Raw genomic sequence first — 144,179 nt, forward strand, 5'->3', positions numbered from 1 at the left:
CCTCCTTTACATGGCCACCCGGGATGCTGTTTTTGAGGACACCCTTGATGTCGGATATGCAGACGACATCGGGCTATCGAGAGCGATCCCCATATCCAACATCATGTCAGACACAACGATGTGCCAGGAGGCACAAAGGCTGGATGAATGGGCAGCAAATAAGAAAATGATACTCAACGGGAAAAAGTCGGTAGAACCCCGAATATGTTTTGCCCGAAATCCATCACAACCTCCTGCACTGATGTTGGGGGGACAGGAGGTCCCTGTCGTGGAAACAACAAAATACCTGGGTTACCACCTCGATCAAAACCTGACTGGAGATGTGCACATGGAAAAGGCAATAAAAAGCTGCACTACCTCACAGTCATGGCGAGACATGGACTACCTGCAGACGACCTTGTTACCATCTACACCACTCTCATCAGGCCGTGTCTGGAATATAGCTCAGTGCTCTTAGTGGGCTGCTCCAAAAAACAACAGGCAGAGCTAGAGCGAGTCCAGAAACGTGCCTGTAAAATCATTACGAGGAGAGCTGGAAACATCTCACAACCCCTACCATCACTCCAGACCAGGAGAGAGGAGGCTGCAGTGAAGCTGGTCAGGGATATGCATGATGAGTAACACCCTCTGCATGACCTGCTACCTCCAACACGAGGCAGACGCACTGCCAGGACATTGAGGAACCAACATAAGCTGGCTGAACCCGAGCCCAAAGCCAAGACAAAGAGACTTAAAAACTCTACCCTGCATACTGCAATTAAACTGTATAATAATACTATCTAATTAAATAAGTAATACAGTCATATACCAGAATGCTAATAGTTTCCATGCTGCTGTTGCCCTGAAAATGAAAATGGTTTTTTTATATAAAATACTGTCTGTTCTTTTCATTTTATTTTTATTTTTATCTTTGTTTGTTTAATATTCATTGTAAAGTTCAGCTGTTTTTTCAGTGGGGCCTTGGCTCCACTGCAAGCATGAATAAATAAAGTCAAGTCAAGTCAATCATGGGTCTGCTCAGCTCCGCTTTCCGGTCGGAATGACAAGACCGCCGATTCTTACTTTTCTCTGCAGGGTACCTATAGGAAATAGCATCACTGCTTTTTGTGTCAAATTGCAACGGTGAAACAAAAATACAAAGGACTGTTAATTTGGGGAAGTATCACGACACTCGTGAGTGTGAGTGAATGTGCGAATGTATGTGTGTGTGCGTGTGTGTGTGTGTGTGTGTGTGTGTGATGTATGTGTGTGTGTGCATCGGAAGTAAAAAGCAACCTTTGAACCACCATGTCACATGTGCTTGATGGTTTTAATGTGTTGTGAAATGATTAACCAGTCAGTTGCAGAGTTGCCCAATATATGGAGTGAAAGAGGAAGCATCGAGTCAGCAGCAAGAAACACGGAAGACAACCTGTTGATTCAAGTGTCAGCTCAATAAATTGACTACATGGATGAAAAGCAAGTGGCTCGGGCCATCAATCTGAACGATGGTTCCAAAATGCCACTTTTAGGTTTGCGGACATGGAAGGTAAAATACTTTACACTCATAAAGTTTACAGTTGTTCAGGTTACTCTTTCTTGGGCATTTTTTAGAGAATATCAATAATGGTATTTTCCTTTCATTAATGATTTATGGTTTGTTGTTGTCAAACTGTTGGCTGGTTTTAAGTCCCAATAATAACAGAAAGTACTGGAGTAATGAAAGTTGACATGTTGCCTAAAAAACTCACATACTGTACATCCTCACCTGTCACTTGTTTGGCATCTCAAACGAAACGCAAACAATATGTTACAGTACAATGACAACAGAAGATTGATGAGTTGGCAGAAAGATTTATGAAAAAAACAGATCTCTAGAAATACAATAACTAGATAATTGAATCATGAAAACAAGGAAGCGAAGGAAGATTACGGTTACTACTTTTATTTTGACATTTGACAGTTGGAAACAAGAAGCAAGTGACTTTGAAAGCAGCTCTTACATCAGAGTGGTAATGAAATTATTTAGTGAAATCAAACAAGGTGAAAGTTTTTAGTGCATGGCAGAAATGATCACACACAAAAATGAATTAATTAAAACAAGAAATGATCACACCCAAACATTAATACATACATGAATGAATAAGAAATGATCACACAAAGGTCAGCAACAAGAAATACAAAGAAACTGATAGGAAGAAACATGAGTCATCCGAGATACACGCAAGAAAAAAGAATACATATGAAAGATTCCAAATTGTCAAATTAAAGCACAAAGAAAGAATAATTACAACAACAATGAAATACAGCTGAACAAAAGATCTAAAATTAAAAAGTTGACATTAATAAATTATCAAGACATGAACAGTTATCAATCTTAACATCAGCATGAGTGTCAATTGTTGTTTGTCACTAATATTGCTGTTGATATTGTTAGTGTGATTATTGACTGTCAGTCGGCAAAACCCTCTGTCCTATTTCCTCTCTCTATCTCACCCTCTGTCTCTCTACTCTGTCTCTCTATCGCTAGCTACCTTCTGGCTTTCTACTCTGTCTCTCCATTTCTATATACCCTTTGTCTCTCTATCTCTATCTACTCTCTGTCTTTATGTCTGGCCTCTGTCTCTCTACTCTGTATCTATCTGTACTCCGTCGCTCTATCTCTAGCTCCCCTCTCTCCCTCTACTATGTCTCTCTATCTCTAGCTAACCTCTGTCACTCTACCAGTGGTGGAAAAGCTATTTGGAAAATGTAGTAAGCTAAGCTACAAGTTACTCCCGACTAAATGTAGCTAAACTACAGGGTGAAGCTATCCCCAGAGTACTGTAGCAAGGTACACTACAATCTACACGGCAAAGGTAGGTTGCTACATCAAAACTACATTTAACGGCATTTCTATACATGGGCTCACATCTATAATATCAATGTTAATGTAACTGAGAGTGTACAAATGGACCCAATAGGGGTCCATTACTATTAACTATCTGTCATTTAGTTGGGGACACCCTAAAACCCGCAACCCAATGTATGAATTTCTTTAGTTTGTCTTTTCTTTGGCCCACCCCTATGATGTGATTCATTTTCTCTGACAATAGTGAAAAAAAACCAGCATCTGTCTAAATCTTGACATAAAAACACAACGACTTATGTGTTGTTTGGGTACAGTTGGTAATTGTTATGTGCAGTAAAACTTGCCATGAACTCAACTCACTCAAAAGTGTGTTCTTAAATTTGTGTTGAACGTCTCACTACCTCGCTACATTTGTCTAAAAGAAGCTAAGCTACAGGAAAAGCTACTTGTTAAAAAAGTGTGCCAAGCTATTGGAAAATTAAGTTAAAGGCCTACTGAAATGAATTTTTTTTTATTTAAACGGGGATAGCAGATCTATTCTATGTGTCATACTTGATCATTTCGCGATATTGCCATATTTTTGCTGAAAGGATTTAGTATAGAACAACGACGATTAAGATCGCAACTTTTGGTATCTGATTAAAAAAAGGCTTGCCCCTACCGGAAGTAGCGTGACGTAGTCAATTGAACATATACGCAAAGTTCCCTATTGGTTACAATGATGGCCGCCAGAAGTCAGAGAGATTCGGACCGAGAAAGCGACGATTTCCCCATTAATTTGAGCGAGGATGAAAGATTTGTGGATGAGGAAAGTGCAAGTGAAGGACTAGTGGGGAGTGGAAGCGATTCAGATAGGGAAGATGCTGTGAGAGCCGGGGGTGACCTGATATTCAGCTGGGAACGACTAAAACAGTAAATAAAAACAAGACATATATATACTCTATTAGCCACAACACAACCAGGCTTATATTTAATATGCCACAAATTAATCCCGCATAAAAACACCTAGGTGTTTGTTATGCTAGCTCCTAGCTCCTAGCTACTAGCTCGAGCTAGTTATAGCTCGAGCGGGTAATATGGACGGGATCCCGTATATATAACCAGCCAATACAATTCAAACACCTGCACAACACACACACTCACTCAGCCCAAAGGACCGTTCACCTAACCCAAGGTTCATAAAGCTTATATATTTAACCAAAGTTACGTACATGACACGCACGTACGGGCAAGCGATCAAATGTTTGGAAGTGCGCGGGTGGGACCTGATATTCAGCTGGGAATGACTACAACAGTAAATAAACACAAGACATATATATACAACCAGGCTTATATTTAATATGCCACAAATTAATCCCGCATAACAAACACCTAGGTGTTTGTTTTTCTAGCTCCTAGCTCCTAGCTACTAGCTCGAGCTAGTTATAGCAAGCGATCAAATGTTTGGAAGCGTACTCACGGTATCGCGTCTGCGTCTGTTAACGAAGCCAAAGTCCTCCTGGTAAGAGTCTCTGTTGTCCGAGTTCTTCGATCTTGACTGCATCTTTCGGGAATGTAAACAATGAAACACCGACTGTGTTGTGTTGCTGACTTCCCTCGCAAAATACTCCGCTTCGCACCGACTTTCTTCTTTGCTTGCTCAGCTTCTTTCTCCATAATGCAATGAACAAATTGCAACAGATTCACCAACACAGATGTCCAGAATACTGTGGAATAATGAGATGAAAACAGAGCTATTTCGTATTGGCTTCAATGGGGAAGCCATACCTCTGTTAAACTGGCTACGTCACGCGCATACGTCATCCTCCAAAGGCGTTTTGAACCGGAAATTCCCCGGGAAATTTAAAATTGCACTTTATAAGTTAACCCGGCCGTATTGACATGTGTTGCAATGTTAAGATTTCATCATTGATATATAAACTATCAGACTGCGTGGTCGGTAGTAGTGGGTTTCAGTAGGCCTTTAAGCTACAAAGCTTAGCTACATGTAGCTTGTTACTGCCCATCACTGCACTCTACTCTGGCTCTATACGTAGCTAACCTCTGTCCCTCTATCTCTATATTCCCCGTGTCTCTCTATCTACCCTATGTCTCTCTATCTCAATCTACCGTCTGTCCCCATACTCTGCCTCTCTATCTACCCTCTATCTCTCTATCTGAAGATACCCTCTGTCTCTCTATACTGATCTACTCCATGTCTCGCTATTTCTATCTATTATCTGTCTCTCTATCTCTAGCTACCCTCTGTCCCTGTACTCTGTCTCTATCTCAACACAACAGTCGATACAGAGCTGCCTCACGGAGCATAGATTCTATTTTAGATTTCTCCCCTATGGGGAGTTTTTCCTTGCCTCCGTCACCAAGTGCTTGCTCATTTGGGTTTATGTTAGTTGTCTTTAAGGTATTGATGTGTATTTCTGGTCTTGTCATCCTCGTCCGGACAAAGGGTGACAGGACAGTGCGGCTGGATGAAAAGAGAGGTCGGAGACGAATTACTGAACCAAAAGTTTTTTTATTACAAGCGAGCATCATTATACAGGACTGCAGTACCTGGAGGAGGTCAAGTCAAAAAAATTAGGCGCTCCTAACCAACGTTCCCTCGAGGGTGCGCGCCTGTGCAATTTCGCACTGCTCACGCGTCCTCTGCCCACAGCAAATATATGCCGCGCACAAAATCCAATAAATAAAATAAGCAATTTTTAAAGTAACTGACGACAAGAGGCCACAACAGAGACAACAGTTTTCATCATCACTGTTCAATTATTGTAACGTCTGTCAAGTCGCTTTAAGGAGGACATGAATTCCATCGATCACTTTATTGAGCAAAACTCTTTATAAACACATGACCAAAAACATTGCTAAACAATTTCTGTCTAGCAAAGCTGGTCATTTTCTGCCGTACAAACCAGACCAAAACCAACTCTGCCATCTGTCATATCAACAGCAGCCGCTTGTCTTTCTCACTTGTGCCAACACATGCACATATGGCACTGAGCCAGTGATGCGTTTACAGCCACACAAAAAGTCGGACATTTCCAACACCGCACATTACGTGTAATTCCAGGTCGTTACTAGGGATGTCCCGATCAAGGTTTTTGCACTTCCGATCCGATACCGATATTGTTTTTGCACTTCCGATCCGATACCGATACTGACCGATACCGATACTGACCGATACTGGCCTATCCGAGCATGTATTAAAGTTTAAAGTTATTTAGCCTACTTAGTTGTCAGAATCATGTTGAAAAGGGTTTTAGTACTCTTGATAACAACTAGCCAGCTGAATTAGGGGAGTTTGAATAATACACAATGGTTGGTAACAAGAAACTGACCTGTTTATTCAAGGATAAACACAAAATAGACAAAATTATACATGACAAACAGAAATGGCATAATTGAACTAGGGCTGGGCGATATGGCCTTTTTTTAATATTGCGATATTTTAAGGCCATATTACGATACACGATATATATCTCTATATTTTGCCTTAGCCTTGAATGAACACTTGATGCATATAATCACAGCAGTATGATGATTCTATGTGTTTTGATTGATTGATTGAGACTTTTATTAGTAGGTTGCACAGTGAAGTACATATTCCGTACAATTGACCACTAAATGGTGACACCCAAATAAGTTTTTCAACTTGTTTAAGTTGGGGTCCACTTAAATTGATTCATGATACAGATATATACTATCAGATATTTACTATCATCATAATACAGTCATCACACAAGATAATCACATTGATTGTGTGGAGGGGGGCGCCGGATGTAAGTGTCAAAAAGACAGCCAAAAGAGTTTGATATGAGAATAAATCTAAAGTTAAAATATAGGGTAGAAATGCACCCATTTGCAGGAAATGTAGTCTTGATTTTCAAAATTTTCTTTCAAGGCTTGCATGTCTACATTAAAACATTCTTCTTCATACTGCATTAATATATGCTACTTTTAAACTTTCATGCAGAGAAGGAAATCACAACTAAAAAAAATCACTAATTTTTTCAAACGGTGTTGATGTGGAAATTTTTGCCTCAGCATTTTGATGGTGAGGGCGTGTGGCACCGAATGGAGATAAGCGTCTCGACAGACGTTACAATATTTGAACAATGATGACGAAAACTGTTTTCTCTGTCGTGTCCGTGTGTCGAAAATAGTTATGCGCTTATTTTTTCATTTGATTTTGTGCGTGGCATATAATTGCTATGCGCAGAGGACGCTTGAGCAGTGCGCAATTGCACAGGCGCGCACCTTAGAGGGAACATTGCTCGCACGGCTGCGCTAGCATCACAGCTAGCGTTAGCCATGCTGCTACCTCTCTGCTCGGGGAGGGCGTATACGTATGTGACGTATGACGTGACAGTATGTGACGTGTGTAAGAAGGTGCGCTTGCTGTCTGTGAGAGGGAGACACAGAAAAGAGTGACGCCATAGAGAAGAGCTGTCGTGTAATGCCAGCAGCGAAAAGCAACTGCGTGAGAATCCACAGACCTGTGGATGTGTTGAAGGTGTGCTGGAAAATGCGGAACGGAAATTAGGGAGCAGCAGAAAAGTGGAATGTATTATTTAAATCGGTGCGTTGGAAAACACGGACCGGAGTTTTTTTTAAAAAACTGGATCTGAATCGGCATTTTCCCATGCCTTGCCGATACGCATTTTTCGGCAAATATTGGCGGCCGATCTGATCCAAATATCGGATCGGGACATCCCTAGTCGTTACAGTAGGATTTACCAATCAAATGTGTGCTCATTCTACTGTCATTTATTAAGAATCTTAATTTGTAAATATTAATCATGAAATGCTGTTATTATATTTAAGAAATAATAATGAAAATATATATATTTCACAAACAGAAAGTTACAGGAATGTACACATGATCCAGTGCTTACATCTCATTGTGCAACATGTGAATGTTTTAATGTGAACTAAATGCGATATCTGAAAGGGGTACAAATTATTTCCAAAGCAGGACCCCCACCCAGACATACTATACTAGTACACAGCTCATGAAAAACAATATTTGTTGTTCTTGTCATTGTAAGTGGGCCAAAACAATTACATTAGAAAAAGAGACTGCTGTCATTTGATTATAATAATAAGAAATGTAACTTGTTATTTAGTCAGGTTTGGGACAGGTGTGCTGCAGGTGTGGCCACAGTGTGCACGTCTGATGTTGCTCACATGTGCTCCACCGAATGCTCAAGGAGTTTTTGCGTTTGCTCACACACCTGACAAATTAGAGGGAACATTGCTCCTAACTTGGAGGAGCCGAACCACAGTCTTATATTCCTTCTTTCTCTGTGTAGGTGTGTGTTAATTCAGGAGAGTACAACTTGACCATGTAAGGAGATGATTGTGTGTAAGTGACTGGGAAGACAACAGATGTATACCATAACTTGTAGGTTGACGTTTAAGATAAACATGGAGTTTGTCCTTCAGGATAGAGCTATCACTTTTGCATTCCAAAGTCTGAATGTATTGCCTCTTCATGTTAGAGAGCTAACGCAGTCCACATACGAATGTCCAACTAAGGCTCCTTAATTTATTATGGGCTTAACCATTATTTACTTAAAGGCCTACTGAAACCCACTACTACCGACCACGCAGTCTGATAGTTTATACACTACCGTTCAAAAGTTTGGGGTCACATTGAAAGCACTGTACTTTTCAATGAAGATAACTTTAAACTAGTCTTAACTCTAAAGAAATACACTCTATACATTGCTAATGTGGTAAATTAAAGATTAAAGTCTTTAATCTTTAATTAAGATTAAGATTAAAGATTAAAGATTAAAGTACCAATGATTGTCACACACACACTAGATGTGGTGAAATTTGTCCTCTGCATTTGTCCCATCCCCTTGGGGAGCAGTGGGCAGCAGCGGCGTCGCGCCCGGGAATCATTTTGGTGATTAAACCCCCAACTCCAACCCTTTGTTGCTGAGTGCCAAGCAGGGAGGTTATGGGTCCCATTTTTATAGTCTTTGGTATGACTCGGCTGGGATTTGAACTCCAACCTACCGATCTCAGGGCGGACACTCTAACCATGACTATTCTAGCTGCAAATGTCTGGTTTTTGGTGCAATATCTACATAGGTGTATAGAGGCCCATTTCCAGCAACTATCACTCCAGTGTTCTAATGGTACAACGTGTTTGCTCATTGGCTCAGAAGGCTAATTGATGATTAGAAAACCCTTGTGCAATCATGTTCACACATCTGAAAACAGTTTAGCTCGTTACAGAAGCTACAAAACTGACCTTCCTTTGAGCAGATTGAGTTTCTGGAGCATCACATTTGTGGGGTCAATTAAACGCTCAAAATGGCCAGAAAAAGAGAACTTTAATCTGAAACTCGACAGTCTATTCTTGTTCTTAGAAATGAAGGCTATTCCACAAAGTTGTTTGGGTGACCCCAAACTTTTGAACGGTAGTGTATATCAATGATGAAATCTTAGCATTGCAACACATGCCAATACGGTCGGGTTAACTTATAAAGTGCAATTTTAAATTTCCCGCAAAACTTCCGGTTGAAAACGTCTATGTATGATGACGTATGCGCGTGACGTCAATGATTGAAACGGAAGTATTCGGACCCCATTGGATCCAATACAAAAAGCTCTGATTTCATCGCAAAATTCCACAGTATTCTGGACATCTGTGTTGGTGAATCTTTTGCAATTTGTTTAATGAACAATGAAGACTGCAAAGAAGAAAGCTGTAGGTGGGATCGGTGTATTAGCGACGGACTACAGCAACACAACCAGGAGGACTTTGAGATGGATAGCAGACGCGCTATCCGATGCTAGCCGCCGACCGCATCTATGATCGGGTGAAGTCCTTCGTCGCTCCGTCGATCGCTGGAACGCAGGTGAGCACGGGTGTTGATGAGCATATGAGGGCTGGCGTAGGTGGAGCGCTAATGTTTTTATCATAGCTCTGACGAGGTCCCGTAACTAAGTTAGCTTCAATGGCGTTGTTAGCAACAGCATTGTTAAGCTTTGCCAGGCTGGAAAGCATTAACCGTGTAGTTACATGTCCATGGTTTAATAGTATTGTTGATTTGCTGTCTATCCTTCCAGTAAGGGGTTTATTTCTTCTGTTTCTATCTGCATTTAAGCCCGATGCTATCACGTTAGCTCCGTGAGGTCCCGTAGCTAAGTTAGCTTCAATGGCGTCGTTAGCAACAGCATTGTTAGCTTCGCCAGGCTGGAAAGCATTAACCGTGTAGTTACATGTCCATGGTTTAATAGTATTGTTGATTTGCTGTCTATCCTTCCAGTAAGGGGTTTATTTCTTTTGTTTCTATCTGCATTTAAGCCCGATGCTATCACGTTAGCTCCGTAGCTAAAGAGCTTCGCCGATGTATTGTCGTGGAGATAAAAGTCACTGTGAATGTCCATTTCGCGTTCTCGACTCTCATTTTCAAGAGGATATAGTATCTGAGGTGGTTTAAAATACAAATCCGTGATCCACAATAGAAAAAGGAGAAAGTGTGGAATCCAATGAACCCTTGTACCTAAGTTACGGTCCGAGCGAAAAAAGATACGTCCTGCCCTGCACTCTAGTCCTTCACTCTCACGTTCCTCATCCACAAATCTTTCATCCTCGCTCAAATTAATGGGGTAATCGTCGCTTTCTCGGTCCGAATCGCTCTCGCTGCATTGTAAACAATGGAGAAATGTGAGGAGCCCTTCAACCTGTGACGTCACGCTACTTCCGGTACAGGCAAGGCTTTTTTTTATCAGCAACCAAAACTTTATCGTCGATGTTCTCTACTAAATCCTTTCAGCAAAAATATGGCAATATCGCAAAATGATCAAGTATGACACATAGAATGGATCTGCTATCCTTGTTTAAATTTAAAAAAATCATTTCAGTAGGCCTTTAAATCTGGTGGTTTGCTTTCTCCAAGTTCAGTATAAACATGTAGAACAAAATATGAGTTAATTAACTTCAGTATGAAGAACTTTTTTAACTGGTCCATAAAGTGCCTTCACACAACTCCTGTTGATACATAAATAAAATTGAATAAATCCATATATTGCAGGCATTTTTTCTATCATACAATTTTTCTGTCTGATTCATTATATCATTAGATTGTCATTATATATATTATCATTGTATAAACAAATATACAACATAGCTAGATTATCATAGGCCCTGTGATGAGGTGGCGACTTGTCCAGAGTGTACCCCGCCTTCCGCCCGAATGCAGCTGAGATAGGCTCCAGCACCCCCCGCAACCCCGAAAGGGATAAGCGGTAGAATATGGATGGATGGATAGATTATCATAATTTTGTCTTCTTATTGAATTAAAGTAGATTTTCCTGTATTCTGACAAGTTAGACTGCAGGTGACAGTTGAAACAAAATAAATACATAACCGAGAAACAAAATACATGAATACATAACAATATTTACTGTGTCATTATCGTAATAATGGCGTGTGTATTGTTACAGCCCTCCCATCTTCCCTGGACGTCGGTCCAGTATGCAGTGGAGGCTGCCATTGCTGCTGGGTACCGCCACATCGACACGGCCTGCTGTTATGGCAACCAAGTGGACATTGGCAAGGCTCTGCACTCAAAGATGCAGCAGGGCATCATCAGACGCCAAGACATGTTCATTGTCAACAAGGTAGGTGGTGGAGTAAACAATAACAAGAGCTGTCGGGGTGGCATGAAAGGGGAATATGAGGTGTCGGGTAGGGGCAAGGCAAAGCATACTTTCTCTGTTAGTGTGTTATTCATTAATATCAGGTTCTTACCGTATTTTTCGGACTATAAGGCGCACTTAAAATACTTTCATTTTCTCAAAAATTGACAGTGCTCCTTATAACCCGGTGCGCCTAATCATTTTGGTTGTGCTTACCAACCTCTATTTTATTTGGTACATGGTGTAACGATAAGTGTAACCAGTAGAGGGCAGTCACACATAAGAAATACGTGCAGACTGCAATATGACGCCAGTAAACAACACCAAAACTTTAAATGTTCCATTGAGAATATAGAACATTACACACGCCGCTCAAAAAGCTATGAAGCCACGCCACTTGATGGATTGTCGGCGCGTTACGGCTACGGTAGTCAGACGTACTCTTCTACATACAAGTATTAGTATGGTGTGTGTATAAGGACCGCAAAAAGGCACCTTATTAGCAAACATTTTATCGAGAGTTTTGTTTCGCAATATTATGCAAAGCCAACTTTTCTTACCATCTGGTACCTGCTGATGTGTATTTGGAATCTGCATAAGTCCTGAAAATGTGTGCACATCCGCCTTTGTAGTCCGTGGTGACACCGTTGTCGATAAGCTTCTTCTTTTTCTTTATCTTCTTGATATGGGACTTTCATCCTCCGCTGTTTCCATTTCTAATACAAAGTAGCGTACAGCTCTAACTTATATCTGTCAGTAGACTTGCTATGGAAGCGCTAAAAACTACCGGTGTAGTGAGTTTACATTATTCACCCACGGAACCTTAGTTATTAGAGAGTTCCGGTCGGACGTTTTTTCACGGGACACATTTCCGGTGTTGTCGTTGCACTAGTGAGCCACGGATAAGGAGATGCTGCTCTGGTATTGATTTAAGTAAAGTCTAAATGTCATTATGACAGTTAACTCAATTTTTTGACACTTCTTCCACTCCCGTCCTTGCACGCTACACCGCTACAACAAAGATGACGGGGAGAAGACACGGTCGAAAGTGAGCCACGTAAATAAGACCGCCCACAAAACGGCGCATCCTGAAGCGACTGTCAGAAAGCGACTTGAAGAGGATCTGTAAAACATCATCTATGCAACATTTTGACCAAAGAACCACCATTACATGTTATGTAAGGAAATGTTTTCAATTTAGAAAAATATCGTAATATGACCCCTTTAATGCGGCTTATAATGCAGTGCAGTGCAGACCTGAATAGACCCGCTAATTGGCAGTGCACCTTATAATCTGGTGCACCCTATGGTCCGGGTAATACGGTAATAGGACTTAAATTCAGATGGAGCGTGAAGGAAAAAATCAGTCTTTCTAATCAGTGTGAATGTTGTATGTATATTGGAACACATTTAAATCGACATACCTTGCACTGACTGACTCATGTCGACATTAGTGGTTGTTGACATCAGCAAAACTTTCCATTGCTTGCACATTTTCTTGTGACTTTGTTCAGAGACATGAGATAATAAAGGATGTCAACATACGTGGTCGACCACTTTTGTCGATATAAAATTAGAGGCTTATTTTTACTTTCAGTTATGTTTTATGTCTTGACCTAAATGTCTTCCACTGTCAATAAACTCCTGTCTTTTGTCCTTCTTCATGTTGTGGTATTTTTTCCGTCAGTCAGTCTTCAAAATAAAAGCAAGCCAATAAATGTCAAGTTATTGGAAATGTGTCTGTCTTTGCAGTGCACTTGTTGTGCGGTTGAAGACATCCCAAAGTGCTTCAATACATCACTGACAGAACTGCAGCTAGACTACTTGGACCTGTTTCTGCTGCAGTGCACTGCTGGACTCAAAGTTAGTCTTTATTGTTTATCTATATAGTGGTTATTTCTCTCTTTTTAATATCCACTGTGTACAATGTATGTACAATATATTTACAATGTATGTACAGTACACCGTATGTACAATGTATGTATGTATAGTGTATGTATAATATATGTACAGTGTATGAACAATGTATATGCAAAATATGTACATTATATATACAGTACATGTACTGTAAAATATATGTACAATGTATGTACAATGTATGCACAGATGGAGACGGAAATGTATATGATTCCAATTTTGATACCACTTTCGATTCCACTTTATGGTTCTTATTGATTCTCATTTGGACATAAGGATAGCAAACGAGTTTACTTTGTTTGGTTTAGAAAAAAAACATGTGCATACAAAGTCAAAAGTGAGGTCCTAAAATACCCACCACCTCAATGGGATGCCAGAAAAAATATTTTGTTTTGGAAATAAGTATAATATAACAATAAAATTAATATTATACTGTAGTAAAAAACATAATACAACATAAATTATTATGTGACAAATGACAATTACACAAAAATGTTAAGTAACATGTTGGACATTTTTCAAATAGAAAGTATTATTTTTCCTAAATGTACAGTGTACATGCTTGGGGTGAAACACAAGTACAACTCCGTCAGTCAAAGACAAATACAAGAAAAGGTTGTGTGTTGAGGCTGGGATCTTTTAAGGCCTCATTGTTGTGTTTGAATACTCATGTTTATTTTTTCTAAATTAAACAATGTTGATGCTAATCAACAATCATCCAAATGGCAATCGACAAAGAACCAAAACATTAAGCATTAAAAAAAAAAAAAAATATATATATATATATATATATATATATACATACATGCATATGTATGTATATGCATATACTGTATACACATACAAACACATGCATACATACACATACATGCCTACATCCATCCATACATACAGTACATACACAGACACAGAGACACAGGCAGGGGCGGATTAAGAAATTTTGGCCCCCTGGGCCTGACATGGTCTTGGCCCCTCAACCCCCCGCGCGTGTGGGCGCACACACACGCACGCACTATGCAAGAAATACTGTATACTGTGAACAGACATGCACACTGTACTGTACAGAAGAGTGCACATACTGCACACACACTATTAGGTATACCACACAGACACTGACAAGCACAGGTTTCACACAGACACAGGGGGAGGGGATAAATGGCCTAAAAATAAACATTTTTGAAAATGATTACGCCCACTTCAGTGATGGTGCATTGGGTCATTTGAGAGATATTATGTATTGGAAGTTGGTAGCTATCATGAAATAAACCCCCCAACCCACCCAAAAAACTAAATCGGACATGATTTTTGCCCCCTTTTCCTCCCTTCTATCATTAAAAATAAAATAATATCTTAGGAAAACACATTGGCATAACGGCAGCTGTGCAGCAAATTGAGGCTCAAAGTCTGTATCTATTTGTGGTTAAGCTTGAGGAGAAGGAGAAAGGTAAAATGATAACATGCATCGGAGAGCACCACAAAGAAAGGTGTAGGCCAGTTCATGGTACAAGGGCTGCATGCAGGTCAAGATAGCCCATTTCCAAGAATGCTATAGTGGCTGGACAGGCACTGGACATGTCCTGAACTCAGTGTCAGACGTGGCTGCCGAATACTTGGATGAAGTGAAGCAGCTGACAGATCTCATGCTGCCCCATCTGAAGACTGTCCTGGCCAGGCAGAGGATGGATGAGGAGACCTTCCCAATGGACCCTGTCAGTGAACAGGCTAGTAACATTGATGGCACCCCTGTGCACAACATTGGGATGGAGAGACAATGTGGCAAGGTGGACTACAAACTGAAGAAGTTGGGCACACTGAACGCAGTCAATAGGTCAATAATTTTACAGAAGAGCCAGGAGCTTCAGAGGTTTCAAGGCAGCAGCACAAGCAAAAAGGGAGGTTGAACTCAACTGGAGTAAATTCATGAAGGCAAAATTCGAGAGTAGGGCAGATGAGAAACAAGAGATGGCTCAAAGAAAGGAGAGTAAGAGACTAGACATGCTGGACACACTGAAATCTTTTGATGGCCCCTTCACGATAGTGGGGAAGTTGAAAAGTTCCTTGTGGATGAAAGTCTGCACAAGAATGCAAAGCTGCAGAGAATGAAGCTTGAGGTTCAGTTTGCCAGAGAAAGCACCAAGCTTCTGCCTAAAGTCAATCCTATCTTCACAATCCAGGTGACACTTCCCAGAAATGGCAAAAGTGCAATTCTCCAAGTCATAATGGATACTTAGAATTTTATGGTGGTGGTAAGTATTCATGAAAACAGGTAGCCTAACATTAGTGAATGGGTGAATTCTGGAAATAACCTAAAAATCTTACACAGTGCACCTTTAAGCAAGGGGTTTCTTTCGTGCTTTCAATTTTGCAAAATCATCCACCACATCATTGAAGTCCAACTCTCTTGTCAGCTCACTCTCAATTGCCATTAGAGATAACGCATTTAATCTTTTCTGAGTCATTCTTGTGCGCAGCTCATTTTTTACTCTTGACAAAAGAGAGAATGAGCGTTCTCCCTCACAGTTACTGACCGGTAGAGTGAGAAAAATCTGTAGCGCAATGTATGTATTAGGAAACGTAGGCTGTAGTCCAAAATGTATTATTGTTTTGAGCAGTCCTGAAGGGGTCCTCTCCTCATCAGTGTTGTTGAGCTGTATAAAAGATTTGAACTGTATAAGCTCCTGTCCAAGACTTTCATTGAGGTCAGATGGGTATGATTCAGTGAGAATCTTGGCCTTGTGAAGGACTGAAGCATTGGACTCTGTATCCAAAGAGAAAAGGACACTGAACAAATTGTTCAGATGTTTGTAGGCCTCCAGACGGTGATTAAGGCTTGAACTCAGTTGATCAATAGAGGCAATAAATGTCTCTATTTGAAACAGTTGCCTTCCCTCAAGCACAACATCTGGGGATGCTGATTCATCAGCAAACTTTTTACGTTTCCTCGTCCGTTCAGCCCTGTAAGATGGGGTGCCACCCAACATGTTTAAGGCTTTCTGCTCAAAATGATCAAATAGATCTCTTTGGGAGAGAACAAAGTGCGCAGAGATTCCAGCAATCTAACTGCTGTACCAAGGTCCATGTCTGCTTTTTGAAGTTGCAGACTTGTGGCCTGAAATCTGGACAGAACAGTGTCCCAAAAGCCTGCCATGAAGGCCATCTCAAGTGAATCCAGCTTCCGCACTAGACTGTCAGCTTCAGTTCGTGTGTCTCGTTTCTCTGTGTCATCAGTGGAAATAACCTGTAGTGCTGCTTTTATTTTACTGTAGTTCTGCCACAGTGCTTTGGTAGATTCTGCACGGCAACTCCAACGCGTGTTGGATAAAGCTTTAAGTGTGAGATCTATGTTGGAATTGCCAAATACCCTGTCCCATCGGTGTGTGGATGCAGTTGTGAAGTTGTAAATAGACTGAATTAAGTCAAAATACTTAGAGACTTCATTTCCACATCTGTCAATGCTGTTGACTCCCACCAAATTCAAAGAGTGAGCTGCACATGGAATATAGTGTATTAATGGGTTGCTTTTCTTTAAGTGAGCCTGCAACCCATTATACCTCCCTGACATGTTGCTGGCATTATCATAAGCCTGCCCCCTGCAATTTGACAGCTCTAACCCTAGATTTTCCAACACAGACATGACACAGTTAGCCAAACTTTCACCTGTATGGCTAGTAATGGGCTCAAAACCCACAAAGCGTTCAACAACACTGCCCTCTTTGCTAACAAAACGGAATATGAATGTCAATTGGTCCACATGAGATAAATCTGGGGTTGAATCCACAATGATAGAGTAGTATTTGCTTGCTTGCAGTTCATCTGCTATAGCCTGTTTGGTTTTTGCACCCATCAATTCAATGAATTCCTCACAAATGGTGGAGGACAGATATGAGGTATTACCTCGACCCATCTGCCCAAACTTTCTGATGTGATCCTTTAGAAAGGGATCAAATTCAGCCAGGACCTCCAGAATACCAAGGTAGTTCCCATTGAGAGGAGACCCTAACGATTCATTTTTACCCCTAAATGCAAGGCCCCTTTCTGCAAGGAATTTAATGACTGCAACAACTCTTTGTAACACCTGCCTCCAATAGCTGCTCTCTGCCTGAAACTGTTTGAACAGGTCTGCATCAACTGTGGCACCTTTGGCGCGGTTCAAGACTGCTTGCATGCAGGTTATGTGCTCAGCACTTCGCTCATGTTCACCAAATCTTTCTGAGTGTTTCCAATCACAATAGCCTGTCACAAAAGAATGCGTTTTTGGGGAAAACAGTTTGCATGCAAAGCAGTAAACATTACCAGTAGAGGGAGAGTACATCAGCCACTCTCTTTGTACTCGTTGTCCATTGGGCAAGTGTGAAGTAAAATGTTCATTGTTTAGGCATCGGGTTTTGCCTCCTAGCCCACTGTTCCTCACAGAAGCTGGATAATGGCTGTGACGGTTGTGAAATGATTTTGCACCTCTTTGAATAAGAACTTCCTTCATTGACTCAGTGAGGGTCTCAGCCCATTTAGCGGGATCACTAGGTAGAGTTGTCACTGTAGATGGTGTTGAAGAAAGATTCAGCTCATTTTCTATGCTGTCCAGAGGTGCAGTGACCTCACATTCATCCGAGCAACTGGCTACTTCTGAATTGGTTGAATCATAAGCATCAGAAGCATTTGGTTCAGTGTCTACACTTGTAGTGGTCTCAGGATCTTGGGAGCTACATGCTAGCTCAGGTGCATTGCTAACCTTAGCTGAATTTGCAGTAGCATTTATAGAATTGCTTTCAGCAGATGTCTTTGTACTGAAGAAGCTGGAGATATTTGGAACACTCTCAAGTAAAACTGATTCCTTTTTTTTCTTTTCTTGCTGAATTTTTTTTCTAGCTCCTCCACTTAAACGTTTATGATCCATATTTCCCTTCTTTCTTTGCACATTGGCTCTTTGCCTATCACAACAGATAAACCAACTATGTGTGTGTGTGTGTGTGTGTGTGTGTGTGTGTGTGTGTGTGTGTGTGTGTGTGTGTGTGTGTGTGTGTGTGAGAGTTTGTTTGTGTGTTTATGATCGGTGCTGCTTCCTTCAAGTGTGTGAGGTGATTTAGAAAACTAGCAACCCAGCATCAACACTCCAAAGCAGAGAATAACAGCTTACTAGCATAGACAATTGAGAGCAGAGAATCAACTGATTCGTCTGATAGACAGCAGGAGAGCAGAGTGGTCAGTGATGATCGAATCAAGAAAATGTCTAAATGGCAAGGGAACAGACTGATTTGTACTGAGGAGAAAGAGAGAGAGAGCCAATTACAGTGAAATATATTCCAAAAGAGCCAAGTGACTAGCTGAAGGCAGGGACAAATGCCTTGGAGTGACCAACAAGAGTGCAAAGTACCAAATGGCAAAATGTGGAAAGACCAACAGGCAGATCTGCTTTTACCTCTTATCTTCACAACCAAAAAGTTGCTAAATGATGTTTTCAGTCGCTAGCCAGGTATGGCCAAAAGACGCGAAATCTAGCGGCAAAGTCGGTCAATCACACTGACAGTGAAACAAATATTTTGAAAAGATAATAATTGTACACCTTTGTGCACTTTAGTCTTCTATCTAAATATTTTCACAAAGGACACCAAGGCAGCTTGCTAGCTATGATGGGAGCAACAATGTCTGATAGACAGCAGGAGAGCAGAGTGGTCAGTGATGATCCAATCAAGAAAATGTCTAAATGGCAAGGGAACAGACTGATTTGTACTGAGGAGAAAGAGAGAGCCAAGTACAGTTAAATATATTCCAGAGCCAAGTGACTAACTGAAGGCAAAGACAACAGCCAGATACCTTAGCAGAGACCAACAAGAATTCAAAGTACCTAATAGCAAGATGGCGAGACCAACACAATAAATTGTATTAGGATTTAATTTATTAACGTTAATCTTAACAGCCAAAAAGTTGCTGAATAATGTTTGTAGTCGCTAGCCAGGTATGCCCAAAACAAGAGTCGCTAAACCTAGCAGCAAAGTTGCTTAATTGCAACACACTCTAGGATTCAGGGGAATTAAGGATAATAAAGATATTAATTGTACAACTTTTTGTACTTTTTTTCTAGTTTTTTGAGTCGCCAGCCATGTATGGCCAAAAGTCGCTAATTGAATGCCAACGTTGCTTAATCGCCAACACACTGGGACTCACTGAAGGACTGACTGAATAAAAAAGATAATTAAGATAATTGTGTACTTTTCTCTTCTGATATTTTCTCTAAGGACCCCAAGCTATCTGCAAGCAGCAATAATGTCTGACAGACAGGAGAGCAGAGTGGTCAGTGATGAATGGCAAGGGAACAGGCTGATTTGTACTGAGGAGAAAGAGAGAGAGAGAGCCAATTACAGTGAAATATATTCCAAAAGAGCCAAGTGACTAGCTGAAGGCAGGGACAAATGCCTTGGAGTGACCAAGAAGAGTGCAAAGTACCAAATGGCAAAATGTGGGAAGACCAACAGGAAGATCTGCTTTTACCACTTATCTTCACAACCAAAAAGTCGCTAAATGATGTTTTTAGTCGCTAGCCAGGTATGGCCAAAAGACGCGAAATCTAGCGGCAAAGTCGGTCAATCACACAGTGAAACAAATAATTTTAAAAAGATAGTAATCGTACAATGTCTTGTACTTTTGTCTTCTTTCTTAATATTTCTCAAAGGACACCAAAATGTCGCTATCTGCAGGCAGCTTGCTAGCTATGATGGCAGCAACAATGTACCTTAGAGTGACTGACCAACAAGAGCTCAAAGTACCTAATGGCAAAATGTGGAGAGACAGACACAATAAATTGCATTAAGATGAAGAGAACTGTTGCTATTATTAATCTTAACATCAACCAGAAAGTCGCTAAATGTCACCAGCCAGGTATGGCCAAAAGTTGCTTAATTGGCCACACACAGTAACAGAGAAACTAACAAAAAAAAGATCATAAAGATAATAGTTGTACAACTGTGTGTACTTTTGTCTTCTTTCTAAATATTTTCCCAAAGGACACCAAAATGTTGCTATCTGCAGGCGGGAGCGTGCCTATGTTCCCCGGGTCCTATATTCCCCGGGTCCTATGTTCCCCGGTTGTTCCTGGGTCTTTGTATGCGACCGGGGAACTTAGGACCCTTTTTCTAAAAAAGGGTCCTATGTTCCCTGCATTGTATCTGGCGAAATTGCGAAATTGTGCCCTGACCAAAACCATCCCTAAACCTAACCTGTCACAGGGCGTTGTGGAGCACTTTTTTTTGGCGAAATTGTGCCCTGACCAAAACTATCCCTAAACCTAACCTGTCACAGGGCGTTGTGGAGCACTTTTTTGGCGAAATTGTGCCCTGACCAAAACCATCCCTAAACCTAACCTGTCACAGGGCGTGCGGCAGCAGATAGAGCAACTCAAACGCGAACTTCCTTCCTTCGACAACTTAAACGCGTCTCTGTCATGCGTGTCTGCGTGCGTCTTACTTAGTCGCGCATTGGAAGCAGCGGGGAACATAGAACCCTTTTCTGGAAAAAGTGTTGTACGTTCCCCGCAGCGGGGAACATAGAACCCTTTTTTTTAAAAAGGGTCCTTAGTTCCCCGGTAGAGGGGAACATAGGACCCGGGTAACATAGGGACGGGGAACATAGGGATGACCCGCTGCAGGCAGCTTGCTAGCTATGATGGCAGCAACGATGTCTGCCAGACAGGAGAGAGTGGTCAGTGACGATCGAATCGAGAAAATGACAAAATGGGTCAAAGACCAAAAAGTTATTAACTGACAGCAGTGACAAATGTCAGACTGTAAACTTTCTCGAAAGAAAAGGACAAAATGGGAAGATGCTGATAATAACAGCAAAATGGAAAATATAAGAATTTCCAAGTAATGCTCAACTCAAGTGTGTGTGTGTGTGTGTGTGTGTGTGTGTGTGCGCGCGTTAAACTTCTTGTTGAATGATTTCAAATTATCTCTGAGTCTGAACTGAGGGAAAGGAAACCAAATTTTGAGCAGTCTCTCACGAGTTCAAAATACCAAATGAGGAGATTCTAAAAGAACAGACCGGTTTATGAAAGACTTGATGGGGGAGGGGCACAGCTAAGAATACTTGAGTGAGATTCTGTGATCCAAATTCGAGATAGAGCTTTTTGATAATGATAATTTGTCAGAGTAAGGTTGTGTAATCAAAATTTGAGAATGAGCTTTGTCAATCAATCAAGAATATTTGCATTAAGTTCTGTGATCAAAATTCAGAAACAACCTTTAATAATTGATAAAGAATATGTGAGTGAGGTTGTGTGATCCATCCAATTTGAGAATTAGCTTTGATAATAATGATTGAGAGCCTCTGGCCCTCTGTGGATCATGGCCGCGGGGCCAATTTTGCCTGGCCCCTTGGGGCCTCTGTGGGTCGTGGCCGCGGGGCCAAGTTGGCCTGGCCCCTTGGGGCCTCTGACCCTCTATGGATCGGGGCCAAGTTGGCCTGACCCCTCGGGGCCTCTGGCCCTCTATGGATCATGGCCGCGGGGCCAAGTTGGCCTGACCCCTTAGGACCTCAGGCCCTCTGTGGGTCGCGGCCGCGGGGCCAAGTTGACCTGGCCCCTTGGGGCCTCTTACCCTCTATGGATCGTGGCCGCGGGGCCAAGTTGACCTGGCCCCTTGGGGCCTCTGGCCTTCTGTGGCTCGCGGCCGCGGGGCCAAGTTGGCCTGGCCCTTTGGGGCCTCTGGCCTTCTGTGGGTCGTGGCCGCGGGGCCAAGTTGGCCTGGCCCCTTGGGGCCTCTGACCGTCTATGGATCGTGGCCGCGGGGCCAAGTTGACCTGGCCCCCTGGGGCCTCTGACCCTCTATGGATCGTGGCCGCGGGGCCAAGTTGGCCTGGCCCCTTGGGGCCTCTGACCGTCTATGGATCATGGCCGCGGGGCCATGTTGGCCTGGCCCCTTGGGGCCTCTGGCCCTCTGTGGGTTGCGGCCGCGGGGCCAAGTTGACCTGGCCCCTTGGGGCCTCTTACCCTCTATGGATCATGGCCGCGGGGCCAAGTTGGCCTGGCCCCTTGGGGCTTAAGATTATTATTTTTGCAAAAGTAGTTTTGCTTGGGTCGCGGCCGCGGGGCCAAGTTGGCCTGGCCCCTTGGGGCCTCTGGCCCCCTGGGCCTGGGCCCGGTAGGCCCGGTCATTAATCCACCTATGGACACAGGCACACGCACATAGATAAACCAACAAATCCATACACAGGCCGGCGGGGCAGCGATCAGGGCCCGGCACCCACTGTCCACCGAGAACCAGCCGATCACCTTACCCCTCACCCCAGGGACAACCCCCGACAAGCACGCTCCAACACAACGGCACGACATCGGGCGTGAAGGACGGTGCGGCAGAGCGCAAGGGCAGGTTCGGGCCGACACCCGACAAGCCAACCAACACGACAATAAACAAGAACGAAGCAGGTGTTGTGCCTGAAAACGCACCCCTGCCATAGAATGCACCCCCTGACGCGGGAGCGCGCTTACGTCACTCGCTTACGTCACTCGTCTCGAAAAGTATATCTAAACTCGGCTGTAATCACCGAAGTGGCTGAAATCGCCTCTTTTAAATCGCCTCTTTCGGCATAAAAAAAGTACATAAAGTGAAATAATCCAAGTTTTCTTTACTTTCGGATGGATTAAAAATTGTGAGCCTTTAATAATTTCGCCGTCATTCAAGTGGCTGAAATCGCCTCTTTCGGCATAAAAAAGTACATAAAGTGAAATAATCCACGTATTCTTTACTTGTGGATGGATTAAAAATTGTGAGCCTTTAATGATTTCGCCGTCATTAGATCAAAAGTACATAAAGTGAAATAATCCAAGTTTTCTTTACTTTTGGATGGATTAAAAATTGTGAGCCTTTAATGATTTCGCCGTCATTCAAGTGGCTGAAATCGCCTCTTTCGGCATAAAAAAGTACATAAAGTGAAATAATCCACGTATTCTTTACTTGTGGATGGATTAAAAATTGTGAGCCTTTAATGATTTCGCCGTCATTAGATCAGATAAGGCGAAAACAATAACCAATTAATATTGGAATATTTGCTGTCCCGAAAATGTAGTATTAATTGTCTACCTTGACAGTTTACTGGAAAGAATATATACACCAAAGTAAACCTCACTATGTACTTTTTTAGAGACATCAAGGAGAATGAATGTTTGCTGCTTCATTCGACGTGTTGTCGTGATCCAATACTCGTATTTTAAAAAATATGACATTTTCTTTAACTTTAAGAAGCTCATGGGTGGATGGATGAATAAATAAATGAATGCATCTGATATCTACGATTGATTTGGTTTTAAGAAGTTTCAAATTGAACATTCACAAATAACGTTAAGTATCCGAAGTACCAGAGGTGGAGTTAGGGTGGCGGTGCATTTTCCACAGCTGCCGTAAAATGCACCCCCTATCTATCTCTGACTAGGAAGGTCATAGAGACTTGGCACTTACCCTGGTGACTCATCATAGCCCCCTCAGTGTACAGTGAAAACCATGTGAAAATTGGACCACCAGAAGTGGAGTTAGGGTGGGGGTGCATTTTCAGGCAGGACGTTCAGGCCTGCTGCCTGAGAATGCACCCCCTATCTATCTCTGGTTAGGAAGGTCATAGAGACTTGGCACTCACCCTGGTGACTCATCATAGCCCCCTCAGTGTACAGTGAAAACCATGTGATGATCGGACTACCAGAAGTGGAGTTAGGGAGGGGGTGCATTTTCCACAGCTGCCGTAAAATGCACCCCCTATCTATCTCTGGCTAGGAAGGTCATAGAGACTTGGCACTCACCCTGGTGACTCATCATAGCCCCCTCAGTGCACAGTGAAAACCATGTGAAAATTGGACCACCAGAAGTGGAGTTAGGGTGGGGGTGCATTTTCAGGCAGGACGTTCAGGCCTGCTGCCTGAGAATGCACCCCCTATCTATCTCTGGCTAGGAAGGTCATAGAGACTTGGCACTCACCCTGGTGACTCATCATAGCCCCCCCCCCAGTGCACAGTGAAAACCATGTGATGATCGGACTACCAGAAGTGGAGTTATGATGGGGGTGCATTTTCCACAGCTGCCGTAAAATGCACCCCCTATCTATCTCTGGCTAGGAAGGTCATAGAGACTTGGCACTCACCCTGGTGACTCATCATAGCCCCCTCAGTGTACAGTGAAAACCATGTGAAAATTGGACCACCAGAAGTGGAGTTAGGGTGGGGGTGCATTTTCAGGCAGGACGTTCAGGCCAGTTGCCTGAGAATGCACCCCCTATGTTTTTCTTGGTATGTACAGTGTCCCCCGTCTTCAGGTCAGAGGAGAAGAAATATAATTTCTTATCAAACAAGGTATAATGCAATTTCTTTTAATGCAAACAAATAACAAAATCCACACATTGTTAAATAATTTATATATCCAATATTCAAAGTCAAACGTCAAATAAAGTAAAGAAATCAAAATAGAACACTTTTTTGTAATGAAATTTAACTTCTCAGAAGCAACTATACATCTACAAACAAAAATATTATTAGATATTGGGCAGAAGGTCATAACATAAAAATAGTTTAATACTTCCAACCCCCCCATCCCTCATCATGAACATGCAGGGCACAGGTAATCCCCATCCACATCTGGCCTCAGGACACACTCGTGGTGAAACCACCTGTCACAGATGTCACAGCAGATCTAAGGTGAGAGAGGATGGAGGTGAGGAGGCAGATAAGATGGGCCATTAAATGTACTGTATATAAATTCCGGATTTAAATAATTCATCATTATCACTGTTACAGCTCTATATACTGCAATAATTATGTTATCTACGCCCTGCTATTTCACAGCCGGACTGTATTGCACAGTGAAAACATACCCATTGAGGGTTATCGCTCTCCTCCATCCCACAGCTGTGACAGACATTGCTGAGATCATCTGTTCCAAAAAAGAGTTTGTATCAATATTCACTCTCAAATTTCTTCAAATATCTTGCTGAAATTAAAATAAACTCCAGTAATATGTAATTGTATTAGGCTGTCCTGATTATTTGATTTAATCTGTGCCATCAATATTTTTTATGGTTTAAAAATGTTAGTGGCAAACCTCATTTGAAATACATCATTATTTACCGAGAAATATTTACAGGTTAGAATCTGTTTTTAAATGTGTTAAAGTAAAGCAAGATGTTAAGCAGTCAACCAATTTTCAAATGCTTAAAATCAAGACTGTCTTGTATTATCTAGAGCAGGGGTCCCCAAACTACGGCCCGCGGGCCAGATCCGGCCCCCATGCATCCAAAATCCGGCCCACAGGAAGTCCCAAGTTAAACAAAAAGTTTTTGGTTTTTATTTTTTTATTTTATTTTTTTTAAATCTTTCCTTTCTAATCCATTATATATATATATATATATATATATATATATATATATATATATATATATATATATATATATATATATATAATATTATATATATATATATATATATATATATATATATATATATATATATATATATATATATATATATATATATATATATATATATATATATATATATATATATATATACACAGCCTGGCTCCTGGCCTAATTTTTTTAACCCAATGTGGCCCCCGAGTCAAAAAGTTTGGGGACCCCTGACATAGAGGGTTAAAAGAAAGTGAGACAGTAGGACCCAGAGGACCCCTTTCACACATGCACTATTAATGTTACTTAAATGATTCCAGAATATCCAGCATTTATAAATTGATACAATATAGTGTCTTGTACCAAGGTTATGGGCCATTTCAGGTTTGAACTAAGCATTTGGATACAGTGCTGTACATTCCTCTATAATGATTTACCCCCTCCCCTGTCATTTCAACTGAAGGGCATGTGTTTAAAACAGCTCAAACATGAAGTAATTAATATTGATCTGCTAAAAATAAAATTCACCTGTTTCTTGAAGGAGGACAGTGGCAATATCCAGTCTCAAATTGTTCACAGCCGTAAGATGCGTCTCGATGTTAATTGGCTGCCCTTTCAATATTTTCTCTGCAAACTAAAAAAAACTTAGGTTAGCGTACAAGCATCTTATGATAAATACATAAACTAGCAAGATGCTAAGATCCATGTTTTTACTTTGAGCAACATATGAATATACGCAAGCTATTCTTGTTAACATCAAAATTTTGGGCTAACCAGGTCATGGATTTCTCTTATGAAAAAAAGGAATGACCTTGAGGTTGTCCACATTGTTTCAGTAGTGTACAGTACACTTACTTTTGAGGCCAGGACACCACATGATGTGCCATCTTGCTGGCGTGCATGGGCCAGGGTGCTGCATGCCCACCTTGTCACATTGCAGTTCCATGTTCCTTTTAGATTTCCCCAATGGATCCAAAAAAGGCATCTCCTCTCATGTGGGTAGATGACCTTTGTATTTTTAACATGGAAACAAGATAAGTGAGGCACAAACCTACTATTGGACAGATTAATCTGTAAGATTGAAATGGTACATGAAAATTTTTTAGACTTCAGAAATGGCATTTGAAAGGGAGTTCAACCCTTGAAAACCACTGATACAGATCTTATAAAAGCAAGATTTGCACAGTACTTCTCATCTCACCGTCAACATCCAGTGGTGGTGTTCATTCATTATTCCCACAAGGATGGAGAATGCCATTGGATTGAGCTGTAAATAAGAGGAACTAATGAAAATGTATTGCATAATCAAAGAAACAAATTCCATGTGCATAACAGTCCCCTAGACATACTGTCCAGAGTCTTGGTAATTTTCCTAGCCAAATTGCCGTCATCGAAAAACTGTCGATGACACCAAACTTGTGTGCACTTGTTTTATTGTGGTTCCTCACAAGACAGGTGAGGTAGGCATTGATTACCTATGAAAGATTGAAAAATAAATTAATTGTGCGTGAGACATGCAGTTCCATATGTTGACTGACTCTGTGTGTAAATGCTACATATATTCAGTATGGAGGAACAGTTATCAACAAATTTTGCCGGTCACCAAATTGCAATTTATGTATTATTGACTTTATTAATAGAAAATAATCCTGATTAAAATGTGTATAGTCCAGAATTGCACATATGTGAAGTGATGTAAAGGCATCAGACAAAAATGACAGCATAATACCTCGCTCTCAAGCTCCTGGTTGGGACCAACCTTCTGGATGTCCCAAAAATACAATTTGAATTTTTCAATCTTTGAAAGAAGGACATGGGCCTTCTTCCCTGCAAATGCCTCTTTCACATCTGCAGAAGATGAACCATGTCAAACTATGAAACATGCTGTATTCATTATACTTTTATTATAACATAAACCCCTTCTCAAAAACATATTTTCCATTTAAACCACAATTCTTAAAAATGTTACGATTTCCTTTTCTGAAAATTATGAGTTGTGTTCATTTTGCATGAATGCAACAAAGGAGTAACAAGCTTTACGCTCCTAACTTTTTTTCCCAACTGAGTAAGCACAGAATGACAAAAAACGTACATTTTTTGATTGAAATTTTTTTATATTTTGGAGTTTTTTCCTCTTTTTTTCCAAAACAAGCAGCTGGAGGTGAGGAGGCTGGTGGAGGTGAAGGTGAGGAGGCTTGTGCAGCTGGAGGTGAGGAGGCTGGCGGAGGTGGAGGTGAGGAGGCTTGTGCAGCAGGAGGTGAGGAGGCTGGTGGAGGGGAGGAGGCTTGTGCAGCTGGAGGTGAGGAGGCTTGTGCAGCTGGAGGTGAGGAGGCTGGCGGAGGTGGAGGTGAGGAGGCTTGTGCAGCAGGAGGTGAGGAGGCTGGTGGAGGTGAGGAGGCTTGTGCAGCTGGAGGTGAGGAGGCTTGTGCAGCTGGAGGTGAGGAGGCTTGTGCAGCTGGAGGTGAGGAGGCTGGCGGAGGTGGAGGTGAGGAGGCTTGTGCAGCAGGAGGTGAGGAGGCTGGTGGAGGTGAGGAGGCTGGTGGAGGTGGAGGTGAGGAGGCTGGTGGAGGTGGAGGTGAGGAGGCTGGTGGAGGTGGAGGTGCTGTTAGGGTGGATTTGGCCAGACGAATGACGGTGGGGCGGGGTGGTTTGGCTGGATATGAAGCAGCGGGTGTCTGAGGTGGTGTAGAAGGGGTTGTGGAAGACTGTATTTGATGAGGTATACGCGCCACTTCATGCCTAACCTTGATGAGGTGGTCAATGTTTACCCTCCGGAAAACTTTACCATTTTGTCCTTCCAAATCTGCACTTTTGCCCTCCAGTGCTGTTACTTTGTACGGGCCCAGGAAGTTTTCCTCCAACTTCCCACCCTTCCTCTGCTGGTTCCTGACGTTCTGCCGCCAGACCTGCTCTCCAACTTTAATATTTGTCTTTGGTGCACCTGTTGTCAGCCTCCGCCTGGTGCGCTCCTGCTGCTTTGCCGCATTGCTGAGCACAATATCCCTCACGCTCTCCAGCCGCTCTATGTCCTCCCCCAGAGCTTCCTCTCCCACATTGGCCTCAACACTGCTGTCCAACTGTGAACAAAAAAGTATTTTGCAGGAATTTTTTTCAAATGTTTTTCACAGGAGACAGTGTAGCTTGTTTGCCTTTGCATTAACACTGTTTCCGGTTGCATTTACAGAGCAGAGTTTCTATTGAAACTCGTAATTAAATCATCAATCAAAATCAAGGAGCATGGTTATCCGGAAAGGTAAACTGACGAACAGGTTCAAGCTGCAAGTGCAAGGAGAAGTGATTCCATCGATTGAGGAGAACCCTATAAAGTGCCTTGGAAAGTGGTTTGACAGCTCGCTTACTGACAGGAACATCACCAGTACAGAGAAGCAGACAGAGGAGTGGCTGAGGAGGATTGAAAAATCAGGACTCCCTGGTAAATTCAAAATATGGCTCTACCAACATGGACTGTTACCAAGACTCATGTGGCTGTTGACGGTGTATGACATCCCTATGACATGCGTAGAAGGAGTGGAGAGAAAGGTCAATAAGTACCTCAGAAAATCGCTGGGAATCCCTCCAAGCTTCACATCAGTAGGCCTCTACATAAGATCAGGACAGCTCCAGCTTCCCTTGTCATCCGTGGTGGAGGAATTCAAGGTAGCAAAGTGCAGAGTCTTAATGACATACAGAGACTCCCAGGACGAACAAGTCAGACACGCAGGCGTCACTACAAGATCAGGACGCAAGTGGGCAGCTGACACATCTGTTGCACAAGCTGAAAGCATGTTGAGGCTACGTGACATCATAGGAACGCCATGCACAGGAAGACAAGGTCTTGGAACTTCCCATGTCCAACAGTGGAGTAAGGCAGAACCCAGAGAAAGAAGAGCTATGATCCAGGAGGAAGTACGGAACCTGGAAGAGGAAGGTCGGAAATCCAGAGCAGTGGAACTAGCGTCCCAGGGAGCCTGGACCAAATGGGACCTCCCCAAGAGAAAGATCACGTGGGCGGATCTATGGAAGCTGGAACCATTCCGCATCTCTTTCTTGCTGAGATCAGTGTATGACACACTCCCGACTCCAACAAACTTGCACAGATGGGGCATGAGAGAGGATCCACTGTACAACATTTGCGGACAGAAGGGTACCTGGCGCACATCCTGTCAGGGTGTAAAACAGCACTCACCCAAGGGAGATACAGATGGCATCATGACAAGGTGCTCATGACACTGGCTAACACCCTGGAGCAGCAGAGATGCAAGAAACGGCAACCACAAGGGAGAACAACATCAATCCAGTTCGTGAGGGAGGGAGAAAAGCCACCAACCACAGCAACATCTAGGAAGAGCCTATTGCAAATGGCCCGTTCTTGGGACATGAAGGTAGACCTGGGAGGAAGGCTTCAGTTCCCCCATGTTGTCCAGACAACCCTGAGACCGGATGTGGTGCTGTGGTCTGAAGAGGCAAAGAAGATCATTCTCATAGAACTCACAGTCCCATGGGAAGAAGGGTGCGACCAAGCCTTCGAAAGGAAAAGTGCCAAATACCAGGACCTTTTGAATGACTGCAGGGGAAAAGGATGGCAGGCATGGTTGTTCCCGGTCGAGGTCGGCTGCAGAGGATTCCCTGACCAGTCGGTATGGAGAATGCTCACAGCCTTGGGAATAACAGGGAAGGAGAGAAAGACAGCAGCTAGCAGGATGGGGGAGGCAGCAGAGAGAGCCTCTTGCTGGTTATGGAGCAGGAGAGACGAGATGAGCTGGAAGCCAGGAGGAGGAGATAGGCAGTGACTTGGCCACCACTGCCGGCCCACCAGCGGTAGGGTGTTATGGTTCAGTGTCGAAACACCCAATGACCGCTGGATACCATCTGATGATATCAAGTCCTCCTGGCCAAGGCTCCATTCACCTAAGGTGAATGAAGAGGAAAGCATCTCCGGATGTAATATAATCATGGTAGGATTTCTTCACTAACCCTGTAGTGCTCAGGGACCTCTGATGGGTAGCGGGCCTCTCTCCCAAACATAAAAAAAAGGGGAGTATGACGTGGTCATTTGTTTTTTTGTTCGGAGCCCAAACATAATGGCATCAAGGTATTCGTCCCAAGTTTCAGGTTTTGTGCCCACAAGTTTGCTGAGCGCCCTGGAAAATAAAACATATTCAATTTTGAAATTACAATTTGCATTTGTCAAAAACCCCACAATTGAATTGTACTAGCGTAAACTGAAGACCACATAGATCATATTTAATGAATAGATTGACCCCAGAAAAGGTAGTAGCTATATTTCCTTCACCTTTGGATGGTCCCATTCATCCTCTCCACCAAACCATTAGTCTGAGGATGGTAGGGGGCACAGAGGCTCCGCTGGATGCCCAGCTTGGCACACACACTCCTGTTAATCTGTAAATGTAGAGTGCACATACTGTACGTCTTAGGATATGTAGCATTTTGTATTAACCACAAAAAAGTTTATATGTAAAAATGAATGTGGGAACACTAATATTTGGAAGCTGTTACAATGTACACATGAATTCAGTCAAATAGTTGTCGTGGTTTACATATTTACCGCACTGACAAATTCTGTGCCTTGGTCCGTCAAAATCCTTTTTGGTGCCTCAAACTGATGAAAATTTTTTATAATGCATTCGGTCACCTCTGCCGCATTTTTGGATTTTAATGGATAAGCCTGTGGCCATTTAGTGAAATAATCAATCATGACACAGATATATTGATTGTCATTTTTTGTCATGGTTAATTTTCCCACCAGGTCCATGCCTATAAGCTCAAAAGGGTGTTTGACCTAAAAAAGTAGAATAAAGAACATCAGATTAGGAGCAGTATCATTGGAGACAGTTTAATAATTTATTGGGTGTAAATAAATACAAATATCAAAATCTATTTTAATATGTTAACATGCTGTTGTGTAGTAGTAATTAACCTTCCTCTTATATTTCAATTGACATGTTTTTACAGCTTCCTCTGTGACCCTCGGACTCAGAGCAAAGCCATGGAAGAAAATATATATATAAAATATATTTACCTTTATAGGTGTGTATTCCACCTCCTTTTTTATTATGGGCTGGCTGGCCTGGCAAACGGTACAATCGGCGACCTGCAAACAACACAATTCATATGAACAACGTTACCATCAGCTGGCAACATTTGGTGACTGTCATTTCATATTCTGTGAAATAACATAAGGACCAGTTATAAAACTGTGTAATAAAGGAAACTTCTAGTAGGATTAGATAAAAAGCGAATTTGCTTCAAGTGTCATTGAATTACCCATTTATCAATGTCCGCGGCCATTCCAGGCCAGAAATATCTCTTGGAAATGGCGTCTTTGGTCTTTTTTTGTCCCGTGTGGGCTCCTATGGCACTGGCATGGAACTCAATGAAGACATCATTGGCCTCTTTTCTGTCCACACACAACCTTCGTTTTTTGGGGGATTTGGTCACACCGATGTAGTACATTTCCTCTCCTAAGAAATACATTGGAAAATATATCAACCCCAAGAAACATTTTCTTGTGAAGGTTGCTACAGCCAGATGGGTTTGCTATCATGTTGAGACACCCAATGTTAAAGATGAATTGGATAAATAAAAATTAGCCATGGAGGGCTTCATGTTCAGCTGCAACTGCATGAAATGTTTAAAAATTCCTGAAGAAAAGTTGTATCATGTAAAATGATTTGCAGAGAAACCTGTAGCAAAATAAAAGAAAAAAATGGAGACACAGGCAAAGGAAATATTATCGCAACAAGAGATTATTGTGCAAGATTTCCTGCAATAACCATTGTCCATCCTTACCTAAGGCACCACTTACCCCTAATCAGGGTCACAGGTGGTGCTGCAGCCTATCCCAGCAAATATTGGGCAAGGTAGGAAAACATCCTGGGCAGGTAACAAGTCCATCACAGGACACACACAATTGACTCACACGTTCAAACCTAGGGGCCTACTTTTAAATAGTGTCTTCTAATAAAATAATATGAAGGATTTGGAAGTGGATTTAAAATACAATGACAGGGAAGTTAAGTAAACAATTATAACATCTTTAAAAATGATTGATAACACAATTATATGATACCATTATTGTCAAAGTGTGCAAGTTCTGTATCTGCAAATGTATTACTGGTTTTCATGTTTTTTTTCACATTCCCAGGGGAATAACATAAACACATGTCAGAAAGAACATGCCAAACTTGTCAGAAAAACTCTCTAGCGCCGACATATATCGCTCTAAGTAGTTTACTAAGTGTCTTGGATAATACTTGGGGAGTCAATCCTGCACAGTTACATAGCTAAAAGTAGGCCAATATGATATGTGACTTCTTCAAATCTCTTGAATATAAAAGTTTCTGAGAATGACACTCACCTTCAACATTGTACCTTGCGGACTTTCGGCGAATTTCATTTTTTTCAACTTTGGAGATGTCTGTTGAATAAATACCTTTTGTTTTATAGTCCAAAATAGCTCTGTACAATGATCCATTTCCACTAGTAAATCTTGAAACCACTTTGCACATTTGCCAAACTATCGATTTTCCTCAAAATCTGAAAGCTATCAATTAAGTGCGACTGCGGATTGATACCTGGCAATGGAAAAACACCCGTGGTGATATATGTCACCTTCAAAGGGATTTAAATTATATTGTTGCAATTTAACATACATTGATACACAATAACGTAAAATCAACTATAATTAGTTTATTCAAATTTACTCTAGAGTTTAATTGAGAAAAGAAAACGTAAATTGTGAGAAGGTAATATGGCTTGCTTAAATGATATTGTTGCAATTCAACATACATTGATACACAATAAGGTAAAATCAACTATGATTAGTTTATTCAAATTTACTCTAGAGTTTAATCGAGAAAAGAAAACGTAAATTGTGAGAAGGTAATATGGCTTCCTATCAAAATCACTGGCAAATAAAAACAAACGCAGTAATATTGGTATAGATTTTTATTTATTTTGTGTTACATAGAAATAACACTGCACAAGGAACCAACTTTGAAACCATCATTTTCTTTTCTTCTGGAAACATGTTAAGAGACCAATAAGTTGTGTGTTTTGGATTGACACAGTAGTGTGTGTGAGTGTGTGAGTGTGTGTGTGCGCGTGTGTGTGTGTAATATATATATATATATATAAATATATATAATGCACCCCCCACTGCAAGGAAAGGGCTATGATGAGTCACCAGGGTGTGTGTCATGTCTCTATGACCTTCCTAGCCAGAGATAGATAGGGGCTGCATTCTCAGGCAGCAGGCCTAAACGTCCTGCCTGAAAATGCACCCCCACCCTAACTCCACTTCTGGTAGTCCAATTTTCACATGGTTTTCACTGTGCATTGAGGGGGCTATGATGAGTCACCAGGGTGAGTGCCAAGTCTCTATGACCTTCCTAGCCAGAGATAGATAGAGGGTGCATTCTCAGGCAGCAGGCCTGAACGTCCTGCCTGAAAATGCACCCCCACCCTAACTCCACTTCTGGTGGTCCAATTTTCACATGATTTTCACTGTGCACTGAGGGGGCTATGATGAGTCACCAGGGTGAGTGCCAAGTCTCTATGACCGTCCTAGCCAGAGATAGATAGGGGGTGCATTTTAGGGCAGCTGTGGAAAATGCACCCCCATCAAAACTCCACTTCTGGTAGTCCGATCATCACATGGTTTTCACTGTGCACTGGGGGGGGGGCTATGATGAGTCACCAGGGTGAGTGCCAACTCTCTATGACCTTCCTAGCCAGAGATAGATAGGGGGTGCATTCTCAGGCAGCAGGCCTGAACGTCCTGCCTGAAAATGCACCCCCACCCTAACTCCACTTCTGGTGGTCCAATTTTCACATGGTTTTCACTGTGCAGTGAGGGGGCTATGATGAGTCACCAGGGTGAGTGCCAAGTCTCTATGACCTTCCTAGCCAGAGATAGATAGGGGGTGCATTTTACGGCAGCTGTGGAAAATGCACCCCCACCCTAACTCCACTTCTGGTAGTCCGATCATCACATGATTTTCACTGTATACTGAGGGGGCTATGATGAGTCACCAGGGTGAGTGCCAAGTCTCTATGACCTTCCTAACCAGAGATACATAGGGGGTGCATTCTCAGGCAGCAGGCCTGAACGTCCTGCCTGAAAATGCACCCCCACCCTAACTCCACTTCTGGTGGTCCAATTTTCACATGGTTTTCACTGTGCACTGGGGGGGCTATGATGAGTCACCAGGGTGAGTGCAGTCTCTATGACCTTCCTAGCCAGAGATAGATAGGGGGTGCATTTTACGGCAGCTGTAGAAAATGCACCCCCACCCTAACTCCACTTCTGGTAGTCCGATCATCACATGGTTTTCACTGTGCACTGAGGGGGCTATAATGAGTCACCAGGGTGAGTGCCAAGTCTCTATGACCTTCCTAGCCAGAGATAGATAGGGGGTGCATTTTACGGCAGCTGTGGAAAATGCACCCCCACCCTAACGCCACTTCTGGTAGTCCGATCATCACATGGTTTTCAATGTACACTGAGGGGGCTATGATGAGTCACCAGGGTGAGTGCCAAGTCTCTATGACCTTCCTAGCCAGAGATAGATAGGGGGTGCATTTTACGGCAGCTGTGGAAAATGCACCCCCATCATAACTCCACTTCTGGTAGTCCGATCATCACATGGTTTTCACTGTGCACTGGGGGGGGGGGCTATGATGAGTCACCAGGGTGAGTGCCAAGTCTCTATGACCTTCCTAGCCAGAGATAGATAGGGGGTGCATTCTCAGGCAGCAGGCCTGAACGTCCTGCCTGAAAATGCACCCCCACCCTAACTCCACTTCTGGTGGTCCAATTTTCACATGGTTTTCACTGTGCACTGAGGGGGCTACGATGAGTCACCAGGGTGAGTACCAAGTCTCTATGACCTTCCTAGCCAGAGATAGATAGGGGGTGCATTTTACGGCAGCTGTGGAAAATGCACCCCCACCCTAACTCCACTTCTGGTAGTCCGATCATCACATGATTTTCACTGTATACTGAGGGGGCTATGATGAGTCACCAGGGTGAGTGCCAAGTCTCTATGACCTTCCTAGCCAGAGATAGATAGGGGGTGCATTTTACGGCAGCTGTGGAAAATGCACCCCCATCATAACTCCACCTCTGGTACTTCGGGTACTTAACGTTATTTGTGAATGTTCAATTTGAAACTTCTTAAAACCAAATCAATCGTAGATATCAGATGCATTCATTTATTTATTCATCCATCCACCCATGAGCTTCTTAAAGTTAAAGAAAATGTCATATTTTTTAAAATACGAGTATTGGATCACGACAACACGTCGAATGAAGCAGCAAACATTCATTCTCCTTGATGTCTCTAAAAAAGTACATAGTGAGGTTTACTTTGGTGTATATATTCTTTACAGTAAGCTGTCAAGGTAGACAATTAATACTACATTTTCGGGACAGCAAATATTCCAATATTAATTGGTTATTGTTTTCGCCTTATCTGATCTAATGACGGCGAAATCATTAAAGGCTCACAATTTTTAATCCATCCACAAGTAAAGAATACGTGGATTATTTTACTTTATGTACTTTTTTATGCCGAAAGAGGCGATTTCAGCCACTTGAATGACGGCGAAATCAGTAAAGGCTCACAATTTTTAATCCATCCAAAAGTAAAGAAAACTTGGATTATTTCACTTTATGTACTTTTTTTATGCCGAAAGAGGCGATTTAAAAGAGGCGATTTCAGCCACTTCGGTGATTACAGCCGAGTTTAGATATACTTTTCGAGACGAGTGACGTAAGCGAGTGACGTAAGCGAGTGACGTAAGCGCGCTCCCGCGTCAGGGGGTGCATTCTATGGCAGGGGTGCGTTTTCAGGCACAACACCTGCAAGTTCGCCAGCCCCAATAACCACCACGTGCACACGCTGCCACAAATCACAACATCCCCCTCCCCCCACCCCCCACCCCCCGCACCAGACCCAGCAGCCATGGGCGCCCACACCACAAACAAATGGCACCAGAAACAGCGGCTGCAAAACCCCCAGAAAACCAGCACCACCCGATCAAATCAAAGCCGACAACCACACGACAACAGGATCATGGAGACCAGCTAGCGCCAGCTCGCCAGCAAGGCCGGCCCGTGGCATAGGCCGTATAGGCAAATGCTAAGGGCGCCGTCCATCAGGGGGCGCCACGCCAGTGCCACAAATGTTGGAGAAAAAAAAAAAAAAGTTGGTACTATTATTTTTAAATATAAAAAATAATCCCACGTTAATTAAAATGCAAAGTAAAGCCTATTTAATAGAAATATTATTTGTTACAACATTACGCCCCCCCACCCAGAGAGACGTGCGCTCTTTGTGTGTGTGTGTGAGAGTGTGAGTGTGGGGAGGGAAGAGAGAGAGGGGGGAGGGGGGCGTGTCTGATCATGGCGGAGCTGCAGTCGAGTTTGTTACATGGAGATATTTTCACTACTTTTCTTTAGTCGAGCACAAAGAAAATAACATTGTAGTTAAATGTAAATTGTGCTTTGGATCAAAGATCCCATCTACTGCCCAAAACAGCAATTCAAATGTGCTGAAACAAGCTACATAAGCAACATGCTTCGACGAAGCTAGTAAAGAGAGACAGAGACTCCAATGCTACTTTCCCTCCACCACCACCACTTAAGGATTAACTCTGCCTCTGCTCATCATTCAGCACTGAAGGTACACACTCTGTCAATCAATGTTCCCTGTAAGTGTTCATGTGTGAGCAAACGCAAAAACTCCCTGAGCATTCAGTGGAGGCCATGTGAGCAACATCAGACGTGCACACTGTGGCTACACCAGCAGCACACCTGTCCCAAACCTGACTAAATAACAAGTTTAATCTCCATCCATCCATCCATTTTTTACCGCTTGTCCCTTCCGGGGTCGCTGGAGCCTATCTCAGCTGCATTCAGGCGGAAGGCGGGGTACACCCTGGACAAGTCCCCACCCATCGCAGGGCCAACACAGATAGACAGACAACATTCTCTTATTATTATAATCAAATTACAGCAGTCATTTCCATTTCTAATACAAGTGTTTAGGCCCACTTACAATGACAATAACAACAAATATTGTTTTTCATGAACTGTGTACTTGTATTGTTTGTCTGGGTGGAGGTCCTGCTTTGGAAATAATTTGTACCCCTTTCAGACATTGCATTTCGTTCCCATTAAAACATTCACATGTTGCACAATGAGATGTAAGCAGGGGATCATGTGTACATTCCTGCAACTTAATATATTTTTATTAGTATTTATTTAATATACTAACAGCATTTAATGATTAATATTTATAAATTGGGATTCCTAATAAATGACACTAGAATAAGCACACATTTGATTGGTAAATCATAGTGTAACGACCTGGAATGACACTTTATGTGTGGTGTTGGAGTTGTCCCACTTTTTGTGTGGCTGTAAACGCATCACTGGCTAAGTGCCATATGTGCATGTGTTGGCGCAAGTGAGAAAGAGCGAGCGGCTGCTGTTGATATAACAAAGTTGCTTTTGGTCTGGTTTGTACTGCAGAAAATGACCACTTTTGCTAGACATAATTTTTTTACTAATGTATTGGTGATGTGTTTATGGCCGACAATAAAGAGTTTTGCTCAGTAAAGTGATGGATGGAATTCATGTCCTCAAAGCGTCTCGACAGACGTTACAATATTTGAACAATGATGACGAAAACTGTTTTCTCTGTCGTGTCCGTGTGTCGAAAATTGTTATGCACTTATTTTTTTATTTGATTTTGTGCGTGGCATAGATTTGCCGTGCGCAGAGGACGCTTGAGCAGTGCGCAATTGCACAGGCGCGCACCTTAGAGGGAACGTTGCTGTCAATTCTCTTATATACTCTTTCATTCTAGACTTCTAGAGTGTTTAATTATCACATCACTCTAAATGTATAGACTATAAAGTTCACAAACATAAAGAGGGATGCTAGAGGGCCAGGCCAATCTTTCCTTATCTCTAAACTAAAACTGGGGAAATGTGTCGAGTGTTCTGGGCTTCAGACATGATTTTGTGTCAGAATTCCTTTAGGAAAAAATGCATGAGTAGGCTTTGTGTATGTAGTGTGTGCCTTTCTTGCTTTTCAGCTATGATGTTATTATGCTGTTTGTTACTTATGTATGTTATGTTGCAGCTATTTAAAATAGTTTTGTCAATTTGTTCTGGCCAAAAACAAATTGGCCCTTTGAAACATATCTTTGTCTTTGTGTGTTGTGTGTAGAGCACATTGCTTAGCAGAGTTCAGTGATGCAAATGCATGTCAAGTTGATCAACACATTGCATTATTCTCCAGTGCAATAACAGTACTGAAATGAAGGCTAAAAGGGCATTAATGGGAGCTTTAAAAAAAAAAGAAGAAAAAAAGAAGTAACTAAATAGTTACTTTTCACAGTAACGCATTACTTTTTGGTGTAAGTAACTGAGTTACTTTTAAAATGAAGTAACTACTAACTGTAACTAGTTACTGGTTTTCAGTAACTAACCCAACACTGGTGATAGTAACCTGGCTTTTTAGCATTAAGCTAATGTTACATGATTCGGCAATTGCTAATCAATAAATAGCTAGTTCTGTTTTAACGTCGGGTTAATATTGTGGAGGGGGCTAAATTGTTATGGAAAATAATAATTTAACGTTAGGTAATTACAGTACTCCTACGGTCCCACCTTACATTCCTCAGGGACATTAGTATTAGATCTTTTAAGCAGGTGTTTTTTGTTTGCATTGTTATTGCCTTCTGGTTAGCTAATGTTTGCCCTGCAGGTAATAGTCACTTTTCCACCCCTTTATATATTAGGTATAGTTGTAAGCCTAGTTGTTAAAGTGCACATCATTAATGTTAATTAAGCAATATCACATGAGAGGGAATGCTGTTTTTTAATTTGAGCACTGCTGTGATTCGGTTAAAGATAATCATAACATAACATTCTCATATAATATATTATACTGTTACTTTGCAGTCTGCTATTCAGCATTTCACTGTAATGATGACAATAAATTGTTAGATATTCATTTTTTATTTTTTGTATTCATTTATTTATTCATATTTTTTTTTATCTTGTTAACTATTCTGATTGTTAATTTGCTTTCTTTAAGTAAAGAAAAAAGGTCAAAGACAAAGCTATTCAGTTTCTTGTGAGTATATACACTTCACTGCCGATGTGGGGGTGCGCCACCTAAAATCTTGCCTAGGTCGCCAGATTGGTTAGGGCCGGGCCTGCTCGCCAGTAAGCCCAAATGCCAACACGCAAACAAAAGACATCAACACCTCCCCCACCAAAAGACCCCGCCCCCCAATCCAAACCTGCAGAAACGCACCACCTCCCAAACAAACGAGACAGCACCTACACCACCCAACAGGAAGCGAAACCTGCACAACGCCACACAAACATAAAAATAAAAATAAATAAATAACATTTTGTTGCTTTTTAATGTGCTTACTAATTGATAAGTTGTTACGAATATTTAATGTTCTTCATTGTCTCCTTAGAAAACAAGTGATGATTTCTTCAGGAATGAAGGAACGATTTTAACTTCTGACGTCGACTACTTGGAGTTATGGAGGGTAAGGTACCTTACTATGTTCTGTTATTTTATATTTCATATTGTTACATTGTCTAATATATTTCATATTGCTACATTCTCTCATATATTTTATGTTACCACATTGTATTATATAGTATTAAATGCCTTTTGAGTCTGGCTGTTTTGTTTGCTTATGGAACAAGTTACATTGAATAACTTTTTTGATTCCTGTTCTTGTACTAAGCTTCGCCATAGCTTCCCATGCTATTGGCACGCTTTTCTGTTGTTTTATATTTCCTGCCTGATTTATGGAAAATAAATCATCTTCCTACCTGCACGCTCGCTCTGGAGTTCAGTCTGCATCTTGGGGAAACCATCCGCGCATTACCCTGCGACCCATCTGTAACACAAAGACACAAAATTCACTTTTATGACTAATATTCATATTTTTGGGAACGTCTATTAATGGTGTGGCACATTGGCACCGGAGACTGGGGAATGTCCCGACTTGTGTCACGTACAGCTGCTGCCGCAAGAAGCTCTCCTTTGTTGTAATAATAAAATGAGTACCGTAGTCAAACAACAGCCAAGTCTTTCGTATCCTTTTTGATTGTGCTGGCATTTTTAAATATAAAACATCGCATTCAACCAAATGCTACATCAATTTCACATGAAACTCTAATCTGGCTCAAGTAAGCAGGCTACTTTTATGAACACATGTCGTTGTAAGTTACACAAAATACATTTAAATTAAGCATTATTGGAGTTATTTAACTTTATGTATCATTGCAGCGACTATCTTTTCAAACAGGAAGAAGCAACTAATTTCCCAGAGTCAGTTTTGTGCCAAGCCATGCACACGTCTGCCGTCAATTTCAAGTTGATTGCCACCTAAAAAAGAAATGTGCTTGGATTTGTTGGCACACACTTTAACACATCTGAATTAGGGAGTGCAAAATGTAAAAAATCAGTCACACTTTTCTAAAAGACACATTTCTCACATTTAACTCACTTTTTTCACATGTAGCTAATTTCCATCATGTTTAAGTTTAAATTAAATTGTGACTCTAAATGTCATACCTAAATATTAAATGTAAATCTAAATGTTGAATTCAAATCTAAATGGTAACTTTAAATATAAATATAAACATAAATCTACATATAAATGTTAAAGGTCAAGGTTAAATCCGACAAGCCGACAAGCTTTAGATTTGTATTCAACATTGTAGATGTATATTTAACATTTAGATATAACATTTAAAGTTGCCATTTAATTTAAACTTAAATGTGATGAAAATTAGCTAAATGTGAGAAAAGTGAGTTAAATGTGAGAAAAGCGATCTAAATGTGAGAAATATATCTGCGTGAAAAGTGTGACAGAATTTTTACATTCAGCACCTATACTGAATGTAAAAAAAATGGTAAATCTAGATTTTAAATCTAAATCTAAAACTTAAAGTTAAATGTTAAATGTAAATATAAATGTTAAAAATAAATGTTGAATCTAAATATAAATGTTGAAGGTAAATATTAAACCTAAATCTTAAATCTAACTCTAAATCTAAATGTAAGTGCTAAATCTCTCAATAGTGTTAAGATGAATATTTTTAGAAATCAAAATTTTTCACCACTCAGCTACAAAGCCGCGCCCACACCTCTGCCTATCAGTGCATGACACTCCTACATCTTTCTTACTGGGAAGAAGCAAAACACGCTGGATGATTAATGACAAATTAATGCCAATAAAGTTGTATACAGGTAATGTTAAAAATGTTAGCTCCAAACGTGTGAGTGTGCATGATTTGTTGCATAGAGACAAAGTTGAAAACAAGACGCTCAAAGTGAAGTGAAGTGAAGTGAATTATATTTATATAGCGCTTTTCTCAGCTGATCGCTTTACTTACGCGTTGACAATGCTTTAGGTATGTTTTTAAAGAACGCCTTGATAGGTAAATGGTTTAAAAACAAGATCATAGTGAGGATGAATCCAAACTTCCATCATGCTTCTTAGCGAGCAAAGACACGCTCACCACTTAGATGGCGGTGTTTGTGCTGTGCTTTGAGCAGGAGGAGCGAGTTGTCTTGTTTTCAACTGTTTTAATGCAACACAGTGCACACTCACACGTTTAGGGGCTAACATTTTTAAAGAGGAATTGCACTTTTTTTTGGTAAATTTGCCTATTACTCACAATCCTTATGTAAGACAAGAACATATACAAAACCCAAAACCAGTGAAGTTGGCACGTTGTGTAATTCGTAAATAAAAACAGAATACAATGATTTGCAAATCCTTTTCAACCTATATTCAATTGAATAGACTGCAAAGACAAGATATTTAATGTTCAAACTGAGAAACTTTTTTTGCAAATAATCATTAACTTGGAATTTAATGGCAGCAACACATTGAAAAAAAGTTGTCACAGGAGCATTTTTACCACTGTGTTACATGGCGTTTCCTTTTAACAACACTCAGTAAACGTTTGGGAACTGAGGAGACCAATCTTTGAAGCGTTTTAGGTGGAATTCGTTCCCATTCTTGCTTGATGTACAGCTTAAGTTATTCAACAGTCCGGGGTCTCTGTTGTGGTATTTTAGGCTTCATAATGCGGGAGACAGGTCTGGACTACAGGCAGGCCAGTCTAGTACCCGCACTATTTTACTACGAAGTCCCGCTATTGTAACACGTGGAGAATGTGGCTTGCTGAAATAAGCAGGGGCGTCCATGAAAAAGACCTTGCTTGGAAAGCAACATGTTGCTCCAAAACCTGTATGTACCTTTCAGCATTAATGGTGCCTTCACAGATGTGTAAGTTACCCATGCCTTGGGTACTAATACAACCCCATACCATCACAGATTCTGTCTTTTGAAATTTGCGCCTATAACAATCCGCATGGTTCTTTTCCTCTTTGGTCCGGAGGACACGACGTCCACAGTTTTCAAAAACAATTTGAAATGTGGACTCGTCAGACCACAGAACACTTTTCCACTTTGCATCAGTCTATCTTAGTTGAGCTCGGGCCCAGCAAAGCCGGCAGCGTTTCTGGGTGTTGTTGATAAATGGCTTTCGCTTTGCATGGTAGAGTTTTATCTGGCACTTACAGATGTAGCGACGAACTGAAATTACAGACAGTGGTTTTCTGAAGTGTTCCGGAGCCCATGTGGTGATACCCTTTACACACTGATGTCGCTTTTTGATGCAGTACCGCCTGAGCGATCAAAGGTACACGGCCTTGCCGCTTACGTGCAGTGATTTCTCCAGATTCTCTGAATCTTTTGATGATATTACGGACCGTAGATTTGGAAATCCTTAAATTCCTTGGAATAGTTCATTGAGAAATGTTGTTCTTGAACTGTTGGACAATTAGCTCAGCCATTTGTTCACAAAGTGGTGACCCTCGCCCCATCCTTGTGTGTGAATGACTTAGCATTTCATGGAAACTGCTTTTATACCCAATTATGGCACCCACCTGTTCCCAATTAGCCTGTTCACCTGTGGCATGTTTTAAATACTTGTGCCAGCTTTTTTGAAACATGTTGCAGGCATCAAATTCCAAATGAGCTAAAAACATTTAATAAAAAATAACAAAGTTTTCCAGTTCGAACGTTAAATATCTTGTCTTTGCAGTCTATTCAATTGAATATAGGTTGAAAAAGATTTGCAAATCCTTGTATTCTGTTTTTATTTATGATTTACACAATGGACCAACTTCACTGGTTTTGCGCTTTGTACAGGCTGCAAGTATAAATGCATTACATATAGTCAACGTTCTCTCTGAGGTGCGCACCTGCGCAATTGCGCATTGCCACACGCCCTCTGCGCACAGCAAAACTATGCTGCGCGCAAAATCAAATCTCATCTGAACTATAAACAAAATAAACAGATAACAATTTGTTCTGTGAGCAATATTATTGTGACTTACTCGATCGACAGTTGTCCGGGGCGGGGAACGTTTCCAGTTGATTTGGGTGAGCGATCCAATTATTTCGGCAGAGCTTGGCTCAAAGTTCCACATTTGCAGCGGGACCAAGTCACGCCGACCTCCCTCTCTCAGCTTCCGTCTGCTCCAATGTTTCACCCTCTGTTCGAGCTTGCTTCTATAAGCAGCAGTTCATCCTCTTTATGTTCAGCTTCAAAAATATAAGGTTGTGAATCCTCAGTTGTCCAAAAATAGCTGTCTTCGTTGTCTATTACCAAGTCTGCCATGAGTGCAATTTACTTACGTTTGTTTCCGGAAGTATGGACACACATTTGTCGGAAGTGTGCTGCTATAGAAACAGAAATAAATGTGCAGAGAAAAGAAGTTTTGGTATTGCTTTAAATGACCAAAATACGGTAATTATTGTACATATTACATATAAAAAGTGTCACTGAATTTTTACATTTGGCACATACTGAGTTTTGACTTGCTTATGTTGTTTTTTGGATTTCTATGAGGAAATCCATGCACCTCTTCTTACTTGAGGCACTATGACAGCAGTCTGTCCACTTTACATCTGTCGGCAAAATTCATTGTTGTCTGTGATGAGCCCAATGAGGATGGTGTTATCCGCAAACTTAATCAGTTTTTTGAACTGGTGACTGGAGGTGCAGCAGTTTGTGTACAAAGAGAAGAGCAGGGTGGAAGTACACAGCGTTGTGGGGATCCTGTACTAAAGTAAGTGGTGTCCGACACAGTAATCTCCAGCCGCACATGCTGCTTCCAGTCTGTCAGGTAGTCTCAATGATCCACCTGCATTTGGAATCGGGAACATGGAGTTGGGAGAGCTTGTCTTGTAGACAAGTCGAGAGAATGGTTTTACTTGCGTGAAGTTGGCACCTTGCCCCTTGCAGGTAGTCTCAATGATCCACCTGCATTTGGAATCGGGAACATGGAGCTGGGAGAGCTTGTCTTGTAGACAAGTCGAGAGAATGGTTTTACTTGCGTGAAGTTGGCACCGTGCCCCTTGCAAAATTCTGTTAAAATAGTCTCATTCATTTGTGCTGGTTTGTGCCGTTGACATGGTTGTTTGTGCTACTTTTGTTTTCGAGTCAATAAAGATTATTTCATAGGTCAATTAAAGTTTATCCATACCCCTTTTGTCCAAATTAAACCAAATTAGTATTTTACTTTGTTCCACGTTTGTGCTAGTTTGTGCTGGTTTGTGCCATTTAAATTATTGATTGTGCAATGCAAATCATGCAGACTTTGTGAGCGCCAACAAAAATTACTTTGGGAACAATTATGATCAGAACCTTATATTCTTTAGCTTGAATAGAAGAGGATCAGCTACAAGGTTTAAAAGCTGTGTGCTAAACAGATGCAGTTTTGGTGCAACACTAACCCAACATAGGCACAAGACATTAATACAATGTTGATTATACATACATGTCCTTTAAAACTGATTTTGAAACAACGTTGCCAAATAGTTGTATTTGTAAATTGAGACAACGTTGATGGTCTACGTTGGATCCATGTTGTTGGTTGGGAAATTACCAAATTTCAAATGTCAAGTCAACGTCACAGCCTGGTATTGAATAAACGTTGTCAAAAAGCATGTTGCTTCAACGTTGTATTTGTGTCATAAAATATTGGTTATGAAATGACCAAAATTCAATGGTCAAATCAGCGTCAGAACCCAACATTGACTAAACGTTGTCAAAAAGCATAAAGCATTATAAGTGTAACAATCGGAATGAAACTCAATGTAACAGAGTAAAAGTAGCGTTTCTTCTTCACAAAAAGGCACCGCCCCCGATGTCCACGCAATGCTACAGAGTCTTCTCAACCACGACAGCCCCATGGCATCCAGAGCTTTAAAGAACTTCGGGCGGATCTGATCTACTTTTCTTAACTACCTCGGCAACCTCAGCCCCAGAAATAGGAGAGTCCACTACAGAGTTGCCAGGCACTGCCTTGAGGAGGTCTTCGAAGTATTCCTTCCATCGATCCACATCATCCCCAGTCGACGTCAGCGGCACAACGTTCCCACTATACACAGTGTTGACACTGCACTGCTTCCCCCTCCTGAGGCGGCGAATGGTGGTCCAAAATAGCTTCGAAGACGTCTGGAAGTCGTTCTCTATGGCTTCTCCGAACCACTCCCATGTCCAAGTTGTTGCCTCTGCAACCGCCAAAGCCGCACACCGCTTGGCCTGTCGGTATCTGTCAGCTGCCTCCGGGTCCCATGAGCCAAAAAGACCCGATAGTACTCCTTCTTCAGCCTGACAGTGGCGATTGCTCTAAGACTGCAAGGGAAGTTGAGAGCTTCCCCTACAATGTCAAAAAACAAGTGATTAAATATAAAGTGTTGTGTGTACATGTTATTGACTAAATCTACAATGCGCTCTGTTGTTCAGAATCAGCTTCTTATCACTGGTAACGACGTGGCTTTCCTCTCGCTCTTTACCGCAGCTTCACGGTGCTTTAAACCGTATAGATGCTGCGCGTCCACAGACTTCAATGGGGAAGCATAGACTGCTGCGAAACGAGACGAGTCATTGGATAAATGCTGGGCTTTGTTCCTCCCATCTGACGGCGAGCGTCTCTGGGGGTCTATGGGGCAGTGGGCTGGCCTCGGTCGGCCCGGACGCTCAACTTCTGCATGATAATTGGATGATCTGTCAAAGGCTGATTCCCTTTTTGATTGACAGCGAAATGAAGGAATCAGCGATCTTGTGTTGTAAACTTCTGAGGGAGCATTTTTCAACGTTCATTCTGTTGTTCTGAGTTGAACCGGAGACTTTCCTGATCCTCTTAGCGACATTTTCTTTGTTAAAAACGACTTGCCACAAATAGAGCTTTTAATTCTGGTGTTTTTTTGTGTTTGGAGACTGACTTATTTCACCCTGCAGTTTCTGTCCTTACCGAGCAGCGGGTGCTGTTGAGCCCCTTCACTGTCTTAAAGCACTCACAGTGCACGTCGCACTAGCCTCGCGCCAGTGCAGCTAGCGAGCTAGCTAGGTAACAAGCTGCATTTAATGGTAGATAATTTGAATGTTTATTTTTTTAAAAAATTTTTAACAACAAACATACACTTATAATGCACACAGGTTTACAAACTATTGTCATTAGTGGCAACGATTGGAGCTACTGCAGGTGTAGAGAGTAGCTTCTCCTGTTTAAAACGGCTCAATCCAAAAACATGCACCTGGGGATAGGTTGATTGTCAATACTAGATTGACCCTAATGTGTGAATGTGAGTGTGAATGTTGTCTGTCTATCTGTGTTGGCCCTGGGATGAGATGGTGACTTGTCCAGGGTGTACCCCGCCTTCCGCCCGAATACAGTTGAGATAGGCTCTAGCACCCCCTGTCACCCCGAAAGGGACAAGTGGTAGAAAATGGATGGATGGATGGAATTCTTACACCCGCAACACCATGGGCCAAGGCCGTTTAAGCAGCCTACAGGGATGACGTCAGACTGGTGACACAAGAGGAAGGACCCGTGATCTGAAACAAGAGGATTTGCTTTTCAAAATAAAACATGCAAATCACAAGACAGAAAAAACCAAGACAAGACTTCCCTCACCGCGGTGTGACAGAGTTTGCATTGCCCTCGATCCCAGATCCTTGTGTGGAGCTCAGCAAACTACAAGGATCTGGCGAGAGTCAGGTTATCATTTTGTGCACCTGTAAAAAAACGTAACTTTGTCTTGAATTTGAAAAAAAAAAACATTACATTTTTCACTAAAGAAGGGTTCGGTGAATGTGCATATGAAACTGGTGGGGTTCGGTACCTCCAACAAGGTTGAGAACCACTGCTCTAGAGACTCCAAAAAGGGCGGCTACTCTGAACTGCAGTTTGGTGCGTAAGCACAAACAACAGTCACGAACCATGTTTAATCATTAATTATAAATGATCAATATTTTAAAATGATTTATTTTTAATAATGTTTAACATTTAACAATGATTAACGTTCGATAATGATGAACATTTTATAGTGATTAACATTTAATAATGATTAAAGTTTAATAATGATTGATGTTTAGTAATGATTGACGTTTAATAATGATTGACGTTCAATAATGATTGACGATTAGTAATGATTAACATTTAATAATGATTGACGTTTAATAATGATTGACGTTTAATAATGATTGACGTTTAGTAATGGTTAACATTAATAATGGTTAAAATTAAATAATGATCAACTTTTATAACGATTAGTATTTGATGATGATCACTAGTAATGATTATTACCTTTAACAATGACTGACATTCAATAGTGATTAATGTTTAATAATGACTAACATTTATTAATGATTAACATTTGTTAATGATTAACATTTGTTAATGATTAACATTTGTTTAATCACAACACTCCACAGTTTTTTTTCTATACTCTCGAAAACTCGCCCATATTTTAGTCATCCTTACTAAAATGTCAGGGAAGATTAAAGTTTCATTCCACAAGCTTGTAAACCTTTTTGTAATTGCAATCAACAATCTCATCTCTCACCAGCATCCATAAAATCCTACCTTATTGTAAGATGTACAATGTAATGTGTACTCTTATGTCATGTAGTGTAATGTGTACGAATATGTAATAATGTGGAGTGAATTAAATTTATATAGCGCTTTTCTCTAGTGATTCAAAGCGCTTTACATTGTGAAACCCATGATCTAAGTTACATTTAAACCAGTGTGGGTGGCACTGGGAGCAGGTGGGTAAAGTATCTTGCCCAAGAGCACAACGACAGTGACTTGGACGGCGGAAGCGGAGATCGAACCCGGAACACTAAAGTTGCTGCCATGCCGCATGTACTAAGTCAATCTGTACTAATGTGTTTGTGCTGTGTTCCTAATTATACTGCAGGCCATGGAAGCACTGCAGGCTTCAGCGAAAGTTAAGAACATTGGAGATTCCAACTTCAACATCAAGCAGTTGAACAAACTTCTTCATCTTTGCAAAATTCCTCCTGCTGTCAATCAGGTACAGTATTTTAATCATAACTGTCTGCATATTCTAATTCAACAAATATTATAACCATTGTTAAGATATATTCATCCCATAAGAGCTAATCCAAGTAAAAACTGTTAATTTTTCTACAAAACCCAAAGCCAGTGAAGTTGGCACGTTGTGTAATTCGTAAATAAAAACAAAATACAATGGTTTGCAAATCCTTTTCAACTTATATTCAATTAAATAGACTGCAAAGAAAAGATATTTAATGTTCGAACTGAGAAAATTATTTTTTTTTGCAAATAATCATTAACTTAGAATTTAATGGCAGCAACACATTACAAAGAGGTTGGCACAGGGGCATTTTTACCACTGTGTTACATGGCCTTTCCTTTTAATAACACTCAGTAAACGTTTGGGAACTGAAGAGACCAATTTTTGAAACTTTTCAGGTGGAATTATTTCCCATTCTTGCTTGATGTACAGCTTAAATTGTCCAACAGTCAGGGGTCTCAGTTGTGGTATTTTAGGCTTCATATTGCGCCACACATTTTCAATGGGAGACAGGTCTGGACCACAGGCAGGCCAGTCTCTTTTACTACGAAGCCACACTGTTGTAACACGTGCAGAATGTGGCTTGGCATTGTTCTGCTGAAATAAGCAGGGGCGTCCATGAAAAAAACATTTCTTGGATGGCAACATATGTTGCTCCAAAACCTGTATGTACCTTACAGCATTAATGGTGCCTTCACAGATGTGTAAGTTACCCATGCCTTGGGCACTAAATCACAGATTCTGGCTTTTCAGAATCAGAATCAGAAATACTTTATTAATCCCCAAGGGGAAATTAAAATTTTCAGCACAATCCCATTCAAGATCAGACAAACATTACAGGGAGACAGAACAGAATCGCTGACGGGTCTGCCAACTTCCGGCGCCCCTTACAAAAATGCTGAGATACAGGTAATCAATGGGGGTGTGGGGGGTGGGAGGTGGCGGGGGTTGGTCTATGTCTGGGCCCCTGAGAGGGGGTCCAGACTGAGGCAAAGGGTAAAAACAACTCAAAGCCATAGCACACATCCCTCTTACACACATGTAAAGAGCAACAAACGTCAAAGAACACAAATTACATTAAAGACATTAAAAGAGCAGAGCTGACGCAACCAGCCACTTCTACATACAGCTATGAAAAAAAAGTAAAAGAAACATATACACTGTGGTGGCCTCTGCGGTGTTCCACGCCATCGTCGGCTGGGGTGGAGGGCGCATGGCCAGAGACAGGAGCAGACCCTACAAAGCAACCAAGAGAGCAGACTCCACTCTCGGCCGCCCACTAACTCGGCCAGTGTCCAGTCCGCATGGATGAGCGAGGATGCGTCTAAGGAGACTGAGGTGTCCGATACCTGCTCAATCAGCCAAGACACTGTGAAGCCTGTCCGTCCCATCGCTCAGTGCTCGCTCCGCAGCCCTGTCTCTTCATCCACATCTCCTCCAGTCTCTCCAAACGGACTCTGGTTTGGCAGAGACCCAGCAGCTGGTCTCCATGGCCAAAAGGCTCCCGGGAGGAAGACCCAGAAGTCCACAAAAAAGCACCGCAGAAGTCACCAAAGTGCCACCACTTGTCACACAGTCCCAAAGGGTCCCGAACCAAAAGGCAATATATATATATATATATATATATATATATATATATATATATATATATATATATATATATATATATATATATATATATATATATATATACTGTATATAATAACACGTGAAAACAAGAGGGGAACACAAAATGATGACACGAGCACAGAGCTCCTGCCAACAGCAGCCACTACAGCTGCGCCATCTTGGAAAAAAAACCTTTGAACTTTGCGCCTCAAACAGTCCGGGTTGTTATTTTCTTCTTTGGTCCAGAGGATATGACATCCACAGTTTCCAAAAACTATTTGAAATGTGGACTCATCAGACCACAGAACACTTTTCCACTTTGCATCAGTCCATCTTAGATCAATCAATCAATCAATGTTTATTCATACAGCCCTAAATCACAAGTGTCTCAAAGGGCTGCACAAGCCACAACGACATCCTCGGTACAGAGCCCACATAGATGAGCTCGGGCCCAGCGAAGCCGACGGAATTTCTGGGTGTTGTTGATAAATGGCTTTCGCTTTGCATAGTAGAGTTTTAACTTGTAGCGACAAACTGTAGTTACTGACAGTGGTTGTCTGAAGTGTTCCTGAGCCCATGTGGTGATATCCTTTACACACTGATGTCGGTTTTTGATGCAGTGCCACACCAGGTCTGTAATACCATCGCTTACGTGCAGTGATTTCCCCAGATTCTCTAAACCTTTTGATGATATTACAGACCGTAGATGGTGAAATCCCTAAATTATTTGCAATAGCTCATTGAGAAATGTTGTTCTTAAACTGTTCGACAATTTGCTCACGTTTTTGTTCACAGAGTGGTGGGCCTCGCCCCATCCTTGTTTGTGAATGACTGAGCATTTCATGGAAGTTGCTTTTATACCCAATCATGGCACCCACCTGTTCCCAATTAGCCTGTTCAAGCTGTGTTCAAGGGTGTTCCAAATAAGTGTTTGATGAGCATTCCTCAACTTTCTCAGTCTTTTTTGCCACTTGTGCCAGTTTTTTTAAACATGTTGCAGGCATCAAATTCCAAATGAGCTAATATTTGCAAAAAATAACGAAGTTTACCAGTTCAAACGTTAAGTATCTTGTCTTTGCAGTGTATTCAATTGAATATGGGTTGAAAAGGATTTGCAAATTATTGCATTTTGTTTTTTTATTTACGATTTACACAACGTGCCAACTTCACTGGTTTTGGGTTTTGTAAAATACCCATCATGTGGAAGATGGCACAGTTCTTTTTGTTTGATTATTTATTTTAATTATGAATTATTTATTGTTTGCTTTAAATGTATCCCTGACCCTTTGTTGTGCTTGAAAGAAGAGAACATTCTTGTAGTTTTTTATGAATTGATTAAAGAAATATAATGTATAATATTTGACATGCTACTATTAAAGTATTACAATTGCATTTAAAATCAACTTTAATGTTCAGTTTTTTATAATTTTTTAAATAAGTTTTAACAGTTTTTTAAATAATGACCAAATCAATGAATATAACAAAGTGAAGTTATCAAAAGAGATACAAATCAATTTGTGTGCATGGTTAGGTGGAGCTTCATCCTTACCTGACCCAGGAAGAACTGATCAAGTTCTGTAAAGGCACAAATATTGTTCTCATAGCCTGCCGACCCTTTGGCTCGCCTGCAAGAACACCACGACTGTAAGTTGTCCTATTTACTTAATTTCAAAAACACATTTGTCACACTCACGTAAAAACACATCGCTATGCAATGCAACATGCAATGCTATGCAAACACATTTCTTTCGTACATCCCAAACCACGTGGAATTGAAGGCACCTGTTGCAGTGGCTCTGCACTTGCTCATTAATTACGCAAATCATATTTAAATTAGCCATGCGCCTGAGATCCCCCACGCTGCACCGCCAGAAAACACAAAGATAAGGAGCAAGATGGCAAAAAAGAAGAATTTCACCAACATTGAGTTTGAGGTGCTTCTTGCAGGAGTGTAACAAAATACTTTATCCCACTAAGTTAGTGCAGCAGTGCATGTGCTTGGGAAAAAGTGTTGTTGTATATTTGTTGGTCCTGTGATGAGCCAAGAAGACGGCAACGAGGAATCGTTGAACAAAAAGTGTATTTGTTTCAGCGAGCCTCAAACTGGAACTGCCGTTTCCAGGAGAAAAGGAATGGGCCTGCTTACTCTTCTGCTGTCTTCTTGGACAACTGTTCTTAAATACCTTTTACACGAAGACAGTTACTCATTGTTGTTCTAGCCAGGGGCGTCACTAGCTTTTAAGGACAGGGGGGGCTTAGCCCCCAGGAGATGCACAGGATGCGAGTGAATGTAGCGCACGAGCACAACACTTCACAAACGGCTAACAAAGACTTACAATAATAATAATAACAATGAATTATTTATTTCAGTCGGTTTATTTTCAATCTGTGTTCAGTACAACAACAAACATGGGTTTGCACAGTGACATTTTGTTTACAGCATCAACAAGAAACAATTACTTGCATGATCCTTCAAGATACACTGAAACACAATGAAAGTCATGGCATTAGCCTCTATGTTATTCATTCACAACATAGAGGCTAATGCCATGACTTTCGCTCACAATACAATAATTGTTTGTTCCCAAATATTTTGAAGTTGCACAGATTACATTTTGGGCACATATGTGACTAAAATGGTTGTAAATTAAAGCCCTGGAAATATTACTTAATTACTTGAATTAAAGTAATATCTGGATCGGGATAATTTGGCCAAATAAAACCATGACACAAATTAAATACATGTTGACCTTGTAGTTTACCTGACCAGACCCCAAATAAAACCCATCCATCCATTTTCTACCGCTTGTCCCTTTTGGGGTCGCTGGAGCCTATCTCAGCTGCATTTGGGTGGAAGGCGGCGTACACCCTGGACAAGTCGCCATCTCATCACAGGGCCAACACAGAGACAACATTCACACTCGCATTCAAATTTAAATAGGGTTGTATTAAAAATGCTTTGAGTAGTTTCTTGTAATAAATATTGAGTTAAGTAAAACTGCAGTTGCATTAAATATTTTCTGTCAAAATTAAAATACCTCAATTAAGTGCTTTGACACACATCGTTTCCCAGACGATGTTGAGGGCCATTCGACATGTTGTAAATAACATGTCACTATCTTACACCTGTGCTAAAGTGGGTTTATCCCAAATAATGTATTCATGATTATTGAATGTTATTTTGTAAAAATCCTTATGATGGTTTTTTTTCCACTATGGCAAAACTCAACAGCCAGTAGCAGGACAGACTAACTTCCAATTAGGGCTCAACAACTAATCGATTAAAATCGATTGTAAAAATAGTTGGCGATTAATTTAGTCATCGATTCGTTGGATTTATGCTATAAGAGGCAATTATTATTTATTTTTTTTATAAAACTTTATTTATAAACTGAAACATGTACAAACAGCTGAGAAACAATAGTCAAAATAAGTATGTGCCAGTATGCGTTTTTTTCCAATAAAATACTGGAAAGGATAGAAATGTAGTTTGTCTCTTTTATCCGATTATTAATCGATGAATCAAAGTAATAACACAGAATAATCGTTTATCAAATTAATAGTAAGGTAGCCCTACTTCCAATGGAGACAAAGTTGCTGAATGCAGTAGAAGACAACGTTCAGATAAAGAAGAGACATCAGAGAAGCGATCGTCTGACAATTTAGACAAACTAACATCAAGCGATGAGGTGGAGACAGGCCTAGTTACACTGTTCCTTACACCCACCCACCCACCCACTTCCCCGTCCTGCCGCCTGTCCCGGGAAACGCTCCCTCCCCCTAAAAAGACAACACCTTAGCTAATAAACTTTCTGGGGGAACCACTGCATATTGATTTTGTAAATGACCAGACCCCAAACACATATTGACTTTGACCAAAGCCATACAACATTGACCTTGTAGATACATGAGTTATACTTTTATAGTGCTTTAATAATAATAATAATAATAATAATAATTATAATAAATTTGATTTAGTATAGCGCTTTTCAAAGCATTCAAAGACGCTTTACGGGAGAAAAAATTAAAATATGAAACAGTTTGAAGTAATAATATAAAATACAGGAAATATAAAAGCAGCACATTGTAAAATACATAATACAGGACAATTACAAGACAGGACATTACAAGACACAGAACACTAATCACTAATCATTGGTTAAAAGCAGATCTGAAAAGGTGTGTTTTGAGAAGGCTTTTGAAGGTGGGAAGGTCTGGGCAGTCACGGATGGATTTGGGAAGAGTGTTCCAGAGGGTGGGAGCAGCGATGGAGAAGGGTCTGTCACCCCAGGTCCGGAGCTTGGTTCTGAGTGGTGGGGAGAGGAGGTTGGCATCAGAGGAGCGTAGGCTGCGAGAAGGGGTATGGCGGTGAAGTAGGTTGGTGAGGTAGCAGGGGATCTGGTTGTGGAGGGCTTTATGGGTGAGGAGGAGGATTTTAAAGTGGATCCGGTGAGGAACGGGGAGCCAGTGCTTTTCTACCTTCAAGGAACTCAAAGCGCTTTGCCACCATTTCCACATTCACGCTGATGGCGGGAGCTGCCATGCAAGGCCCTAACCGCAACCCATCAGGAAACAAGAGCAAGGGTGAAGTGTCTTGCTCAAGGACACAACGGGCGAGACGCGGTTGGTAGAAGGTGGGGATCGAACCAGGAATCCTCAGGTTGCTGGCACAGCCACTCACACAACGGCGCCACGCTGTCCCCAAAATGAGAAAAAACAAACACTGACTTTGTAGAGGACAAAGACAAAAATTTTGAAATCTCTAAAGCAGCAACACACACACCCACAATATAAAATTAGCAACTGTCACACCCCGCCTCAGGTGAAGGTAATGTAACCATTGTAAACCGGACTTCCAAACCAAGGATGGCAAAGCATGCAGTTGTAAACACTTTGCATTTATTTAAACCCCAAAGTGTCAAAAGGTGAACAACAACAACAACAAGAAACCAAGCACCAACATCTCCGCAGATGTTTGGTGATGCATGGAGACCTGAGCTCCTGGTCAGGACATAGATCTTTTTGTAAATACACCTTAAATAAACCATCACAAGTCTAGAAGTATTCACATAGTACTTCTAACACCCAGCTTTTGACAACCATAGTTGGGCCCAACTTGGGCCTAATCAGTGAGGGCAGGTGTGTTCACCTACATCAAACACTCAGCCCCACCTTGACTCTCTTAGCCAGCAGTAGAGAGCCACGGTGAGTGACAGCTTGTCATTTGTTTGTTAACTGCATGTTGGTCACTGACTCAAGTGATTGAATGTGTGTTGTTTGTTCATGTTGTGTTCCTAACACATGTGCAGTGCGGGGTCAAACTGTCACAGCAAAGTAACACAAACACAATAGAAAGCAGCAAAAGCACACAATTGAAAGCAGCAAAATACACAATTGAAAGCAGCCAAGCACACAATAGAAAGCAGCAGAATGCAAGTGAAAAATACAAAAGTATTACTCACTGTGAGCAAAAACGGTCCAGTCCGCCTCAGTGTCAAAAGAATAATGATGAAGCACTGAAGGAGGGACTCAGGTGGAACTAAATAGAACTAATTAAACTGGGAACAGCTGTGCTGACGGGACATGGAGCAGAAAGTAAAGGTGCCGCAAATGACAGAGACCAAACAGGAAACAGTGACAAAACAAGAGCACCAGGACAGGAAGTGATTTCAAACACAGGAAAACCCAAACATAACCAAACTGTCCGTAGCACTTTTGACACATGTCTACATATACATATATATACATAGTGTATATATATATATATATATATAGATGTACTCATATACATATATATACATAGTATATATATATATATATATATAGATGTACTCATATACATATATATACATAGTGTATATATATATATAGATGTACTATATATATATATATATATATATATATATATATATATATATATATATATATATATATATATATATATATGTACTCATATATATATATATATATATATATATATATATACATATATATACACACATAATGTATATATATAGATGTACTCCTATATATATATATATATATATATATATATATATATATATATATATATATATATATATATATATATATACATAGTGTATATATATATATAGATGTACTCATATACATATATATACATACTGTATATATATATACATGTACTCATATACATATATACTGTATATATATATATATATATATATATATATATATATATATATATATATATATATATATATATATATATATATATATATATATATATATATATATATATATATAGCTGTAGAGGATGTTGTGGATCATGTTGACTATTGGTCCTCCTAATTGTCAATCATTCTGGTGATGTTACGTAAGGACATATATATATATATATATATATACATACTGTATATATATATATATCAAATAAAACAAATGGCTTATCGATAAGCCATATTTTATTTATTTATTTATTACATTCCAAAATAGGCCTAACAACGCCAATGGTTGTAATTCTGTAGCACTTTGAGATTTGGAATCAAATGCAAAGTAGATTACAAATACAATCCATCCATCCATCCATCCATCTTCTTCCGCTTATCCGAGGTCGGGTCGCGGGGGCAGCAGCTTAAGCAGGGAAGCCCAGACTTCCCTCTCCCCAGCCACTTCGTCCAGCTCCTCCCGGGGGATCCCGAGGCGTTCCCAGGCCAGCCGGGAGACATAGTCTTCCCAACGTGTCCTGAGTCTTCCCCGTGGCCTCCTACCGGTCGGACGTGCCCTAAACACCTCCCTAGGGAGGCGTTCGGGTGGCATCCTGACCAGATGCCCGAACCATCTGGCTCCTCTCGATGTGGAGGAGCAGCGGCTTTACTTTGAGCTCCCCCCGGATGGCAGAGCTTCTCACCCTATCTCTAAGGGAGAGCCCTGCCACCCGGCGGAGGAAACTCATTTCGGCCGCTTGTACCCGTGATCTTGTCCTTTCGGTCATAACCCAACGCTCATGACCATAGGTGAGGATGGGAACGGAGATCGACCGGTAAATTGAGAGCTTTGCCTTCCGGCTCAGCTCCTTCTTCAACACAACGGATCGATACAGCGTCCGCATTACTGAAGACGCCGCACCGATCCGCCTGTCGATCTCACGATCCACTCTTCCCTCACTCGTGAACAAGACTCCGAGGTACTTGAACTCCTCCACTTGGGGAAGGGTCTCCTCCGCAACCCGGGGATGGCACTCCACCCTTTTCCGGGCGAGAACCATGGATTCGGACTTGGAGGTGCTGATTCTCATCCCAGTCGCTTCACACTAAGCTGCGAACCGATCCAGCGAGAGCTGAAGATCCTGGCCAGATGAAGCCATCAGGACCACATTATCTGCAAAAAGCAGAGACCTAATCCTGCAGCCACCAAACCAGATCCCCTCAACGCCTTGACTGCGCCTAGAAATTCTGTCCATAAAAGTTATGAACAGAATCGGTGACAAAGGGCAGCCTTGGCGGAGTCCAACTCTCACTGGAAACGTGTCCGACTTACTGCCGGCAATGCGGACCAAACTCTGGCACTGATCATACAGGGAGCGGACCGCCACAATCAGACAGTCCGATACCCCATACTCTCTGAGCACTCCCCACAGGACTTCCCGAGGGACACGGTCGAATGCCTTCTCCAAGTCCACAAAACACATGTAGACTGGTTGGGCAAACTCCCATGCACCCTCAAGGACCCTGCCGAGAGTATAGAGCTGGTCCACAGTTCCACGACCAGGACGAAAACCACACTGTTCCTCCTGAATCCGAGGTTCGACTATCCGGCGTAGCCTCCTCTCCAGCACACCTGAATAGACTTTACCGGGAAGGCTGAGGAGTGTGATCCCACGATAGTTAGAACACACCCTCCGGTTCCCCTTCTTAAAGAGAGGAACCACCAACCCGGTCTGCCAATCCAGAGGTACCGCCCCCGATGTCCACGCGATGCTGCAGAGTCTTGTCAACCAAAACAGCCCCACAGCATCCAGAGCCTTAAGGAACTCTGGGCGGATCTCATCCACCCCCGGGGCCTTGCCACCGAGGAGCTTTTTAACTACCTCAGCAACCTCAGCCCCAGAAATAGGAGCGCCCACCACAGATTCCCCAGGCACTGCTTCCTCATAGGAAGACGTGTTGGTGGGATTGAGGAGGTCTTCGAAGTATTCCCTCCACCGATCCACAACATCCGCAGTTGAGGTCAGCAGAACACCATCCTCACCATACACGGTGTTGATAGTGCACTGCTTCCCCTTCCTGAGGCGGCGGATGGTGGTCCAGAATCGCTTCGAAGCCGTCCGGAAGTCGTTTTCCATGGCTTCCCCGAACTCCTCCCATGTCCGAGTTTTTGCCTCCGCGACCGCCGAAGCCGCACACCGCTTGGCCTGTCGGTACCTGTCCGCTGCCTCAGGAGTCCTATGAGCCAAAAGGACCCGATAGGACTCCTTCTTCAGCTTGACGGCATCTCCAGGTTTCACTGTCGCTGCCAACATGAGCATTGAAGTCCCCCAGTAGAACGAGGGAATCACCCGGGGGAGCACTCTCAAGTACTCCCTCGAGTGAATCCAAAAAGGGTGGGTACTCTGAGCTGCGGTTTGGCGCGTAAGCGCAACCACAGTCAGGACCCATTCCCCCACCCGAAGGCGGAGGGAAGCTACCCTCTCGTCCACCGGGTTGAACTCCAACATGCAGGCTCTGAGCCGGGGGGGCAACAAGAATTGCTACCCCAGCCCGTCGCCTCTCACTGCCGGCAACGCCTGAGTAGAAGAGAGTCCAGCCCCTCTCGAGAGAACTGGTTCCAGAGCCCTTGCTGTGCGTCGAAGTGAGTCCGACTATGTCTAGTCGGAACTTCTCCACCTCGCGCACTAGCTCAGGCTCCTTCCCCCCCAGCGAGGTGACGTTCCACGTCCCAAGAGCTAGCTACTGTAGCCGAGGATCGGACCACCAAGTGCCCTGCCTTCGGCTGCCGCCCAGCTCACATCGCACCCGACCTCTATGACCCCTGCTATGGGTGGTGAGCCCATTGGAGGGGGAACCCACGTTGCCTCTTCGGGCTGTGCCCGGCCGGGCCCCATGGGGACAGGCCCGGCCACCAGGCGCTCGCCATCGTGCCCCACCTCCGGGCCCGGCTCCAGAGGGGGGCCCCGGTAACCCGCGTCCGGGCGAGGGAAATCTGGGTCCATAGGTTTTATTTTTCCTTGAGGTCTTCGAGCTGCTCTTTGTCTGATCCCTCACCTAGGACCAGTTTGTCTTGGGAGACCCTACCAATTATACCCCGGACAACATAGCTCCTAGGATCATTGGGACACGCAAACTCCTCTACCCAGGCCCGGCCCTAACCAATCTGGCGCCCTAGGCAAGATTTTAGGTGGCGCACCCCCACATCGGCAGTGAAGTGTATATACTCACAAGAAACCGAATAGCTTTGTCTTTGACCTTTTTTTTTACTTAAAGAAAGCAAATTAACAATCAGAATAGTTAAAAAGATTTAAAAAAATATGAATAAATAAATGAATACAAAAAATAAAAAATGAATATCTAACAATTTATTGTCATCATTACAGTGAAATGCTGAATAGCAGACTGCAAAGTAACAGTATAATATATTATATGAGAATGTTATGTTATGATTATCTTTAACCGAATCACAGCAGTGCTCAAATTAAAAAACAGCATTCCCTCTCATGTGATATTGCTTAATTAACATTAATGATGTGCACTTTAACAACTAGGCTTACAACTATACCTAATATATAAAGGGGTGGAAAAGTGACTATTACCTGCAGGGCAAACATTAGCTAACCAGAAGGCAATAACAATGCAAACAAAAAACACCTGCTTAAAAGATCTAATACAAATGTCCCTGAGGAATGTAAGGTGGGACCGTGGGAGTACTGTAATTACCTAACGTTACATTATTATTTTCCATAACAATTTAGCCCCCTCCACAATATTAACCCGACGTTAAAACAGAACTAGCTATTTATTGATTAGCAATTGCCGAATCATGTAATATTAGCTTAATGCTAAAAAGCCAGGTTACTATCACCAGTGTTGGGTTAGTTACTGAAAGCCAGTAACTAGTTACAGTTAGTAGTTACTTCATTTTAAAAGTAACTCAGTTACTTACACCAAAAAGTAATGCGTTACTGTGAAAAGTAACTATTTAGTTACTTCTTTTTTTCTTCTTTTTTTTTTAAAGCTCCCATTAATGCCCTTTTAGCCTTCATTTCAGTACTGTTATTGCACTGGAGAATAATGCAATGTGTTGATCAACTTGACATGCATTTGCATCACTGAACTCTGCTAAGCAATGTGCTCTACACACAACACACAAAGACAAAGATATGTTTCAAAGGGCCAATTTGTTTTTGGCCAGAACAAATTGACAAAACTATTTTAAATAGCTGCAACATAACATACATAAGTAACAAACAGCTTAGCTGAAAAGCAAGAAAGGCACACACTACATACACAAAGCCTACTCATGCATTTTTTCCTAAAGGAATTCTGACACAAAATCATGTCTGAAGCCCAGAACACTCGACACATTTCCTCAGTTTTAGTTTAGAGATAAGGAAAGATTGGCCTGGCCCTCTAGCATCCCTCTTTATGTTTGTGAACTTTATAGTCTATACATTTAGAGTGATGTGATAATTAAACACTCTAGAAGTCTAGAATGAAAGAGTATATAAGAGAATTGACAGCAACGTTCCCTCTAAGGTGCGCACCTGTGCAATTGCGCACTGCTCAAGCGTCCTCTGCGCACGGCAAATCTATGCCACGCACAAAATCAAATAAAAAAATAAGTGCATAACAATTTTCGACACACGGACACAACAGAGAAAACAGTTTTCGTCATCATTGTTCAAATATTGTAACGTCTGTCGAGACGCTTTGAGGACATGAATTCCATCCATCACTTTACTGAGCAAAACTCTTTATTGTCGGCCATAAACACATCACCAAAACATTAGTAAAAAAATGATGTCTAGCAAAAGTGGTCATTTTCTGCAGTACAAACCAGACCAAAAGCAACTTTGTTATATCAACAGCAGCCGCTCGCTCTTTCTCACTTGCGCCAACACATGCACATATGGCACTTAGCCAGTGATGCGTTTACAGCCACACAAAAAGTGGGACAACTCCAACACCACACATAAAGTGTCATTCCAGGTCGTTACACTATGATTTACCAATCAAATGTGTGCTTATTCTAGTGTCATTTATTAGGAATCCCAATTTATAAATATTAATCATTAAATGCTGTTAGTATATTAAATAAATACTAATAAAAATATATTAAGTTGCAGGAATGTACACATGATCCCCTGCTTACATCTCATTGTGCAACATGTGAATGTTTTAATGGGAACTAAATGCAATGTCTGAAAGGGGTACAAATTATTTCCAAAGCAGGACCTCCACCCAGACAAACAATACAAGTACACAGTTCATGAAAAACAATATTTGTTGTTATTGTCATTGTAAGTGGGCCTAAACACTTGTACTAGAAATGGAAATGACTGCTGTAATTTGATTATAATAATAAGAGAATGTTGTCTGTCTATCTGTGTTGGCCCTGCGCTGGGTGGGGACTTGTCCAGGGTGTACCCCGCCTTCCGCCTGAATGCAGCTGAGATAGGCTCCAGCGACCCCGAAAGGGACAAGCGGTAAAAAATGGATGGATGGATGGAGATTAAACTTGTTATTTAGTCAGGTTTGGGACAGGTGTGCTACTGGTGTAGCCACAGTGTGCACGTCTGATGTTGCTCACATGGCCTCCACTGAATGCTCAGGGAGTTTTTGCGTTTGCTCACACATGAACACTTACAGGGAACATTGATTGACAGAGTGTGTACCTTCAGTGCTGAATGATGAGCAGAGGCAGAGTTAATCCTTAAGTGGTGGTGGTGGAGGGAAAGTAGCATTGGAGTCTCTGTCTCTCTTTACTAGCTTCGTCGAAGCATGTTGCTTATGTAGCTTGTTTCAGCACATTTGAATTGCTGTTTTGGGCAGTAGATGGGATCTTTGATCCAAAGCACAATTTACATTTAACTACAATGTTATTTTCTTTGTGCTCGACTAAAGAAAAGTAGTGAAAATATCTCCATGTAACAAACTCGACTGCAGCTCCGCCATGATCAGACACGCCCCCCTCCCCCCTCTCTCTCTTCCCTCCCCACACTCACACTCTCACACACACACACAAAGAGCGCATGTCTCTCTGGGTGGGGGGGGCGTAATGTTGTAACAAATAATATTTCTATTAAATAGGCTTTACTTTGCATTTTAATTAACGTGGGATTATTTTTTGTATTTAAAAATAATAGTACCAACTTTTTTTTTTTTTTTCTCCAACATTTGTGGCACTGGCGTGGCGCCCCCTGATGGACGGCGCCCTTAGCATTTGCCTATACGGCCTATGCCACGGGCCGGCCCTGCCTCTACCACGGTAAGGTGGCAGCTCAGAGAGGAGACAAATACAATCTATTATATAAATAAATTATATATATATATATATACATATATATATATATGTCCTTACGTAACATCACCAGAATGATTGACAATTAGGAGGACCAATGGTCAACATGATCCACCCAGAAATAAATAAAACAAATGGCTCATCGATAAGCCATTTAAAAACAATTTGTTTTAATATTTATTTATATGTATCATTATTCTCCTACTCACCTTTCCAGTAGAGGCCTCTCCCCTCGCACTTTCTGTGCTCCTCTGCCCTGACTCCTACAGGTCAATAGGGGTTGTGGAGTGATTAATATTATTATCTACTGATGATAGTCATACGTGAATGAGCTCAGCTCCTGTTCTCTTCCATATGTAAAGTGAGAAACACTGCTGATGCTCCAGAAGGAAGTAACCCCAAAGATAGCAAATGGTAAAAAAGAGTGCACATTTAACTATAAATAACCGGGACCTTCATGATGTATTTCAGACTAACTAGCTAACTAAGTAGCAGCATTGTTTTAGAGCGGGAATGTAACTTTTTGTCAAACACAGACCTGGTGTAAAGTGGAGCTAATACATTTTACTGCAAGCAGTGATGAATACTTACTTTCTTAAAAAAGTTTCTTATGTCCATTTTGCATCCGTTCACGTTCTTGTTCTGCAGTGCTGTGTGCTAATGTGCTTCGTACACCTGCAGGACCGCAAGAAAGGTCGCAGAGAATTTTGAGTGGATTTTGAGTGATGTGGACATTTTCTATTTTCTAAAATAGGCCTAACAACGCCAATGGTTCTAGCCTTGGGGCTGGTCAGTCAACCTATTTCCTGTGATCGGTTTGCGTTGTGTGACCTCCGACCTCTATCCTCTACTCCTACTTTTGAGGGCTTTCTACCAAATGTTGCTAATGTGTTCTCACTTCCTCTTAAAATCCAAACCTGCATTCCTGTAGGTTTCCAATTTCCTGGGGGCATGAGCCACCACTCTCTGGAGAGCTTGTGATGGACATGTGCCCTTTTGACCTTAGTATAATAATCCTCTAAAGGATTCTGTGACCAAATATAAACACATGCTAGCTCACGATCATATAAGAAAATGGTACATGGTATAATTCAGCACAGTGTCATTTAGTATCTCACACTTTACGCACGTGTTCTTAACATGAGTACACTTTGCACGCATAGACAATTAGGGACTTGTTTGAAAGAGCTTAAGATGTAGTGAGACCAGAAAAAAACAGAAAGTCACTAACTTTCACCACTGACTCGTAATGATGCTGTAAAAACGTGATATCAAATTTGGGGGGCACATTTATTCAGTGTTCATCACAGGGATTAATATATAAAAATTAAAAAAAGTACACAAATGAATGTGTACAAAAGCAAATGTGTGTTTATAGACATGTTTTTATTCCAAGACTGTCAACGAATACAGAAAACAATAAATATTTCCCCCAACTCTTCGCGGCCAAAAACATGTCAAATCACAACTAAATATCTACTGGTATTAACAGTTGGCCATCTGGCAATCATTATTCCAATATTTGTATGTGATCACTCTGTAAAAGCTATGAAAAAAAATCAAACACAAATCAAAAAAATAAATATCAATAAATAACTTTTGAACTTATCAAGGGACGGCGTGGCGAAGTTGGTAGAGTGGCTGTGCCAGCAATCGGAGTGTTGCTGGTTCAATTCCCACCTTCTACCTTCCTAGTCACGTCCGTTGTGTCCTTGGGCAAGACACTTCACCCTTTGCCTCTGATGGCTGCTGGTTAGCGCCTTGCATGGCAGCTCCCGCCATCAGTGTGTGAATGTGTGTGTAAATGTGGAAAAACTGTCAAAGTGCTTTGAGTACCTTGAAGGTAGAAAAGCGCTATACAAGTATAACCCATTTATCATTTATTATCTTGACAATCTTTACTTTGAGTGCTTTTAACATTTGTATTTTTATCATGTTTTTATCATTTCCTTTCTTTACCATGTCTGAATCATGAACTAAAAAAATAAATAATATATAGCGATTTGATCCTACTGTAGTTTATTAAATGTTTTGTAAACTTTGAATTGCTGGCTAAGCATTACTTTTACTACAGTGCAAGGGCACCCTCTAGTGGCTGAAATACGTACTTTACAGCAGCTGCTACTGCTGTTGTGTGTATTTCAAAATAAATACAGCATTACTAGTGCAGTAGAAGGATAAAGTGGTTAGCATGTTGGCCACAAAGGCTGGCTATCTGGTTTGAATCTCTGTGTGCACTTGTGTGGGTTCTTGCTTGGTACTGTGATTGCTTCCCACATTTTAAACATAGACATGTTTGGTTAACTGGATTGTCAAATCTAAATTGTTAAAACTAAATTGTAATAAATAACAAAATGATAAATAAAATAAATACATAATATAAAATAAATAAAATAATAATAATAATAATAAAATAATAATATAAAAATAACAATAATAAAATAAATAATAAAACTAGATTGTTTTCTGAACGCAAGTGGGAACATTTGTCTCGAAGTGTGACCAGTCTGAGGTGTACCTCGCCTCTTGCCAGAAGTCAGTTGGGATACACTCTGCTGACCTGCGACCCTAATGAGGATAGGCGCGATAGAAAATGAATGGATGAAAAGATAAACATTAATTCTACAATGAGGTCATGAGGTCAATAAATTAGTTTTTTTTTCAGAACACACTACAAAGTGAAAATGAAATAATACTGTATTTTTTTAATGCTACTGTGGATGATTCTAAATATTATTTTGTTGTTTGGAACTTGAACCAGAAATTGGTTGATACTCTGATAATTGCTCCCGATAAAAAGATCCCCGTGATCAAGAACTCCCTTGGTGCTCTGTGTGCATCTGTTAAAAGGGTCAGGACTGGGTCTATGGCGTGGTTTGTTCTCCCAGAAGGCAATGGAAAGTTGGCGCGTGCAAGACATGAATTTAAATACATTTTTAATTCTAACTCAAAAAAAGTACAAACAAAAGGCGCTCACAGTGGAGGTACAAAACGACTAGGAAAACAAAACACTAGCACAAAGGCAGAACTAGGACATAAAACAAACTCGCAAACTATGGCTTGAATAAAGAAAACTTACTTGGAACCAGAACAGGACATGAAAAAGAACAGCATGGATCATGAGCGTGAACAGAGTGGCAGGAGTGAATGTGTGTCGCCAGGACGAACAACAGAAACACAATGGACTTAAATAACACAGACATGATTAACAACAGGTGCGTGACTCAAAACGTGAAACAGGTGCGTGACATGACAGGTGAAAACTAATGGGTGACCATGGAAACCAAACAAAACAAGGAAGTGAAACCAGGAACTAAAAAAAAGAGTCCAAAAACCAAGCAAAACAACAACATGATTAACACAGACATGACAAAAAGCAGCCTCAGAAACCTTGGGGTTGGGTTTGATCAGTCAATGTCTTTGGAGGGTCACTGTCATCAACTGACCAAAAACTGTTTTTTTATCACCCCAGAAATATTTCTAAAGTGAAAAATTTGCTGTCAAAATTGGATCTCAAAATGATCATTCACACGTTAATTTCATCTCGTATTGACTATTGCAATTATCTCCTCACTCTTCTCAACAAGTCAACGCTAAAGAGACTTCAGACGGTACAAAATGCAGCTGCCAGACTTTTGACCGGTGCACCCAGAACAACCCATATCACCCCCATTTCATCCAGTCTTCATTGGCTTCCAGTCAAAGTCCGCATTGAGTTTTCAATTTTAGTCCTGACTTTCCGTGCATTGCATGGTGGGGCCCCTCAGTACATCACTGACTTGCTATGCCCCTACCCTTTAGGGCGCAGCCTCCGGTCTTAAAGCCAGGGTCTTCTAAAGATCCCAAAAACTTGCTTTAAAACCCGTGGAGACCTGGCATTCCAGGCTATAGCTTCCAGACTCTGGAAGAACTTGCACCAGTCCCTCCGTGATCTTGACTGTGTTGACACTTTTAAGAAACATTTTAAAACTTCTCTTTTTAGTAAAGATTTAGTTATTGCACCTTTTAACTATCAATTCTAATCCACTTTGTATCCTTTTTATGATGTTGCCCCTGTTGTTTTAATTGAATTGTTGTTTTACTTTACCTATGTACAGCGCTTTGTGATTTTATCTGTGAAAAGTGCTTTATAAATACAATTTAATTACTTTGACTGTTTCTCATCTCTTGATTTTTGTTGTTGTTAATATTTAATATTTTTCAATTCAGATACATATATATTTTTAAGTGTTGGACTGTTTTTTTCCCCTCAGAATCAGAGAAGGTTCTGATCCCAATAAGCTCCTGCAGGACTCGTTCATCGTCGACATCGCCAAGAAGCACAAACGCAGCCCAGCAGAGGTGAGCTGAGTGTGTATGTGTGGGATGGAGGATGTGTGTGTATATATATATATATATATATATATATATATATATATATATATATATATATATATCCCCTGGCTCAGGGTCTTTCTGTGTGGAGATTGCATGTTCTCCCGTGACTGCGTGAGTTCCCTCCCGGCACTCCGGCTTACTCCCACTTCCAAAGATTGGTAACACCAAATGGTCCCTAGTGTGTGAATGTGATTGTTAATGTTGTTATATATATATATATATATATATATATATATATATATATATATATATATATATATATATATATATATATATATATATATATATATATATATATATATATATATATATATATATATATATTTGTTTTTTAAATATCATACCAATATCCACTATTACCATCATATCAAGAGATGTGAACATGTTTTCTTCCAGGTACTTCTGAGGTATCATGTACAACAAGGTATTGCAGTAATTCCTAAGAGTGACAAGTCTCATCATATTCTTGAAAACACGAAGGTATAGTGTATGACTTTTACTACAATAAAGTTGTATACAATGTGCTTTTTTGAAGTGAAGGTTGTGTATATTCCAGTAATCTACTACATTGTTTACAGTGATCAAAAGAAGACTGAAACAATGCACAGTTGTATTTTAACAATGTTCTTTGGTTTACAGTATAGCTCGGTTGGTTGAGCGGCCGTGCCAGCAACTTAAGGGTTGCAGGTTCGATCCCCACATCCGCCATCCTAGTTACTGCCGTTGTGTCCTTGGGCAAGACACTTTACCCACCTGCTCCCAGTGCCACCCACTCTGGTTTAAATGTAACTTAGATATTGGGTTTCACTATGTAAAGCGCTTTGAGTCACTAGAGAAAAGCGCTATATAAATATAATTCACTTCACTTCACTTCACTTATATTTCAAATTGTTATCCGTGTACATTCTAAGATGTAAAATGCATGTTTGGGGGGTCTTTTATGTGCAGGGTACAACAATCATGGGTCATTGACAAGCAACGTAATTACAAAACCCAAAACTAGTGCATTTAAGGCACGTTGTAAATAAAAACAGAAAACAATGATTTGCAAATCTTTTTCAACCTATATTCAATTGAATAGACTGCAAAGACAAGATACTTAATGTTCGAACTGGTAAACTTTGATATTTTTTGCAAATATTAGCTCATTTGGAATTTAATGCCTGCAACATGTTTCAAAAAAGCTGGCACAAGTGGCAAAAAAGACTGATAAAGTTGAGGAATGCTCACCAATCACTTATTTGGAACATCCCAAAGGTGAACAGGCTAATCGGGAACAGGTGGGTGCCATGATTGGGTATAAAAGCTTCCATGAAATGCTCAGTCATTCACAAACAAGGATGGTTCGAGGGTCACCACTTTGTGAACAAATGCGTGAGCAAATTGTTGAACAGTTTAAGAACAACATTTCTCAACCAGCTATTGCAAGGAATTTAGGATTTTACCATCTACGGTCCGTAATATCATCAAAAGGTTCAGAGAATCTGGAGAAATCACTGCACGTAAGCGGCAAGGCCGAAAACCAACATTGAATGCCTGTGATCTTTGATCCCTCAGGCAGTACTGCATCAAAAAGTGACATCAGTGTGTAAAGGATATCACCACATGGGCTCAGGAACACTTAAGAAAACCCATGTCAGTAACTACAATTCGTCATTATATCTGTAAGTGCAAGTTAAAACTTTACTATGCCAAGCGAAAGCCATTTATCAACAACACCCAGAAACGCAGCCGCCTTTGCTGGGCACGAGTTCATCTAAGAGTGGAAAAGTGTTCTGTGGTCTGACGAGTCCACATTTCAAATTGTGTCCTCCGGACCAAAAAGGAAAATAACCTTCCGGACTGTTCTAGGCGCAAAGTTCAAAAACCAGCATCTGTGATGGTATGGGGGTGTATTAGTGCCCAAGGCATGGGTAACTTACACATCTGTGAAGGCGCCATTAATGCTGAAAGGTACATACAGGTTTTGGAGCAACATACAGTAAGTATGTTGCCATCCAAGCAATGTCTTTTTCATGGACACCCCTGCTTATTTTAGCAAGAAAATGCCAATCCACATTCTACATGTGTTACAATAGCGTGACTTCGTAGTAAAAGACTGCGGGTAATAGACTGGCCTGCCTGTAGTCCAGACCTGTCTCCCATTGAAAATGTGTGGCGCATTATGAAGAGTCAAATACAACAACGGAGACCCCGGACTGTTCAACAACTTAAGCTGTACATCAAGCAAGAATGGGAAAGAATTCCACCTGAAAAGCTTCAAAAATGTGTCTCCTCAAGTCCCAAGTGTTTACTGAGTGTTGTTAAAAGGAAAGGCCATGTAACACAGTGGTAAAAATGCCCCTGTGACAAGTTTTTTGCAATGCGTTGCTGCCATTAAATTGTAAGTTAATGATTATTTGCCAAAAAAAACAACATGTTTCTTAGTTCGAACATTAAATATCTTGTCTTTGCAGTCCATTCAATTTTATATAAGTTGAAAAGGATTTGTAAATCATTGTATGCTGTTTTTATTTACGATTTACACAACGTGCCAACTTCACTGGTTTTGGGTTTTGTAGTAATGATTTCAAACTTGTGCTACACAGATCTTTGACTTCAGTCTGACCGAGGAAGACATGATAAGATTGAAACGAAGACTTCAGTCTCCATCTTGACAAGGAAATCAAGCTTTTATTTCTTCCTATGGCTTTATTATCCTGTATTTGTAGACAATGTTTCTAAAATGTGTTATTAGCAAAAAGCATGTTAAAAGTTTTTACTACCAGAGAATAAAAAGTTGAGAATTAAGTTAATAAAAATATAACACCTGTTTTTTGTACAGTCTGTATTGATGATATATCCTTTCACGTAAACTTTGTAGCTATTTATTTAAAATGCTTATAAATAAAATGGTCCTATTATTATTGCTATTAGTATTATTAAAATGCTCTAAAAAAGCATCCAAACACCTCCAGTAATGTTTTACATACATGTAAGTATATATGTCATGTAGTAACAGGCACATTCATAATAACGTAATATTAACGTATTTTGATCATTTTAAGCATTCGCTGGCGCATTAATGTCAAAAACACATCACAACATTCTCTTTTTTCTTCACAGCATCGCTGTTTATTACTCACTGCAGACTTCATGAGAGCCCACAAAAATAATAAAACATCACCCACTGTACAATGTCTGCTGTCATTATGATGTTGACTGCTAGGATGTTCATATATTACCATTTAGATGAAGAAAAAATGGGGTGAAACTAAACGTCTAGTATCATAGCTCTTCGACCAAGCACATGGAGTTAATGCAAAGTGGGGCTGTGATTTCTTTCAGATTGTTTTTTACTTACAAAACGAACAAACACAAAATCACATCTCGGTGGATTGGAGCGATCCATGCTCTTCTTTTCAGGAATGTGATATAAACTCGTAATATCTCTCCCACCTCGATTGTGGCAGTTGACAATAGCACGTGTCGTCGGCATTATGAATATGCCTGGATACATTATCGGCGACAATCAGCGTTTCACGAAACATAAAAAAATCATAAAGCTCTGAAAAATCAATCAATCAATCAAAGTTTATTTATTAGCTCTTAATCACAAATGCTTCACAACCCCACCTCTTAAGCAAGTGTGATGTGTCGGACTTATTAACTGACAACTTTTTCATCAGCTGATGACATAAAGTTTGAGTATGGATACTCCAAATACATCAAAGAATGATGAGGTCATTCTCCACCCCACACACATAAAAGCCATGAACAGTGAATATGCTGAATTCAAGAACATCATGAAACAAACATTTTCACAAAAATCAATTAGCACATTTTCAGATATGGTGGCTGCAGCCTGTGGATATTTGTGCTACATTTAAAGCATCATGTGCAGATTGTGAAAAATGCTTCGGTTTAATGAATTGTATCTCAACAACACCCAGAAACCGTCTAAAAGTAACACATTTGGACCAGCTGAATAAAATCTAAGCAAAAATCAGACAAGGTCATCAATCTGGACAAAGTCTGTAATCACTGGACAAGTGAAAAGGACACAAAATAAAATATGGAGTGAAATTACTGCCAAAACTCCACAAACTCAAAAACAAGTTTCACAAACTCAAAAATGTTTCACAAACTCAAAAACATGTTTCACAAACTCAAAAAAAAGTTTCACAAACACAAAAAAATGTTTCACAAACACAAAAAAGTTTCACAAACTCACAAAAAGTGTTTCACAAACACTATTTTTTTTCACAAACACAAAAAATGTTTCACAAACTTAAAAAACTGTTTCACGAACACAAAAATGTTTCACAAACTCGAAATGTTTTCACGAACTCAAAAAAGTGTTTCACAGACACAAAAATGTTTCACAAACTCAAATAAATGTTTCACAAGCTCAAAAATGTTTCAGAAACTCAAAAAAGTGTTTCACAAACACAAAAATGTTTCACAAACTCAAAAAAGTTTCACAAACACAAACAAATGTTTCACAAACACAAAAATGTTTCACAAACTCGAACATTTTTTACAAACTCACAAAAAGTGTTTCACAAACACTATTTTTTTCACAAACACTATTTTTTTTTCACAAACTTAAAAGTGTTTCACAAACACAAAAATGTTTCACAAACTCGAAATGTTTTCAAAAACTCAAAAAAATGTTTCACAAACTCAAAAAAGTGTTTCACAAACACAAAAATGTTTTACAAACTCAAATGTTTTTTTACAAACTCAAAAAAATGTTTCACAAGCTCAAAAATGTTTCAGAGACTCAAAAAAGTATTTCACAAACACAAAAATGTTTCACAAACTCAAAAAAATGTTTCACAAAAACAAACAATTGTTTTACAGACTCACAGAAATGTTTCACAAACTCAAAACAGTTTGTGAACACAAAAATGTTTGTGAACACAAAAATGTTTCACAAACTCAAAAATGTTTCACAAACTCAAAAAAGTGTTTCACAAACACAAAAATGTTTCACAAACCCAAAAAATGTGTTCATAAACTCAAAAAAATGTTTCACAAACATAATGTTTCACAAACGCAAACAAATGTTTCACAAACACAAAACATTGTTTTACAGACTCACAAAAATGTTTCACAAATTAAAAAAAGTGTTTCACAAACACAAAAATGTTTCACAAACTCAAAAAAATGTTTCACAAACTCAAAATTTTTTTTCCCAAATATAAAACTGTTTCACAAACACAAACAAATGTTTCACAAACACAAAACATTGTTTTACAGACTCACAAAAATGTTTCACAAACTCAAAAAAAAAATTCACAAACACAAACAAATGTTTCACAAAAACAAACAATTGTTTTACAGACTCACAGAAATGTTTCACAAACTCAAAACAGTTTGTGAACACAAAAATGTTTGTGAACACAAAAATGTTTGTGAACACAAACATTTTTGTGAACACAAAAATGTTTCACAAACTCAAAAATGTTTCACAAACTAAAAAAAGTGTTTCACAAACACAAAAATGTTTCACAAACCCCAAATTTTTTTTCACAAACTCAAAAAAATGTTTAACAAACATAATGTTTCACAAACACAAACAAATGTTTCACAAACACAAAACATTGTTTTCCAGACTCACAAAAATGTTTCACAAATTAAAAAAAGTGTTTCACAAACACAAAAAAATGTTTCACAATCTCAAAAAATGTTTTCACAAACAAATGTTTTCACAAACAAATGTTTTCACAAACAAATGTTTCACAAACACAAAACATTGTTTTACAGACTCACAAAAATGTTTCACGAATTCAAAAAAGTGTTTCACAAACACAGAAAAAGTTTTGCAAACTCAAAAAATGTTTTACAAACACACCAAAGAATTGGGAAGTAAAAAAAACTATTTTCAGAAGAAGAAGAAGAAAAGACACATTAGGAACGCCCACAGTGGTGCTGACAATGCGAGAGTTGACACTTGATATGTAACGTGATCCAAAATGGCTGATGCAGCATATGTAAGTATGCCAAATTTAACTAATCAAACTTCGACAAAAAATGGCCATATATAAATGCATTTGCATATGATGTGTATTTCTGGCAGAGGTGGGACCAAGTCATTGCTTTGCAAGTCACAAGTAAGTCTCAAGTCTTTGCCCTCAAGTCTCGAGTCAAGTCCCGAGTCAAGACAGGCAAGTCCCGAGTCAAGTCCAAAGTCAAGACTAGAAAGTCTCAAGTCAAGTCCCAAGTCCTGCATTTTGAGTTTCGAGTCCTTTCAAGTCCTTTTAACCACAGACTAATATTTTTACACAGATTGTGTATGCTTTTAAAACGCTGTATTTATTTATTAAAACAAGTGCATTTGAAATTGCAGGAAAAAAAATAGTGCTGACATTGCAATTCATAATAGCACTATTAACCAGTCATTTTAATAGTTTAAACAATTTTATACATTTAACTCATTCCTTTGCAGAATAAACACATTTGCAAAAACAAATATTAACATACTATTGGTTGTATTTTATGAAAATAATGTAACCACAGAGTTGAGAAGGAGCAAAGATCTTCAATATTTGTATGTGAAAATCACAAAGAAACCTTCGGGGGGAGGATGACCCCCCTACAGGGGTTTGGTTTACAAACTTTCAGCCCCACCTAAAACAAAATTCACCACCCGCCACTGATTATGATGCATTCTCATTTTAGGCAAAATATAAGACAATACTTTCTTAACAGTATAATTGTAACCAGGAATAAGTCTTCAAGTAACAATATTCAAATACTAACATTGTTGGGTAAAACAGCATTTGGTTTTATTCTGAATCCAGTGAAACAGATTGGTGGTTTTAGCTGATATAAAGACTTGCAGGTGTTTATATATGTTTAAGTATTTGGCAGACGCTTTTATCCAAAGCGACATACATAAAAAATACATATATAACAATGACTGTAAACATTATCATTTAAGGGAAGAATGTAATAGAAAATATCAATACAAAGTGTCAAGACAGAATAAACTCTCTGCTGCTGCAGCAACAGAGTTACAGTCTATAGGTCCCTAAGATATATAGATATCTAATGTATTCATACATTGTTTATGTAGGATATACGCATGTATATATAACCTAATCATATTGTTTCTTCAACTTAAAAATAGCTGACCGTTTTTTTCCCCCTTCTCTGGGATTATAGTCCCAGTTTTGATCTCGGACGTCTGGTCACTTATAGCATATAAGAATATTATATTACTGTTAAGCAAACTATGAATAATAAAAACGCCAAAACATGTGTCCGTTATCATAGCTACACGTATGACAAAAAAAACGCATGAAAATCAGTGATATTCAGTGAGGTAAGATGAATTAAATGCGCTGACAGTTCATTGCTCCTGCCAAATGAATTGCACTGAGTGGAGCGGATCACCACTCCAAGATGGCGGCCCCGCGTCTCGTCTGCGCCAGTAGGCAGTAGCGCTCAATGCTGCGTACCCTTATAAGATGTCTATGGTTATAACGTTGGCAGTGAGTTTACAGCCTCACTGAATAAAAGTCATGTTACTTAGCCAATAAACGTTATCTTACATTCAAAACTTACCCTTCTTTGTGCAACTTCAAATGTCGAACGATGTTGGAAGTTGTTGCGTCTCCGTCTGTAATATTCGAACTGCGTGATTTGCATACGGCAATTCGTTTTTTGTTGACCAAGTCGTAGTTTTTATACCCGAACGAAACCAACTTTGGCATAATTGTTTCTCACTGCCGCGTTGTTTGACAACTCATGTTCGGTGGTTGTCCTGCAATTTGATTGGATGAGAGCTGTGGGATGAAAACAACGTAGATCTAATCTGAGCACTGAGCACACCAGCTGACAAGCAGCACACACGCTTATAGACACAGACGTAGAAAATGAAAGATACGGAGCGCTCCCAAATAACTTTTTAAGCTTTGGGTTTTGGGGAAAGTAGCAAGTCATGTCAAGTCAAAAGCCTCAAGTCCAAGTGAAGTCACAAGTCATTGATGTTAAAGTGTAAGTCGAGTTGCAAGTCTCTTTACATTTTGTAAAGTCGAGTCTAAAGTCATCAAATTCATGACTCGAGTCTGACTCGAGTCCAAGTCATGTGACTCGAGTCCACACCTCTGATTTCTGGTCCTGGTCCGTACAGAAGGGTGACACGACAGATCAAAAGAGACGTCGGAGACGCTTTATTGAACCAAAACTTGCTTTATCACAAGCCAGCGTCATTATACAGGACTGCAGTTCCTGGAGGAGGTCAGGTCAAAAATGAGGCACTCCTAACTTGGAGAATACAAACCATCAGTTTTATATTCCTCCTTCCTGTCTCTGGGTGTGTGCTGGGTCAGGACAGCACATCCTGACCATGAAGGAGATGTTTGTGTGTAAGTGACTGAAAAACAACAGATGCCGGTCGTAATTTAGATGTTGTCATTAAGCTAAACATGTAGTCACTTCTCACGGATAGGGCCATTACCTTTGCATACCGAGGTCCAATTTTATTGCCTTTTCTTTCGCGAGAACTAATCTAATCCACACACAAATGTCCGTATGGTATTATGTACCCAAACTGAAATACCTGGTTTGCTTTCTCCCAGAGGTGTGGACTCGAGTCACATGACTTGGACTCGAGTCAGACTCGAGTCATGAATTTGATGACTTTAGACTCGACTTGACAAAATGTAAAGAGACTTGCAACTCGACTTAGACTTTAACATCAATGACTTGTGACTTCACTTGGACTTGAGCCTTTTGACTTGACATGACTTGCTACTTTCCCCAAAACCCAAAGCTTAAAAAGTTATTTGGGAGCGCTCCGTATCTTTCATTTTGTACGTGTCTGTCCATCAGCGTGTGTGCTGCCTGTCAGCTGGTGTGCTGTCAGTACAACAGCCAATCAAATTAGTTATACGTTGTTTTCATCACACAGCATTCATCCAATCAAATTGCAGGACAACCACCGAACAAGAGTTGTCAAACAATGCGGCAGAGAGAAACAATTATGCCAAAGTTGGTTTCGTTCGGGTACAAAAACTACGACTTGGTCAACAAAAAACGAATTGCGTATGCAAATCACGCAGTTCGAATATTACAGACGGAGACGCAACAACTTCCAACTTCGTTCGACATTTGAAGTTGCCCAAAGAAGGGTAAGTTTTGAATGTAAGATAACGTTTATTGGCTAAGTAACATGACTTTTATTTGTTGTGTAGTTAAATCAGTGAGGCTGTAAACTCACTGCTAACGTTATAACCATAGACATGTTTTAAGGGTACGCAGCATCGAGCGCTACTGCCTACTGGCGCAGACGAGACGCGGGGCCGCCATCTTGGAGTGGTGATCCGCTCCACTCAGTGCAATTTATTTGTCAGGAGCAATGAACTGTCAGCGCATTTAATTCATTTTACCTCACTGAATACCACTGATTTTCACGCGGTTTTTTGTCATACGTGTAGCTATGATAACGGACACATGTTTTGGCAAGTTTTATTATTCATAGTTTGCTTAACAGTAATATAATATTCTTATACGCTATAAGTGACCAGACGTCCGAGATCAAAACTGGGAATATAATCCCAGAGAAGGGGGAAAAAACGGTAAGCTATTTTTAAATTGAAGAAACAATATGATTAGGTTATATATACATGCGTATATCCTACATAAACAATGTATGAATACATTAGATATCTATAAATCTTAGGGACCTATAGACTGTATCTCTGTTGCTGCAGCAGCAGAGAGTTTATTCTGTCTTGACACTTTGTATTGATATTTTGTATTACATTCTTCCCTTAAATGATCATGTTTACAGTGATTGTTATGTATGTATTTTTATGTATGTCGCTTTGGATAAAAGCGTCTGCCAAATACTTAAACATATATAAACACCTGAAAGTCTTTATATCAGCTAAAACCACCAATTTGTTTCACTACATTCAGAATAAAACCAAATGCTGTTTTACCCAACAATGTTAGTATTTAAATATTGTTACTTGAAGACTTATTCCTGGTTACAATTATACTGTTAAGAAAGTATTGTCTTATATTTTGCCTACAATGAGAATGCATCATAATCAGTGGCGGCTGGTGAATTTTGTTTTAGGTGGGGCTGAAAGTTTGTAAACCAAACCCCTGTAGGGGCGTCATCCTCCCCCAGAAGATTTATTTGTGATTTTCACATACAAATATTGAATATCTTTGCTCCTTCTCAACTCTGTGGTAATATTATTTTCATAAAATACAACCAATAGTATGTTAATGTTTGTTTTTGCAAATGTGTTTATTCTGTAAAGGAATGAGTTAAATGTTTAAAATTGTTTAAACTATTAAAATTACTGTTAATAGTGCTATTATGAATTGCAATGTCAGCACTATTTTTTTTCTTGCAATTTCAAATGCACTTGTTTTAATAAATAAATACAGCGTTTTAAAAGCATACACAATCTGTGTAAAAATATTAGTCTGTGGTTAAAAGGACTTGAAAGGACTCGAAACTCAAAATGCAGGACTTGGGACTCGACTTGAGACTTTCCAGTCTTGACTTTGGACTTGCCTCAGGACTTGCCTGTCTTGACTCGGGACTTGACTCGAGACTTGAGGGCAAAGACTTGAGACTTACTTGTGACTTGCAAAGCAATGACTTGGTCCCACCTCTGCTTTCTCCCACATGAATATCAACATTCACCATATGCAAAACATAATATGAGTTAATTAATTCACTTCACATTCATAACATGAAGAAAAATAAGTAACCAAGGTGAATCCAAAATAACGAGGAGTCTTTGTTCTAATGTGGTTTGTGTTGTCTTAGAAAGGACGTCGGTGTCGTTAACCACTCCAGTTGTGGAAACCTCACTTTGAAATATTTGAATAACACATTATTTGATTTAATAATATTTTTAATATGTCCAAAACACCTGCTGTCTCCACCATGCACTCATTTAGAAACTCTCCTTCGGAAAAAGGCTTACTGGTCATTTGTATGCAAGTAGATAAGTTGCCTTTGTGCTTGATTCTTGGATGGTAGTTTGTCGGATAAAGATGTTTTGCTGAGCCTGCAAATTGGCTTCCAACTTCTGAGCACTTGCGGTCCGTTCTTGCATTGACTGGTTGTTTGCATGATTAGCGTGCTTGGCGGAGAAATGACGGCTTACGTTGTATTCCTTCAAAACTGCGATGTTTTCTTGGCAAATAAGACATACAGCCTTTGACTGGACTTCAATGAAAAAAGTATTTAGTTGTACATACCTTATCAGTCAACTTTTCTTTTCTTTAGCCCACTCATTGTTGCAAATTGGTTCTGCTGTCAGAGCGATAGGAGTAAAAAAAAAAAGTGTACCTGGGCTGTTCAAGCATACTACAGTCCTTTTGCGCCACTCTGTGGAATTAGCTAGTATTACAGGGCAATTAATGTGGTCCTAATTATTACAAAATTTGCTAAATTCTGTTGTATTTTTTGGCGGGCCGAATCAAAAAGACCAACGGGCCGGATGAGGCCCGCGGGCCGTAATTTGTTCACCCATGCTTTAACGACTACACGGCAACACAGTGTCTTGTGAGATGATCGCCGGCTGGTGTGAGTCAAGGATGAACAAAAAAAATCGACAGGCAGGAAAGGCGAGAAATACTTTTTATTTGACCGCACAGTTCCTGTCTTCACAATAAAAGTGCTGATCCTGCATTAACAAAATAAGGGTCTCAAAAATGGCCTTGTACACTCATGTAAAGGCCTACTGAAATGCGATTTTCCTATTTAAACGGGGATAGCAGGTCCATTCCAGGGACGTGCACATGATTATAGAGGGGCAGGGGCTCAAAGTCAGAAAAGGGCAGGACATTTTTTTTTGGTCCTTTACACAATATGGAAATTAATGTAAAATTAAATTTGCTAATAGGAAGCTAACTACTTAGCTGTGTGTCCTTTGTAGGTAAAAGGTATTGCCATTTTTGTGTCAACAAATTATTGTCATAATGAGTTAATTCACATTATCATAGGCTTGGAAGACATGAAAAGCAACAAAACACTGGTTTATCATTAGGCTATTTATTGTTAAAGATAAGCACTTTAATATTGAACATTAAACAGTGCAACATGAACTTTGAAAAAAAATACAAAAATAAATACCCAAATGGAAAAAATTTCAATGTGAAAATCTGTCCTTCTTCCCTTAACTTGATGAAAACACCATCAAGTTGTAACTTATGGTCTTTCTCAATTTCTCATGTGATCCGCCGTAAACACAGTGCATTTTATTTTGAAAATGAACCCTGTGTTTTATTTTGTACACTACTTCCTGTCCCGCACGATCCGCTCTGCTCTGTGCGGACTTGATGTGCCGTGCTCAATTGATGCGCCGTGCTCCGACGTCCGGCAAAAACAGAAGCTGACACATTAAATAACAGAATAATACAGCGTTTTTCTGAAATATTACCCATATTAGATGCTGAATAAGTGGACGGCGACTAGACCATAACTCACAGGTTCAAGTTGCTCCACTGTCACGTCTCCTCAGGGGCGCAGTTGGCTCTCTCTCCTCTCACTTAATCACTCACTCGCCCTCTCTCTCTCTCTCTGGCGGAAGCGGTAGGCTCAAACAACCCCGTATTACAAGAAAACGTGGAGTTTTTGTACCGCTGTTTTTTTTTTTGCATCCCTGACAGGAATTTATTAATGTTGTTTTGTCTATCTGTGTTGGCCCTGTGATGAGGTGGCGACTTGTCCAGGGTGTACCCCGCCTTACGCCCGATTGCAGCTGAGATAGGCTCCAGCACCCCCCGCGACCCCAAAAGGGACAAGCGGTAGGAAATGGATGGATGTTTAAAGAAAAAAAAAAGAAAAAAAACACACACACAGGCAGAGGGCACTTTTAAGACGAGGCAAAATAGGGCAGGGGCTCAAGCACCCATAGGGCCCTATGTGTGCACGTGCCTGGTCCATCATTTCGCGATATTGCCATATTTTTGCTGAAAGTATTTAGTAGAGAACATCGACGATAAAGTTCATAACTTTTGGTCGTTGATAAAAAAGCCTTGCCTGTACCGGAAGTAGCGTGACGTCACAGGTTGTGGAGCTCCTCACATCTGCACATTGTTTAAAATCATGGCCACCAGCAGCGAGAGCGATTCGGACCGAGAAAGCAACGATTTCCCCATAAATTTGAGCGAGGATGAAAGATTTGTGGATGAGGAAAGTGAGAGTGAAGGACCAGAGGGCAGTGTAAGCGATTCAGATAGGGAAGATGCTGTGAGAGGCGGGTGGGACCTGATATTCAGCTGGGAATTGACTAAAACAGTAAATAAACACAAGACATATATATACTCTATTAGCCACAACACAACCAGGCTTATATTTAATATGCCACAAATTAATCCCGCATAACAAACACCTCCCCCCTCCCGTCCATATAACCTGCCAATACAAATCAAACACCCGCACAACACACTCAATCCCACAGCCCAAAGTACCGTTCACCTCCCCAAAGTTCATACAGCACATATATTTCCCCAAAGTCCCCAAAGTTACGTACGTGACACGCACATAGCGGCACGCACGTACGGGCAAGCGATCAAATGTTTGGAAGCCGCAGCTGCGTACTCACGGTACCGCGTATCCAACTCAAAGTCCTCCTGGTAAGAGTCTCTGTTGTCCCAGTTCTCCACAGGCCAATGGTAAAGCTTGACTGTCATCTTTCGGGAATGTAAACAATGAAACACCGGCTACGTGTTTGTGTTGCTGCAGCCGGCCGCTAATACACCGCTTCCCACCTACAGCTTTCTTCTTTGCTGTCTCCATTGTTAATTAAACAAATTGCAAAAGATTCACCAACACAGATGTCCAGAATACTGTGGAATTTTGCCATGAAAACAGACGACTTAATAGCTGGCCACAATGCTGTCCCAAAATGTCCGCTACAATCCGTGACGTCACGCGCAAACGTCGTCATACCGAGACGTTTTGAGCAGGATATTTCACGGGAAATTTAAAATTCCACTTTACTAATCTAACCCGGCCGTATTAGCATGTGTTGCAATGTTAAGATTTCATCATTGATATATAAACTATCAGACTACGTGGTCGGTAGTAGTGGGTTTCAGTAGGCCTTTAATTATGTATACATTTAGGAAGGTGACACTTTTCATTTCAGTAGATGGCTCCACAAGCCAAAGACATCAAACTTGTGCCTTGATTTAGATTTCATAACCAGGACAAAAGCTTACATGTTGAAGTGAGTTTGAAACAAATATCAAAATGAAATGTTTAAGCAGAATATACATGATAGTGAATTATGGAGTGTTTAGGTAGTAACTGCACCCCACGTGACCCATTAGGGACAAGCGGTAGAAAAATGGATGGATGTACCTTGACAACCATCCTGCTGTACTATTTTTGCAGGGTGTCCTCACTGGAAAAAAATCAGTCCCCTTGGAAAATGGAGGACAGGGTCGTCCTCTTCTTTGACGATGATAACCAAGTTGACCAAGTGTTGTCCTTTTTGTCATTGTTTATTAAAAATACACGAGTCAGGTTTGCAGATCAGGTGATGGATGTGATGATGTGATGGATGTGCTTGTGCCAGGGGTGATGTTGTACTCCCCTTTATATTCATAAACAACACAGTGTGTTACGTATGTCACACTTGAAGCAATGCTCCGTATCCATTTTCTCATGTCAAATAACTCACGTCAGCTGCAACATGACATAAGTTCACTTTTTATTTTTCATAAAATAGTAGAAGTCTGTTTTTATCACTTAATGACACAGTCCAAGCCCTGGCAGCCATACACTGTGTTTGAGTATGACTGGAGCAGGGGTCGGCAACCCAAAATGTTAAAAAGAGCCATATTGGACCAAAAATACAATAAACAAATCTGTTCGGAGCCGCAAAAAATCAAACGCCTTATACAAGTGTTATAATGAAGTAAGTGTCAGCCTACTATCAAAGTGACTTTAAAAGTCTTATATTAAGTGTTATAATGAAGACAACAAACAACAAGTGTCTATATTAGATATATTAGCCTACTATGATGACTATGTGTCGCAGGCTGACGCAAATTTTTGTTGACAGAAATGTTGAAATGTAATATTTATTCTACACATTTTTACAACATTGGAAAACATTATTAAAATGGATGCTTCTCAGAGGGTGAGATAACTCCTGGAAATTACTGGCTGAGAATGGCCAAAGGTATAGATGTGTGTGTCTAAGTTGAAGGAAACGGCGGGCTGTCTTCTTCTAATGGATTTATTACAATCTTTGCAAGCTTGGTAACGTTTGCTGTGGTCTGGAACAACATGGCACACAAACAACTATCAGAAATGCAGGCAATATTACATACAGATAATGTGTCATGAGACATGCAAATATAAATTAAATACACAAAGGACATAAGTAAAATACATTTAGAGCTCAAATATACCTACAAACAAGGCATAATGATGCCAGCGTAAATAGCATGTTAGCATCGATTAGCTTGCAGTCATGCACTGACCAAATATGCCTGATTAGCACTCCAACAAGTCAATAACATCGACAAAGCTCACTATTGTGCATTTCCGCACAGCATAAAAAGTTTGGTGGACAAAATGAGACAAAGAAGGACTGGCATAAAACACGTCTTTCTGTGGTAGCGTCAGAGAAAGTTGTATGTAAACAAACTACAGTGAGTTCAAGGACTGCCGTATTTAGTAGGACAAAATGGCGCTCGCCAAATACTCATCAGTGAAGCATGTTTAATGCAAACAGTGGAATTTCTAACAATTAGGAAGGTTTGTTTCATGTTCTCCTCCTACAGAAACCATATTAAAACAAAACATTTATTTTTTTCCCCCATCTTTTTTAATTTTCATATATTTTTGAAAAAGTTCCAGGGAGCCACTGAGGCGGCACTAAAGAGCTGCATGTGGCTCTAAAGCTGCGGGTTGCCGACCCCCGGACTGGAGGTAAGCTGCTTTTTAACCCTCAGAAAAATATAACATTTTTAATTCATGTAATAAACACTTATTTTACTTTATTATTGAAATAGGTTCTTTAATAAGATTTAGCTTGTTAGTGGCTTCAGTGTGATTAAAAAAAATAAACAATTATAATCATGATTGAGGTGTGATGATACCATCACCAAAGTAAAATACATTTGAGATTTGGGCAGGAGACTTAAATGTTTTCAGATGCAAACATTAAAAGCGTTAATGCCAAAAAACCCAATAATGTGATATTTACAAAATATTCAATTGTTCTCATCATTTATACTTTGATGTTCTAAAATATCAGTTGTATCTACTATAAATGTACATCAATTTAACAAGGAGGCTAAGTCCATAGTTACTGGAATTATTTCTGCTTAGTGATGACTAAAATAATTTATCTGCGATCGACATGCATGTACATTTTTTTATGTCACCTTGTTTGCATTAATTGAGTAGATCACATTATTTGCATCCATTACAGAAATACTTCTCTTCTTCTTCTGTTATTTGTTAATTGACGGCAGTGTCGCAAATCACTCGCCCCGTCGGCCTTAAATGGACTCAGCAGAACCACTTGTCGTTGAAGAGTGCGAATTACGTTTTTTGCGCGTGAGAAACAAAAAATTGCGTGCGTGGAACAAAAAGTGGAAATAATGTGTCAAAATTATTAACTTGAAGAAAAAAGTTTTTCTACTTGCGAATCCATTAGTGTGTGTGTGCAACATTATTGAGTTTGTGAAACATTTTTTTGAGTGTCACACAGCACAAGGCCACAGATGTTTTGAGGGAGCGTGCAGTTGGCATGCTGACTGCAGGAATGTCCACCAGAGCTAATGCCCGTGAACTGAATGTTCATTTCTCTACCAAAAGTGTTTCAGAGAGTTTTGTAGTACATCTACCCGGCCTCACAACCGCAGACCACTTGTAACCACACCGGCCCGGGACCTCCACATCCAGCAGGTGCACCTCTATGATCGTCTGAAACCAGCCACCCGGACAGCTGCTGCAACAATTGGTTTGCCTATCCACAGAATATCTGCACAAACTGTGAAAAACCGTCTCAGGGTAGCTCATCTACATGCTCGTCGTCCTCATTGGGATCTCGACCTGACTGCAGTTTGTCATCGTAACCGACTTGAGCGGGCAAATGCTCACATACCATGGCATCTGGCACGTTGGAGAGGTGTTCTCTTCAAGGATGAATCACTGTTCAAGGCAGATGGCAGACAGCATGGGTGGCGTCGTGTGGGAGAGCGGTTTGCTGATGTTAACGTTGTGAATGGAGTGGTCCATGGTGGGGTTGGGGTTATGGTATGGGCAGGTATGGACAACGAACGCACAACGAACGTTGCAGTTTATTGTTGGCATTTTGAATGCACAGAGATACCGTGACGAGATCCTCAGGCCCATTGTTGCGCCATTCACTCGGGGCCATCACCTCATGTTGCAGCATGACAAGGCACGACCACATGTTGCAAGGATCCGTACACAATTCCTGAAGGCCGAAAACATCCCAGTTCTTGCATGGCCTGCATACTCACCGGACACGTCACCCACTGAGCATGTTTGGGATGCTGTGGATCGACTTTAACGACAGCGTGTTCCAGGTGTGCCCAAGTGATGTGACGTGATCGAATACATTCAATAAGTACTTCTTGAGCACATTCGACAACACCGTGATAATGATAATTATGTTATAAAATGTTGATATTGTTAAATTTCTAATCAGTACGAATAAATACAATTTGAATGGCATTGATTAAAAAAGTAACAAAGCAAAATAGCAAATGTGTCCACCAAACTAAAAAGGCATCATTGAAAAGAATGCACAAGTAACACATATTTACAAAGAATCAGGGACACAGAATCTTAGTCATCTACAATTTCTTTCTTTGTTCTTTGACTGTGATTTTCTTTAAATATTTATAGAAAAGTATCAAAGCAAAAAATAGAAAAAACAAAGAAGACAAAAGACAAGAAGTTTTGCTGCTTTTTCTTTAAAAAGTACCCATAACCATGTGAAATAAATCATTTCATCCTGCTTTGTAAATATTTAATCCACAAATGAACTCAACACTTAATAAATAAAGACAATGGACATCGTCAATAAACAATCTATTAATAACCATGTTTATTAAGACTATATATTCCTTCTTGTATTTTGTCTCTTCTTGTCATTCTATTTTTTCTGCAAAACACTTTTCTGTTATGTCTCATTTCACAAAAGGAGCACTGATTGATGGTCATCATCATCCTGGACTCTCCCACTTTTAATGATCATTCCATTTTCCAATCTTTGCTTCCTGTTCCAGCTCCATCACTTCCTGTCTTAGCATATTCATATTTATTATTACAGGAAGGAGAAATGTTGACTACTATAATGTTATTATTGTTTTCTATTGATGTTTGTCTTTGATCACTTTGATGATAGAATAAAGTCCAAAGCACTGAAAGGTTACTTTTTTATTATAGTTCACAAGCCTGCTTAAACAAACAATTTGACCCGTGTGTACCCCCAAAAGTACACACTACTGTAGTACACCACATTCACATGCTGCTAACCCTGGTGCATAAATATGCAACTTCTTTTGTCCACTTTCAGCTCATCATGAAGAAAAGTTCTCTGACTAAATACTTGTTCTGTAGTACATAACAGAGGAGATACTGCATGTGTATTTCAGTACATGGGTAAAAAAGGCAGAGACCTACTGTAGACTTTTGAGTAAATTACGTATAGGAAGTACCACAGAATGTGCTCAAGATGTGATGTCACCATCCTGTGGGAGGGACTAAGTGGAGTGGTTGAAATTCACATTAAAAGGAGAGAAGATGGAGTAAGCGTTGCGATTCTCGTTTCTGTTAAGTACACGACGACCGTACTGCATTGCCAAAGATGAAATCAAGTCTGAGGACTGAAGCATCGGCAAGTCATGATGTGTTATTACCTTAAATAGTTATAGACAGACTTTGATGAAACTTTAATGAAATGTCAGAAATTGGATCAGGAACATGTGATTAAAATTTGGGGCTGATCTGGATCACCGTCTGGATTCAGGATTTTTTTTTCTCTAAAGGATTCTTTGTTATTGAGAGGACTTTTCTAGCTTAGGTGACGAAACATGAATTGGAATAGTCCATCAAACAGACTTCGAAAGTATTTCTTCATCATTTGTTATCATTGAAGCGTACCTTGTGTTGTTATTGACACAACAACTAGGGGGTGAGGCTGGATCGCTTCAAATACCAATAATATCGATATCAAGGGTATTATCACAATCAGGTTGATACTACCATGATCGAATTTACATTTTTAGATATCTTCTTCGTTCATTTTTACTAATGTGTGCTTTTTTGTGTGTTGTCTACACTCACAGTGGTACCTCAGTTTTCGATATTAATCTCTTATAAAAGTTCTGATGGAAACAGAATCGTAAGAAAACTGAATCATTTTTTTTCTCTGAGAAACAAAGTCAATCCAAGTACAATCCAAACCTTCTATAGCGATCATTAAGTACACAGTAAAAGTGTTCACTTTAGGACTGCAAAGAGTGATGTAGGAAACACAATGCATTGTGGGTTTTACGTTATGGCCAGTCAGTAGATTTGGTTTATCCGTAAATATCACAACCCTTTAGTAATTTGATCCAATTTGATACTCTAACATTTAACGACGTAGAACAAAGAAAAATACAACTAAACTAATAATCAACAGAAGAAAATGTACTTAAAATTGTAATCATAATTTGCATCTTTTAGCTCACTTTTTACGTCTCCCATTACGTTATTTCTCTCTCCTACAGCGTCCATTGTAATCAATTATGCAAATGAGGCAATGTTGTCATCTATCAACTTCTAGCAACTTTTATGACAGCCAATAGCTACTTTCCTTACTGAGCACTGGAAGATGGAGAGAGATCAGAAGATATTGAGGACAGTGAGGACGGAGATGTCGAAGAGTACAAATTGAGAACACAAATGCAGAAGAGCCAGCCGAGAAAACAGTGGAGATGATTTTCATTTCTAATTTCTGGTTAATTAAGATTAACATTAGGAGGCCACAGTGCAGGGAGAGCTGTTGGAGGTGAGGACATCAGTCTTTAGGTATAAATTGACATTAAAACAGGCCAAATTGGTGTTAAAATAAGCCAATTTTCTTTCAAATGCATCATGCCACCAAAGTCTCACTCTTGTCATTTTCTGAAACTTGGCAGCCTTGTATATGATAACAGCTTCAATATGGAGGCAACTTGTTTTTCCACACTACTGGTACTTAAATGTGCAAAGACAATAAAAGCCTATTGTTATGATTCTGGAGTAGATTTATGTATCATCTATGATTACTGCTACTATGATAATGCCGCAAGGCATGTTACTCTACTCTACAAATCCGATTCTTATTGTTAGAATTTCAAAATGTACAGCGCACTCAGGACACGCGGGTTCATTAAACGTATCCCTAAATTACCGGTTTTACCGGAATTCATCGTTTTCCGGTATTTTCACCTTTTTTTCCTTTCGACTCCTCCAACATTTTTCAATCAATTTCAATTGTTCAACCATCAAAGCATTTGTCTTTCTAAACTTTTCCATATTTTATAAATTGCATAAATTCCTGTTTTTTCTTGTATTCACATTTTGCCACAACATCGGACAAAATAACTGTTATCCTTCCCACCATTTTTTCTTACGGTTTTAACTTCTCCCCGTAAAAATAATTTTGATTGCAAATGAATGCTCCCCACTACCAGGAAATATATTTGTTGTCGTAAAAAACATTTAGTCCAAAAATGAGGAAAAACGCTGTACTGTCGCAGCAATGTATTATGGTTACTCAAGTCATTCTGACCTGTGGCATTAAGTGTGTGCAGTGGCGGCCATCTTTGCAATATTACCTTTGCTGTTTATAAGCATTATTTGGTGATGACATTTCCCCCCCCTAAAAGTAAGCTTGTTTGCAGGTAATGTTCCATACAATCAGGTAATATTTTTGGTAAAAAAAAACAAAAAAAAACAAACAAACATTGATTTATCCCCGAAATTAGCCAAAACGGTAGTCCTGTCGCAGCAATGCATTATTAATATAATGTTGTATCAATAAAAGCTAGTGCTGGACAGCGGTTGACAGCTTAGGCGTTTAGCTCGGTACCTAGCACACTAAAATTTCACACCAGTGGATCCAGGTTTGATTTCTGAGAGGACCGAAAGCATGGACTTCATCTACCGTATTTTTCGGACTATAAATCGCAGTTTTTTTCATAGTTTGGGGGTGCGAGGAGCGACTTATGTGTGAAATTATTAACACATTACCTTAAAATATAAAATAATATTATTTAGCTTATTCACGTAAGAGACTAGACGTAAGATTTCATCGGATTTAGCGATTAGGAGTGACAGACAGATTGTTCTATATGTTATAGTTATTTGAATGACTCTTACCATAATATGTTACGTTAACATACCAGGCACGTTCAACATTTTATACATTGATTTGACCTACCACATGTGTTTATGTTAATATATGTAAGTCATTTATTTTTTAATTGTGGTATGTGACTGCTGCTGTTTTTGTTGTTCTTATAAGTTTTTCTGTCACTTTGTTTTCCTGCCCTCTTGGCCAGGTCACTCTTGGAAAATAGATTTTAATCTTAAGTTTTTACCTAGTTAAATAAAGGATATGGATTGATTGATTGAACAAGAGACAAAAATATATTAACAAAAAGTAAAATTTCCTTCACTCCTTATTTTAACAGTTTTATGAATACAATCTAAAACAAGATTCAGTATTTTCCTTAAAATCATGCGGCGCTAATCTACATTTTATGGTTTCAATATCTTGAATGTTTAAAATGTATCACCCTTCATTACTTCTGGAAAAAGTTTGGACACACCTGTCACTTATCATAGTTCTGTCATTCACAACTTTCTTTGGCCCCATGGTGGATTATTTTGCGATCAATAAAAAAAGTGCAGAAAACAGAGTCACCAACGTTGTTGTTGCCAGCGTATCAATCAGGTAAGCTTGTTAAACAATTTATGATAACCAAGACCGTCTATGAAACCCGCAAAATTTTGTTTAAAAATTAAATCACATGAAAAATGTGGAGTACGACAGCTGAGGTACCACTGTAGTTTTTGTCCAGGGTTTTATTTTGATTATTATCACCATTAACAAATGAAAGACAAAATTCTTCATTTCAAGTCCAAAGTATTTACTGGGCGATACTAAAATGTGCAGAATGGCTGACCTCAAGCAGCACATGGCAGCAATGACTGCTCAACGTGACGTAAACACACAGGTGTTAAATAAAAACATTAGGTCACCTGATTCTTCCTCCTTCAACACGTCATCTTAGAGCCAAAATAAAATAGAACAACCTGCTCGTCATCAAGTGACTTTTTCTGATGCAATGGAGCGTCAGAGTTTTCTATGCTAGGATTTAGTCAGCTCTCCAAGATGCAAACGTAGCAGACTGGAGGATTAAATAAGAGAAAATCTCGCCTTTTTCCATTCATCTACCTTGAGACTCATCACACTCAGCCTTCCATCCCAAAGTCCTCAGTGAACTTCTTCACCTTCAGCAGGTCTTCAGTGTTGACTGTTGGCCGCGTGGTGGACAGAGAACGCAGCATGTCGGACTGCAGACACAAAACAAAGCATTAATTTTATTCCAACTTACTGTAAACAACTTTCATACATTTCAACACAACTACTGTATTTACCACAACAATACACAACTCATGGAAAAAAAATGTTAAATCCCAGACTTGGAGAATGTTCATTCAGTTGTTCAATTGAATATAAACAAAAACAGATACCTTTCAAATGGCAACTATCTGGCTCTACAACACACTAAAATAAATCAAGAAAATTAATGGTGGTTTCATTTTTTGCTTCAACAGAGTGAAAAAAAAATGGAATCATTGAACTCTGCATAGGAATTATGGAATTACCTGGTAAATTTTCATTTCCAAATCTAACACCTGCATCAGATCTGTTTATTAGTCTGTAATTAAAAAGGAGTGTTCACAACTTGGAGAGCTGCTCCACCAGGTGGAGAGACATGAATCATGGCACGACAGATGTCAATTAACACAAAGGAGGATTATTCAAACATCTTCAACAAGGTAAATCATCACATAATGTAGCAAACTATGTTGATTGTTTACAGTCAACTGTGTCTAAAATCTGGACCAACTACAAACTTAGGAAGGTTGTAAAAAGCAAGCATACTGGTGGAGCAAGGAAAACATTAAAACGTCAAGACAGAAAATTTAAAGCAAAAATGTAATGTCTTGAAAACAGAATATGCAAAACAAAACAAATGAAAACAAATGGGCGGAAACTGGAATCCCCGTCTGTGATCGAACTATAAGAAACCAGCAAAACAAAAGTTATTAAAAACTAAACATAAAAAAAGAAGGGCTAAGGAAAAACAATCGTGGACTATGAATGACTGGATGAAATTATATTGAGGGGATGAATCACACATCTGAAATTGGGCAAGCTGATGATGCTGGAACTTTTGTTTGGTGCCAGTCCAATGAGATTTTTGAAGACGACTGCCTGAAGAAAACATTCAAATTTCCACAATCATTAATGATATGGGGCTGCATTTCAGGTAATGGCACAGGGGAGATGACTGTCATTACATCTTTAATAAATGCACAAGTTTTCATTTTGGAAACTTATTCCTTCAATCGAAATTATGTTTAAGGATGATGACATCATTTTCCTAGATGATAATGCATCTTGCCATAGAACATTCCTTCTCATATATTGGGGCGGGCCCCTAGGGGGAGCGCAGTGCGATGTTTGACCTCGGGGAACATGCTTTTTTTGGGGGGTGTAACAGAAAATAATTGAGACGTACTGCCATAGAGCAATAACTGTAAAATATTTATTTGAGGAAATATACATAGTTCATTTAAGAAAACGGTCCATGATAAGACTCCAACCTGCAATCCCAATCTGACAAACCAGGAAGGAAGTTAGAACATGATTGATGAAAAGTACTGGATGTCACTCGTTAAGCTGTTATGAACACCGGAGGAGGTGCAACAAAGTACGAGTGATGTGTTGTGATTCCTTAATTTCTTCCTCAGAATTGAGTTACTCCATATTTTTATTCACTCAGCTTGAGCTAAAAATGAAACTGACTACCACAATGTGTTTTCTTGAATTTGTTTAGTGTTTCTTAAAGGGGAACTGCACTTTTTTTAAAATTTTGCCTATCATCCACAATCATTATGGAAGACATGACGACGGTTGGATTTTTAAAAAATGCATTCAAAATGTTAAATAAATTTGATAAAAAGTCCGCTTACAATGGAGCTTATGGGAGCCGTTAAATTCTGTGTATAGAGCCCCTTAAAAACCCTTTAAAAAAAGGGGGGGTGAGGGGTGGGGGGGGGGAAGACAAGTGCTATTTGTGTCGTTCTTGCCAGTCCCAGGTCCTAAATGGCTATCAAAGTGTCCCAACCTGTTGGATTATATCTTCAGCCATCTACTTTTCAGGTGTGAGGCATGATTTATGGTCTACAATTAACTTATAAGGAGCGGGGAAACGAGGAAGCAGCTGATCAGTCGATGGTGTAAACATAGGCACACACGGTAGTGATCACGCCGCCTCTATAAAAAGTTTGTCTGTGTTAGCGCTTATAATATTAATATCACTGATACTTACAGTTGAGCCCATCGGAGCTCCACTGTAAGTGGACTTTTATTTACATTTAATTAATATTTAGAAAGTATAAGAAATCTTCAAGAAATCCGGCAAGAAATCTGTGTTCGAAGAACTCCGGCTTATTAGTGATTCCCAGAGCCCAAAAAAAGTCTGCGGGCTATAGAGCGTTTTCTATTGGGGTTCCCGTAACAGTTAGAGATGCTACCTCATTAGAAGCATTTAAGTCCCATCTTAAAGCTCATTTGTATACTCTAGCCTTTAAATAGACCCCCCTTTTACACCAGTTGATCTGCCGTTTCTTTTCTGCTCTGCCCCCCTCTCCTTCGTGGAGGGGGGGCACAGATTTGGTGACCACAGATGAGGCACTAGCTGTCCAAAGTCAGGACCCAGGATGGACCACTCATCTGTGCATCAGTTGGGGACGTTTCTGCGCTGCTGACCTGTCTCCACTCAAGATGATCTCCTGCTGGCCCCACTATGCACTGGACTCTCACACTATGTGTTAGATCCAGTATGGACTGGACTCCCACAATATTATGCTAGATCCACTCGACGTCCATTGCACCGGTCACCCAGGGGGGGTCCCCACATCTGCGGTCCCCTCCAAGGTTTCTCATTGTCATCCCATTGGGTTGAGGTTTTTTCTTGCCCTGATGTGGGCTCTGAGCAGAGGATGTCGTTGTGGCTTGTGCAGCCCCTTGAGACACTCGTGATTTAGGACTATATAAGTAAACATTGATTGATTGATAAGAAAAAAATTCCATCTGTCGTCATGTCTTTCATAAGGATTGTGAACGATAGGCAAAATTCCAAAAAGAATGCAGTTCACCTTTCAAGCCAGAAAGTTGCCATTTTAAATCTAATTGAATTGGGTTTTATGTCATGTCTTAGTTTTTTTACTACAAACCTAAACAACTGAATGAACAAGCCCCCAAATTTGGTGATTCCATAATCCTTACCAGGGGATAGGTTGATTGGCAAAGCTAAATTGGCCCTAGTGTGTGAAAGTGAGTGTGAATGTTGTCTGTCTGAGCTTGAGGCCCCAAGGCCAACTCCCTCAACTGCCCATCATTGAGAATATGTCTGGATGAGGTGCTGGACGCAATCAAGACAATGAAAAACAACAACGCTCCTGGGCCTGATGGCATTCCAGGTGAAAGAAGATGGGCCCCTCCTCCTTGAACACATCCACACCATGCTCCTCAAAATATGTGAAAAAGAGAAAATACCCGCACAGCAAAGGGATGCTTTAGTGACTAAAGCACATATACAGTAATATTTCCTGCACTAATATTCCTATGCATGAGTGAGATCAACCAATACCAACCACATTTTAACTGTAGATGTTTTAATGCATTGATGGTGAATGCTATACACATTTTAACAATATCAACACAATATATTTACTAGTTCATTTTTTTTTTCCCATACAATTGTTTGATCAAAACAAAGTCAATAGTACATAATAACTAAATACAAGTAAAAACTACTATCTACTACTCTTTCAAATACTTTGGTTTTTGCCCTCAGAGTCAAAATGTGGTACACATACCACTCATGATGGGCAGACTCCATCGAGTGGTACGCCAAAGAATCACTTGATTAAAGTAAAGTGTTATATTTTCCTAAAGTCAAACTGTGTGTAATGTTACAGTGGCCAAAGCTATTAAATATACTTAAATAAAATGTCTGCCTTGTTTTTAATAAATATTTAGGCCTACTATGCTACTGTATTTTAATGTTAGTCATTATGGTGGTACTTGGTAAAAAAGCTTGAGAACCACTGCTTTAGTCATCTCCCTTTTTAAAAAGGGTGACAAGGCAGACTGTGGGATTTCCCTCCTTTACACCATAGGGAAAGCGTTAGCTCTTTCTAAACTCTCCCCTGTTTAGAAAGCACTTTCCTGAGTCTCAGAGTGGAGTCCGTTCAAACAGACGCACAACGGCTATGATATTCGTTGCTCGTCAGTTGCAAAAAAAGTGCCTGGAACAGAATCAGCCACAATACATGGCCTTCATATACCCTTACCGAAAGCCTTTGACTTAGTCAACCGTCAGGGCCTCTGTCTGGTCCTGGCTGCCTAGGAAAATGCATCAGGGTGTTGTGTCTGCTACACGACAACATGTCTGCCATTGTATTGACTGTTTTTGGAGACGAAACGGAACCCTTTTGGGTTGACACAGGAGTCAAGCAGGAGTGTGTTATTGCACCATCACTGTTCACCATCTTCATTGCAGCCATCTCCACCTTAGAGGGAACCAGCTGCCACAGGGAGTCAATATTATGTACAGGACTGAGGGACTTCAGAACATCAACAGATTCAGGGCTAAAGATCGAACCACTACTGTATCCATCACAGAGCTGCAGTGTGCAGACAATAATGCTCTCGGAAGAGGACCTACAGTGCACCTTGTCTGCTTTTGCAAAAGCTTAGTTAGCTTGGTCTGGCCATTAACATCAAGAAGACTCAAATCCTTTACCAGCCACCGCCAAACATCAGCACTCCCCCAAACATCTCTATTGAAAACATCAGGTTGGAAAATGTGGCCCACTTTCCATATCTTAGCAACCTTCTGACATCCAAAGCCACCAATGAAAACACCATTGATGAAGAGGTGCACCACCGCCTTGCTGTACCACTGACTAGGCTAAAGAAAAGGGTCTTTGAGAACAGCGACATTCAGGCAAAGACCAAAATATTAGTCTAAAAAGCATACGCATACACTCCTGTATGGGTCAAATGCCTGGACCACATACAGCAGGGACCTGCGAGCACTCGAGGCCTTCCATCAGAGGCACCTCCGAAGAATCCTCAGATTAACCTTGGAGGATCGACGGACCAACACCAGTATCCTGGAGGAGGCCGGCATCTCTACCATCACCACACACACCACGAGATCTTAATTCATCAAGAGATCTTAACATCAACCCAACACCACCAGTTCAATTTGACTGACCACTTGATTAGGATGCCTGAGTCTCGCCTTCCCAAACAAGTCCTGTACTCTGAGCTTGCCCCAGGAGGCCAAAATGAAAGATAGTAAGACAACATCGAAGATAACCTCAAGAAGTGCCATATTTGCCTCAGAAGTGCCATATTTTCCGCCTTAAAACCTGGGCGGCTACAGCAACAAACAGGACCGCCTGGAGGGAAACTGTTTGTGGCAGGGTTGCACAGTACAACAACAATCTCCACAGTGCTGCAGAGCAGAAGCACAGACAAAAAATAAGAGATCACCTCCAGTAAGAAGGTTCCACCAAAACCCACAACCATCTCTGCCCACCCAGGCCCACATTGCACCAAAGTAGGTGGGTCCAGATTTGGCCTCTTCACGCACCTGAAGACACTTAACAACCAAGAAGGAGAACAGACATACTCAACCACGAGTGTCAGTTGATAACAATACATTCAATTACAGCTAACACTAACTGTCCAAATCGCCAGTGTTGCCAACAACAACAAAGGCTAATGTGTGCGCATGTGTTACGTAACCACGTAGTGTACGTCAGTATGTCCTAGAAGCCGTAAGAGGGCCGGATATAACGTTTTTAAATACATTGGAAAGTTAGCGCTCTCTTGGCATGTGTGTAAATGTTGCAAACAGCCCCATTAAGTATTTTTATTAATTTTGTGCATATAATGTAAAACTATATGATTTTATCTCATCAAATGTATAGTTTGGTCAAAAAGTCATATTTTATACTAGGCAAAGATCTTTCATGTGAGAGGTTGAGCTTTTCTATTTTGAAGAACCAACTTGGGGAAAAAACTAGTCATTGATCTTCTGTATGACAGGGGTGTAGTTTTAAGGACAAACTGTAAAATAAATAAATAAACATACAAAGAATATTTGGAATGTTTTGCTGCTTTTAGAAATCTGTTGAAAAAATGTTAGCAAGTAAGATTTTAACTACGGTAAAATTCAACTGTCCTCCGGAGCCGACCTGCTGGCTTTGATTGATTGAGAAGTTTATTGACATCTTAAATAATTTAATCCATGTAATGCTTTAAAAAGGCAAATGGATGGCACAAAAAGCCAAAAGGCTTGTTTCCATTGTGGTCCATTAAATATTCGTCACATTTGATACATTCAATAATAAAAGATATATAACCTGTAACATGTATATAAAAAAAATCACGTAAAAAAAATGAATAAATTATGTACATATACACAGTATACATGGCTAACTTGTTAAATATTTCTATGTGACGTACCTAAAGAAGTTCTGGATCCGCTTTGTCTTGCCTCCATCTTTGGCTGTGTCTTTTTGTTTGTCAGAGCTCATATTTATGGTTATAGCCGCTGTGCTTTCTACGTTGCTAACAATTCATGTTATACGCTAATATGGTAGCGTGCTGTACTCGGTGTACGGTGCCCACGATACACAGACAGCTCCTGCGAATTCTTATTGTTTTTGTCCGCCTTCAATGCTGCTTCCATCGCAAGCTTAATTTAACAAATTAACACAATATCTATTTATTATTTTCATTAATTGATTGATAAACTTGAGTATTTTATGTCCTCACAAAAGGCTTTTTTCAGTCTGTTGTGGCCAGTGCCCTGTACTTTGCAGTGGTTTGCTAGGAAAGCAGCACCAGCAACAGGGACTAAAACCGGATTGACAAACTGATCCGGAAATCCGGCCAAACTATTGGCACACAGTTGAGGGACAGGAGGACACAGGACAAACTGCTCGCCACCATAGACAATCCTGCCCACCCACTCCACCAGACAATTGAGGGACAGCGGTGCTCATACTCCAACGGGCTCCTTTGCCACCGTGCTGCCCCTTGTACATGGTAATTGGGATTTGTTACATATTGTATATATTATATTGTAGCGGTTGATTTAAGGACATAATTCACCACACCTGTTTACTGACTTTGTCCTCATTATTCACTGCCATTGTTCTATTGTGCACATAGCAATGTTGTTCTTGTTTACATTCATTTATGCAGTTAAGAGTGAGTAATTCAGTGCGGCCCCTTTAAGTGGCCGTCAGGAGATTTTCCCAAAGGTGGGGGTTTGTTGTTACCGCCATTTTGGAGGGTGTGTGACGTAAGCGTTCATTTGTTCTGGTTTTTGGAGGAACAAAAGACGCACACGTTATTGTGTGTCAAACGATACTAAAAGTTGTCTTGCTTTCATGCTACAAGCGCAACACTGGTGACCCCGACGCTTCACTGAACGGATTCAGTGAATATTATCGACCATGACGGCGAATGCAGTTTCTCTAAAGCTGCCCGAGTTCTGGGAAACTTCCGCGACCGCATGGTTTGCCCAGGCCGAGGCACAGTTCGCCCTGCGTGGTTATCACCGAGGACGACACTATGTTTTATTATGTCGTGTCCTCCCTCGGGAGCGCGACGGCGACCAAAGTGGTTAGCGTTCTTACGCACCCACCGGAGAGGAACAAGTACCTCACGTTGAAGGCTCACATCTTAAAGACATTTCAACCTTCCGACGCGGAGCGAGCTAGCCGCCTTTTTTCGTTGCAGGGGCTTGGCGATTACAAGCCCTCTGAACTAATGGACAAAATGCTAGGCCTCTTCGGTGAGCACAGACCAGGATTCCTCTTCGTGCAGCTTTTCCTGAGACTCCTGCCTTCTCAGGTGCGGGCTGCTTTAGACAACATCACCATTTTGGACTGCCGCAAACTAGCTGCTGAAGCTGATAAGTTCTTTTTAGCCTCCCAACCGACCTATGTGGCTGCTTTCCTTCCGGCTGAGACAAAAAGACCCATGGCAGATTCTTCCACTCTTGCTGCTGCTACGCCCCCCAGGCGGCAACCGGATTCTGGACTATGTTTTTTCCACGCAAAGTTCGGGACCAAAACCAGGCGGTGCCGTCCCCCGTGCAGTTTTAGTGAACCGCCGCCGGGAAACGCCGGGGCCGGCGCTCAGTAGTGGCCATGAGCGTCGGCAGTACTGGCAGGCTGCTCTTTATCCAGGACTCCCTCTCTGGACGACGGTTCCTGTGTGACACCGGTGCGCAGAGGAGCGTCCTGCCAGCATCAAGGTTGGACATGCTGTCTGAGTCACATGGACCCCCCATGGAAGCGGCCAATGGCAGCCCTATCCGCACTTACGGAATACGGTATGTGGAGCTGTGTTTTGGTGGACAGCGTTTCAGTTGGAACTTTGTGACTGCTAAAGTGACGGTGCCGCTCATCGGTGCCGATTTTCTCTGTGCTTTCGACCTCCTTGTGGCTGTAAAAAACAGGCGCTTGGTGGATGCGATTACGTTCTGCTCGTACAAGTGCAGTCTCAGCGCGACGGACTCCATCAGGCTTTCCAGTATGCTACCCACCGCGGACGTTTATCTTCGCCTCCTCGCTGAGTTCCCCACCCTGGCGCAGCCCACGTTCTCGTCATCTACCGCCAAGCATGGTGTGGAACACCACATTGCCACCACGGGCCGCCCTGTGCACGCACGAGCCCGGCGCCTGGACCCTGCTAAACTCTCCATCGCTAGAGCTGAATTCGAGACCATGGAACGCCTCGGGATCATTCGCCGCTCAGACAGCCCGTGGGCGTCGCCCCTCCACATGGTGGAGAAGCCCGGAGGTGGTTGGCGGCCATGCGGTGATTACCACAGACTCAATGATGCGACTACCCCGGACCGTTATCCGGTCCCCCACATACAAGATTTTTCCGCCAACCTGGCTGGGAAAACTGTGTTTTCTAAGGTAGATCTCGTCCGGGGCTATCATCAGGTGCCGGTCCACCCCTCTGATATCCCGAAGACAGCGGTCATCACCCCATTTGGACTGTTCGAATTTTTACGAATGCCTTTTGGCCTTAATAGCGGCGCACAGACTTTCCAGCGGTTGATGGACTTTGTTTTACGTGACTTGCCGTTTCTGTTTGTCTACTTGGACGACATCCTGGTAGTAATATAATATAATATAATAATATAATATAAAACAGTATATATTATATACTGTAAATATAATATGTAAATATTACATATGTTATAATTTATATTGCTACTATGGTACATTTTTAGTCTACCTTTTGTTTTCGCCTTCTTTTTGTGCCCTTGTGTGCATTATCGTTTCCATCCTTAGTAACTGAGCTACTGTGTGGAACAATTTCCCTTGTGGATAAATACATTTTGTTTAAGTCTAAGTCAGTTTGTCAAAAGACAAAGGCTATTACAGGAAGTTTTCTGCAGAATACGGAAGAGTTAGCAGCTATGACTATATTAAATTGAAGCATTATGCGTAATGTTCTATGAAGAAACCTCGCAATTGCAGTCCTGCAAGAGAGGTGTGCATATTTACCATGCAGACTATTGGCTCCAGCAGCTTATCTGTAGGCACGTCCATCCAAGTCATTTCTATGGCAGTGGGGTCACCAGGGGAACACGGTGTCAATAGGTCGTCCACCATTACCTGGTTGTTGCTGCGTGATGGCCCACGTACCTTAAGACAAGAAACACAGTACAAGTGAAGATATGATTCATTGCGCACCAACAAAGCGCTTTAGTTTAGATTGTTAAATATTAGCTAACTAGTCGTTAAATGGTAATTAGCCTTGAAGCTGGAAAAACATTTTGAGTTGGGATTGGTCATCCCGCATACTAATATCACCGTACAGATCACATATCACAGGGGTGTCCAAAGTGCGGCCCGGGGGCCATTTGTGGCCCGCAGGTCATTTTTTAACGGCTCCACGGCACATTTTAAAAATACGATTGAAAACAATTAAAAACATGATAAGTGGTATAAAAGATCAAACAGGTGAAATGTAACAAGAAAATGTCGCAATGTATACTCTAATAACACAAAGCTGCCATGCAGGCTGTTTCTTTCTTCAATGTCATTATGAATTATTGACCTATTCAAGGCTCCAATTACGTCACATCTGAGATATTTTGGGGGAAAATGTTGCATATTTTGTGTTTGCCATATAAAAAACTGAGCTGTTTTTTATAAAGAAGGGCCTAAAACGAACAAACGAAAAACATAAACAACAATAAAACGTATAATTGACAAATAGATCTGAAGTTGATCTCGAGATTATTGTGTTAAAAGTAAACAGTAAAAAAAAATAGAATTTATTTTTTTAACACTATAATTATTTGGATCCCCAATAATTTTAGTGTGATTTGTTTTTAAGTGTCATTGCTCAAAAAACATTAATGAATTAAAATCAATGTTGTTATGAGTTATTGACCTTTTTAAGGCTCCAATTATTATATAATCTCAAATATTCCACTTAAAAATGTTATTGTGTGAAAATATTGCATATTTTGTATTTTTTCCATAAAAAAACAGGGGTTTTTTTTGACAACAAGAGCATAGAACTTAAATCTTTAAAACCGTTATATTGACATATAGACCTAATGTTGATCTAGAGATTTAAAACTTGAATAATAATACAAATAATAATACTAAATAAAGACACATTTTTAATATTTTTTTGACCAAAACCCTTTGGGGTCCCCGGATCAAGCCTGAGTGGAGGCCTAAATGTATATTTTTTATACATATATTGTATTGGTTTTTAAAATAAAAAATATCAAAATGGCTCCCGCTTGCTTTGATTTTTCAGAATGCGGCCCTCAGTGGAAAAAGTTTGGACACCCCTGACATCTACAGTAATATTTTCTGCAGGGATGTTCCTATCAGGGTGAAATAGACCGATGCCAACCATGTTTTAACGGTCAATGTTGTAATGTATTTATAATGAATGTTGTAGACATTTAACAATATTTAAACTAGTTCATTAAGGTTTTGTATTACATACAATTTTTTGATCAAAATAAAATCTATAGTACATAATAACTAAACAAAAGTAAAAACTATCTACTACTCTTTTAAATACTTTCCCTCAAATCAGGGAATTATTCCCTGAATTTGTAAGTAGCAAAAACAAAAAATATACATTTTATGTAAAATAAATAATAATATTAATAAATATCAATCTAATTACACTAGTATTGATCATATTACCCTTGGTATTGACACTACTGATATACATGGATGTATCTGCCCTTTCCTTACATGGACACCTTGGCCGCCACACAGCAGTGTTTGTTGTTACTGTATATTACCCACTCTCTAACTCTTACTCGTGTTCTTGTTAGTGTCCTGTTAATAACTGTTTACTTTCTGCTGTAACACGCTTCCATACTTTACTAAGCACTTATTTCTTCTGTTGTTTCAAGCTGGCTTAACAGGTTATTTTAGCGATCAGCATGCTTTCTTGTTTGCTCCTGCTTGTTCTTAGTTGGTGTGTAACATGTTTAGCCTGGTCCTCCAATAACAATAATACTTGTAAGAAATGCACTTTATTTGTCTTAACGGAGGTGATGTTTATCTTTTTAGGGGAGCGGCTCCACACTGCGTATGAAACTGTCAGCCGGGGAACCAGAAATAAACTAAAAATAAATATGTGTCATTGGCTTTTGTGGTCGACATTAAAAGTCAATAATCGGCATTGGCTCATCGCATACTTTTTCCTGAAAATAAGCTGATACTGATCAAAGCATCCATAGTTTTCTGATCGTGTTCCTTGCTTATTTTGTGTTAAGATGCATTGTTATATGCAATTAGACTTACATATTAAAGATTTTTTCCATTAAAGTAACATTGTGACAAGCATCCCTGCATGTAATCAGGGTTACATGAGTTGGACAGTAAGATACACAATACACATTTCAAGGCAACACCTTAAGCTTCAATTTCATACAGTGCATCCGGAAAGTATTCACAATGCTTCAATTCTCTACATTTTGTTATGTTACAGCCTGATTCCAAAATGGAAAACATTCATTGTTGTCCTGAAAATTCGACACACAATAACCCAAATTGACAATCTGAAAAAGTTTTTTTTTTCCCAACACTTTTTAAAATTTAAATTTAAAAACTAAGAAATCACATGTATTCACAGACGTTGCTTAATACTATGTTGATGCACCTTTGGCAGCAATTACAGCCAGCCTCAAGTCTTTTTGAATACGATGCCACAAGCTTAGCACACGCATTTTTGGGCAGTTTCACCCATTCCTCTTTGCAGCACCTCTCAAACTCCATCAGGTTGGATTGGAAGCGTTGGTGCACAGCCACTTTCAGGTCTCTTCAGAGATGTTCAATTTGATTCAAGTCTGGGCTCTGGCTGGGCCACTCAAGGACATTTACGGAGTTCCTGAAGCCATTTATTTGATATCTCAGCTGTGTATTTAGGTCCATTCGATGTCCTGCTGAAAAAAAAAAACATCGCCCCAGTCTGAGTTTGAGAGCGCTCTGGAGCAGGCTTTCATCCAGGATGTCTCTGTACATTGTTTCATACATCTTTCCCTCTATCCTGACTAGTGTCCCAGTTCCTGCCGCTGATAACCATCCCCACACCATGCTTCACTGTAGGGATTGTTCTTGCCTAGTGATGAGCAGTGACTGATTTCCTACAAACAGGACGCCTGGCATTCACGCCAAAGAGTTCAATCTTTGTCTGAATTGTGAGTGTCTTTTAGGTGCATTTTAGTGAACTTTTACAAAAGGAATGGCTTCTGTGGGGCCACTTTAGCATAAATACCTAATTGGTAGATTGCTGCAGAGATAGTTTTCCATCGGTAATGCTGTAGCTCTGACAGAGTGACCATCAGGTTCTTGGACACTTCCCTTCTTCCCCAATTGCTCAATTTAGACAGCCGGCCAGCTGTAGGAAGAGTCCTGGTGGTTGCAAAGGTATTCCATTTGCAGAAGATGGAGGCCAGTGTGTGGCTTCAACTTCATTCTTGTTTTGTGGTCTGCCATGCAGTGTCAAGTGTTGGACCTTATATATAGACAGGTGTGTGCCTTTCCAAATCATGTCCAACCAACTGAATTTACCACAGGTGGACTCCAACTAAGCTGTAGGAACATCTCAAGGACGATGTGATGAAACAGGATGCCCCTGAGCTCACTTTTGACTGTGAATTCTTAGTTTATTTTTAATAAATTTGCAGACATTTCTAAAAAACAACTTCTTCACATTGTCATTGTGGCGTATAGCATGTAGAATTGTAAGGACAAAAATTATGTCATTCCATTTTGGAATAAGGCTGTAACATAACATGTGGAAAAAGTGAATGGCTGTAAATACTCTTTGGATGCACTGCATAATATTGAAATAAGGTTTGATGGACAATTCACAATAGATGAAAAAGTGTGACAACTGTTAAAACTTTACAATCCCATGCTACCGCGCTTTTAGATAGAGTGGAAGATCTCAAGAATCGGTCGAGGCGCTCTAACTTGAGTATTATTAACATTCCCGAGGTGAGCGAGAAGGACCGGGATCCTACAAAGTTTATTTCCGATTTACTAATGACGCTGATGGGCTCCAAGGTTTCCAGCAACCCCTTGGAGATTTAGAGAGCCAATCGTGCCTTCGGCCCCAGACTAGGTGAGGCTGGTGCTTCGAAACAGAGGACCTTCATCCTTAAAGGTTTCCATTTCCAAGATAAAGAAACAGTCCTCAGTTGGGCCAGACAACACAAGATGGAGTACTGAGGATCTGAGTTGAAAGTGTATCAAGACATCAGTGCTGCTCTGGCTAAAAACAGGCTGCATTCAACAATATTAAACACGCTGTTTACCTAAAATAATCAAATTCCGCCTGCTGCATCCTGCCGTCCCCAAGTCCCGCTCGGGGAAGATAACTGTTACTTTGACTCTCCACAAAAGCTCAGAACTTTTTTGACGAGCGCACTGCTTTCACTGCCAAGTAGACACCCTTTTTCCCCCTCTCTTCTTTTTTTCTGTCTTGAGGACACCAGCTTTATCTAAATTTAGTGCGCAGTAAAGTTTAAGTTTAAGAATGTTTACAAACTGGGTTTTATGAGAAAGATTATGCCGGATAGACATAGTCATTATGAATATCCATGTTTGCACAAATTCATATAACCTGGTGTGACCTGGCTGTTCAACAAAATATGTTAGCAGGGGCTATTTCTGTTATAATTTTTTAAATTCCTTCAATTATTTATTTAACTTAATATTCCTTTGGATGCGGATACTGTTGCCCATAGCTATTTACTTTCATTTTGCACATATCTTACATTGTAGACACTTACACAGATATAGGAGCCATGTCTGCTTGTTGAGGGTTTAGTTAAAAGATTCCAGTTACACCAAGTTACAGAATTGATTAAACCCGTTGTTTTTAGGACCATCATTTGGAGGATTAGGTGTGGGTTTGTTATTTGTTTCCGTTTTTAAGAGTTTTTGTTTTGGGGGAATTTGGGTTATAGGTCCTACAGATTTTGTTTTATTATTGTCTGTGTATTTATCAATATACTACTTTTCACAAAGCAGTGTTTCCTCTCACCATTAACATGTACATGTGACTATGGCTAATAATACACAAAAAGCAATATCGTGCTTAAGATTTGCCTCTTGAAATATCTTAAAACGGAAGTTGTTTTTTACAAGAGACACATTTGGTTCCTAAAGATCATCATAGGTTAAAAGCCTCATGCGTTGGCCAAAGTAGCAAAAGAAGGGTTACAGCGATTTTAATACATAAGTAAATACTGTTAAATATTTTAGCTGACCATCAGGGCCAGATTGTCAGAATCTCATGCTCCCTTAAAAATTAACCAGTAGTTCTTGTCCATCTGTATGCAACCAACTGGGATGATGAGGCATTTGTTGGGGAAGTACCGTCATTTCCGGACTATAAGCCGCACCTGACTATAAGCCGCACCAGCTAAATTTAGGGGAACATACAGATTGCTCCATATATAAGCCGCACCCGACTATAAGCCGCAGGGTTTTGATGTGTAATTACCGTAGTATATAGGGGTTCCTGCTACCACGGAGGGGATTGTCGGGACAGAGATGACTGTTTGGGAACGCAAAGCGTCCCATTTATTAACAATAAATCTTTCAATCATTCAATCAAACTTTCACATCTTTGACATGGCGAACAGCATTCGTGCAGAGTACAAATAATACAACGGTGCAAAGTAATACAAAGTGCTCACCTGTACGTTATCAAAATAACCAGCCTACCGGTATATGAAAAGTCAGTCTTTAATCATTGTGTCATCGTCTTCCTCCTGCGTACTAAAACCACCGAAATCCTCTTCGTCGGTGTCGGAGAAGAACAGGCCGTAAATAAGCCGCACCCTTGTATAAGCCGCAGGGACCAGAACGAGGGGAAAAAGTAGCGGCTTATAGTCCGGAAATTACGGTATTACTCTCCTACCAGATTTAAATTATCATCACTTAATCTTAGGGGGTGACCTAAACTGCGTAACAGACACTTTGTTAGACAAATCCTGACCAGGGCAATTTTTTATCTCTAAGATGGCCAATGCAATTTCAATATATATGGATCAAATATGAAGAGTGGAGCCATGCGATCATTTTTTTAATTTACTCTCAGGTTCATAAAACATTCTTAAGAATTGATTACTTTTATATTAATAATTACTTACTTCCTGTTGTCGATAACATAAAATATTCAACAATAGTGATATCTGACCGTGCTCCACTCACTATTTTACCATGCACTAAATTAGTCTGATTTCTCAAATAGTTAGTTTTTTTGTATTTTCACAGAGTCCAAGTGCCCATGCACTCTCTTTCTAATGCGACTATTGGTCACAGGGGGGGAATGGGCGCTTATTTCCTTTAAGCGTGGATAAACATGTTGCTTTTCTGGTTGACCTAAGATGTCACACTAAGCATCTTTGGCTAAAGTCACAACAATTTCGCTCTGTTGTAGCTCCCCCATGTTAGATGTATGTACGTAATATCAGCTAAGTGTAAATCTACACTGATGCTGCTGAGTGCTTGCTGAATTCACCTTTTTAAAGTGTGTCGCAGACTGGACCTTCCTAACAGGCTGCATGAGGGCGTCCCGTACGATGATGCTGATGTCAGCACCAGAGTAGCCGTCTGTCTTGTGGGCAAGCTGCCGCAAGTCCGCCTCGCTCAGGCTATGAGGTGTGTTGCCCAGATGCAAGCGGAACATCTGTGCGCGGGCCGGCTCTTCAGGTAGCGGGATGTAAATACGCTTCTCAAATCTGATCGACACAGACTACAAGTCAGTCAATGATAAAGAAAATACAACTTAAATTCAACAGTTTTTTTCTTCAAACTTACAGCCTCCAGTATTTGTGTTACTTTAGTAACTAATTCATGATGCTTGTTTAGTTACATACACATGCTATACGTCCAGGTAACAGGAAGAATGGCAGCTAAAAGCTCAACAAACCCATCATTTAATACTTAAATGTATAAAACAACGATTAATAATTTAATTAAATGTAACAATAATAGCAGCGTTTGAAAGCTAACACTTAACATTTTCAACATTACAAGTATCATTCCTCTTCCTCTAAAACCCACTGAGCATAAATCTTCATATAATCCAGAAGTAAATTTAGTGTAAGAGTAACATTTTGTTACGACTGCACAATTATTCAAATTATAATCACGATTACGATTTTGGCTTCCATGATTAAATGAGGGTGACCGTCAGCAATATTAACATTTAAAAAGCATACTCGCTGCATATTAAATCAAGCACTTTAACAGCCGCAGGCAGGAAAGTAGCAGCGGCTCATCTTGATGCTCCGTGAAGAGGTTTCCACCCATGCCAGAGACCATTGTGTATTCGCACAGAGCTCCATGATCATGTTGGCCGGCAGTAACATACTTTTCCCGGGGTGCTGCAGCCAGCCGCACTGCTGTAATTAGATGGCGACAGGTTTGGACGCCTGCATAACTGCCTGTTGCTCTGTTTGTCTCCTTGGAGTGGCACTTGTAGGACTAACAGCTAGCAGTCCTGCTGAATAGCGTCTGGAGATACTTCTAGGTCGAATGCCAACAATTCTTTGCAGTCTTTTGGTGAGAAGGGCTCCCCATTGAATCCATGCGCTCTCCCCTGCGTTTGCGCATGACTCCAGGGAATGCAGAAATGTAATTGTGTATTGAAGGTCTCTTTCACGTGAGTACAATCGTTGCTCTAAATAATGCTATATTTTTCTATTTTGTAATATAATACACATGCTTCATGCTGCAAACCATATAATGCAGAAAGCGATCAAGCAAATGTTTCAAATAGATGATGCAAAATTTACCCATGGATAGGGATGGGAATCCAAAGTCTCCCAGTTCCCAGTGTACCAATTATCAATCATCCTTATCAATGCCAGTGGTTAGGAATCACGTGTGAGTTACGTCAGAAAGCAAAATGGCAGCCCCCCGGCAAAACAAACGTTTTCGACGTTCTCGAGCAACAGCACTACATGTAATAACTGCAATAATGCTACTTCATCAAGAGGAGAACATATGAGCAATATGCTGAAACATTTGAACACACAGCATGCAACAACTATAAATGAATGTTGCGCTTTTTAACCACATCGATCTCATCCCAGCAGCAGTAACGCTAGGTACTAACTCACCGTTTATCATGTCAGCCCTATTATTTGTTAAATTTAAATGAATGCCTTCTCATTTAGATGAGCCAGATGAGAGACAGATTCTGACCGGCTCCGAGGCGGCAGTAACTACTAGCTTAATTTTATGTCTGCTGCCCGGCGCTATAGTCTATAAAGTATACATGCAGTGCCTAAGTTTGTGCTTTTAAACTTGCACCAATTTGCCAGAGTGCTCCTGATTTTCAAGAAGTGAATGTTCAATTGTAGTCAGAAAAAAGTGTAATGTTTTTCTGCAAACACATTCACTCAGTCATTTCCATTATTCAGGTGAAACTCATAACATTTGAAAATTGTATAAAAGTCCAATCATGTCAGCATTTACCTTCAAATATGGCTTACAGTTTTTGAAGACCCCACATTTTCTGAGATTTTCAATTTAAGGTAAACTGTAATCATCAAATTCTAATCAAAAGAAGGCTCGAAATATTTTGTGTTGCATGTTATGTATATGATAGTTTCATCTTGTAAATCTAAACAGAACATTCTAATATTTTGAGTGTCACCAAAATATTTTCTAGGGAGATGACAAAAGATTCTTGAACATTTTAAAAATGGTAATATAAATGTTACATTCTTGAGGAATTTCTACATATGTTTTATTTTGTTACACTCTACAGAAGAATATTTATTTCTTATATTTATAATTTTTTTTATATGCTATGTGCTTCTTAAGACCTCACTGTTGGCTTTGTAAAGTAATCTCTAATCTAAACACAATTGATGGTAATCTACCTTTTGTTGTCTTTTTTTCCAAATAAGAATAGATAAGAAAACCATTAAGAACCAAATCGTTAAGCAGTATCAAAAGTGGAATCGGAACCTGATACATTTTATCAATTCCCATCCCTACCCATGGAACATGATTGGTGTTTTTGCACCCCAAAACAGCATCAAAAATACATAAACGGAACTAAAGGCATCAGGTAATGAGAACAAGATGAAATGTTAATACTAATAATAAAAAAGCAAGATTTGTTTTTAAATATATGGTTAACTTTTTTTCCCATTTTTATTAGACTATTTCATTACACATTACATAATGACGGCCTTCCCCCTCAAGGTCCCCGTTACCACAAGTAGATTGCTGACCTGTGTAAAAAACTATGTTTTACCTAACAATAATGGATAATTGTGATTAATAATCTTGATAACGATATTGATAAAAATAATTGTGATTATTTTTTTGGCCATAATTGTGCAGCCCAGCAGTATAAGTACACTTCAGTAATCAACAAGTTTTGCTTATTTTCGACAAAGCAAATCAATCAAATAATGGTTAGCAAGAGTATCTCTTTTTTATCGCAGCATCTTATCAAATATGAAAGGAAAAAAATGTTCTTAAGTGAAGAGTATTGCAATGAGCCCTGACCTTCTCCGAATAGCAGCATCAAGCACCCAGGGAATGTTGGTGGCCCCCAGTACCAAAATACCATCGTTGTTGTTTCCCACACCTATAAAAGAATCAGACCTTAGATACACTTCAAATACCATGCATTATCTTATTGTTATAACATGCACACTATTACAAGACTTCTAATATATGGACTCTTTAATATACATAGATTTGTGCACAAAATTGATAAATACATGGCTTACTGTCTCATATATACTACTGGATTATTGCTTGATCTCGTCATGGGCATAAATGTCATATTGATTTTGAGCCCTTATTGATTTGAACTGTTTCTGTAGGGTTAAATGACAGTTCATAGTACACCTTCAATAATTTTGTAAAACAATTTCAATTTGTTTTGATACACATTTAAATATACAGAGGGTATGGAAAGTGTTCAAACTCTATTACGTTTTTCACACTTTGTAACATTGCAACCGTCTGTTAAAATCGAGTTATTTTTCCCCCAATGTTTTGCAAATGTATTAAACAATGAAGTGAAATATCACAAGGTCATGAGTATTCACTTTGTGACATTTGCATATTGAACTAATGTGCTGTCCATTTCTTCTGATCATCCTTGACATTTTCTACAGCTTCATTGAAGTCCAGCTGTGTTAGGAAGGAAAGGCACACACCTGTCTACAAACCCCGTTTCCATATAAGTTGGGAAATTGTGTTAGATGTAAATATAAACGGAATACAATGATTTGCAAATCATTTTCAACCCATATTCAGTTGAATATGCTACAAAGACAACATATTTGATGTTCAAACTGATAAACTTTTTTTTTTTTGCAAATAATCATTAACTTTAGAATTTGATGCCAGCAACACGTGACAAAGAAGTTGGTAAAGGTGGCAATATATACTGATAAAGTTGAGGAATGCTCATCAAACACTTATTTGGAACATCCCACAGGTGAACAGGCAAATTGGGAACAGGTGGGTGCCATGATTGAGTATAAAAGTAGATTCCATGAAATGCTCAGTCATTCACAAACAAGGATGGGGCGAGGGTCACCACTTAGTCAAAAAATGCGTGAGCAAATTGTTGAACAGTTTAAGAAAAACCTTTCTCAACCAAGGAATTTAGGGATTTCACCATCTACGGTCCGTAATATCATCAAAGGGTTCAGAGAATCTGGAGAAATCACTGCACATAAGCAGCTAAGCCCGTGACCTTCGATCCCTCAGGCTGTACTGCATCAACAAGCGACATCAGTGTGTAAAGGATATCACCATATGGGCTCAGGAACACTTCAGAAACCCACAGTCAGTAACTACAGTTGGTTGCTACATCTGTAAGTGCAAGTTAAAACTCTCCTATGCAAGGCGGAAACCGTTTATCAAGAACACCCAGAAACGCTGTCGGCTTCGCTGGGCCTGAGCTCATCTAAGATGGACTGATACAAAGTGGAAAAGTGTTCTGTGGTCTGACGAGAATTGTTTTTGGAAACTGTGGACGTCATGTCCTCCGGACTAAAGAGGAAAATAACCATCCGGATTGTTATAGGCGCAAAGTTGAAAAGCCAGCATCTGTGATGGTATGGGGGTGTATTAGTGCCAAAGACATGGGTAACTTACACATCTGTGAAGGCGCCATTAATGCTAAAAGGTACATACAGGTTTTGGAGCAACATATGTTGCCATCCAAGCAACGTTAACATAGACGCCCTGTTACGTTCCACGTAGTGGTGGTTTGTTTTTGTGTTTCTTCTTCTATTTGTTTGTACAGGTCACACTCCTTCACTGCCTCTGCTGCCAATCAACCGGTTCCTGTTCCCAGCTGCTCCTCGTTTCACCTGTTAATCAGCCAGCCAATCCCGGTCCACCAGTCATCCTCCCAGCCTGTTTAAAACCACCTGTTCACCACTGGATCAAGGGGGGGGGGGGGGACTCTTTTTCTGACATGCTGTGTGGAGCTTGGAGAGACGTTATTTTTTTTTTGTCTTCATTTTTCTTGACCTTTCAACCTTTTGTAAGTATCTGCAGCCTAGTCTTGGGAAAGGTTAGACAGAGGCCTCTATACACTACACACGTAGGATTTGTTTGTGTATAGAGACACCAGGCTTAGTGGTGGCTGTCACCCTTGTACGTTTTGGACCCCCTCCTGGGCTAGAGTAAGTAGGTAGGATTTTGGTTTGTGCTAATTAAATAGCTTCAGTTAGTCAGCTTACCTTTTCTTTTCTAGAGGTATATTTTGGTATGTTTTGTTCATTTCTTTGACAGCACCTGTATTCCCAAGCTAGGCTAGTGTTGTGTCTTGTTGTAACCCCCCCCCCGGTTACTTTTCAATAACACTAGTTTTTGTTTTCAATCCTTGGCTTTGGTGTCTTTAATTTACAACTCATTTGGTTTTTACACTTTTATGTTGCATTCCCCTATGATCCCTAGACTCTAAGCCATCAGGGAATGTAACACGCCCCTGCTTATTTCAGCAAGACAATGCCAAGCCACGTGTTACATCAACATGGCTTCATAGTAAAAGAGTGCGGGTACTAGACTGGCCTGCCTGTAGTCCAGACCTGTCTCCCATTGAAAATGTGTGGCGCATTATGAAGCCTAAAATAACACAACGGAGACCCCCGGACTGTTGAACAACTTAAGCTGTACATCAAGCAAGAATGGGAGAGAATTCCACCTGAGAAGCTTAAAAAATGTCTCCTCAGTTCCCAAACGTTTACTGAGTGTTGTTAAAAGGAAAGGCCATGTAACACAGTGGTGAACATGCCCTTTCTCAACTACTTTGGCACGTGTTGCAGCCATGAAATTCTAAGTGAATTATTTGCACAAAAAAAAATAAAGTTTATGAGTTTGAACATCAAATATCTTGTCTTTGTAGTGCATTCAATTGAATATGGGTTGAAAAGGATTTGCAAATCATTGTATTCCGTTTATATTTACATCTAACACAATTTTCCAACTCATATGGAAACGGGGTTTGTATATAAGACCTTAGCCCACACCGGTCTATATGAGACCTTAGCACAAACCTGCATGTCAGAGTAAATCAGAATCATGAGGTCTGAGGAACTGCCTGAAAACCTCGGAGACAGAATTGTTGCAAAGCATGGATCTGACAATTACAAATAATTTCTGCTGCACTTAGGTTCTAAAGAGCACAATGGTGTCCATAATCCTTAAATAGAACTCTTTCTCAAGCTGGTCGTGCGTCCAAACTGAGCAATCGGGGGAGACGAGTGGGTTAGAGAGGCAAAGAAGAACCTAAAGTCACTGTGGCTGAGCTCCAAAGATTCAGTGTGTCGATGGGAGAAAGTTTCAGATTTTCTACGAACACTATAACCAATCAGGGTTATATGGTAGAATGGCCCGAAGGAATGCTCTCCTCAGTGCAAGACTGCAAGGAGTTTTTCAAAAAGCACTTGGAGTACTCAGAGTCTTTGAGAAAAAAGTTATCTGGTCTGATGAGACCAAGAGTAAACTTTTTGGTATAAATTCTAAACGATATGTTTGGAGAAAAGCAGGAACTGCTCATCACCTGCTATACAATCTAACAGTGCACCGTGGTGGTGGCAGCATTGTGCTTTGTAGCTGTGGGGACAAGACCACTGACTACAGTTGAAAGAAATGTGAATGTAGCTACAGTAAGCACAGAAATAGCCTGAAAAATATATCTGGCTAAAATAACAAGAGTAGCTTAGGAACAATTCATGAATGTTTTTGAATGACCCATCCAGAGCCCTGACCGAAACCCAGTTGGGCATCTCTGGAGAGACCTGACAATCACTGTCCACCAACATTAAGCGCCCAACCTGACATAGTTTGAGAGGATATGCAAGGAGAATGGCGGAGGATCTCAAACCAGGTGTGAAAAACTTAATTCCAAAGAAGACTCATGGCTGTCTTAGCTCAAAAGGTGCTTCTATGCAACACTGAGCAAAGGGTCTAAATACTTATGACCATGTGATATTAAACATTTTCTTTTTTGACATCGTTGCCAAAATTTCGACAATAAAGCATATTGCTACAAAATTGGGAGCTGTGTCTACATTAATGAGGAAAAAATTAACTTTAAAGATTTAACAGACAGCTGCAATGTTACAAAGAGGGAGAACATTTTTGTTGACTTTTTGTACCCACTATATACATACACCCCAGCTAATATTTGATAAATGTCCCTTAGCGAGTTTCAACGTGAACAAATGTTTTTTGTTGGTAGAACAAGAAGAGTTCTCTTCCAATGGTTACTTAGTTGGCTTTTAAGCACAGTCTACAGATATTCTATAGCAGGGGTCACCAACTCGTCGGTCCCAATCGACCAGTCGATCTTTGGAACCCTACCAGTCGATCACAAAAATATTAGGAAAAAAAAGTATTAATATGACATCAGTGACACCCCCACCAGGAGAAGGACCAACAGACCAGCAAACCAGGCATGCATTTAAACTCCTGAACACACCCGCACGTCTCTGCCTCTCTTCAGCCTCACATTCCGCGGCTCTCGACACCGTGACCACACCCCTCTAACGCGGCCGCGCGCTGCACCTGCTCTTCTTGCAAACGCGCATTGCATGACGTGCTAATAAATCATCGCGCTGCAACAATGACTGAATGTATGACTGTTGAAACAAATCTGACATTTTTGACATCATCTGACATCATTGCTCACCTGCAACATGTTGATTTATTGTGAACACAAAACTAAACATTGACATGTGCAAAGGCAGTGATATATAATAGATCAAGGCGGCAGCCAAAGAAGGACTTCTGTTTATCCCCTCTTTATCACAAAGGAAAAACCCGCCAGGTGTACAGCTGATTTTACTACTACTGGTGCTGACATAAAAACCATGTGACTCACATCCCATATGTCAGTGGTCCCCAACCTTTTTGTACTTGCGGACCGGTCAATGCTTGAAAATTTGTCCCACGGACAAACATTTTTTTTAATGAGAGTGATGTCAGCGATAGTAACATTTAAAAGCAGGCATATCAAATCAAGCATTTTCACAACCAACACTCATGTGAGTGTGAGTACGAGTGAGTGAGACGTTTGGAGCAGAGGATGAAAGTATTGCAGCTTTTGGGGGTGAGGAGCTAAAGCAGCTGGTTGCTAACCCACACATCAGTGCCCTGCCCTCCCAAAGAGGGACCAACAAGCCCAATTTGTAACCCCGGAACACGCCTGCACACTTCTCTGTTCTCGAGGTACCCACTTGTTCATTCCTTAAAACCCGGAAACGCCGATTAACTAATGCACGCCAAAACACCTTGGTCTGCACGCCCAAACTAAATAGTGAGTTGTGGCATAAACAACACTTCCCTCTCCTCTTAACCGCCAATCCAAATAAAGTTATGGCTGCTCACAGCCACAAAAACAAAGGTGCCCAATGTACGATAACGGTGCACCTTGTATTCATCCACCTGTCTAACCCGCCAAAATAACAATGTAATAACGTTTTATTTGGCCCAAATACTTGTGTCCTATAAATACTGTGAACAGTACACTTTGTTACTTGTAGTATGTTTCTTATTTTTTCACTTGATCGCACTCTACAATGCCATCCATCTTCTTCCGCTTATCCGAGTTCGGGTCGCTTGGGCAGCAGCCTTAGCAAGGAAGCCCAGACTTTCCTCTCCCCAGCCACTTCGTCCAGCTCTTCCCGGGGGATCCCGAGACGTTCCAAGGCCAGCCGGGAGACATAGTCTTCCCAACGTGTCCTGGGTCTTCTCTGTGGCCTCGTACGGTCGGACGTGCCCTCCTGACCAGATGCCCGAACCACCTCATCTGGCTCCTCTCGATGTGGAGGAGCAGCGACTTCACTTTGAGCTCCTCCCGGATGGCAGAGCTTCTCACCCTATCTCACCCGGCGGAGGAAACTCCTTTCGGCCGCTTGTTCCCATAATATTGTCCTTTCTTTCTGTCTTTCTTTTAGTTTATTTCGAACATGAACACATTTACATCATAATACATCACACAATTTCATATCATTTCATTTACATCATGCCCGAAAAGGAGTAGGAAGAAGCAAAGCTTATTTAATCCTACCCCTTTCCCACTTCAAAGCGTTTACAATTATATAAAATCATTTACTGACCTTTTTATATAATAAAATAACATCTATGAATTAGTATATACAACAGTTTGTAATATATAATTAATTAATTCAGTCATTATTAACATACTGAGATGAAGAATATTTTCAATAAGGTTGGAAGTTTTTCTCAAAATTCTTCTTCTTTGTACTTTGTAAGTACTATTAATTTAAACAACCTCTTAAACTGGATCATGTCAGTACAATTTTTAACTTCTTTACTTAATCCATTTCATAATTTAATTCCACATACTGTTATGCTAAAAGTTTTAAGTGTTGTACGTGCATATAAATGTTTTAAATTATTTTTTCCTCTAAGGTTATATTTCTCCTCTTTAGTTGAGAAGAAATGTTGTACATTCTTTGGTAGCAGGTTATAGTTTGCTTTGTACATCATTTTAGCTGTTTGCAATTTTACCAAATCACCAAACTTTAATATTTTTGACTTAATAAATAAAGGGTTTGTATGTTCTCTATATCCAACATTATGTATTATTCTAACTGATCTTTTTTGTAACATGGTTACATTTGTAGTTATTTCCCCATATTTCTGCACAATAACTCAGATATGGTAACACTAGTGAGCAGTAGAGAATATGAATTGATTTTTGGCCCAGGACGTGTTTTGTTTTATTCATTATTGAAATGTTTTTTGCCACCTTATGTTGTATGTTTTGTATATGAGATTTCCAGTTCATTTTATCATCTATTAATACTCCCAAAAATCTGGTTTCTTTTACCCTTTCGATGTCTACTCCGTCTATTTGTATTTGAGTATGATGCTCTTTCCTACTATTACCAAATAGCATTATTTTAGTTTTACTGAGACTCAAAGATAGTCTGTTTTTGTCAAACCATCTTTTTAATTTGTTCATTTCTTCTGTTATTATTTGTATTATCTTCTGTGTGTTCTCTCCTGAACAGAAAGCAGTTGTATCATCTGCAAATAAAACTAACTTTAAGTCCTTTGTAACTTTACAAATGTCGTTTATATAAAGATTAAACAATTTTGGTCCCAGTATTGATCCCTGCGGCACACCACAGGATATATCTAGCCGTGTTGACATATTTTCACCCATCTTCACATATTGCTTCCTGTTGGTTAAATAGCTTCTTACCCAGTTCAATACCAAACCTCTGATGCCATATCGTTCTAATTTTTGTATTAAAATATCATGATTAATTGTGTCAAATGCTTTTGTTAGGTCCATGAATACTGCTGCCGCACATTCTTTACCATCTATTGCATTGGTAATTTCCTCTGTTATTTTTAATTAATGCTATTGATGTTGAGATATTTGCTCGAAATCCATATTGGTTTTCCACGAGCGTCCCACTTTTGTTAATAAATAAATCTAATCGACTATTGAATAATTTTTCCATGATTTTGGAGAATTGCGGAAGTAATGAAACTGGTCTGTAGTTAGTAAACTAGTGTACATCTCCATTCTTATAGATTGGTACGACTTTTGCAATTTTCATTTTGTCTGGGAATTATCCGGTTAAAAATTATACATTGGTGATATATGTCAGAGGTTCTGAAATGTCTTCTATAACCTTTTTTATCGTTACCATATCTATTCCATGACAGTCGGTTGAATTCTTGGATTTACAATTTTTTACAATTTTGATTATTTCTTCTTTTGTTACACTTTTAAGAAACATGGAATTGGGATTTCTGTCTATGAGCTCACTCAAGTCCTCAACTGACCCATCATCTGCATTTGGAATTCTTTGATCCAGATTTGTTCCGATATTAACAAAATAATCATTGAAACGTTCAGCTATTTGGTTCATATTGTCATTTTTTGTATGTCCATCTAGAAAGTACTGGGGGTAATCTTTCTTAGCACCATTTTTAATGATGCTATTTAGGATGCCCCATGTTGCTCTCATGTTGTTTTTGTTCTTGTTTAATAATTGACTGTAGTATTCCTTCTTACATGTTCGTAGTATACCAATTAGCTTGTTTTTATATTTCTTATACTTATTTTCTGCCTCTATAGATCTTTGTGTTATAAATATTCGATACAATGTGTTTTTTTTGTGACAGGCATTTTTCAGTCCTTTTGTCATCCACGGTTGGTTGTTTTTCTTTTGCTTCTTACTACGTTCTTTCCATGGGCAATGTTTATCATAGAGTGTTAGAAAGGTGTTGACAAAATTCCCATATGCATCATCTACATCATCTTCATTATATACTTTGTCCCAAATTTGTTTCCTCAGATCCTTCTTGAAGAAAATCATTCCTTCCTCTGTACATAGTCTTTGAAATGTCTTTTTGTCAATGTTCTTCTTCCTGTAGTTCCCATCATAAATAGTAAAGACTGGCAGATGGTCGCTGATGTCGGTTGTTAACAGTCCACTTGTTATATTATTATCAAAGACATTAGTGAATATATTGTCAATAAGTGTAGCACTGTGACTTGCAATTCTGGTTGGCCTTGTGATTCGAGGATACAAACTCATACTATACATTGTATCTGTGAAATCATTAATGGACTTTTGCTTGTTGGGGTTCAAGAGATCAATGTTGAAGTCTCCACATAAAAAGAGTACTTTTTGACTAATTCCATTGAAAGTTCCCTTAATCCAGTCTTCAAATCCTTCAATACTTGAGTCGGGTGCCCTACATATACAACTGATCAATACATTTCTATTTCTTTCATGACATATCTCAATGGTTATACACTCTAAAACATTGTCAATAGCCAGTGACATGTCTTTTACCACCTTGTAATGGAAGTCCTTCATCACATATACAGCAACTCCGCCTCCATTCTTATTTACTCTATTAATATAATTGAGTTCATATCCTTCTAGTCCAAAGTCCATTCCTTTTTTTGGATCCATCCATGTCTCTGATACAGCGATAATTTTGAAAGGTTCTTTAAATTGTTCCAAAAATAATTTCATATTGTTAAAATTGGCATACAAGCTTCTGCAGTTAATATGAATAATTGACAGTTTGTTATTGGAATTAATGTTGGTGTTGTACTGTACTTCTGTATAATATAAACAATTATTGTCCATGTGAGAAAAAAAATGTATGTCTGGATCTATAGCACTGTCCAATTCCATCCTGTTATAGTCAGTGCTGGAAAAGGTTATAAATTCTCTGTTTGATTGATTATTGTTTGTTTGTGTCATGGTTGTGTTTAATTTTTTTATCGTTATTGATATTTATCCAGCTCTGCTATTTTCCTTATGACTATTACTCTTGCTTCCTCTGGTGTTCCATTTAGTTTAATAAATATTTTGCAGTTTGCTGTCCATGTTTGTTGTATTTTTCCTTGTTTTCTTAAGCTACGTGCTTTTCTGGCTATGTCTGCGTTTTTCTTTGTTAAATGTTCATTTATGTACACGTCTGTTCCTTTCAGCTTCCTCCCTTGTTTTAGTAATGCGGTTTTATGTTTCCTATTGACAAATCTCATTATTATTACTGGTGCCGAATTATCTTTCTTCTTATGGAGTGGGTGGCAAGCTTCCACATTTGCCATGTCCATGAATATGCCTTTTGACTCCATGAATGTTGCCACTTGCCTCTCTGTGGAGATGTCCAAATTCCCGGGCTCTTCTCCACTATTGGCGGTCACCGCCCGAGCATATGAACGGGGCTTAATATTAAGCCCGGTCAGAATAACGTCATTTATTCTTGTGTATTGTTCCAGTTCATCCACTCGGTCTGTTAATTGTTCTATTTGTAAAGTTTTTGCGTCATTCTCGACTCGTAGAATTTTTACCTCCTCCACCAGCTGCATAATTGTCTGTTGGTACTGCTTAATGGCTGACACCTCTAATGTTAAAAATTCAAGTGATCGCCTTATCTCCTCACCTTCATCAGGAGAGAGCACCTTCTTTGGCCCCATGTTGATTTTGGCTGTTGCAGGTGTTTACCGCCTTCAGCCAAGGCTGTCCCCGGTCCCGTCGTCGCGAGGTGGTCCCGCTTCTGCTAGCTGCTGCTAGCCGCTAGCCGGGCCTCTCCCTCGCCGCTCTGCTGCTGTCACACGCCACCGCGCGAAAGCTGTCGCTCTCGCCGCCGTGAGGTGGTGGTCCCACTACTGCTGGCTGCTAGCCGGGCCTCTCCCTCGCCGCCCCGCTGCCGTCACTCGCCGCCGCCGTCACCTGCTGGTCCCGTCGTCGCGAGGTGGTCCCGCTTCTGCTAGCCGCTAGCCGGGCCTCTCCCTCGCCGCTCTGCTGCTGTCACACGCCGCCGCAAGAAAGCTGTCGCTCTCGCCGCCGTGAGGTGGTGGGGTGGTGGTCCCACTGCTGCTGGCTGCTAGCCGGGCCTCTACCTCGCCGCCCCGCTGCCGTCACTCGCCGCCGCCGTCACCTGCCGGTCCCGTCGTCGCAAGGTGGTCTTGCTTCTGCTAGCTGCTAGCCGGGCCTCTCCCTCGCCACAGACGTCTTCCACGACGTCAGGGTCCCTTCGCCGCTCCTGTCGGCTAGCCTCCTCTCTGTCTTCACTTCAGATAACACGCCGTCACTCCAAACTCAAAGTCTTTTTTTTCTATTAATATGGTCGTAAATGTGAAATTCTCCGGAAAGCCACGCTGCTTAGTCCGCCATCTTGGACCATCCGGTTCCGGATGGTCCAATACTAGCTAGCAAGAAGGCAACATTATAATGTTGGGATTTTGGTCATAACCCAAATCCCATGACCATAGGTGAGGATTGGAACGTAGATCGACCGGTAAATTGAGAGCTTTGCCTTCCGGCTCAGCTCCATCCACAACGGATCGATACAGACGCGGCACCGATCCACTCTTGCCTCACTCGTGAACAAGACTCCGAGGTACTTGAACTCCTCCACTTGGGGCAAGATCTCCTCCCCAACCCGGAGATGGCACTCCACCCTTTTCAACGCCTAGAAATTCTGTCCATAAAAGTTATGAACAGAATCGGTGACAAAGAGCAGTCTTGGCGGAGTCCAACCCTCACTGAAAACGTGTCCGACTTACTGCCGGCAATGCGGACCAAGCTCTGACACTGATCGTACAGGGAGCGGACCGCCACAATCAGATACCCCACACTCTCTGAGCACTCCCCACAGGACTTCCCAAGGGACTCTACAATGGCATATTTATATTTAATTCACCCTTTGTCTTTTGCAAATGTTATTGTATTATTGAGTCTATTTAATAATACAATTATGAAATACATAATTTTATTTCTAAAATAAAAACAAAAATATTTTTATTTTAACTTTCTCGCAATAGAAAATAGATGGATTTTGAAATGAAAGGCTTATTCACAAACTTGCTTGTTTAAAATAGAAAGTGCAAAAAAATGTTTTACATAACAATGAATTATCAGGATTAATAATTAAATTCAATATTGATACAAATAATGGTAATTATTATTTTGGTTATAATCGTGCAGCCCTATCTTGGACTTTCCCTTTGTTGCGAGTGTTGGTCGATCCGATGCATGCCGAACTACAGTCAATCATCATCATTAATTACAATTTAATTAGGATTGTTTTAAAAACCTATCGAAGAGTAACATTGTTTAATCATAAACTACACCTGTTCATGTAATGACTCAAAATGAATAGGATATTCAAGCCTATGAGGAGAGTAACGATCAGTCCCTCCATGATTTCACAGATTGTTAAGACCTAAAATGCCTGAATTTGAAAAAGCTTTCAGAAAGTTGCAGCAAAATTTCCAATGTTTTAATGCATTTTTTTTCATCAACTTTGAATTAACTTGTGATTTTAAGAATGTTATCAGTGTTTTAAGTGTCCCATGTAAACCTAACCAAAGAAACATAGGAATTCAACAAACATTGGATCAGCTTAGATTATTGACGTTTTACTTGTTTCATACCACAGACTTAAAAGTAGACTCTAGATTTCAAAGAGTGCACAAAAGACTCCCTGTCACATGAATTCATTGTTTTAATTCATTATAATTAATAACAGTTATGATTAATTATGATACAGAAAGAAACGCCACCAAAGGCTTCCTGTCCGCTGTCTGCGCTGACCACAAGTTGCAGATATTCTTCGTTTATGTTTTACACTTGAAAAATGATTGTCCATCTTAAACATTTATGTTGCAATACATTTACCCCCACATATTAAGAGCATTTGTGAACTGTTGAGAGTGATCTATAGCACTATATTTTTTGTTGGTAAATGAGAGACGATGAGTGATTATCATCATACGTCAACATTGCTAGTATGTAAATGTTGCCTCTGGCTAGGTCAGCATTGGAAATGAAAAACATGTTGTTAATTATCTTATCCTGGATAGATAAATGTCAAATAAATACGGTATATAAATACATGTAAACTAAATGGTAAATGGTCTGTATTTATATAGCGCTTTACTATACCTGGAATGATACCCAAAGCGCTTTACATTTTACGTCACATTCACCCATTCACACACACATTCATTCATGGCGGAAGCTGACATGCAAGGCGCTAACCACGATTCATCAGGAGTAAGAGTGACGTGTCTTGCCCAAGCACACAACAGCTGTGACTAGGATGGTGGAAGCTGGATATAAACCTGGAACTGTCAACTTGCTGGCACGGCCGCTCTACCATCTGCGCCACACCGCCCCACTAAGACAGAACTAGAAAATAAATGTTTATATACTATATTACCCAGAAGGCTTAACGCTGTAGACAGGAACAGGAAGTAGGTCTGAGCTACACGGGAGGACAACAGTTGTGTCGATTGAACAATAAGTTGATATTTTGTTACACGTTGTACCTGCTTCATCTACACAAGAAAAAAACATGCGTTTTGATTAGACAGTGGAAGTGCTTGTTTGAGAGAGAAATTCCATTGGTGAAAATGACTGATTGGCTAAAATGTGTGGAGAAGTTGTACACAATTGTGAGGCAGCACATAATTTGTGTGGATCAGTTGCCCTGCGATGAGATGGCGACTTGTCCAGGGTGTGCCCTGCCTTCAGCCCGAGTGCAGCTGGGATAGGCTACAGCCCCCTGGCGACCCCGAGACGGACAAACAGTAGTAACTGGATGGATGATTGAATTTGTGATGAATTGGCATGATGGGGACTTAGTGAAATCCTAGATGGACTGATATAAACGTCTGTCTGCTTTACTGCTGATTCGACTCTTCAGAAGGATTACAAGTGGATTCTGCTCACCTTGCATTTGGACCAGAAATTCTGTCTTGATTCTTCGAGCTGCTTCGCTCTCATTCTCGTTCCTGGAACCGCATAGTGAGTCCACCTCATCGATGAAAATGATGGAAGGTTTTTGCTGGCGGGCCAGGTCAAACAGATTCTTTACAAGTCTGAAAAAAAAAAGAGAGCATGCAGTGAACGGTTGTCACGATATTAGAGAGTGAAGTTATTTTATTTTCTATTTTTCAAGACAAGCACCACATCCCAAGTAAATTAATGATATCTTTCATAAAGAATATATTTATACCTTGTGATTTTATGAGATAAACTAAATATACAAACCCCGTTTCCATATGAGTTGGGAAATTGTGTTAGATGTAAATGTAAAAGGAATACAATGATTTGCAAAATCCTTTTCAACCCATATTCAATTGAATGCACTACAAAGACAAGATATTTGATGTTCAAACTCATAAACTTTTTTTTTTTGCAAATAATAATTAACTTAGAATTTCATGGCTGCAACACGTGCCAAAGTAGTATGGAAAGGGCATGTTCACCGCTGTGTTACATGGCCTTTCCATTTAACAACACTCAATAAACGATTGGGAACTGAGGAAACTAATTGTTGAAGCTTTGAAAGTGGAATTATTTCCCATTTTTGTTTTATGTAGAGCTTCAGTCGTTCAACAGTCCGGGGTCTCCGCTGTCGTATTTTACGCTTCATAATGCGCCACACATTTTCGATGGGAGACAGGTCTGGACTGCAGGCGAGGCAGGAAAGTACCTGCACTCTTTTTTTACGAAGCCACGCTGTTGTAACACGTGCTGAATGTGGCTTGGCATTGTTTTGCTGAAATAAGCAGGGGCGTTCATGAAAAAGACGGCGCTTAGATGGCAGCATAAGTTGTTCCAAAACCTGTATGTACCTTTCAGCATTAATGGTGCCTTCACAGATGTGTAAGTTACCCATGCCTTGGGCACTAATGCACCCCCATAACCATCACAGATGCTGGCTTTTCAACCTTGCGTCGATAACAGTCTGGATGGTTCACTTCCCCTTTGGTCCGGATGACACGATGTCGAATATTTCCAAAAACAATTTGAAATGTGGACTCGTCAGACCGCAAAATAGCTAAACCCAAAGCCAATGGCCACATAACAGCCCAATCCAGATCCCTCAAAAAATACTCCAATGACAATTTCAATTCAAAATTAGATGAGTGGGACTGGTCCCCTGTGCTCGCGAGCAACCTGGTCGATGTTGCTTGGGATCGCTTCAAAACGGTGTTCCTAAAGATACTAAATGACATGGCTCCCGTGAAAACAGTCAGGATCAAAGCCCGCTCGGAACCATTGATGAATCCGGACCTATTAGCTGCCATAAAAGACAGAGACAGAAAATACTCCGAATACCAAAAATGTAAAACAGAAGTAGATAAACAACCCAAATCACTCCTTTCAACTCTCAAAAAGCAACAAAATAAATTAAGAAATAAGTCAACCAACCTGACTAAATCCTTAAAAAAAATTACAGTAAAGACAAAATAGAGGAAAACATAAATAAGCCACGTGAGCTATGGAAAATTCTCAACAACCAGCTTCCTGGTTGCAGCCAGAAACTTAAAACCAGACTCACCAACATCAGCATCAAGGAGGGTGACTCCCTCATTACAGACAAAATGGAGGTAGCAAGCAGACTTAACACCTTTTTCACCAGCATAGCCGCAACTCTTGTCAACAAGCTGTCCCACCACTCTGGTCGCTTTGGTGTAGAACACATTAAAGCCTTCTACAGAAAGCTAGGAGTATCCAACAATGATTTCAAATTAGAAATGGTCACAGCTGATGAGGTGTTTAAAAAATTGAGCGCGCTCAACCCAAACAAGGCCACCGGCCTTGATAATATTCCCTCCAGATTCCTCAGGGACTCTGCCTCCATCATTTCCCCGATCATCACGCACATAATAAACCTATCTATTACACAAGGCCAAGTACCAAAAGATTTTAAGATAGCAAGAGTAACTCCCCTCTTTAAAAAAGGAAGGAAATTGGAACCTGGCAACTACCGACCTGTTTCTATTCTCAGTTCCATTTCGAAAGTAATGGAGAAAATAGTTTATGAACAGGTCGATAGTTACCTTGCCACTAATAAACTCATGTACAAATTCCAATCCGGCTTCAGAACTAACCACTCCACTGACACATGCCTTCTCTATCTGACCGACCACATCAAACATGAGGTGGACGCGGGCAAATATTGCAGCATGGTCATGCTGGACCTTCAGAAGGCCTTTGACACCGTTAACCACGCTATACTGTTGGATAAGCTCAGAGCAATCGGATTTAACAAAACCTCATGAAGCTGGATGCAATCTTACTTGGAGGGGAGGGAGCAGGTGGTAGAGGTGAACGGCACCGTGTGTCCCCCCCTCTCGGTGAGCTGTGGAGTCCCCCAAGGCAGTGTATTGGGACTTTTACTGTTCCTAATATACATAAACGACTTGTCATCGGCATGCGACTGTGAATTGTTTTTGTTTGCGGATGACTCTGCCCAGCTTGTATCCGACAAGGACAAGTAACAGGTGGAGAAAACCCTCAGTGCTGAGCTCTGTAGAACTTGCACCTGGCTCGCTGACAACAAGCTATCCATACACTTGGGTAAAACGGAATCCATCCTGTTTGGGTCCCACATCAACCTTAAGAAAGTCAATGACTTCACTATAAAAGTGGGTGACATTGTTATCACCGGGAAAGATGAGGTCACCTACCTAGGTTCCATTCTAGAGGCTAACCTTTCCTGTGATAAAATGGCAACCAAGGTAATCAAAAACGTTAACCAACGAACGAGATTTCTCTACAGAATCTCCTCTCTGGTCAACAAAAGCACCATGAGGATTCTGGCGGGAACACTCGTTCAACCCTTTTTCGATTACGCATGCACCTCCTGGTACCCTAGCACCTCCAAAACCCTCAAATCTAAACTCCACACATCCTAGAACAAGCTAGTCAGGTTACTTCTAGACCTCCACCCCAGATCCCACCTCACTCCTACCCACTTCTCCAAAGTGGGCTGGCTCAAGGTGGAGGACAGGGTTAAACAACTTGCACTGAGCCTAGTCTATAAAATCCACTACACCTCCCTGATACCGAAGTACATGTCAAACTACTTCCTTAACGTAAATGACCGCCATAACCACAACACCAGGGGGAGCTCCACTAACCACGTTAAACCCAGATTCCGATCTAACAAAGGTCTTAACTCATTCTCTTTCTATGCCACATCAATGTGGAATGCGCTCCCAACAGGTATAAAAGAAAGGGCATCTCTATCCTCCTTCAAAACCGCAATAAAAGTTCACCTCCAGGCAGCTACAACCCTAAACTAACACCCTCCCCGGATTGCTAATAATCAAATGTAAACAATCAAATGCAGATACTTTTTCTTATGCCTTCTGATATCTCTCTCTCGCTCTCTCTCTCTCTCTCTATGTCCACTACTTGCTGTCCATATCCTTGACTTTGTGTTCAAAAGAAGAATCGATTAGTCGGCACACTTCTAATATTTCGCGAGCCTTCCAGGCTGGTGCTCCTGTGGGCCGCTCTTCCGGCATCTAAAGACTCACATGCAGCTAATCTTATACGGAAATAAAACAATTAAATAAAATAAGAGACCGAACTAAGTCTATTTGTAGCTCTAAACAAGTTTGTTTTTCTTTTAATGTTTTTTACTCACTTTTTGCAGATGCATCATGGCCAAATATGCAAATTTAACAATTATATCATCATGCCAACCAAACTGTTTTCTGAACTTGTAATGATAAAAGAAATAAAGCAGTGAACCTACTTTTCACTCTCGCCCAGCCACTTGGACATGAGATCTGAGGACGAGACGGAGAAGAAAGTGGAGTTGTTGGCCTCAGTAGCCACAGCCTTTGCCAGGTACGACTTCCCGGTCCCTGGTGGTCCAAACAGCAAAATGCCCCTCCATGGTGTCCGCTTACCTGAAAGTGCACAGACGTTTTCTTTAATACCGTGAAAATATTGTACTGTGAGATTTGATACCGTTACATCCTTAAAATATATATATATTTTTTAAATATTAATTGTATATATATATATATATATATATATATATATATATATATATATATATATATATATATATACACACACACACACACACATGTGCACACACACAATGTACACACAATATACTGCCTCTTGGCCAGGACTCCCTTATTATTTATTACAACTTTGTGTGCTGTGTTATTCAGATTGAGTGCCTGTGCGTTCATACTGATGACGTTTAGAAAGCTGTTTTTACACATAATCTGCAATCGCAATGATTTAAGTCTTTATATTAGTTTCATACCAAATTGAAGAGGAAAGTTTGTCAAGCATGTAAAAATACAGTACAACCTGCTGTAAAGCCATATTTTTGAGGGTAATCACCAATATGCTGTCATATAATTTCAAGCCATTTTAAAAGATCGAGAAGCTGTTTCTAGTAGGCAATGTACTTGTTTTTAAATTGTTTTTATTGAAACATTTTATTTTTTTACCAATTACGTGTTTTTATGTTTATGTTGTAAGTAATCTGTGCTTTTAACTACCGTACTGATTTTTGTTGTTTTTATATGTATTTATGAAACCTGTTTTGCTGCCCACTTGGCCAGGACAATGTTGTAAAAGAGATTTTAAACTCAATGAGTTTTTACCTCGTTAAAAAAAGTAAAATTTTTAAGAATATTGAAATATAGATGCGTGAGAATGCACACACAGACATGCAGACAAATAAGACACATAACGCTGTTTCTTTTTCGCCACACAGATTGTTGTTACATCACATTCAACGGAATGTGATGTAACAACAATCCATCCATCCATCCATTTTCTACCGCCTGTCCCTTTCGGGGTCGCGGGAGGTGCTGGAGCCTATATCAGCTGCATTCGGACGGTAGGCGGGGTACACCCTGGACAAGTCACCACCTCATCACAGATAGACAACATTCACACTCACATTCACACACTAGGGCCAATTTAGTGTTGCCAATCAACCTATCCCCAGGTGCAATAATTTGTACAAAAAAGAAGAATGTAGGATTTATAATATTATTAAGAAATGATCAGACACTTCCGTTACATTGATATAAACAAGCAACAGCTGACATACCGAACAGCAACACATAACTGTTATTAACCTCCCCCGCCCACATCAGAACCTGACGACACTGCAATATGAAGTATAATTGATAAAACATTGAATAGTTAGAGCATGGGAAAGTTTGACTCCTACCTTGTTTACTTCTATGACAACCTCCTGAAAGTTTTGTAATCAATCAGAAATATCAAGCAGCTAAAATGAGCCAAACACGGCAAAGTGTAGAGAGAGTTCATTCTGCTTTGTACGGGATGTTTTAAGGGTTTAATTTTCAATTGTGTATGATGATTCAGCATTTTTATAATGTCCACATAGTTCAGTGAGCAGGTTGTGTGTCATGTGCAACCATATGTGTTTACTTTTTGTGTTAGTAATAATATATTTGCACCATGAGCAGAAAAGGTTGTTTGGATTGGGTCATATTAATTGATGCTGTGCTCGCTACACTTCACAATACAACTCATCTAGTGAAAGTAACTAAAAGTACTACATGTCCACAATATAGTGACATGTTTGCAGGAATTAGACCATAAAGTAATTAAAATTAAACTGGAGACAGTCAGCGGGCCAGACTTCTTATTTAACTTAACGTCTCTCGGGCCATAATAAAGACGCCATTTCACCGCACTTGGCCCGTGCACGGTAGTTTGGACATCCCTGCTCTAGATTCAAAATTGAATGGTAATATATTGTTTTCATTTTTGTGTGTTTACACCTGTGAAGAGGTGAGGAAACTTGATGGGAAGGATGACAGCTTCCTTCAGAGCTTCTTTGGCTCCTTCTAGTCCAGCCACATCATTCCATCTCACATTGGGCTTCTCCATCACAATTGCACCTGGAAACACAGAACAAACAAACAGAAAACAAGACATAATTATTACTAACTGTCTGGAATGGACCCCTGCTGTCTTTAAAGGGGAACCACACTTTTTTTTGGAGTTCTGCCTATCATTCCACCTCAGTCTGGACCCCCTCTCCTTTTTTTCTCCCCCCCCCTCCATTGTTTACCTGTATCTCACCTTTTTTGTAAGGGGCGCCGAAAGTTGGCAGACCCGTCAGCGATCCTGTTCTGTCTCCCTGTAATGTTTGTCTGATCTTGAATGGGATTGTGCTGAAAATGTGTATTTCCCCTCGGGGATTAATAAAGTATTTCTGATTTTGATTCTGATTCACATGTAAGGCAAGAACACATATGTTTTTCTTTTTTTTTTTAATGCATTCTAAATAGTAAATAAATGCAATCAAAAATCTGCTTACAATGGAGCTTATGGGAGTCGCTCTATTCTGCCTATAAAAGCCCTTAAGGGTGAACTGCGTTTTTTTGGAAATTTTGCCTATCGTTCACAATCATTATGAAAGACATGAGGACGGATGGATTTTGGACGGCGTGGCGAAGTTGGTAGAGTGGCTGTGCCAGCAATCGGAGGGTTGCTGGTTACTGGGGTTCAATCCCCACCTTCTACCATCCTAGTCACGTCCGTTGTGTCCTTGGGCAAGACACTTCACCTTTGCTCCTGATGGCCGCTGGTTAGCGCCTTGCATGGCAGCTCCCGCCATCAGTGTGTGAATGTGTGTGTGAATGTGGAAATACTGTCAAAGCGCTTTGAGTACCTTGAAGGTAGAAAAGCGCTATACAAGTATAACCCATTTATTTATTTATGCATTCTAAATATTAAATAAATGTAAATTAAAGTCAGCTTACAGCAGATCCAATGGGAGCTCCACTATTTCACCCATAAAATTAAATTAAAAAAAACATTAAAAAACACGAAGCACTCCATTTACATTTCTTGACTTGAATATTAACCGTCCATCCATCTATCCATCCATGGGTTATGGGTTATACTTGTATAGCGCTTTTCTACCTTCAAGGTACACAAAGCGCTTTGACACTATTTCCACAATCACCCATTCACACACACATTCATACACTGATGGCGGCAGTTGTTGGAACCTATCTCAGCTGCATTCGGGAGGAAGGCGGGGACACCCTGGACAAGTCGTGAATATTAACCTATTAGTAATATTGTTATTATAAGCACTAACACAGCCGAACTATCTTTAGCGGTGCCCATATTGACATCATCGAGTGGTAATGCTGCTTCCTCGCTTCCTTGCTTGTGGAAGTTATTGTGGATCATATACTGGATCATACTTCTCACCTGAATAGCAGAAAGGTGAGGACGTATTCCGACGAGTTGGTACACTTCGACAGCCAATTTGGACCCAGAATGACGAGAACAACATGCAAAGACACTGATTTCATTCCTCTTTTTTCACGAGGATTATAAGTCATTCTTCATCTAAACAGGACTATAACTAGGTCCTATCAAGCGGCATCCTAATGACAGCAGACATTGTAGATTAAGTGATGTTTTATTATGTTTGTTGACGCTCAAAGTCTGCAGTGACAACAGTGATATTGTTAGAAAAAAAAGCGAACGTCGTGATGCGTTTTTAAAATTACGTAAATATTAAATCTTATTATAAATGTGCCTTTTACATTACATATAAATTACATCATGTACATAAAACCTAAATGGAGGTGTCTGGGTATTTTTTTAAAGGGGAATTGCACTTTTCATTGTTCACAATCATTATGACATACATTAAGATTGATATATATATTTTTTTCATTCTAAATATCAAATAAATACAATTACCGTATTTTTCGGACTATAAGTCGCAGTTTTTTTCATAGTTTGGCCGGGGGTGCGACTTATACTCAGGAGCGACTTATGTGTGAAATTATTAACACATTACCGTAAAATATCAAATAATATTATCTAGCTCATTCACGTAAGAGACTAGACGTATAAGATTTCATCGGATTTAGCGATTAGGAGTGACAGATTGTTTGGTAAACGTATAGCATGTTATAGTTATTTGAATGACTCTTACCATAATATGTTACGTTAATATACCAGGCACGTTCTCAGTTGGTTATTTATGCCTCATATAACGTACACTCTTTCAGCCTGTTGTTCACTATTCTTTATTTCTTTTAAATTGCCTTTCAAATGTCTATACTTGGTGTTGGGTTTTATCATATAAATTTTACCAAAAAATGCGACTTATACTCCAGTGCGACTTATATATGTTTTTTTCCTTCTTTATTATACAATTTCGGCCGGTGCGACTTATACTCCGGAGCGACTTATACTCAGAAAAATACAGTAAAAGTCAGCTTAAAATGGAGCCTATGGGAGTAGTTCAATTTTGGCTATAGAGCCCCAAAAAATATCCAAACACCTCCAATGAGGTTTTATATACATGATTTAAGTATATTTTTAAATGTAGTAACAGGCACATTTATAATAACATTTACGAGTTTTGATTATTTTAAGCATACGCAGCACAATAATTTCAAAAACGCATAACAAACTTTGCTGTTTTTTTTACGGATTTTTGCTCACTGCAGACTTATGAGAGCCAACAAACATAATAAAACATCACTTACTGTACAAGGTCTGCTGTCATCGGGATGCCGACTGCTAGGATGTTCATATATTCCCTTTAAGTTGAAAAAGGTCTCATAATCCTTGCGAAGAAACGGGGTGGGGAACAAGCGCTTTTTGTGTAGTCCTCGCCATCTCCAGGTCCGTAATGGCTGTCAAAGTGTCCCAACTTGTCGGATTACCTACTCAGACGTCTCATGTCCAGGTGAGATGCATGATTAATGACCTAGAATTGACTTACAGGGAGCAAAGAAGCGAGAAAGCAGCAGACCACTCGATGATGTAAACATAGGCACACACGGAACGATCACAGCGTTGGGTTTTATGGGCGAAATAGAGGACCTCCCACTGGCTCCGTTGTAAGCAGACTTTCATTTACATTTATTTACGAGTTACAACACATTAAAAATAAATACATCCGTCGTCATGTCTTTCATAATGATTGTGAATAATTTTTCTTACAGCAAATACCAGAAGTGGCAACCATAAATCATGAATAATTTAATATAACTTTCTGTTCTATTCTAACATAATAATTAATTACGGCAGACTATATGTAATATGGAAAATTGTATATTGTTCTTTGAGTGCAACAACAAAAACCCCAATGTGTTTCATGCCTTTTAACTTACAGTATATTTTAACCTTCTAAAATTGTTCTTTGAGTGCAATAGAAAACATATGTTGAATGTATTGTAATATTTTCTGTTAAAATTAAATATTTTCCGTAGTTCCCTTTATTTAGAAATGTATCAAAAAGTATCAATATATACATTTTGGTACCGGTACCAAATTATTGGTATTGGGACAACCCTAATACATATATACTGCAAATATATACATACTTTACATATATTTGCGGTGGTGGGAAGATTACCCCAAATTTGTACTTATATATATATACATATATGTATATATGTACATATATGTACAGTACAGGCCAAAAGTTTAAACATACCTTTTCCTCCTTCAATACGTTTTCTATTTACATTGTAGATTGTCACTGAAGTCATCAAAACTATGAATGAACACCTGTGAAATTATGCAATTAACAAAAAAAGGTGAAATAACTGAAAAAATGTTTTGTATTCTAGATTCTTCAAAATAGCCACCCTTTGCTCTGATTACTGCTTTGCACACTCTTGGCATTCTGTCGATGAGCTTCAAGCACACCTGTGGAGTGAAAACCATTTCAGGTGACTACCCTGCGGTTGGTTGGCGACCAGTCTAGGGTGTACACCACCTCACCCAAAGTCGCAACCCTAATGAGGATAAGCGGTATAGAAAATAGATGGATGGTTGAGGTTATTTGTAGGAATGGATGGAGGAATAAGCTAAATAAGTAGCAGTTTTCGATCAGTTGAAAGCTCTAAATGTTGGTTTCGATTATGTTTTGATGAATCGCCCAGCCCTACAATATAATAATAATATAATAATGAAAGATGGATTAAAATATTGGTATTGGTATAATGAGGTGTATCATATGTAAATGTAACTTGTAGGTCACTTACCCATAAGTTGCTCTTGTAGCTTCTTCTTCTCTGGATTTTCACCCTCACTGTCACTGTCACTCCTACGCGGAACACAAAGTCCATTAAAAGCACTTTAGGATCTGATTCTGGCTGTGAAAAACAAGCACTTACTTGTCATTGCTCTGTGACTCCTTCACAGGTTTTTTGCTTTGCTTGTCCTTGTTCTTCAGGTAGTCCTTCAGTTTCTCCGCTCGGTCCAAATACTGCATGCACTTTGCTCGAATGCTTTCCTTCGCCTTGTCGCTGTGGGCTTCATCTGCTCCAGCAACCAAAACATTCCGGGTGAAAAACTTCAGGCCACGTTTGTGGCGGGCGGATGGTCAGAACATAGTACTCACATTTAATGGCGTGTAGAAAATATTCCACGGCATGTTGGTAAAGTCGCAACGCCTCTTCGTAGTTCTTAGCCTTGTCTTCTTCTGTGGCTTTGGTCACAAGGTCGATCGCTTTCTGACATGGAACACGGTAAACATGAGCAACTTGAGAGCTTTTCACTCTGAATGCTACTTACAAATGAGATCAACTAAAGTTGTAATAGAACATGTATTCTTACTCGCAAACCCGTTTCACCACACGGTACACATCTCAAGTGAGGGCCAGGAAGTATTTATGGCATTAAAAACAGTGCAGACCTGCCTTTGGCTAGCAGGAGTCATGGCTAGCAATACTGCCAAGGAGGATCCAGAGCTTGACAACCCTCTTCCGTGGTTTGAGAAACTTAGAGCCTGACTTACTAAAGGTTTGCGTGTACTAAAACCAGTGCAAACTTGATAGCTAATCTATTAAATGTGTGTAAAGTGAATTGCATCTTTTAAGTTAGCAGAATAAGGCGCACCTTCAATTTTGCGTCTCTGTCTTCATTAATATGCAGAATATATGCTGATCATCAAAACACCCCCAATACTCGTCGGAGAAGATGCAAATATATTATAGACCACAGGCTATGCAAATTACCAATACCCATCACCGTTTTGCAAGCACTATTAGGGTTTTATTGAGCACCTCTGCAGGCATGTGATTTGAACTTAATGAAAAAGACTGAAAACCAGCCGGGGATCTGGGAGCCGCAGGTTCCCCCCCCCCCCCCCCCCAAAACTCCTGGTTTTTCAGCAATTGAACATGCAAGAATTAGCAAAAAAAAGCACAATTTAAAGATGTTTTAGTGTTTAAAGAATTTAAAAAATATCAAAAGAGTTTACATAAATACATACCCCATTCATCCAAATGAATCACTATGTCTGTTTCAGTCCCTATGCTCTTTAGTCACTACAGTAATTACAACTTGTGTTCACATCCACAGGAACCAGATGGGTTAGCCTACTCTATACAGTATTTACAACCTTACTAATGTTCACTTCACAGCCACAGATGGTCCATCTAGTTATTTACATTATTTACACATTACTTTGGTTCATTCACACATTACTTTGGCATTTGTGCTTTGATGGCCTTCCTGGCAAATTTCTGAGCAGCTTGCATTTTCCTTATTGTTTCTGCTTTAGTGGATTCTGCCACGGATCTTTATAGCCAATGTCTGTCTCTTAGACTCCCTCTCCACTTCTAACTGCTTCAAATGCAAAAATCATAAAGAGTACAAACAACGTTTATTCTATTCGCTAACTTCCTTTATCTGAATAGCCATTTTTGAATAATAGCATGAAATAACAAATATCATGTGTGTTCTTAAATGTGTATTCCCCGCCTTCCATGTTGAGAGCAGTTTGATTTGGGCTTACATGGTAAACAACTAAAATTTATGTTTTGGGCATTGTTTCATCCAGACGCATTCATTTGTGCAAATGTGGCCAAGTAGACACATTGTGGGTTTCCTGGACGTCGCTAAAAGAAAAATCTAAGGAAGAGAATCCCTCTGCCATCTTCCACTAGTTTTTTTAATAAATAAATCGCCCACTTGAATATTCCCTCTTCTCTTCTCCGACTGTTTTTCCCTAATCCTAACCAATCGTGACTCATCATAGTAAACCAACCAACCAATCATGGATTTTCTTATACGTAAACCAATATTACATTGATATCATTATAATATTATTATAATATTTTAATATTATATTATATTAATATATTATTATATTCCATCCATCCATTTACTACCGCTTGTCCCGTATTATATTAATATATTATACTATAGACCGAAATGCAGGGGTGCCAATATTTTTTGCCATGACTGTGTATATACACTATATTGCCAAAAGTATTTGGCCACCCATCCAAATAATTAGAATCAGATGTCCTATTCACTTGGCCCGGCCACAAGTGTATAAAATCAAGCACTTAGGCATGGAGACTGTTTCTACAAACATTTGTCAAAGAGTGTGGAACTGTCATAGGATGCCACCTGTGCAACAAATCCAGTTGTGAAATTTCCTCGCTCCTAAATATTCCAAAGTCAACTGTCGGCTTTATTATAAGAAAATGGGAAGAGTTTGGGAACAACAGCAACTCAGCCACGAAGTGATAGGCCACGTAAGCTGACAGAAGGGTCAGCGGATGCTAAAGCGCATAGTGCAAAGAGGATGCCGACTTTCTGCACAGTCAGTTGCTACAGAGATCCAAACTTCATGTGACCTTCCAATTAGCCCACGTACAGTATGCAGAGAGCTTCATGGAATGGGTTTCCATGGCCGAAAAGCTGCATCTAAGCCATACATCACCAAGTCCAATGCAAAGCGTCGGATGCTTTATAATTCCACGAGGGTTTTGCAGCGGCACACGCACGTCTACGTGCTTTATATAGGCACTTAAACATGCAAAATGGTTTCCTTGGCTCATTCGTGCGTGCTGATTTTAGAAATAACGTACACTTCACTGCACATCCCCATGTTGCTGAACATGTTATAAATCTATGAGTGTTGGGTTTCAGCAGCACAGGCGTGCATTCGCTCTTTAATAATGTTCCCAGGGCTCTGTGCAAGCTGGTTTTAAAGATAATGTAAATGTCATTGTACATTGTACATAGTATATCAAAATAAACATAATAGGAGGTGTAATTCCACCAAGTCAGCTAATGCTGCTTTTTTCCGGCTTCTGATTGAACAAAATGGGCATGACAGCAAGTGTATGTGTTTGTGTGTAGACATAGACACTTTTGAAACTACACTTGTATGGATGGAGATTGCTTTAACCCCAAATATGCTCTCATCACTTGGATGAGAGCCAAAACGCTTCTAAGACACAACAAACAAGTCACGTTTCGATCGATTGAATGGCTTTAGAGTACAGTGACCTGGATGAATGAGAGCATCCATAGACACTAGGGTTGTGAACGATAAACCGATGCGACCGAGTATTCGATTCAACAAGTGAACGATTAGATTGCATCGGTAGCAGACTCCTCAATCGATGCGAATAATCCATGAATTCCTAGCTGAATCGGTTATAGAGTCATGGATCGGTTATCGCGAGACTTTGCATGGGTTGGCTAGATTACAATATGCGTCAGCGTCTCTAAAACAACGCGAGAGCTGAAGCTACTCGCCAAACGCGGTAGCCGCCTAGCTGGTATTAGCACGAGTGATAAACAACAGACAACACGGAAAATGAATGTGGAGGAGAACGAAAGCGTCAGTCTGACCGGAGGTGATAATGGACCGAGAATTTTTTTATTTTTTTTTAAACACTACAGTGGTGGAAAGAGCAGCAGGACTTGCCACTGCTGTCATCTCTCGCTAAAAGATACCTCTGCGTGCCGGGAAACGCACCCCTGCCGTAAAATCCACCCCCCTGACGCGGGAGCGCTCTTACGTCACTCGTCTCGAAAAGTATATCTAAACTCGGCTGTAATGACCGAAGTGGCTGAAATCGCCTCTTTTAAATCGCCTCTTTCGGCATAAAAAAGTACATAAAGTGAAATAATCCAAGTTTTCTTTACTTGTGGATGGATTAAAAACTGTGAGCCTTTAATGATTTCGCCGTCATTCAAGTAGCTGAAATCGCCTCTTTTCACATCAAAAAGTACATCAAGTGAAACACATGGAATCTGAACGTGTGTTCAGTACTGCGGGAGACATTGTTTCCACAAAACGTAGTCTGCTCAAACATGAGCATGTGGATCAGTTGATTTTCCTTAAAAAAAAATCTACCCTCCAAAAAAACAGGACAGTGATGATGAAAATGCACAGGCATATTGTAAGTGAACTACTGCTTTTTGACCTGGGAAACGGTACCTCTCACACAGTAGTTTGATTTTTCTTTTTACATATGTATTTATTTTCTCTATTCTTTTACACAAAAGCACTTGTCACTGTGCTCATTGTTGCCACATTTTGATAGGTGTACTAGGTGTGTAACTTGTTTACATTGTAATGTTGCACCTTTGTTACCTATCTCTAGTGTTCAAAACACTATATGCTCAGGTTGAAATATTGAATCTTTGTTACCTACCTCTAGTGTTCAAAACTATGCTCAGGCTGAAATATTGCACTTTGTTGTTACTATTCTGTGCTACTTTTACCTCTGGAGTTCCCATCCTACAATTCAGCCAGACTTTTTTTGGTCCATGTCTAAAAATAAATACATTGACATGTGATTTTGTTGTTCTGTTTTTTTTGCCAGTGCCGTAAAGCCACAATACTTGGGGATTTGGAGTCTTGAATATTAACCGTCAAATCGAATCGTATCGTTCGGAATCGAATCTAATCGAATCGGTCTGTAATAAAAGGATATCGTTTTTGAATCGAATCGTAACCTGTGTATCTAGATGCATATCGAATCGTTTATCAGAGAGAGATGTGCAACCCTAATAGACACACCATGTCTGTACTTGTGTTATTTGTTGGCCATTTATTGGAGAATTGCCCACCAGCAGTTTGCAGTGGTTGTGTTTTATTTGACAAATCATAACAGGTGTTTAAACAAAAGCTTAACAGTTTAATGGTTTGTATTTTGTTTGCTTACTTTTACGAGATGAACCAAAACATAAAGTAGCAAGAAACACATCAATAATGAATAAAGCAAAACATGTTCTGGACCAAAAATCACTTCATATTCTTTACTGCTTGCTAGTGTTACCATATCTGATTTATTGTGTAGAAATATGGAGAAAATAAGTACAAATGTGCGCTTCATTCACTAACTGTGTTACAAAAAAGATCAATCAGAATAATACATAATGTTGGATATATAAAACATACAAACCAGTTATTGAATCACAAATATAAAAATTCACCGATTTGGTGCATTTGCAAACAGCTAAAATGATGTACAAAGCCAACTATAACCTGCTACCCAAGAAAGTACAACAATTCTTCTCAACAAAAGAGGAGAAATATAACCTTAGAGCAAAATCAAATTTAAAACATTTGTATGATCGTACAACACTTAACACCTTTAGCATATCCATAAGTGGAATTAAATTATGGAATGGATTAAGCAAAGAAATCAAACAAAGCACCAATATGATCGAGTTTAAGAGACTGTTCAAACTGCAAGTGTTCAAAAAGTACACAGAACAATAATTATGATGACCATCTTGAACCCTTTTTAAATTTATTTTTTATGTTTTTTTGTGTTTGTTTTTTTAGATAAACATTATTTATGTATTTAATATTGTTAACTTCCATCCATCCATTTCCTACCGCTTGTCCCTTTTGGGGTAGCAGGGGGTGCTGGAGCCTATCTCAGCTGCATTTAACTTATTATGGGTATATTATTTATTTATTATGTATTTATTGTAGGCTGATCATACGTCCTCTTTTCCCCGGACATGTCCTCTTTTGCGGGTGTGTCCGGGGTGTCCGGGCGGGTTTTTTTAAATGCCTCAAATGTCCGGCATTTTGAAATAGGGTTGCGTGTATTTTCAATGTACGTCTTGGGCAGGGATCGGCAACCCCTGACAACTAAATTAAGGGCGTGCCGTGATGGCACTGCATATATTATCCTCTATTACTTGCACAAACAGCATGCCAGACCGGTCTCATTTTGCATGAAGCTTTAACTTGAACTCGTGGGAGACAGCAAGGCATACTTGTTCAACAGCCACACAGCTTACACTGACGGTGATCGTATATAACAACTTTAACACTGTTACGTTACAAATATGCGCCACACTGTGAACCCACACCAAAAAAGAATGACAAATAAATTTCTGGAGAACATGTGCACCGTAACACAACATAAACACAACACAACAAATACCCAGAATCCCATGCAGCCCTAACTCTCTAACCTCAACCGACTCACGGAGGGAGGGAGGGGGGGTGATGTGTGGGGGGGTTTGGTGCTAGCGGGGGCGTATAATGTAGACTGGGAGAGTTAGTGCTGCATGGGATTCTGGGTATTTGTTGTGTTGTGTTTATGTTGTGTTACAGTGTGGATGTTCTCCAGAAATGTATTTGTCATTCTTTTTTGGTGTGGGTTCACAGTGTGGCGCATATTTGTAACGTAACAGTGTTAAAGTTGTTATTTACGGTCACTGTCAGTGTAAGCTGTGTGGCTGTTGAACAAGTAAGCTTTGCTGTCATATTCCAGTGCAAGCAGAAGATGCATTCAACATGTGTCCAAGCAGGTAAGCTGTTTAAGCAGACTGTAGGGGGTGTTAAAGGCAGTGCCATCACGCCCAAATTTCGGGTGTCTCCTGGGAAAAGTAGGATGATTGGCAACTATGACGCTGATGAACGCCATTCATGTAAATCTTGCGGGCCGCACTAACTTAAACTGTCATATTAAAGTGCGGGCCGGGGCGCGTGTCTAAGACCCATGGTTTAAACATAGCACAAAGCAATACAAAGCTTTGTATACAGTGTTATTTCATTTTAAATTTCAAAAGAGTTTTGAGGCTCCCATTGTTCTCTTTCATTTGTGAAACTCGTCAAAATGGCTCTTTGAGTGATAAAGGTTGCCGACCCTAGACTCTAGGGCAGGGGTGGGCAATTAATTTTCACCGGGGGCCGCATAAGCAACCCGAGCACTGCTGGAGGGCCACACGACAATATTTCAATTAAATTTTGCTCAATATTATTTTTGATATACCGTAAGATAAATAATAATGATGATAATAATAATAATAATAATTTAATTTAACCTAACTTAACTTTATACAAAAGCAGATTGCCTTTGATGGTCACTTTATCCTGCATTATCCAACATTTTTCCCCATCAGATTTGGACAACCATCTGTTGTTAAAAATAGTTTTTAATCATATTTATTTTATATTGATTTTTATATTGGTTTTATATGTAATTGTTTTTTATTTATATTCAGTCATTGGTGGAGCTAAGGATAATATTTGAATATTGTTTTTAATCTTGTTGTGCAGCACTTTGGAAACATTTTGTTGTTTAAATGTGCTATATAAATAAAGTGGATTGGATTGTCACACCTGCCAGCTTGTCCCATTTCAGTCCTAACATGTCCAAACACGCATTTACCTATGTGAACAAGTCATTACCTGTGGTTGTCTCTTTAATTGACTGCATGGCTGCCAGCTACTCCGTGATTTGAAAGTCTGCAGTTATCCCACGTAAGAAGAAGAGCAGCTGGAGGTGTCACGTACATCACAGCTCTCATCCAAAGTTAGCGAAAAACAGTCCATGTCTCCGGGCATATCAGCGCAACAGAGTCCAATAAGCACTCCTTAATAAACTCTCCGTCAGAAAACGCCTTACTTTTTCTGGCGCTTTTGTGAGAAATTACGAAACTTGTCCTAACGGCTGCATCTGTGGGGGTGTGAAATATGGCAAAAAGTCCTTGTTGGCTTTGCAGTTTTACCATCAACGCATCGGCCTCCCTTGCGCGCGCTTCATCAGACAGATTCCGGTATTTTCCCTCGTGTTTCTTCGTGTAGTGGCGATTAAAATGATATTCTTTAAACACAGCAAGCTGTGTACCATACATTAAGCACACGGCTTTACCATTAATTTATGTAAAGAAATACTTGCCAGTCCAAAACACGCCATTCGTCATCAACTTTTCTTTTTTTAGCGTCTCATCACTTGTCTCTATGCACCTTCACTCACAGGTTCCCCCCGGACATATGGCATAAATAACACATTTCAAAATAAAAGCAGCACAGTTGTATTGCGTGCACGACATAGATGTTTTTTAAACTTTATTTTGTAATTTGTTATTGCGCCGTTCAATTCACTCACAATCGCACACGCGCATACGTCCACACGGAAGTAATACAAATAACGCTTTTCAAAACAAAAGCAGCACAGTTGTATTGCACACTCGACATAGATACTTTTTGAAATTTATTTTGTAATTTATGATTGGCCTCACGCGGGCCGGACAGGGATGCGCAAAGGGCCGGATGCGGCCTGCGGGCCGTACAATGCCCAGGTCTGCTCTAGGGTTAAGTTAAGAAGGGGTTAAACAAAACAAGCTGTGAAGGTGCACACGCAGAAACATTCGTGAGGGAGGGGCAGAGACACAGAGCGAGAGAGCTAGTGAGTGGAGACAGACATGAAAACAAGAAATGCCGAAAAGTAAATGCAACTTCACGGATGATTTGCGGAAAAAGTATTTGTGTTTTGGTCCTGGCCGTGACACATGGGAAGCAGAATGCACTGTGTGCAAAGCAGGAACGTATGTATCTGTGGCAAATAAAGATCTACAAGCCCATATCGACACTACAAAGCACAAAACAGCTGTGCAGGGCGAGAGCTCGTTTGTGACAACCTTTTTCCAAAACACAACATAGAATGTGAGATATAACAGGATAATGCATACATTTGTCATTTGTTTTCAAAACGGTTACAAAAAAGTGGTACCCCATTTGTATGATTTGATGGGGTCCCTGGGACCCCATTTTGAAAATTCCTAGCGCCAACACTACTGTCAACATAGGAGAAAAAATGCTTTATTTAAATAAATATATTACTTATGAAGCAAGTTCGAGTATCATTGGCAAATTTTCTCCTAGTCCCGGCCTTGGCGTGCTGCCCACCTTGGCACGCATATATGTGTCCTCTTTTTGGGATTTCAGAATATGGTCAGCCTAATTTATTGACTGTTGTGTTACAGAGAACAAGGAAATGGGATAAAATTGCTATGGTATGAAAATGGGTAGGGTAAATAAGCTCAGCTTTTTCTTACTCCTTTTAGGACGTACTGTAATGAAACAACTGGAAATATGTGATGCAGTAGTATTGTATCTTATTCATGCTCGAAATAAACTGAAACTGAACTGAAACTGTGAGGACAACGTACCGTTACTTTACCGTTACACGCCTAGTATAAACATTGATGTGCAAAAACACTTCAGTCCTTTTAACAACGAGACTGCGGCATAAAAACAACCTTCATGCAGTTAACACGCGTCCAAACATATATTGTTCATCTATTTTACAGTAGCTGGTGATGGTTAGCTCACTGTGGCCTCAGCTGTTAGCACTCAGGCTGTTAAAGCTAAGCTACTTGACACAATCAGCCTACCTGCAATGTTGACGTTGACATTTCATCTCACACTTTCGCTGCCCACCCAGATTTACTTTCCTTCCACGAAGGATACAAGCGAATACAACATAAATCCTGGTATCGACATGACAATACAAAGCTAATCCTGTGATGTTTGCTAGCAAGCTTGACACTACGCCTCCAATAGAATACTCAGCGCACAATTAGTACATCCGGTTAACCCTTCAAAGTAAGAGTAAAAAAATATAAACTCACAAACCGTGACTAAACCAGATCGCCTTTCCGCCCAAATGCAACTGGGATAGGTAGGCTGTACCGAGGGACACGCGGTAGAAAATAGACTGGGATAAGACAACCTTCACTGAAATCAGTCAAAAGGTGATTTTCTTATGTGGAGACTTTAACATCGACCTTTTGAAGCCAAATAAGCCACAAAAGAAAAAAATCATTGATGACTTTATTGATACAATGTAGTATGAATCTGTAAAAATGCTTGTATATAAAAACATACATTATATCGAATATTTACAACACAAAGATCTATAGACGCATGTGAAAAAGTGCAATATATTTATCTGTACAGTAATCTATTTATTTATTTATATATATTTATTTATTTTATATATATATTTATATATTATTTATATATATGTATTTATTTATATATGCACCTTATTGCTTTTTTATCCTGCACTACCATGAGCTTATGTAACGAAATTTCGTTCTTATCTGTGCTGTAAAGTTCAAATTTGAATGACAATAAAAAAATAAGTCAATGTCTAAGTCTAAGAGGCAAAAAATAAGTACAAAAAATATAAGAATAAGCTAACTAGCATACTACGAACATGTAGAAAAGAATATAGTAGTAAAATATTACACAAGAACAAAAATGCAACACAAGAGCAACATGGGGCATTCTAAATAGTATTATTAAAGATGGTGCAAAAAAGATTACCCTCGATATTTTTTACATGGTAATGTAAAAAAATGACAATATGGACAAAATAGCTGAACACTTTAATGACTACTTTGTAAAAATTGGAATAAAGTTGGAACAAAGTTCATTCTATTTCCAATTCTGAAACACAAAATATATATATATATATATATATATATATATATATATATATATATATATATATATATATATATATATATATATATATATATATATATATATATATATATATATATATATATATATATATATATATATATATATATATATATATTTAATTTTTATTATACATGGCAGATTTTGAAACAAAAAAGGGTGGATTTTCATTAAAATATTGCTATAAAATTGGATTTTGTGCTGTTTTCCGGTCCGTGTACCGTGTCCGTTCATTCTATTTCAAAATCTTAGATGCAAATCAAAAAACACATTTTGTACCATTTTTTCCATTTTCATTTCTGGAAAACAAAAGTTGGACAACTATTTAATGGGACTTTTTAAAAATGACAATAGGACTCCTGCTGAACAAAGATGTTACCGTTATGCTAAAAACATGCTAAATGCAAAGGAAAAGCTAAAAATACCACTTTCGGTTCAATTTGTAATCAAACAGATAACCACACATTTTTGCATTAAGGATGAACATTTTTTTCGATTTTTGTGTTTATCTGGAACAAATAAAATCCATCCATCCATCCATCCATCCATAAAATCCCTAAAAGGAAAACAGCACAAAATCCAATTTTATGGCAATAGTTTAATAAAAATCAAACCCTTTTTTGTTTGTTTTAAAATCTGCCATATACAATAAAAATCGAAAAATAGCCTTGATTTTATTTTTTGATTTGCATTTCAGAATTGGAAATAGAATGAACGGAAGGTACACGGACCACAAAGGATTCCAAGTGGGAATGATGGGTCAGTCGAGGACTTGAATGATACAATAGAAAGAAATCCCAACTCGATGTTCCTCAATAACCTAACAAAGGAGGAAATAATCAAAATTGTACAGAAGTACAAATCCAAGACCTCAACTGAATATCACAGAATAGATATGGTCACGATAAAAAAAAGTTATAAACGAAATCTCAGAACCTCTCACATATATAAGCAATCTATCCTTTCAAACAGGAAAATGACCTAACAAAATAAAAACAGCAAAAGTGTTATCCATATATACTAGTAGAGACAAACACCAATTTACTAACTACAGACCGAGTTCTTTACTTCCACAATTTTCAAAAATCATTGAAAAACTATTCAATAACAGATTAGAGAAATTCATGAACACAAGTGGAACACTAGC

General features: G+C 40.0%; 2 protein-coding genes and 1 long non-coding RNA gene across 3 annotated transcripts; 1 reads left to right on the plus strand and 2 right to left on the minus strand.

Moving 5' to 3' along the window:
* The first annotated feature begins 1,333 nt into the window (after nucleotides 1-1,333).
* On the plus strand, nucleotides 1,334-70,728 carry zgc:56622 (uncharacterized protein LOC326033 homolog). Its single transcript, XM_062022353.1, has 9 exons — nucleotides 1,334-1,528; nucleotides 11,291-11,467; nucleotides 13,238-13,348; nucleotides 40,306-40,380; nucleotides 49,138-49,254; nucleotides 52,418-52,530; nucleotides 67,635-67,722; nucleotides 68,155-68,238; nucleotides 70,347-70,728. Exons 1-9 carry the CDS (start codon nucleotides 1,448-1,450, stop codon nucleotides 70,413-70,415), a joined length of 915 nt encoding a protein of 304 aa, XP_061878337.1. The 5' UTR covers nucleotides 1,334-1,447; the 3' UTR covers nucleotides 70,416-70,728.
* Nucleotides 47,843-63,044, minus strand: LOC133630695 (uncharacterized). Its single transcript, XR_009821316.1, has 3 exons — nucleotides 62,756-63,044; nucleotides 52,436-52,511; nucleotides 47,843-47,950 (listed from the first exon to the last, which is right to left on the minus strand). It is a non-coding gene; the product is annotated as an uncharacterized LOC133630695 (long non-coding RNA).
* A 15,353-nt stretch (nucleotides 70,729-86,081) lies between the features above and the next one.
* Nucleotides 86,082-142,155, minus strand: vps4a (vacuolar protein sorting 4 homolog A). Its single transcript, XM_062022356.1, has 11 exons — nucleotides 141,937-142,155; nucleotides 132,881-132,992; nucleotides 132,654-132,798; nucleotides 132,522-132,583; nucleotides 128,268-128,387; nucleotides 126,236-126,392; nucleotides 122,410-122,558; nucleotides 109,196-109,277; nucleotides 106,185-106,404; nucleotides 99,668-99,808; nucleotides 86,082-90,331 (listed from the first exon to the last, which is right to left on the minus strand). Exons 1-11 carry the CDS (start codon nucleotides 141,955-141,957, stop codon nucleotides 90,230-90,232), a joined length of 1,311 nt encoding a protein of 436 aa, XP_061878340.1. The 5' UTR covers nucleotides 141,958-142,155; the 3' UTR covers nucleotides 86,082-90,229.
* Nucleotides 142,156-144,179: the final 2,024 nt, after the last annotated feature.

The sequence above is a fragment of the Entelurus aequoreus genome, linkage group LG16 (genome assembly GCF_033978785.1).
Source record: "Entelurus aequoreus isolate RoL-2023_Sb linkage group LG16, RoL_Eaeq_v1.1, whole genome shotgun sequence".
Taxonomy (NCBI): Eukaryota; Metazoa; Chordata; class Actinopteri; order Syngnathiformes; family Syngnathidae; genus Entelurus; species Entelurus aequoreus.

Excerpts from the sequence above, each read along its gene's own strand:
- vps4a (XM_062022356.1), bottom strand. The coding sequence starts at position 141,957 with ATGTCAACGTCAACATTGCAG. Across the intron at positions 132,584-132,653 it reads GAGTCACAGAGCAATGACAA|GAGTGACAGTGACAGTGAGG; the intron begins GTAAGTGCTTGT and ends TGTTCCGCGTAG. Across the intron at positions 122,559-126,235 it reads TGGCTGGGCGAGAGTGAAAA|ACTTGTAAAGAATCTGTTTG; the intron begins GTAGGTTCACTG and ends TTTTTTTTTCAG.
- zgc:56622 (XM_062022353.1), top strand. The coding sequence starts at position 1,448 with ATGGATGAAAAGCAAGTGGCTCGGGCCATCAATCTGAACGATGGTTCC. Across the intron at positions 13,349-40,305 it reads AGTGCACTGCTGGACTCAAA|AAAACAAGTGATGATTTCTT; the intron begins GTTAGTCTTTAT and ends TTGTCTCCTTAG. Across the intron at positions 52,531-67,634 it reads CCTGCAAGAACACCACGACT|AATCAGAGAAGGTTCTGATC; the intron begins GTAAGTTGTCCT and ends TTTTCCCCTCAG.